Source organism: Salmo trutta, chromosome 9 (assembly GCF_901001165.1).
Source record: "Salmo trutta chromosome 9, fSalTru1.1, whole genome shotgun sequence".
NCBI lineage: Eukaryota > Metazoa > Chordata > Actinopteri > Salmoniformes > Salmonidae > Salmo > Salmo trutta.
Window position 1 is genome coordinate 9820244 of NC_042965.1, and position 143841 is coordinate 9964084.

The 143841-nt window shown below is 43.5% G+C and overlaps 6 protein-coding genes, 2 long non-coding RNA genes and 3 other non-coding genes across 22 annotated transcripts in view; 4 read left to right on the forward strand and 7 right to left on the reverse strand.

The window, feature by feature from the left end:
* Positions 1-6026: 6026 nt before the first annotated feature.
* On the reverse strand, positions 6027-34771 carry LOC115199831 (ubiquitin-associated protein 2). 7 transcript variants are annotated; one of them, XM_029762323.1, is made up of 27 exons: positions 34672-34771; positions 32854-32991; positions 32100-32177; positions 30010-30120; positions 27684-27840; positions 25144-25230; positions 23552-23615; positions 23277-23362; positions 22878-22933; positions 22726-22787; positions 22111-22300; positions 21711-21957; positions 19533-19813; positions 19090-19283; positions 18767-18995; positions 18416-18455; positions 18150-18279; positions 14568-14625; positions 14173-14383; positions 13786-13877; positions 13531-13581; positions 13120-13198; positions 8355-8702; positions 7974-8078; positions 7655-7728; positions 7216-7407; positions 6027-6799 (listed from the first exon to the last, which is right to left on the reverse strand). In XM_029762323.1, the coding sequence occupies exons 2-27, from the start codon at positions 32947-32949 to the stop codon at positions 6707-6709; spliced, it is 3411 nt and encodes a 1136-aa protein (XP_029618183.1). In that variant the 5' UTR covers positions 32950-32991; positions 34672-34771; the 3' UTR covers positions 6027-6706. The 7 variants fall into 7 exon arrangements, with proteins under 7 accessions (XP_029618183.1, XP_029618185.1, XP_029618184.1 ...); XM_029762325.1 differs by having other exon boundaries at positions 13531-13578; positions 14206-14383; positions 21696-21957; XM_029762324.1 differs by having other exon boundaries at positions 14206-14383; positions 21696-21957.
* On the reverse strand, positions 18627-18702 carry LOC115200702 (small nucleolar RNA SNORD121A). The gene has a single exon (XR_003879596.1). It is a non-coding gene; the product is annotated as a small nucleolar RNA SNORD121A (small nucleolar RNA).
* Positions 34772-44665: 9894 nt separating the features above from the next.
* Positions 44666-61443, reverse strand: LOC115199832 (kinesin-like protein KIF24). 2 transcript variants are annotated; one of them, XM_029762328.1, is made up of 14 exons: positions 61208-61443; positions 59821-60596; positions 59425-59587; positions 55224-55321; positions 52113-52349; positions 50131-50218; positions 49837-49958; positions 49332-49437; positions 49159-49230; positions 48879-48988; positions 46618-48755; positions 45888-46425; positions 45558-45649; positions 44666-45362 (listed from the first exon to the last, which is right to left on the reverse strand). In XM_029762328.1, the coding sequence occupies exons 2-12, from the start codon at positions 60549-60551 to the stop codon at positions 46319-46321; spliced, it is 3972 nt and encodes a 1323-aa protein (XP_029618188.1). In that variant the 5' UTR covers positions 60552-60596; positions 61208-61443; the 3' UTR covers positions 44666-45362; positions 45558-45649; positions 45888-46318. The 2 variants fall into 2 exon arrangements, with proteins under 2 accessions (XP_029618188.1, XP_029618187.1); XM_029762327.1 differs by having other exon boundaries at positions 59821-61041.
* A 212-nt stretch (positions 61444-61655) lies between these two features.
* Positions 61656-61727, reverse strand: trnah-gug (transfer RNA histidin (anticodon GUG)). The gene has a single exon. It is a non-coding gene; the product is annotated as a tRNA-His (tRNA).
* A 1626-nt stretch (positions 61728-63353) lies between these two features.
* LOC115199835 (uncharacterized) lies at positions 63354-67178 on the forward strand. Its single transcript, XR_003879422.1, has 2 exons — positions 63354-63443; positions 67022-67178. It is a non-coding gene; the product is annotated as an uncharacterized LOC115199835 (long non-coding RNA).
* On the reverse strand, positions 64389-64460 carry trnah-gug (transfer RNA histidin (anticodon GUG)). Its single transcript has one exon. It is a non-coding gene; the product is annotated as a tRNA-His (tRNA).
* Positions 67130-72216, reverse strand: LOC115199833 (uncharacterized). 3 transcript variants are annotated; one of them, XR_003879419.1, is made up of 4 exons: positions 71840-72216; positions 68563-69264; positions 67696-67806; positions 67130-67590 (listed from the first exon to the last, which is right to left on the reverse strand). It is a non-coding gene; the product is annotated as an uncharacterized LOC115199833 (long non-coding RNA). The 3 variants fall into 3 exon arrangements; XR_003879421.1 differs by having other exon boundaries at positions 69173-69264; positions 71840-72210; XR_003879420.1 differs by having other exon boundaries at positions 69196-69264; positions 71840-72203.
* A 7225-nt stretch (positions 72217-79441) lies between these two features.
* Positions 79442-84499, forward strand: LOC115199836 (ubiquitin-conjugating enzyme E2 R2). Its single transcript, XM_029762329.1, has 5 exons — positions 79442-80600; positions 80998-81084; positions 81189-81286; positions 82998-83132; positions 83335-84499. Exons 1-5 carry the CDS (start codon positions 80424-80426, stop codon positions 83591-83593), a joined length of 756 nt encoding a protein of 251 aa, XP_029618189.1. The 5' UTR covers positions 79442-80423; the 3' UTR covers positions 83594-84499.
* A 27517-nt stretch (positions 84500-112016) lies between these two features.
* On the forward strand, positions 112017-133317 carry LOC115199837 (calphotin). 2 transcript variants are annotated; one of them, XM_029762330.1, is made up of 11 exons: positions 112017-112243; positions 115416-115883; positions 123901-123948; positions 124046-124300; positions 124567-124608; positions 124910-125008; positions 130286-130390; positions 130508-130612; positions 131216-131386; positions 131507-131579; positions 131682-133317. In XM_029762330.1, exons 1-10 carry the CDS (start codon positions 112199-112201, stop codon positions 131567-131569), a joined length of 1401 nt encoding a protein of 466 aa, XP_029618190.1. In that variant the 5' UTR covers positions 112017-112198; the 3' UTR covers positions 131570-131579; positions 131682-133317. The 2 variants fall into 2 exon arrangements, with proteins under 2 accessions (XP_029618190.1, XP_029618192.1); XM_029762332.1 differs by lacking the exon at positions 115416-115883 and having other exon boundaries at positions 112018-112243.
* Positions 133318-137100: 3783 nt separating this feature from the next.
* The window catches only part of LOC115199839 (osteoclast-stimulating factor 1), an 11474-nt gene continuing 4733 nt past the window's right edge, over positions 137101-143841 (reverse strand). Inside the window, exons 2-10 of the mRNA XM_029762334.1 lie at positions 140868-140914; positions 140721-140771; positions 140428-140491; positions 140111-140164; positions 139765-139872; positions 139518-139567; positions 139114-139192; positions 138685-138783; positions 137101-138221 (exon numbers count right to left, since the gene is read on the reverse strand). Of these exons, the coding sequence (XP_029618194.1) occupies positions 138163-138221; positions 138685-138783; positions 139114-139192; positions 139518-139567; positions 139765-139872; positions 140111-140164; positions 140428-140491; positions 140721-140771; positions 140868-140914 (611 nt within the window). The 3' untranslated portion in view covers positions 137101-138162. The remainder of the gene's footprint in view (positions 138222-138684; positions 138784-139113; positions 139193-139517; positions 139568-139764; positions 139873-140110; positions 140165-140427; positions 140492-140720; positions 140772-140867; positions 140915-143841) is intronic.
* nmrk1 (nicotinamide riboside kinase 1) overlaps positions 142182-143841 on the forward strand; it is a 37342-nt gene continuing 35682 nt past the window's right edge. The window contains exon 1 of one of the 2 annotated variants that reach the window (XM_029762335.1): positions 142182-143028. The gene's annotated coding sequence lies outside the window, so the exon portion shown is untranslated. The remainder of the gene's footprint in view (positions 143029-143841) is intronic. The other variant, XM_029762336.1, reaches the window with a different exon arrangement.

The following is a 143841-nucleotide window of genomic DNA, read 5'->3' on the forward strand; positions in this document are numbered from 1 at the left end:
CTCCCCATCCAACCTGACAGAGGTTGAGAGGATCTGCAGAGAAGAATGAGAGAAACTCCCCAAATACAGGTGTGCCAAGCTTGTAGCGTCATACCCAAGAAGACTCGAGACTGTAATCACTGCCAAAGGTGCTTCAACAAAGTACTGAGTAAAGGGTCTGAATACTTATGTAAATAAGTTTTTTTTTTTTTTTTTTTTTAATAAATTAGCAAAAATGTCTAAAAACCCCTTTTCACTTTGTCATTATGGGGTATTGTGTGTAGATTGATGAAAAAAAAGTGCTTCCATTTTAGATTAAGGCTGTAACACAACAAAATGTGGAAAAAGTCAAGGGGTCTGAATACTTTCCAAATGCACTGTAAGTGTCCATTTCCCTTGTCACAAAGGGATTTATAGCCGATTTAATATGAAATCATCAATCCTGTCACTGTCCTTGTTATCCGTAATCCTTGGGACATCCCTACCCCACTGAAGTTGAAATTTTAAAATGTTTAAGGTAAGGGTTAGTGTTAGGTAAGGGTCATTTAGGGGTTGGGGTTTAGGGTGGCGGCGTCCCAAAGATCCCAGATAGCATCAACCACCCTCTTAGAGTGCCTGTAACTTTTTTTGGCACTTCAAAAATATATTATATTCATTCAACCTCTTGAGAAGGGAAAATATGTTTTTTTATTAAGTTGATGACAATGTTAAAATTGGGTGAAATTAAGTTCTGTTCCACATCTCAAAAGGCACCGAATTGGTGGAACGACCCATGTACATGCCATAAGACATTGAGTTATATTCAATGGGTATATCCAACAGCAGGAAATGTTCCGTGGCTTTAATAGATGTTACCTCAAAGGTAATGATGCTGTATCTTATAGAAGCTCAGCTATATCTTTATAATGAGTACAACAGATTAGCAGTAGCATCAGCATGTTTAATGTTCCAATTTTGTTGAGCAATTTTAAGTTGACTATGGTGAATATCAGGTGGAAACTCCCTCTAGTCGTACCAATAATTACACCATTCTAATGCTTTATGATTAGAAGGGTTCAAGTGCACATTTTATTATAAGCGTACAGAATCAGGATCTGGCCTAAAACAGGCACCTAATAGAAGTCCTAATTCCAAGACCCGCTTTGCGCCCTCCAGTGGTGAACAACCACATTACAGAGAAGGTATTTTTGGTAGTCAGGGGGTAGGATTCTACTGTTAAAAGCCCATGCTGTGTACCACCTGGGTATTCTCATCATGAGTGATGCTCCCTAGACCTGTGTGTGCTTCTCTCTCTCATGCTGAACTGCCATATGGCATGGGAACAAACCACTAGCTGGAAACTACAGTAAGCCTGAATACAGTGCCTTCAGAAATATTTACACCCCTTGACTTTTTCCACATTTTGCTCCAGCCTAAATTTAAAATGGAGTAAAAAAAATTGTCACTGGCCTACACACACACACAATGTCCCATAATGTCAAAGTGGAATTATGTAAAAAAGGCACCAGTCCCTCCTGCAGCAAAGCACCCCCACAACATGATGCTGCCACCCCCGTTCTTCACGGTTGGGATGGTGTTCTTCGGCTTGCAAGCCTCCCCCTTTTTCCTCCAAACATAACAATGGTCATCATGGCCAAACAGTTCTATTTTTGTTTCATAAGACAAGAGGACATTTCTCCAAAAAGTACGATCTTTGTCCCCATGTGCAGTTGCAAACCTTATTCTGGCTTTCTTTATGGTGGTTTTGGAGCAGTGGCTTCCTTGCTGAGCGGCCTTTCAGGTTATGTCGATATAGGACTTGTTTTACTGTGGATATAGATACTTTTGTACCTGTTTCCTCCAGCATCTTAACAAGGTCCTTCGCTGTTGTTCTGGGATTGATTTGCACCAAAGTACGTTCATCTCTAGGAGACAGAACGCGTCTCCTTCCTGAGCGGTATGACGGCTGTGTGGTCCCATGGTGTTTATACCTGCATACTATTGTTTGTACAGATGAACGTGGCACCTTCAGGCGTTTGGAAATTGCTCCCAAGGATGAACCAGACTTGTGGAGATCTTAAAAAAAAATGTCTGAGGTCTTGGCTGATTTCTTTTGATTTTCCATTGATGGTCAAGCAAAGAGGCACTGAGTTTGAAGGTAGGCCTTGAAATACATCCACAGGTACACCTCCAATTGACTCAAATGATGTCAATTAGCCTATCAGAAGCTTCTAAAGCCATGATTTCTGGATTTTTCCAAGCTGTTTAAAGGCACAGTCAACTTACTGTATGTAAACTTCTGACCCACTGGAATTGTGATGCAGTGAATTATATGTGAAATAATCTGTCTATAAACAATTGTTGGAAAAATCCCTTGTGTCATGCACAAAGTAGATGTCCTAACCAACTTGCCCAAACTATAGTTTGTTAACAAGACATTTGTGGAGTGGTTGAAAAATGAGTTTTAATTACTCCAACCTAAGTGTATGTAAACTTCCGACTTCAACTGTATATACAGTGCATTTTAAGTGTTCAGACCCCTTGACTTTTTCCACATTGTTACGTTACAGCCTTATTCTAAAATGGATTTAAAAAAATAAAAAAATTCAATCTACACACCATACCCCATAATGACAAAATAAAAACTTTTTAATTTTTTTTTAAACAGAAATAATCTTATTTACATAAGTATTCAGACCCTTTGCTGTGAGACTCGAAATTGAGATCAGGTGCATCTTGTTTCCATTGATTTTCCTTGATGTTTCTACAACTTGGGAGTCCACCTGTGGTAAATTCAATTGATTTGACATGATTTGGAAAAGAACACACCTATCTATATAAAAGGTCCCACACTTGACAGTGCATGTCAGAGCAAAAACCAAGCCATGAGGTCATAGGAATTGTCCTTAGAGCTTTGAGACTGTGGATTGTGTGGGGGCATAGATCTCGGGAAGGGTACCAAAACATTTCTGCAGCATTGAAGTTCCCCAAGAACACAGTGTCCTCCATCATACTTAAATGGAAGAAGTTTAGAACCACCAAGACTCTTCCTAGAGCTGGCCGCCTGGCCAAACTGAGTAATTGGGGGAGACGGGCTTTGGTCAGGGAGGTGACCAAGAACCTGATGATCACTGACAGAGCTCCAGAGTTCCTCTGTGGAGATTGCCCAATCTTCCAGAAGGACAACCATCTCTGCAGCACTCCACCAATCAGGCCTTTATGGTAGTGGCCAGACGGAAGCCACTCCTCAGTAAAAGGCACGGCAGCCCGCTTGGAGTTTGTCAAATGTACCTAAAGTCCTCTCAGACCATGAGAAACAAGATTCTCTGGTCTGATGAAACCAAGATTGAACTCTTTGGCCTGAACGCTAAGCGTCACGTCTGGAGTAAACCTGACACCATCCCTACGGTGAAGCATTGTGGTGGCAGCATCATGATGCTGTGGGGATGTTTTTCAGTGGCAGGGACTGCGAGACTAGTTTGCATCAAGGGAAAGATGAACAGAGCAAAGCACAGAGAGATCTATTATGAAAATCTGCTTTAGAGCACTCAGGACCTCAGGCTGGAGAGAAGGTTCACCTTCCAACAGGATAACGACCTTAAGCACACAGCCTAAACAACGCAGAAGCGGCTACAGGACGGAGCCCGGACCTGAACGAGCATCACCGGAGAGACCTGAAAATAACTGCGCAGTGACGCTCCCCATCCAACCTGACTGAGCTTGAGAGGATCTGCAGAGAATGGGAGAAACTCCCTGAATACAGGTGTGCCAAGTTTTTTTTTTTTTATACATTTGCAAACATAAAAAAAAAAAAACATAATTCTTTGTCACTGGGTATTGTGTGTAGATTAATGAAGAAATTTTTTGCAAATAATTTTAGAATAAGGCTGTAATTTACACAATGTGGAAAAAGTCAAGTGGATGCACTGTATGTATGTATATGGGATGTATAGACATTGTAGACAGTATGTTATTGGTATGCTTGTAATCAATAACGACTAGGGAGTTAAGATAATAGAAGATAAAAGAAAATGAAACGGAGCAAAGCACAGACAAAATCCTAGAGGAAAACCTGGTTCAGTCTGCTTTCCACCAGACACTGAGATGAATTCACCTTTCAGCAGGACAATAACCTAAAAGAAGGCCAAATCTACACCAGAGTTGCTTATCAAGACAGTGAATGTTCCTGAGTGGCCAAGTTAGTCTTGATTTAAATCTACTTAAAATCTAATGTCAAGACCTGAAAATGGTTGTCTAGTAATGACTAATATCCAATTTGACAGAGCTTGAAGAATTTTTTAAAGAAAACTGGGAAAATGTTGCACAATCCAGGTGTGGAAAGCTCTTAGCGACTTACCCAGACAGACTCAGCTGTAATCGCTGCCAAAGATGGTTCTACAAAGTATTGACTCGGGGGTGTGAATACTTATGTAAATGATATTTCGCTGTATTTCATTTACAATACATTCATTTATTATTTTCATTATGGGATAGTGGGTAGATGGCTGAGAATTTAATATTTAATCAATTTTGAATTCATGCTGTAACAAAATGTGGAATAAGTCAAGGGGCATGAATACTTTGAAGGCACTATAGGCATATGCTTACACACAATGCATCACAGCCTACAAACTAACGTAGTTTGTGAAGTACAAACCTATGTTACTGGCTTTGTGTATAATAAACATAGCAGCCAACGTTCAAACAGCAATTGTTAAGATTAAGGTTGCGTACGCAGTTGACCGTTCTTTCTACACTGATTAAAAAAAAAATAAAAACACAACATGTAAAGTGTTGGTCCCATGTTTCATGAGCTGAAATAAAAGATCCCAGAAATGTTCCATATGCACAAAAAGCTTATTTCTCTCAAATGTGTTTACATCAGTTAGTGAGCATTTCTCCTTCGCCAAGATAATCCATCCACCTGACAGGTGTGGCATGTCAAGAAACTGATTAAACAGCATGATCATTACACAGGTGCACCTTGTGTTGTGGACAATAAAAAGCCACTAAAATGTGTTGTTTTGTCACAACACCACAGATGTCTCAAATTGAGGGAGTGTGCAATTGGCATGCTGACTGCAGGAATGCTCATCAGAGTTTTGCTAGACAATTTAAAATGTTAATTTCTCCACCATAACCCGCCTCCAACTTTGTTTTAGAGAATTTGGAAGTACATCCAACCAGCCTCACAACCACAGACCACATGTACCCATGCCAGCCCAGGACCTCCACATCCCACTTCTTCACCTGCGGGATCGTCTGTGACCAGCCACCCGGACAGCTGATGAAACTGAGGAATATTTGTCTAATATTATTATAATTTTTTTGTTTAACTAGGCAAGTCAGTTAATAACAAAAATTGTAATTTACAATGACTGCCTACCGGGGAACAACGGGTTAACTGTCTTGTTCAGGGGCAGAACGACAGATTTTTACTAGGTCAGCTCGGGGATTCGATCCAGCAACCTTTCGGTTACTGGCCCAACGCACTAACCACTAGGCTACCTAAAGGCCCTTTTGTGGAGAAAAATTCTGATTGGGGAGCCAGGGCTAGCCAGTGGGTGGGCTTATGCCCTCCCAGGCCCACCCATGGGAGGGACGCAGTTGCACCCCTGCCCAGTATGTGAAATCCATAGATTAGAGCCCAATTAATTTAAAATTGACTGATTTCCTTCTATGAACTCTGTAAAAACGGTTGAAATTGCTGAGTTTATTTTTTTTGCGATTAGAGATCCAGCTGTAAAGGATACAACTTGAGCATCTCCAGAGATCTTGCTAGGGTTTCTGAGGATGCGTATTGTGCATGTTTAGCCAATGTGAAATTAAATTGCTGCCAAATTAGCGGTGCGCTCGCTAGTGTCCCTTCTGCGAGTGACATCTGTGCCGGTTCAGTGGTATGGACGATGCTTGAGTAAGGTGTCGTGGTATATCTGGTCAATTCGAGCTCTGGTTAGGAAAGGGACAACACGACACAAACATACACACATTTATGACAACATCCAAGACCACAGTCTGCCTTGACCATAGTCCCTCACAGACAGAAAGAAATTCTGCGCAAGACAAAGTTACAGCGCAGAACTTTTATTTAGAGGTAAACAATGGTTAAAATTACATTAAAATATAAAATTTGAATGGGCAAGTCTTTGAGGGGGATCGATGCGAGGAGGGCACAGAGGCAGCCCCCCCCCCTCCCCAGAGCCCCCCCACCAGAAACAGCAAACAGGGAAGGGGGAAGAGATCTACGGCTACAAAACTGAAATGGAGTTTTAAAAGAGCGTCAAAATGAGTGGGATTAGCTGGGTCACTCAGATGTGTATAAAAAAGGAGACAAATGCAGTTTGTTAACGTGGAAACCCTCCATCTGAGATGTCCTCATTTCATCAGTGGTAAAGCTCTTTCCATTTCTCTATAGGAGTTCAGATTTTGCTGTAACGTCTTCCTGCAGTTTTGAAAAAGTGAACAAAAACGTCCTTCAAAAATAAAAATGCAGCAACCACATTTCTTGTTCTACTATTACATATACAGTATATATATTTATATATATAAATACATAAATATCTTACATGTACAACCAATTTGAAAAAGGGAAAAGAAAGATGTAAGGACTTTGGGGGTGAGGGAAGTTGGAGAAGGAGGGTTATGTTTGGGCAGTGTGTTTTTGTTTAGCTTCACACACAGAGCCTTTAGGATGGGGGGGACCATGGGGGGGAAGGACAGACTCCCCTAGGTGCCACCACAGTGCCCTTCAGTTGGCCCAGTAAGGGCTGCCATAGCTGGACTTGTTGCCCTGGCTCTTCTGCTGCATGCTGCTGGACTGGTTGCGCTGACCCGGACCACCCTGCAAGGGGGGCGAGAGAGCGCACACATACACCCAAGTCAATAGGCAGGTTTCAATTGACTCAAGTTTATTCGGCTAAAGCAATGTCCGAAAAAAACGATGACATGTGTAACGGAAACGTCTAAATGCCTACTGCTTGCTAAATCAATTTTCTAACTATAAAAATAGTGTTTCTTGCAGGACAAGGATTATCTTGACTTTCAAGAATGCCCGAATTGCGTCGACCTTGCTTTTCTGGTTGGCTGGATGCAAGTTTCACCATCCAATTATTTAAAATCTAGTCTACAGGACTGCAAGTTCCACCATGGAGGCGTGGTATGGCTCCCCAGGAGACCATGCATATGGTGTTTATTAACAGCAAGTGGAGAATACAAGTCTACGGTGTTTATTAATAACAGGTTGGGGGGGGGTGTTACCTGTCCATCTTGGGCGAGGTGATGGTGCAGCATCTGGGAGTGGGGCTGCTGGTGGGCAGGCAGGATGTGGAGGAAGGGGGCTGGGGCGTAACCGGGGGCACCGCCGGGGTTCAGGGGGCCTGTGCCCCCCAGGGCAGACGGCAGGCTGAAGGGAGGGGGGGTTCCCGTGTGGAAGCCCTGCTTATCAAAAGCCTGGGGTGGGGTGAGGGGGCAGAAGACCATTATATTATGTCATGTCTGAGTATAATCCTGAATTTATCCATGTTTATGTTTCAATCCTGTGGTAGTGAGGTTGTGTGCTCCTCGATCAGACAGCTTTGCTATTAACCACAATTAATCCAACCAGCCGTTTAAATTCAAGTCTATTCGTTATTCTCAGACATGACTTAGCTGAAACGCCCAACAGCAACAACTAAACACCAGGTCTGGACTGACTCACCTGTGTCTTGCTGTACATTGAAGCACCCATTTCAGGCACCCCTCCACTGCTGCCCGAGCCGGACAAACCTGGAGCTGTGAGCGAGAGGACACATCAAACGACATGTCAGTTTGACCCTGTGAGGTGGCACGGCGCCAGTAGGCAATGTTCAACATTTCTAGTGAGGGAGTTGAGCATTTCAAGAGTTAGTAGTGAGTGAGGTAGTATTTGTTAGTAGTGAGGAAGGTGTTTCAGAACAGTAGTTGTAAATCACGGCGGATAACAGTGAAGGAAGCGGGGAGGGGGTGCGTCCTGGGGCAGCCGAGTTCAGTGAGTGTACCTTTCCCTGGGCCGCTGCCAGCTGATTTGGCCTGTGACTGGGCAGAGCCTCCGTACCCTCCCTTACTGTACTCCCCCGCGTGGCCCTGAGACAGGTCGTCAAAAGCTGAGAGAGGAATGGAAGAGGACCAGGAGGACCGAGTGAAGTGGAGGGGGGAGAGTAAAAAAATCAATAAAAAAAAAGACAGCAGAGGAGGAAGGGGGAGAAGAACCGACAGAGAGAGAAGCAATAAGGTAACTGGCTAGAATAGCATGTGAACAGCGACTATATCCGGCAGAGGGGGGACGGGGGGACGGCATGCTCGCTAAGCAAGATCTCCCTCTCAGCCACGCACACAACAGACACCCACGGTCTGATTTCAGGTCCTCCTCTCACACATACCTGTTCCATACGTGTGCTGGCCGTAGCTGGGCTGATGCTGTTGGTGGTACTGGCTGGAGGGGTTCCCCAGGCCCATGTTGGGCTGCTTGGCCGAGGCCGGAGGCACAAAGACGGTGGGACCGTACTGGAAGGCGCTGGGCACCCCGGGCATGCCGGCGTAGTAGGGCAGGCCGGTGTAGCCGTAGCCCGGGGGCAGAGGGGGGTTGAGGAAGGCCTGGTTCTGGGTCTGCTGGCCCTGGCTCTGGCCTTGGCTCTGAGCTTGAGGGGGCTGCGAGGAGGGGCCCTGTGAAAGGCTGGTGGGGGGAGCCGGGGATGACGAATCCCCTCGGCCAAACTTGGTCGCTTCACCTAAACAAGAGAGAGGAGAGATGGTGATCGATATGAAAAAAAGGCAAATGCATACAAGGGGACGAGAGCCAAAATGGGGTTTTGTTCCTGGGAATTTATCTATAATTATTTGTTCATTTTTTTTTGATGATGTGCAGTATTATTTTCAACTTTTAGTTTATTTGAAAGCTAATCAAGTACTGAATACAAAAATCTAGTTTTCTAAACCGAAAACATTTAACTGGCCTACTTATCCAATCAACTAGCTAATTGCTTAAATTCGAATACTAGCCACTTACTTCTCTTATCTCCTGGATAGAAGGCCGGACCAAAGACTAAGAAATGGCAGCAACTTTCCTCCACTACAAGGATTCCGCAGAAGTTTTAGATTTTTTATTATTTTTTTAAACAACCCTGTGCAAGTAGCTCAAGAACAGCCTTATGCCATACGGGATCTTCTGGAAAACATGCAAAGACGAGGCGGTAGGAAACCGATCAGCAAATGAAAGTCTATTGTGGCCACTCGCAATGCGAGCAGTACAAGCACAACGGAGTTGGACCAACACATTTTACTTGCCAGTTCTGCAGGCTATTGACGACACCCACTCCAGTCCATACAAAGCGCAGCGGACCAACCAAAATGCAATGAATCCATTTCCACCAACGCCTCAACACGTTTTACACTATACAATACATAAAACAAGTCTCCTCTTCTGTATGAGTACATGATCTGCCTCACTGAAAGAATGTAGCAGCTCCACCTGGATACAAATGCATTGAAAAGGTGCACAGCCATATTTTAAACACACAGATTGCGGCTCGTTCAGTCTTTTGAGTGCCTTGCTTTTAAAATGTAAACAACTAAAATCCTATTCTTGTTTACTGCCTCCCCAAGACAAGCACCTCTTACCTCAGTTTTCTTAACTATAATGAAAAATATAAAAACGCAACATGCAACAATTTCAAAGATTTTACCGAGTTAGTTCATAGAAGGAAATCAGTCAATTGAAATAAATTCATTAGGCTCTAATCTATGGATTTCACCTTACTGGGCAGGGGCACAGCCATGGGTGGGCACAGCCATGGGAGCTAAGCCCACCAACTGGGAAGCCAAGCCCAGCCAATCAAAATTGAGTTCTGCCCCACAAAAAGGCTTTATTACAGACAGAAATACTCCTCAGCACCCCTCAGATGATCCTGCAGGCGAAGAAGCTGGATGTGGAGGTCCTGGGCTGGCGTGGTTACACATGGTCTGCGGTTGTGAGGTCTGCGGTTGGTGCGGTTTGCACAGTGCATCACCGGGGGCAAACTACCTGCCCTCCATGACACCTACAGCACCCGATGTCACAGGAAGGCCAAAAAGATCATCAAGGACAACAACCACCCGAGCCACTGCCTGTTCACCCCGCTACCAACCAGAAGGTGAGGTCAGTACAGGTGCATCAAAGCTGGGACCGAGAGACTGAAAAACAGCTTCCATCTCAAGGCCATCAGACTGTTAAACAGCCATCACTAACAGAGGCTGCTGCCTACATACAGACTTGAAATCATTGGCCACTTTAATAAATGGAACACTAGTTAGTCATTTTAACATTAAAGTGCCATTGTTTAAAGTATCTTACATTACTCATCTCATATGTATATACTGTACCTTACACCATCTATTGCACCTTGCCTATGCCGCTGGGCCATCGCTCATCCATATATATATTATATGTACATATTCCATCCCTTTAGATGTGTGTATTAGGTAGTTGTTGGGAATTGTTAGATTACTTGTTAGATATTACTGCACTGTCAGAACTAGAAGCACAAGCATTTCGCTACACTCATTAACATCTGTTAACCATGTGCATGTGACCAATAAAATTTGATTTGATCAGTTGATGTACTGCCAAATTCTCTAAAATGGCGGAGGCGGCTTATGGTAGAGAAATTAACATTAAAATTGTCTGGCAACAGCTGTAGTTAGCATGCCAATTGCACGCTCCCTCACAACTTGAGACATCTGTGGCATTGTGTTGTGTGACAAAACTCTGCACATTTTAGACTGGCCTTTATGAAAATAAAAAAATGTTTTGTCTCCAGCACCTGTGTAACGATCATGCTGTTTAATCAACTTCTTGATACGTCACACCTGTCAGGTGGATGGATTATCATGGCAAAGGAGAAATGCTCACTAACAGGGATGCATGTGTGCACAAACAAATGTGTTCACAATGAGAGAAATAAGCTCTGTGTATGTAAGGACATTTCAGCTCATGAAACATTGGCCCAACACTTCGCATGTTGCATTTATATTTTTGTTCAATAGATTAACCTCTATGTCACACCCTCGCCTCCACACATTTGGGAGACTAACATCCACATTGACTCACACAAGTGCTCTGTGGCTGCTGACTTAACTTGCTGGCATGGCTGAACTTTGTGCAACAGGTAAATGCTCCCACCCACAACCGTGGACAACACACAAAATGGACCTTATTATCACTGGCGATGTCACTGATTTGGCTGTCATCGAGCTAGGCATCTCTGACCGCAAGGCTGGTGACACACTGACCGCTCCAACTCCTCTCCACCAACTAAAGGGCACAATTAAATTCCGCGACCTGAGGAAGCTCAACCCATTCCTCTTTCAGGAACACATCCAGCCCACCTTTGAGTCGGACTGTAATGAGCAGGCCCTTGAAGACATGGTCAATCTGTATAACAGCACTCTCAGTTATACCTGGAACGTCCTTGTGAAGTAACGTTCCAACACTCGCCTCCTTGGTTCACACAGTCGTCGTCATCCCCCCCCCCCCCCCCCCCCGACTGAAAAATCCAGATCTCAATCCCAGATCTATTGTCTGGGGCCAAGTAAACCTCACCTTTCATGTAATAACGTCATGAACATCCTATTAGGGAAAGAGGATCACTTTGTATATGTACTGCGAGTTTGACCAATTCCAGTTCCTTTGGTTAGGGGATCCCCAGGATCATTTTTATGTAGGACTGAGCAGCTCAGTTCTGGCGACTTTTTTTTATTTTTAAAAAGGACATTGTACTCCAAATATTATGAAAAACAATTGATAAGGACACCACCTAAAATATAATTTCCACCTCCAGAACTGTGCGCAATAAGATGTAAAAATGGTTAATTAATTGTAACATGTTGGACCATGTGCATATAGCCTATGCGTGGTCTATAATATCAGATGTGCTATTAGCAATAAGCATCATCACCTGTAGCCCAACTGCTATAAAATGTACATAGGCTGAAGCATGGGGGTCGTCCATCTGTATTTACCCCATTGGACACTACATCCTGATTGTTATTATAAACATTCATCTTTATTCCATTTTTTGGATTATATTGTTTTTAAGCAACACTGCTTTCAAAACTGTTTTCCCGTGATCGCATAAAGAGTTGTTGTGCATTGGACTGCTTGTCAGAATACGTTTCCCTCCTATGGCTCTCGCAAGGAATATTTAGCTCAGATCGAACACACAAGCCGACTAGGTAAATAGCGCAACTATTCTACTATGGGGCTGTCGGATTTTGCTTTAAGAACATTACATGGCAAAAATAGTAGCACTGGAAAGTTCCATCCTGAGCGATAAAGTATATGCTTTGAATGACTTCGCCAGCAGCTACAGGAGGTTACACCGCTGTCTGAGCTCATTATAATATTTATCTGAATGACTTCGCCAGCAGCTACAGGAGGTTACACCGCTGTCTGAGCTCATTATAATATTTATCTGAATGACTTCGCCAGCAGCTACAGGAGGTTACACCGCTGTCTGAGCTCATTATAATATTTATCTCCATCTGAACATCGGATTGTCATTAACCAATCACGCGTGTCAGTTCAGTTCACATTTATGTGGGAATATATTCATTTCGTAGAACAGACACGCTTCTGTCTATTAGGCTAAGTCACCTCCAAACCAGCCTTCTGCTACCTTGCCTCTCGCTTATGGAACGCTCTCCCTGACCATGCGCCTCCATCATTGGGAACTTAAAAAAAAATAAAAAAATACAGGCCATAAAAGTCACTTCTACAGACTATTTTTCACAGTCCTAGTCCCAATGTATTAACACCCATCCCACTACTACCATTTTACCTGCCTTGATTCTAAAGGCATGATGTTTATATTGTCTAATGTTTTTCCCCCACAGTAGAGTTCAGATAACTCACGAAAAGCGATACACAAATTAAATGTATTATTAAATAGTAAGTATGAATAGTTCCATCGCGGGATGGGGCTGAATCAGCCATTTGTTCAATACATTAGTCAGAGGAGATGGGAGATTCAGTCATTGAGGTAGTCCACATATTAAGATTCAGCTATGTGCTTGTAACCATCATCATCTCCATATTATGGTGAACACACAAGATTTGGTTCTGGCCTCAGAGATTAGTGCATTTGTAAACGAGTGTGCAACAAGCGTTACCTGAGTATGGATTGTTGGCTAGCCCATCTCTGCCAGGCATCGTTGCCGTTGTACCAGGGAATGTGACTCCATAGTAGTCCTACAGAGAGATGGAGAAACACACCAGCTTAAACGAGAGACAGAAGGAGAGAAAACTAACATCACCAATTAAATTACATCCTACACAGGAGATGGGAGATTGTGATTGAGGTGGTCTACATATTAGGATTCAGCTATGTGCTTGTAACCATCATCATCATCTCCATATTAAGATGGGCACAACAGACAATATTAATCATTAACATTTATTTATGCCTGGTCTACTAAAACTGTACCAGAGACCCTACGAGAGTCCATCTGGGCAAACAGAAATGTGTGCTGCATTGCGCGTCATCTACACAAGTGATGTTCCATGTGTGAAAGGTCACTCACCATAGGCAGACGAGACTGAAGCATTTGCAGGTCCTCATAGCCATAGATCTGCTTTAGAGGAGGACAAAGACCAAATGAAAACAGGTCCGTTGATACATCTCAACTGAAATAGTCCAAATATTCAACCACAACTCGCTAAGAAAGAACCAATGGCAGGCTAGAGAGAAAGACTAGAGGGAAATGGATGGGAATTCATGGAAACAAAAAAATAACTGATCAAGAGCACGCAAGGAAAAAGAGGGGTAGCATAGTTACCGGGTATGCAGGAAGCAGGCCTCCAGGGCCCATAATGTACTGATTGGCCAACAGAGGGGGCACTCCTTGGGCCAGGTTAGGGGGGGGTTTGCCTGTGGAACACGAGAATGAGGAGTCAAAAATCACACTGGTCTATAAATCAACGGTCAAATAAGCAGAGGGATTAGGACAGGGTTTCCCCAAACTCTGTCCCCGGGATCCCAAAGGGTGCACGGTTTGTTTTTATCTAACACCACACAGCCGATTCAAATGATCAACACCTGATTAGTTGGTTATTATAATCAGCTGTGTAGCGTTAAGGCAAAAAACAAAATGTGCTCCCCTTGGGGTTCCGGGGACAGAGTTTGGGAAACCCTGGAGGAGAACCATTAAGTAACCGTAACAAACCTATGTGTGACGGCAGGGTTCTCCTGGACTCACCCGAGGTGGTGGTCAGCAGAGGTTGGGCGGCGCGCCCGGCGGCTGAGAGGGTGGCGTTGCCAGTCAGACCAAGCCCTCCGGGGCCGTGCATCATGCCATTGGAGCTGCTAACAGCGGCATTGATCGAAGGGCCCGAGGAGGAGAAGGCATGGAGACTGCTGTTCTCCTCACTAGTCATCTGTATGGTAGGGTGGGGGAAGAGAGAGTTAGCCTGACAGAAACTTAGCTTTAATCAGGTTGCCTTTTTCCCCTCACCAGCGTCTGTGCTTATTTAAGATCAGTCCCTTGGCGATCAACAACCATAGACACACACCGTCTAGGAAGTGTTTTACGTTAGCCCAAGAAGAAGAGGTGGTGCTTACCGTGAGGGAGGAGCTAGTGGAGAGGGCAGATCCTGACGAGTATGTACTGGTCACATGACTGGAGAGAGAGCAGCAGAAAAAAACAGGTAACATTAACGAAGTATTAACCCAATGAGTCCCACCTTAACGCCAGCGCGTTTGACCTCTAACCACTTTTCACCCCCTAGAATCCCCCCAAAAATCTGTCAGGTTAAGCTAGAGATATTTTTTTTTTGCATTTGATGCGTCTCAATCCATCGCATCCGCCGGCATCGCACTGTGGCAGACCTAGAGCGGTGTTTGACTATGAAACATTACGAAAGATCGGTCTTCTCACAAAATCTGTAGTGTCTGAACGGTTTAGTCTACAAACTTATGACCCCTCTAAGGAAAGATAACTCTCACGAACACGTGCTCTTCGTTTTGCTCTACGACCGACACAAGCGTCTTGGGACTCGTCTGAAGTCGGTACAGCCGATCTGCCAACTTGTCTGTAGCGTCCGAACAGTTTGGGCTGGACACTAATATGACCCCTCTGTGGAAAGGTGACTCACGAACATGTTGGTTTTGCTCTAGGAACCCACAGGCCTCATCTGAAGGTCCCCTGGTACCAGTTTAAAAACAATATGAATGGAAGTATTTTTGGAGACTTAAGTGCCAAAAAAAGTTTGCATCCATTAAAAAATATATATTTTAAAGGTCAAAAGCTTGGACAGACCTATTCTTTCAAGGGTTTTTCTTTATTTGTACTATTTTCTACATTGTAGAATAATAGTGAAGACATCAAAACGATGAAATAACACACATGGAATCATATAGTATCCTAAACAAATAAGTGTTAAACAAATCAAAATAGATTTTATATTTGAGATTCTTCAAATAGCCATCCTTAGCCTTGACAGCTTTGCACACTCTTGGCATTCTCTCAACCAGCTTCACCTGGAATTTTTATTTATTTAACCAATGCAGTCTTGAAGAAGTTCCCACATATGCCGAGCACTTGTTGGCTGCTTTTCCTTCACTCTGCGGTCCAACTCATCCCAAATTGGTTGAAGTCGGAGGATTGTGGAGGCCAGGTCATCTGATGCAACACTCCATCACTCTCCTTCTTGGTAAAATAGCCCTTACACAGCCTGGACAATGTGTTGGGCCATTGTGTCGTTGAAAAACAAAATGATAGCCCCACTAAGCCAAAAACAGATGGGGTGGCGTATCACTGCTGAATGCTGTAGTAGCCATGCTGGTTAAGTGTGTCTTGGAGTGTCACCAGCAAAACACCCCCACACCATACGGTGGCCTATACACATGCAGAGATCATCCATTCACAACACGCAGGTCAGAACCAAAAATCTCAAATTTGACCAAAGGACATTGTTCTTTTGCCTGCCAGTCTGAGATGTCTTGCTATTCGTAACTCTGCCCAGAAAGCCAGCATCACGGAGCCCCCTCTTCACATTGAGACTGGTGTTTTGCAGGTTCTATTTAATGAAGCTGCCAGTTGAGGACTTGTGAGGCGTCTGTTTCTCAAACTAGACACTAATGTACTTGTCCTCTTGCTCAGTTGTGCTCCCACTCTTTCTATTCTGGTTAGAGCCAGTTTGTGCTGTTCTGTAAAGGGAGTAGTACACAGTGTTGTACAAGATCTTCAGTTTCTTGGCAATTTCTCACATGGAATAGCCTTCATTTCTCAGAACAAGAATAGACTAACGAGTTTCAGAAGAAAGTTCTTTGTTTCTGGCCGTTTTGAGCCTGTAACTGAACCCACAAATGCTGATGCTCCAGATACTCAACTAGTCCAAATGCCAGTTTTATTGCTTCTTTAAAACAGCATAACAGTTTTCAGCTGTGCTAACAAAATTGCAAAAGGGTTTTTTAATGATCAATTAGCCTTTTAAAATTATAAACTTGGATTAGCTAACAACATGCCATTGGAACAAAGGAGTGATGGTTGCTGATAATGGGCCTCTGTACACCTTTGTAGATATTCCATTAAATAAAAAATAAACCAGTTTCCAGCTACAATAGCAATTTACAACATTAAAAATGTCTACTGTATTTCTGATCATTTTGATGTTATTTTAAATATGGACAATTTATTTGCTTTTCTTTCAAAAACAAGGACATTTCTAAGTGACCCCAAACTTTTGAACGGTCATGTATATACTGTATTTTATACCATCTATTCCATCTTGCCTCTGTCATTGCTCATCCATATATTTTTATGCATATATTCTTATTCCATTCCTTTACTTAGATGTGTGTGCATTAGGTAGCACAAGCAGTTCACTGAACTCGCAATAACATCTGCTAACCATGTGTATGTGACCAAAACAATTTTATTTTGAGTTGAAATATATTTTCATTTGTTTAACACTTTTTTGGTTACTACATGATACATTTTTTATTTCATAGTTTGTCTTCACTATTATTCTACAATGTAGAAAATAGTAAAAAAAAAAAAAACTTCAAAAAAACTTCAAAAAAAACTTGAGTAGGTGTTCTAAAACTTTTGACATGTAGTGTGTATACGTTTCCTGATCTTTCTTATATCTCATACAGAGACTTCAGAACAAACTTTTTTTTTTTTTTGGGGGGGGGGGGGGGGGGGGGCTCTGTTCCATGTAGTGCATCTTATTCAATGAGTTTGTATGAGCTAATAGCAATAAGGACAAACAAAAATGTTAATCAAATAAATAAATACATTTTAATACTTCTAGAGTTCTTAAAATTCAAAATCAAATAGTTAAATTATTCTTGGTGTGACCTTTTTAAAGCAATTCCATACAGCTTGGTAGGCTTAGACAGGGCTTAGAGTGCAGAGAGTTAAACATTGCGTGTTTGGATTCGTCCATTTTGTCTGCAGCCGTAGATACCATTAGTTTGTGTGATTAACACTAGAGCACTGTTTGAGACAATGGTGGATCCCGAAGGGGCCCGGGTCTTCAAAAAATACAAAATATTGTTAAGTCCAAATGGTTTGAGCTAAAAACGAGACTCTCACGAACATGCTTTGTTCTATAACCCTCACAAGCTATACAAGAGTCGTTAGAGGGTCAGGAGTTCTTCTAGACAGATCCCAAGAAATCCCAGGACAGTGTTTATAACACTGTAATAAGCTCACAGTTGCTGTCAAACACCAAACAGTTGTCACTGATTAGCTGGATATTCATTTCCCAGCAAACAAACAATCTGTACTTACAGCATTCATATAAATTCATTTTTAGCAGGTTGGTTTGGTGGACTTTATTTTTTCCAATTGACATTAGTCAATAAAACTCATGAAAGCAACTGTTTATGTCAAATTGTTTTGTTTTCTACTTGTGTCCCTGGTTGTCCTGAAAATAACATGGTCAAACACTTCGTTGTGAGGCTAAATATAAGGGCTGGACATGCAGATAAATGAAAAGACAACGTTTCCTGGGGTCTCGGGACTGATAGGGTTAAAAAGGGTTGAACCAACCGATAACAAGGACTTTTATTTTACAATTCTACTGAGTCAACACAGGAGATTCAGTCATTGAGGTAGTCCATATATTAAGATTCAGCTATGTACTCCGTCAATATTATCATGAGAATGACTAGGGGGGTGAGTTATGGGCTTACCTGCTGAGGGATGGCAGGGGGGCGGAGTGGGAGGGCATGGGGGCCGGGGAGGGAACATGGTGGACGGGGCCACTTTCACTGCTCATGGGGGGCGACTCTGGCTTTTGAGTGCGAGAGGCCAATGACGTTGCTGAGAAAGAAGAGGAGAGAGACCGACAGATAAGCAAGCACGCTGGACTCGTTTTTGTCTTAAACATGAACTAAGAAAACCTTTTCCTTCAAAAGGGTTTCTGTTTTGTCAACCACAAATTCTCATGGGTACTTACAATCCTGTGGGCCCTGTGTCCTCATGCCACAATAGCCATTCTGTGAAAGAAGACATTGACACTCAGAGGGCAATCTGATTTCACTAACAATGATACGTCCTGTATCAGTGGCCACAAGCCTTTTGAAAGGGTGTTCTTGGGCATATCGTGCTGTTACATTAAAGCTCTAGTAATCTTAAAATCCCGCTTAGAGTCTTGAAAATGTCCATTGACCATAGGAGATTCAGTCATTGAGGCATTCCACATAATAATCAGATATGTGCTTGTAACCATCATTATCTCCAGGTTTACGAGTGACAGGAGGAGTTGTCTTAATCGAGTCAGAGACTGTCTATAGTGTGGGTTACTCACGGTGAGAGGGGTGGAGGGGGCGTCTTTGCTCTGGGAGTAGCCCAGGTGCGAGGGCATGCTCCGCGGAGGGCCACTGTCCACTCTGCTAGCCGAGGGGTTGGAGGAGGGCGGAGTGGCGCTGGGGAGACCCAGGGAGGGGGAAGGTGTGGCACTGGGCAAGCCCAGAGACGGGGAGGGGAAACTGGGGTCCGACACTGGAGGCATGGATGGCAAGCTGCCCAGGGGCTCACTGCAACAGAGGGCTAGTGTGAGACAAGTTCACCTTGGCCTCTACGCTCATATTACAGTGAGACTAATTAAGCCCCAAAAAAATTTAAACACACCTGACAGGTCCAGGTTTTGAGAACAAGCTACTCTGGGGTTGAGGTACGGCTGTGGAGGCCGGCTCCCTGGCAGGCTCAGCCTGTTGGCCCATGTCAGTCACACTGGGCTCCGAGCCAAAGTCCAGAGCCCCAAACTGCACGTTGAGACCAGACACGTCTGCCGAGCCTGGCATCTCCACCGCAGACGAGGGGATCTGAGGAGAGAAAGTGAGAGACGTAAAGAAAGAGGGCGAGGGACATTTACACATGAAATCACATCAATGTACATACGCTATTCACAGTGTGATTAATGAGCACACTGACATTTCAGACAATGTGTAAGAGCATGCAAAGTTACTCACTACCTGTAGATGTTTACAAATAGAGAAACAAACTCCTTGTATGTATCCTCTGAGTGAGCAGGCAGCCTCTATTACCACACACACACACACACGTTTCCTAACCTTGGAGGGAGGTGGTACTCTGCGTCTCTGGGTCTTGATCTGCCTCTGTGGGGGTTCAGCCATGGGGGCCTGGTGGTCGAGAGCCAGCTTGACCCCGGGGGAAGGCTCGTCTCTGGGAGGCGGGGGCCCGGCGTCGTAGTGGCCGTGGCCTGGGGGAGTGGGGACCGAGGGGGGAAGAGACAGAGGCTCTGCCTGGGGCAGAGAGCTCTGCTGGGCCTGCTGCTGCCGCTGGGCTAGTTTGCTGAGGACAGGGGACGGCTCCGGCTGCATCTTCAGATCCACTGGAGAAGACAGAGAGACCGACAGAAGGGTTTATGGTGGTATTGGGAGTACAGTAAATGCATACATGAAAAACTTGTGCCAGTATGGCTGCTGATCCGAAATTGACTCCCTTCTCCTTCAATGTTTGCGCCACCACCACTACACTGCTTACACCTACCCAGACTCATCAGATCTGGGGTTAGGACCAAAGGGATTGGACTAAGGAATAAATAGGGACCGATATGTGCGGCAGCTTTTACAACAGAACTCTGACTTAACTTCTTGGTGACAGGGGGCAGTATTCGGAAATTCAGATGAATAACGTGCCCAAATTAAACTGCCTGCTACTCGGGCCCAGAAGGTAGGATATGCATATTATTAGTAGATTTGGATAGAAAACACTGAAGTTTCTAAAACTGTTTGAATGATGTCTGTGAGTATAACAGAACTCATACGGCAGGCAAAAACCTGAGAAAGAAAATCCAACCAGGAAGTGGTTTCTAGTTTTTCAACTGATTGTCTTTCCAAACTAGTGTCTGGGGTCATTTTGCACTTCCTAAGGCTTCCACTAGATGTCAACAGTCTTTAGAACCTTGTTTCATGCTTCTACAGTTACTGGGCAGAGAATAAGAGCTGTCTCAAGTCTGGGACCAGTGAGTTGTTTACTGCGCACTCATGCAGGCGCACCGCTCCTTTTTTCTCTGTAATGAATACGCTATTGTCCGGTTGGAATATTATCGAATATTTATGTTAAAAAGACCTTAAGGATTGATTGTAAACATCGTTTGACATGTTTCTACGAACGGTAATGGAACTATTTTACTTTTCGTCTTGGGTTTTGAACTCACGCATTATGCCTTTGGATTAGTGATCTGAACGTGCAAACAAAATGGAGGTATTTGGACATAAATATGGAGTTTATCGAACAAAACAAACATTTGTGGAAGTGGGAGTGCATTCCAACGAAGATCAGCAAAGGTAAGTGAAGATTTATAATACTATTTCTGAGTTTTGTTGATTTGCTTTGATGGCTGAGCTCTGTACTCAGAATATTGAACAATGTGCTTTCGCCGTAAAGCTATTTTGAAATCTGACACAGCGGTTGCATTAAGGAGAAGTGTATCTATAATTCTTTCAATAACTGTTGTAAATTTTATCAACGTTTATGATGAGTATTTTTGTAAATTAATGTGCTCATTCACCGGAAGTTTTGGAGGCAATACATTTTCACGCGCCAATGTAAAATGGGGTTTATGGATATAAATAATAACTTTATCGATTCAAAACATACATGTATTGTGTAACATTGAGTCCTGGGAGTGTCATCTGATGAAGATCATCAAAGGTCAGTGATTAATTTTAGCTGTATTTCTGGTTTTTGTGACTCCTCTCCTTGCTTGGAAAATGGTGGTGTGGTTTTTCTTGTTTAGGCGCTGTCCTAACATAATCTAATGTTATGCTTTCGCCGTAAAACCTTTTTGAAATCGGACAATGTGGTTGGATTAACGAGAAGATTATCTTTAAAATGGGATATAATAGTTGTATGTTTGAGAAATTTGAATTATGAGATTGTTGTTTTGAATTTGCCGCCGTGCTATTTCACTGGCTGTTGAATAGTGTGTACCGCGCTAGCGTCCCACATGTCCCAGAGAGGCTAAGGTTCTTGGTGTACCCTGATGCTTCTCCCCACTGTGTCACTGGGGGAGAGGTAGAAAGAGAAGTTGAACAGAGTGATAATGTACTGGGGGAAAAAATGCAATTTGAGGACAGAAGGAGATTCAGTCAGCGGTAGTCCACATTAAGTTTCAGCTATGTGCTTGTAACCACTATCTCCTATTCGACAAGCCAATAGACAGACAATGACGCACCCACACTTGAAACTTGATTTCCGTGTGATAGTACCTGTGTGTGTCTTACATTGAGAGGTTGGAACTGGGCCATGTTCCACTCTTGGGGCCTTGAATTCGCTGGTGGAAATGGGCGAGGGGACTTCAACTGCAGGTGGGCCGGATTCTTTGGCGACACTGCCGTTGCCCGCTGTGACCAGCTGCTGATTGGGCCGCGGGGCGAGCCGGGGCCCGTTGAGCTGCTCTGGTATCCTGACCTCATCCGGGGCCGGCTTGGGCCCACTCAGAGCCCCAAAACCAGAGCCCAGGACTGAGGACTGTCGGGGGGGGGGGAGAGAGAGTGTGTTGATAAGGTCTGAAAGCATTTCCAGGTGTCTAAATTCACTTGAGGGCATAATACTAGTGTGTATGTATAAGCATAAGAATGTGTGTAACCATGTTACGGGCATGCGTTCGGCTGGCTGCCTCACCAGGGCGGCGGGGGCGTAGCTGTTGGCAGCGGCACTGGCGTAGCTGTGTGTGGCGGTGCGAGTGCCATTGTGATGGGAGTTGGTGAACACCAGGCTCTGGCCCCCGAGGCCCTCGGCGGCGGGGGGCTCCATGCCACCCAGCTCTGCCTCCACGCCGCCCGTCTTGGGCAGCAGCAAGCCTAAGTCCACACTACAGAGGGGGCGATAAAACAACCAGCAGTCTACAATGGGACACTGAATGCAAAGTGTTGTACCCAGATACTGCTTTGTCACGATTAGATATCACTTCAATTTACTTATAATGCGTCTCATTTATTTCTCAACGAGAAGTTGAGCAGAGTGAGAATGTAATGGAAAAATAATGTACTTGCAGGACAGAAGGAGATTCAGAGATTGAGGTAGTCTACATATTAAGATTCAGCTATGTGCTTGTAACCATCATCATCTCCATCATTCGAAAGGCCGGTACAGAGAAACGCATACCAACCCCAGCCAATGTACTTTATTTGTTTGTGTGGTGAGAATTCGTGCTAGCAGAGAGAGTCAGAGGTACTCGAGTTTTTCATGGGTGTAAAGTGTGCTTTACTGTGGTGAGCATTAGATTGGAGCCCTTACTTGTGTCCAGGTGTGATGTGGTTTGCAGGAGCAGAGGCAGTGAACACTTTGGTCTCAGACAGCTGTTGATAAAAACAGAAACATCAGGAAGAGAACCTTTGTTGTGTGTGTGTGTCCACTGCAATATAAAGCCAAAAGTGGCAAACACTTACATCCTCATTCCAGTCTTCCGCAGCCCAGTCTTCTAAGGTGCCTCGCCATGTTCCTCCTACGAGGGTAGGGGACAGTAGGGGTACAGAAGTTAGACACGTCTTCATGCCTGGCCTACTCTGGCCAACAGAGTTCAGTCAGCAAAATAAAATCTGGGTTGTGTTCATTAGGATGCCTCCTAAAGAAAACGCATAAAAAAATAAAATAAAAGGAGTTTCTTATTGGACAAACCTAGGTAGTCCCTTCCTGTGTTCTCCCGAATGAACACAGCCCTAGTTTTTTACTACTACACTTTAAAGCTCTAAAACATACATCTTTTAAAGGAGTGGGCCTTCATTTCACACCTCAGGGAAACCCATTTGGCCATCTAAAAATCAACTGGCGTGCCAGAAAGGTCTCACCTGTTCCATCGTCGATCCCCTCAGTTTCCCAGGTCTCCTGGCGAGACGCGCCCGAGTTGGCGTTGTAGTCAGCAGGGTTGAAGAGTCTGGAGGCGAAGAGGGGTTGTTTAGAGGTTCGTCTGTGTGTAATCATTAAATCGCCAATATTCAGCAATGCTACGATACAGTGAAACAGCCACCCACACACTAAAGACCTCCTGGATACCGGGCTGAATAGACATGAACAGCGGGAGAGAACGGTTGGGCTCTCCAGTGTGGGTTTCTTTCCAACTCACCCCATCCCCTGAGAGGAGAACCGGTTCCCACCAGCTGCTCTTCCTCTGCCGCGACCCCCCGACCCTAAGGACACACACAGACACACGTCTGACCTCTGCTGCAAGACACACAAACCTCTGTCTAATAATCACACGTGACGTTGGTGAGTTAAAAAAAACAGACATACGTTTTCCGCACACGTCTGATATGTTGCTTTAAAAACACACAAGCATAGGTTAGAGGGGGGCATGTTAATAACGGGCGAGTTCCACATGTAGACCGGTAGAGAATTTTGAACAGACAAAGCCTAACGTTACTTGCTTATCAGAAATCTGTATTTAGACTTTAGCTTGACAACAGCGACACCATTTGACAGGCTTTAGATCAGTATACGAGAGCGGGCTTAGCCTAGACAGCTTAAGTTAAAACGTATGACGAAACACATCTAGAGACAGCAACTGCCGTCATAGGCACCCCTGACCCCATCCTCTCACTATGTACGTCTGTCTTTGACTGTCCCAACCAAAACAACCCCCCGGCCCCCACCTGGCACCCTCTCCCTAGCAGCTGCAGGACACAGGACATTTCACACGTTGTATGGCACTTGTGGTAATAGCTGGGCGACACAAATAGACACATTGCCAACTAAAATTCTACACCCACCCTACTAGACGTACAAAATTCCCACATCACATGCCATTTTGGATAGACAAGGGCCCCGTAGAGTAGAGAGAGTGGGTTTCGCAAAACTAAGATCAGGGAGAGTTATTGTGGAGGCTATTGTAGCGTACAGCATAGTAGTGGAATCTCATTGTGGGGCACACAGCACTCTACATTGGGACCATTTTGGTAGTATATACGCATATATAGCTTGCTGTGCGAACTATTTTTGTTTTACTTTTTTGGGGGGGGTGTTATGAGAAAAATAAAATAAGACCCAGATGAATTGTTCTAATAACTAGGTGTCGCTGTAGTATCCTAAAGAAAGGTGCCGGTCACGGTTGCGCCATTGCCACAATGAAAACAGATGTGTTTTTCTAGCCCAAGATATGTCCCAAATAACCAGCGTTACATATTCTCTCTTTCCATCACACATTGGCGGGCCACATTTTTCCATCCATGTCGCGGGCAGTTCTGAAACTAATTCGACTCGCGAGCCGCTAATCATTTGTTTATACGTTGTTCAGTTATCTAGCTACTTAACAATCCGGTAACTTGACCAGTATATCCAAACATTTGAGGGCACAGAAATAAAGGAAAAGGGATAGCTTCTTCAGGAGATCAATGACCGTAGCAACGAATGAGACGGACTGATCTCTTGCATGTTGTCAAACTTCTTTAAAAAGAGTGTGTACAATTTTTAAAGTAAGGCAAGGATACAAACCACTGAGGGCGCACAAAAGGTGACATTTTCCGCACCAAACAAATGCTAGAACTACAAGAAATGTGACTATTTTCAGAGTGAGGTCGTCACAAGCTCAGCGTTTCACTAACAATGTGATACTAGGCGAAGTGTCACGATACCAAGTACTATCGTGATACCACAGGGTTCCCATTGCATCAAAGCTAGAGAATGTGGCTACATTCTTTTCTTAGTAGCAGTAACACTCACCTCTGCCAGCAACGCCTCTCCCCCTGCGACCACGGTCTGCCCCTCTATCTCCAGGACCCATTTCAAACACATTCTCCTCTGACCGCACTGAAAGGTAAGGGGGGGGGACAAAAAAAACAATGACATACGTCAACACACTCGCAAAACAAAGAGGCGATTTAACAGTTTACAGAACATTAAGAATACCTCTTTCCACGAGACTAGCTGAAAGCTATGATCCTTTATTGAGGTCACCTGTTAAATCCACTTCAAAAATCAGTGTATATGAAGAGGAGGAGACGGGTTAAAGACACATTTTTTAACCTTGAGACAATTGAGACATGGATTGTGTGCCATTCAGAGGATGAATGGGCAAGACAAAAGACTAAGTACCTTTGAAAGGGGGATGGTAGGTGTCCCTAGGGCTGTGGCGGTCATGAAAATGGACTGCCTGTCTCACAGTAATTGACCTTTAATAAACAAACACGTTTAGCTAAATCCATACACCTGGTGCCTAGGCTATGGTCTAGTTAATTTATAGCAGACAAGATATGCTTATAATTCCCATTATATTATATGATTTTAGTTATATGAATACAAGTGACCATATAGCTGAATAAAATAGAAAGGATATTTCTCAAATGATTGCCAAGGGAGTGTGCACATTGAGCGGCCATTACATGTGGTGTAAAAATGTGATTTGAAACAGGTCTTATAAGCTTAATTTTGAATTATTTAGCAACCTTTGTGATAACGCGTAGAATGTCTTAGAATTCAAAATATGGGCAGCATGATGCAATTTGATGATTGGGGAAAAAAGTCAAAGGCATTCGCTCGGTTTCTGGCCTAGACTGCAAACAGTCTCACTCCCAAGTGATAATATTCATCTCACCCATCAGACTAGTCGCAATTTAATATTGTTTTCACATATTATACTGATAAACGGAAACCAATTTCACACATTAACGGGCCATTACCAGGACATGCCATTCGTATGCACCAATTTGGTAATAGCATATAGGAGTAGGCTACTCCGGATGTAAAGTGAATCATTGCGCATTAGGAGTTGAGAAATAAAATATATTATGACTAGAAAGCTGGGATCCTTCTTTTAAGAGGCCATCGAAACTCGTCGCACGTGATTCCGTATAGCAACGTTGCGCAATGACTGGACTTAGAGAAACACTTATTTTACTGCATGCATCAACTAGCTGTTTGGGGAGCTGCCTCTGTCTGTGCGACCTATTCCTCTCAAACTCTATGCCGGGGCTCTCCAACCCTTTACCTGGAGAGCTACCCTCCTCAAGGTTCACTACAACCTCAGATGTTTATAATCCCATTCAGCTTAGTCCAAATGGCTACCGTTGCGTTAGGCTTAGAGTTTGAAACAAGAGCGACGTAAAAATTGGATTGCTACTTTAAATAGAGCAGATTTTGGGTTCTAGCAATTTAATTGTTTGCATAATTTCTAATCCCCCTTATTCCACCACCCCTCCCCTGATTAGAGTCGGACCAACGGACAACAATACTTCCACTTACAGCTATTTTTACTCACATCTACAGCACATGTATAATGATTTCCTCTTTCTGCAAGCGCTGGATTTTCACCCACAGCGGCCAATCCACCATTCAGTGTGATCTTAACTCCAACCCTCCGATGTCCACAGTATACCATTTTGCAATACATCCCTCCGAGGGTCTTGAACCCCCCCATGTTACATTTCTACCAATATTACCCTAAACAATACTTTACCAAAAGGGTATAATGATATTTCCCATTGACTGATGGTGTTTTTACAGAGCCTAACATTACAGTTTGCATGTCCATCTAAACCCTAATATGACGTGGCCACCGTTCACTCTTCGTCGTTGTGCAAATTTAGTCACTACGCCATTTCCTTTCTGCATCTAAGTTATATCGCAGAGACTACCTTTAAGTGAAAGTGATATTTCTATTTACACTAATAATTTTAAGGCATTTAAAGTTTAATGGGTGGCAAACAGACATTCTTTAAGAAATTTCCTTTTCCAACTGTGGCAGAGCCACAATATGTTGGTTGTAATTTTGTATTGAGCATACACCTCCATACACTTAGTTACGTGTGACAATTTCACCATTTACAATGTCTTCATACATATAATACACATTTTTCCTAAGATAATTTGTTTTACCCCCTCAGTAAATTTGAGTTTAACCATATTACTTGCTGTAATATTTAATCCGCCTTACCTGGAAGATGAAGCCATACAGAGTTGGCTGCAACTTAATTTACGCTAGCTGTACCCATAGACTTCCAGTCATTGAGCCAACAACTATCTACTTAAAACCCATCTCGGCAGAAATATCTACAGCAACAGTCAAAAGTTTGGACACACCTACTCATTCAAGGGTTTTTATAATTTTTACTATTAGCAAGTTGGTTAGGCTATTCCTTTACAGAGCACAGCTTGAGTAGTTACAGTGACTCAACGATCACGTCGACTGACCACATTCATGACTCTTGACCGCCGTTGTGGCGGTAATATGTTCACCGTAACAGCCATATGAGTCCCGCTCTCACCTTCTCGGCTGCGGCTGGTTCCACGGCCCCTCCTGTTGGGGCCCCCGCGGCCCCGGCTTGCCTCGCGATCCCTCTTCTCTCGGTTGTCCTTTGTCTCAGAGGGTCCTCCCTCCTTCCCGGGGCCTCGTGCCTTTTTTCCAACCGTCTCCCAGGAGGTCTGAATGACAAAGAGACCTTATTGCAAACACAAATACACTCAACACTGAATAAGCAAACATGAGAAATAGGTTGTAGATTTTTGTTATGAGAATACTTTGAGAGCGCAAACTTAGGACTGACTAATAAAGTAGTTAACCTGTTAGGGCTAGGGGGCAGTATTTACACGGCCGGATAAAAAAACGTACCCGATTTAATCTGGTTACTACTCCTACCCAGTAACTAGAATATGCATATACTTATTAGATATGGATAGAAAACACCCTAATGTTTCTAAAACTGTTTGAATGGTGCCTGTGAGTATAACAGAACTCATATGGCAGGCAAAAACCTGAGAGATTCCTTTAAAGGAAGTGGCCTGTCTGACCATTTATTGGCTTTCTTTGACATCTCTTTCCAAAACAAAGGATCTCTGCGGTAACGTGACACTTCCCATGGCTCCCATAGGCTCTCAGAGCCCGGGAAAAAGCTGAATGTCGTCATTCCTGCCCCAGGCTAAAACACATTATCGCCTTTGTCAAGTGGCCGATCAGTAGACAATGGGCATTAGGCGCGTGCACTGGTCGCCCCCGTCTTTCTTTTTTTCCCTCTATTTAGCTAAACGCATATTCCCGGTCGGAATATTATCGCTTTTTTACGAGATAAATTGCATAAAAATTGATTTTAAACAGCGGTTGACATGCTTTGAAGTACGGTAATGGAATATTTAGAATTTTTTTGTCACGAAATGCGCCATGCTCGTGACCCTTATTTACCATTTCGGATAGTGTCGTGAACGCACGAACAAAACGCCGCTGTTTGGATATAACGATGGATTATTTGGGACCAAACCAACATTTGTTATTGAAGTAGAAGTCCTGGGAGTGCATTCTGACGAAGAACAGGAAAGGTAATAACATTTTTGTTATAGTAAATCTGATTTTGGTGAAGGCTAAACTTGCTGGGTGTCTAAATAGCTAGCCCGTGATGGCTGGGCTATGTACTTAGAATATTGCAAAATGTGCTTTCACCAAAAAGCTATTTTAAAATCGGACATATCGAGTGCATAGGAGTTCTGTATCTATAATTCTTAAAATAATTGATATGCTTTTTGTGAACGTTTATCGTGAGTAATTTAGTAAATTGTTAGTAAATTCCCCGGAAGTTTGCGGGGGGTATGCTAGTTCTGAACGTCACATGCTAATGTAAAAAGCTGGTTTTTGATATAAATATGAACTTGATTGAACAAAACATGCATGTATTTTATAACATAATGTCCTAGGTGTGTCATCTGATGAAGATCATCAAAGGTTAGTGCTGCATTTAGCTGTCTTCTGGGTTTTTGTGACATATGCTAGCTTGAAAAATGGGTGTCTGATTATTTCTGGCTGGGTACTCTGCTGACATAATCTAATGTTTTGCTTTCGTTGTAAAGCCTTTTTGAAATCGGACAGTGTGGTTAGATTAACGAGAGTCTTGTCTTTAAATAGCTGTAAAATAGTCATATGTTTGAGAAATTGAAGTAATAGCATTTCTAAGGTATTTGAAAATCGCGCCACAGGATTCAACTGGCTGTTACGTAGGTGGGACGATTTGGTGCCACCTGCCCTAGAGAGGTTAAAAGAGCCTACCTGCAATTGGTATTCATTTTTGTAGGCAAGTTAATGATGTATAGTTCAACTGTCATACTCCATAAGAACCCAAAATACAAGCTTGTAAAAAATGTAATTGTGATCAAACACCGTTTAGCAGGGCACTCCAAACCTGTCCTTGGAGAGCAACCCTCGCGTAGGTTTTCGATCCAACCTTAAGTTGTAACTAACCTGATTCAACCAGCTAATTATTAGAATCAGGTAGGCTAGATTAGGGTTGCAGCAAAGACCTACAGGACAGTAGCTCTCCAGGTATGGGGTTGGAGAGAGATGTTCTGTATAGGCTGAAAACATGATTTAAACTATAATTTGGATCTCATGTATGGTCAGTACTAGCATCCATAACAGTCTCTACATTTGAGAGTGGTTACACTTCTCCAGCCACATCTACTCAGCCGTTTACCAAAACAGTAGCAGGGTGTCTGCTTTGTGGATATTTGAACTGCAGATTTCCCCTTTAAATTAGAGAGTTAGTGTCACTGGATGTGTATTCATGTGTCAGAGTGTGGATGCTTGTGAGCTCCTGCGGTGAACCTCACCGTGTCAGAGGTGCTTTCCAGCAGGAAATTGATGGCTCTGTTGACATCCTCGTTGCAGTCATGGAGGGCCACCATACACTCATCTTGGGTCTTCCCAGTCACCTCAATCAGCTGCGGGAATACACACATATGATCAGCACTAGGCGGCAGGTAGTCTAGCGGTTAAAAGCATTGGGCCAGGAACCAAAAGGTCGCAAGTTGGACAAATCTGCCGTTCTGCCCTTGAGCAAGGCAGTTAATCCCCCAACAACTTCTCCCCGGGTGTAGAGGGCAGTGATTAAGATGGGTTGAGGCTAAACACGTTAGACATTTCTGTTGAATGCATTCAGTCGTGCAACTGACTAGGTACACCCTTTCCCAAGTAGACAATTTTTAACGTTTAAACTGCCATTTAATAGTTTTAATGGGAAAATTTGTAAAAAATTAAGGGAAATGGGCCCCCCCGAGTGGCGCAGCAGTCTAAGGCACTGCATCGCAGTGCTTGAGGCATCACTACAGCCCCGGGTTCGATCCCAGGCTGTGTCACAGACGACCGTGACACCCATGAGGCGGCGCACAACTGGCCCAGCGTCGTAGGGGTTAGGGGAGGGTTTGGCCAGCCGGGATTTCCTAGTCACGTCGCACTCCAGCGACTCCTTGTGGCTGACCTCGGGCGCCTGTGGGCTGACCTCGGGCGCCAGTTGAACGCGTTTCCTCCAACACATTGGTGCAGCTGGCTTCCAGGTTAAGTGAACAGTGTTTCAAGGAGCAGTGCGGCTTAGCAGGGTCGTGTTTCGGAGGACACGTGACTCTCAACCTTTGTCTCTCCTGAGTCCGCAGGGGAATTGCAGCGATGGGACAAGACCGACTTCCAATTGGATATCACGAAATTGGGGAGGAAAAAGGGGTAAAAGTACAAAAGAGGAAAATTTATAAAATTCCCCTTGAATTCACAACGCAGCTGTCGGCAACGGGTTGGGTTTCACGGCGAGTTCCTTTCAGATGATTAAACATTGCACATGTACTACCATTACTGTACCCCAACTCCACCTCCAAAAGTTGGCATTTCCTTCTCAAAGTATTGCCATACAGGACTTCGCTGCCGTCGCTTGCCTTTCTCTGACACATTTTTCTAACCGTTAACGGCAATGACAGTGGAGGAAACTCCCGGTGTGGACTCCATTTCTGAGCGTCAAGATTCGATTCTGCTAGGAATCGACTCCTAAGATTGTGTTTTTGGGACAGACCAATTAGTTGCTGTACCTCCACATACACAACACTTGCATCTTTCATACTAAATTAGCGAGGGATGGAGTAAGAGGGGCACAGTATAGGCAGGCCGGCCACCAGGCAGAGAGCAAGAACCGTACACTAGGCTCATCTATCAGCTATAGCCGTATCTCTCAATTTCTTGGCTTGCAACTTCAGTAAAGCAGGGCCTAATCAATGAATAGTGTAGGATATTCTAGCCGCAACTAACCGAAGACTGAACAAACTCGCATCATTAGCTGAAAGAAAGAGCGTGGGCTGTAATCATTAGTCCAAACAGTTTGGAACTAAAACGAGAGTTTCAATTGGACAAAGTGAGGTAGGTCTCAGCCGTTTAGTTTGCTTCCTTCGCGATACAGAATGGGCGTAATGAATGCGACCCAGGCGAGCCAGCGCGAGGGAAAGAGGGGGCACCATGTGCTGTTTTGGTAATCTGCATCTGGGAATGTCTTGCATGCCTTGCAAATTCCCCAAAGTAGTCTAAAGGTCACCTCTTCTGGTTTTATTTCAAATTAAAACATTGCCCAGGCCTTTATCGTGTTGTTAGACGAACACAGAAAATTATATATTTTGTGATAACTGCACTGTGATTTGAATTTTGTGGAGAATTCTTTGGGGGGAGGGTTAGGGATTCTTAACGTTAAGGATCCCTATTTCATTTAAATGTTCACTGCCCTAATCAGCACGTGTGCACAAAAAAAAACCTGGCAGTGCCGACAAACACAAATAAGATACAAACAGACATGTGTGGGATGATTGTGCATTGGTACTGTACTTAAAATCATACAGACTGCTATACAAAATGCCACATGTTCACAACATCTTTCACACACTGTCCTCACCTGTTTGACCTTATCCTCAAAGTCGGCATCATTTTTGTCGTAGATCATCTGGGCAAGCCGAATCTGTTCCGCTGTGGCCTGCATTCAAAAAAAGAGAAGTTACACCCAGGTGACCTCCATTTTTTGTGTGTGTGATAAGACTAGAAGGTGATAGGCACATTTGAAATATGTACTGGTGATGGCAGGAATAACATGAAAAAAGCTAATGCAACCCCTGGGAATGGTATAACAAAGGCTTGGTGGGACATTAAGTCAAGTTGGCCAAGACATGAGTATATTTAGCTCTCGAAAACCATTCTCCATACGTAGGGGTTTCAGTGGTTTCATTCACCCACGATTGGCTCCATGTGAACTACAATTCTGATGCTGTGCCTTAACGTTTAGAAACAGCAATAATAAATCGCTTTCAAAATGGTTTGAAACATATGCCGATATGGCCTTTATCTTTCATGTCAGCTAGAAATAATCTTTCAAATAAAAAGATACACTTATGGTACCAGTAACATAGTAGAAAGGGGGGGAACATAACTGATTTGACAAAGTGCAGGCAGACATAACAAAACACGTAGAAAAAACGATTTATGTGCACACTGCAGAGCTCCCAATGCAATGGGTTAATCAAATAACATTTAAAAAAATCCATTGCATCAGAGCTATAGAACGCGGCTACCTTTTCTTAGTAACAGTCACCTCTGCCAGCAACCAAAAGTACACTGTACAGTGTTGCTACTCTGAAATTGTGTATGAAACTCACCTGTATCTGTTTTTGTGGCTGTGTGGTTTGTGTGGTGGTGGGCAGCGCTCTGTCTCGAGTTCCTCGAGCTGGATTGCTGACCACTGATGTCATCATATACAGTATATACAAAACAATGTATGTACAAAATAGAAAAATCTGAAACAGATCAATGGGGGTGGGGGGGGGGGGCAGTCAGTCAAATGGACATCATAGTAATTTCAACCTCACAGGACTACTTGTACTGAGTCTTGCTTTTGTCATCACCGTTGCCTGTGCCATGTAAGACCATAACCCTGTCCATCGCCCCTCATGTTTAAATTTAGACATCCAGGCTGGGGAGGGGGCTGTTCTGGTGTCAACTTACATCTCTCAAGCACACATTCAAAAACATTCTCACAAACATAGATGTAATGGTCAAACAAGCATCACTCATACATCTGGCTACAATAAATTTTATTGAATTAAAAGGCAGCTATAAGTACTGGCAATTTATAAATAACAGTTTTGTTGCTCTGTTGACAGTGGCGAATGTGGATGTGTAGCTAGCGTTCAAAATTATAGCTAGGCATTCAAACCACTGCGCCTAGTCCAAATCATGGGCAGCCATTTGGGATTGCCCAAAAAAGTTCAGACGTGCCAATGGTTCATGACATGTGCCCGTGAAGTTACTAAAACTACTAACGTTTGCCAGCTAGCTAAATTAGGCGTCGCTATTAACGGAATGCCAAGCGGATATATGGCCTAGCTAGCCAACTAATTGACAAATTAAGTGTGATTCTGATAATCTAACGATAGTGCGTAGCTGGTTTGCTAGCTCTCGTCTAGCTAACAAAGCAACTGCCATTGTTGTTGTGACAGCTGTGTTCTCTAATCAGGGTGGGTACACAACTGAACAAACCGGATTGGATTAGCTAAATAGCTAAGCGTCCTTGTTATCGAGAAAAAAAATATATAAACTATATTAATGTAAGATTTGTTTGCTAGCCATTTCCAGAAATAAGAGCATCCCAAAATGAGCTTGGTTGAGCCTTTATTATTTTGATGATTCACAGTAAAGACGATGACTTACGTTGGCTTGCTTGCTAGGTAACGACGCGTTAACGTAGCTAGTTATAACGTTACCATTGCCAATCTATTCTTTGTTCACGTCTAAAGTAAGCTTGAGAAAAGACCAAACTGTCTGTCTCGCTCTAAACGTTAAATAGATAACGTTAGCTAGCTAAATGTTTACTAAATTACTGTAACTATAGTAGCTAACTTAAGTATTAAGCCCATAACGTCCGTTTGATAGCTAGCTAAGTATGCTACCGCAGATAACTTTGTTTATTTTGGTCTCTGACAGTGACTGCAAACCATGTTGGACGGAGCTCTTTGTGTAAACGGCTAATATTAGCCAGTTAGCTAGTACCCCTAGCTAATGATTTATGATAAGTCGCCAATACACTGTACTCAACACATGTGGACTAATAACATTACATTAAAGAATAACATGTAGCTAGTAACGTTATATCTACAAATGGTATACAATACTACAATGTAACCCGCTAGAAAGAAGTGTGGACATGGCTAGGTAGCTAGCTATTTGACCTGTGAGTTATCTGGCTAGCATGCTAGTTAGCATACATTTTTAGCATTTGAAAACGATAGCACAATGTGGATACGCTAGAGCTAACTTAGCACTGAAGTGGCTAAGCTAACTGGCAACGTGAAATGATGGCTCGGTCTATCTATTTTCGGAGTATCACTACAGTAAAGTGGATCAACCGTATACAACGACGGCCCCCACTGTATTTTTCTTGTTTATGATTATCATAACAAACCTTTTTCTTTCTTTACCTGCTAACACGCTTCACTCAGCCAGCAGCAGATGCCGTCACGTGACACACCGCGCCGTTGTTCAACCCCGAATAACCGAACCAGCCACTCATAACAGGCCTAGCAGATCAGGTTGTTTTACGCACTCTGCTGGTGTACGTGCTCGCTCCCTCCACCTCGGAACGCGCTGTTGATAAGTCAGTGGTTGGTTGGCCTCATTGGCATTTGATATGGATGGCTCTTGTTGGTGTTATGCCACCTGCAAGCTACTAAAAACGGCTCAAGGGAATCATCTTCTGTTCATCCTTATCTACCAAAATGACTAAAGAAAGGGAAGGTATTACAGTCTAGAATGTAGACATAGAGCAAAAAAACCCAGAATCTGATTAAACTATTTTGTGAGCTCAAACCCCAAATGTTAGTTACCAATCAAGAGACAGATGGTACAAAGTCATTTTTATTTCAACCCCACTATCTTCTCTGGACACAAGCGAAGCAGTACATTTTAGATAAAACATAGACCACACATGTGTATAACAATAATTGAAAAAAAATCTAAATAGCCGCTTTATGCAAAATCAGGGTGGTCGGATGGTTTTTACTGAGCGGCGGCTGCAATAGAGAGGCAGGCGAGGTGGCATCTCGATGAGCCTTTGTCGACGAGGAAATAGACCGCCATTGCCCTCTGTCCTATTGTTGAAGTTATTATGTGACTTGTTAAGCACATTTTCACTCCTAAACTTATTTAGCCTTGCCATAACAAAGGGGTTGAATACTTATTGCCTCAAGACTTTTCAGGTTTTCATTTTTCATTCATTTGTAAACATTTAAAAAAACATCATTCCACTTTGACATTATGGGGTATTGTGGTTACGCCAGGGACAAAAATAATCTAAATTTGATCCATTTTAAATTCAGGCTGTAACACAACAGAATGTGGAAAAAGTCAAGGGGTGTGAATACCTTCTGAAGACACTGTACATACCCCAACCAGATGCCATGGATTACAGGCAAGGCGTCAATACAGGACTAAGATTTAATCCTACTACGCCGGCTCTGACATTCTACAGATGTGGCAGTACTTGCAAACTATCATGGATTAAAAATGGAAACCCAGCCGCGAGCTGCCCAGTGACACAAGCCTACCAGATGAGCTAAATACCTTCTATGCTAGCTTTGAGGCAAGCAACACTGAACCATGCATGAGAGCATCAGCTGTTCCGGACGAATGTGTGCTCTCGCTCTCCATAGCCGATGTGAGTAAGACCTTTAAACAGGTTAACATTCGCGGGGCCAGACAGAATACAAGGACATGTACTTACAGTGAGGGAAAAAAGTATTTGATCCCCTGCTGATTTTGTAGGTTTGCCCACTGACAAAGAAATGATCAGTCTATCCTTTTAATGGTAGGTTTATTTGAACAATGAAAGACAGCATAACAACAACAAAAATCCAGAAAAACACATGTCAAAAATGTTATAAATTGATTTGCATTTTAATGAGGGAAATAAGCATTTGACCCCCTCTCAATCAGAAAGATTTCTGGCTCCCAGGTGTCTTTTATACAGGTAACGAGCTGAGATTAGGAGCACACTCTTAAAGGGAGTGCTCCTAATCTCAGCTTGTTACCTGTATAAAAGACACCTGTCCACAGAAGCAATCAATCAATCAGATTCCAAACTCTCCACCATGGCCAAGACCAAAGAGCTCTCCAAGGATGTCAGGGACAAGATTGTAGACCTACACAAGGCTGGAATGGGCTACAAGACCATTGCCAAGCAGCTTGGTGAGAAGGTGACAACAGTTGGTGCGATTATTCGCAAATGGAAAAAACACAAAAGAACTGTCAATCTCCCTCGGCCTGGGGCTCCATCCAAGATCTCACCTCATGGAGTTGCAATGATCATGAGAACGGTGAGGAATCAGCCCAGACCTACACGGGAGGATATTGTCAATGATCTCAAGGCAGCTGGGACCATAGTCACCAAGAAAACAATTGGTAACACACTACGCCGTGAAGGACTGAAATCCTGCAGCGCCCGCAAGGTCCCCCTGCTCAAGAAAGCACATATACATGCCCGTCTGAAGTTTGCCAATGAACATCTGAATGATTCAGAGGACAACTGGGTGAAAGTGTTGTGGTCATATGAGACCAAAATTGAGCTCTTTGGCATCAACTCAACTCGCCGTGTTTGGAGGAGGAGGAATGCTGCCTATGACCCCAAGAAGACCATCCCCACCATCAAACATGGAGGTGGAAACATTATGCTTTGGGGGTGTTTTTCTGCTAAGGGGACAGGACAACTTCACTGCATCATTTGACGGGGCCATGTACTGTCAAATCTTGGGTGAGAACCTCCTTCCCTCAGCCAGGGCATTGAAAATGGGTCGTGGATGGATATTCCAGCATGACAATGACCCAAAACACATGGCCAAGGCAACAAAGGAGTGGCTCAAGAAGAAGCACATTAAGGTCCTGGAGTGGCCTAGCCAGTCTCCAGACCTTTATCCAATAGAAAATCTGTGGAGGGAGCTGAAGGTTTGAGTTGCCAAACGTCAGCCTCAAAACCTTAATGACTTGGAGAAGATCTGAAAAGAGGAGTGGGACAAAATCCCTCCTGAGATGTGTGCAAACCTGGTGGCCAACTACAAGAAACGTCTGACCTCTGTGATTGCCAACAAGGGTTTTGCCACCAAGTACTAAGTCATGTTTTGCAGAGGGGTCAAATACTTATTTCCCTCATTAAAATGCAAATCAATTTATACAATTTTTGACATGCGTTGTCTTGATTTTTTTGTTGTTATTCTGTCTCTCACTGTTCAAATAAACCTACCATTAAAATGATAGACTGATCATTTCTTTGTCAGTGGGCAAATGTACAAAATCAGAAGGGGATCAAATACTTTTTTCCCTCACTGTAGATCATGCACTGACCAGCTGGCAAGTGTCTTCACTGACATTTTCAACCTATCCCTGACCCAGTCTGCAAACCCAACTTTTTCAAGCCGACCACCATAGTCCCCGTGCCCAATAACGCCAAGGTTACCTGCCTAAATCACTTAAATCACTAGACTTTAACGTGAAATGCTTACTTACTAGCCCTTAACCAACAGTGCAGTTCAAAAATAAGAAAATATTTACTAAGTAGGCTAAAATAAAAAGTAATAATAAAAAGTAACACAATAAGAATAACAATAACAAGGCTACAAACAGGGGGCACCGGTACCGAGTCAGTGTGTAGGGGTACAGGCTAGTTGAGGTAATCTGTTAATCTGCAAACAGCGAGTAGCAGCAGTGTACGGGGGGGTCAATGTAAATTGTTGTGCGGTGGTGATTTTTATGAATTGTTCAGCAGTCTAATGGCTTGGGGGTAGAAGCTGTTGAGGAGCCATTTGGTCCTATAACCTGGGTGACTGGAGTCTCTGACAATTTTATGGGTTTTCCTCTGACACTGCCTATTATATAGGTCCTGGATGGCAGGAAGCTTGGCCCCAGTGATGTACTGGGCCGTTCGCACTACCTCTGTAGCGCCTTACGGTCAGATGCCGAGCAGTTGCCATACCAGGCGGTGATGCAACCGGTCAGGATGCTCTCGATGGTGCAGCTGTAGAACCTTTTGAGGATCTGAAGACCCATGCCAAATCTTTTAGTCTACTGAGGGGGGAAAGGTTTTGTCGTGCCCTCTTCACGACTGTCTTGGTATGTTTGGACTGTGATAGTTCGTTGGTGATGTGGACACCAAGGAACTTGAAACTCTCGACCCGCTCCACTACAGCCCCGTCAATGTTAATGGGGGCCTGTATGGCCCGTCTTTTCCTGTAGTCCACAATCAGCTCCTTTGTCTTGCTCACACTTAGGGAGAGGTTGTTATCTTGCCACCACTGCCAGTTCTCTGACCTCCTCCCTATAGGCCGTCTCATCGTCGTCAGTGATCAGGCCTACCACTGTCGGGTTGTCAGCAAACTTAATGATGATGTTGGAGTTGTGTTTGGCCATGCAGTTGTGGGTGAACAGGGAATACAGGAGGGGACTAAGTACACACCCCTGAGGGCCCCTAGTGTTAAGGATCAGCATGGCAGACGTGTTGTTGCCTACTCTTACCACTTGGGGGCGGCCCGTCAGGAAGTCCAGGGTCCAGTTGCAGAGGGAGGTGTTTAGTCCCAGAGTCCTTAGCTTAGTGATGAGCTTTGTGGGTACTATGGTGTTGAACGCTGAGCTGTAATCGATGAACAGCATTCTCACATACAGTGGGGAGAACAAGTATTTGATACACTGCCGATTTTGCAGGTTTTCCTACTTACAAAGCATGTAGAGGTCTGTAATGTTTTATCATAGGTACACTTCAACTGTGAGAGACGGAATCTAAAACAAAAATCCAGAAAAATCACATTGTATGATTTTTAAGTAATTAATTAGCATTTTATTGCATGACATAAGTATTTGATACATCAGAAAAGCAGAACATAATATTTGGTACAGAAACCTTTGTTTGCAATTACAGAGATCAGATGTTTCCTGTAGTTCTTGACCAGGTTTGCACACACTGCAGCAGGGATTTTGGCCCACTCCTCCATATAGACCTTCTCCAGATCCTTTAGGTTTCGGGGCTGTCGCTGGGCAATACGGACTTTCAGCTCCCTCCAAAGATTTTCTATTGGGTTCAGGTCTGGAGACTGGCTAGGCCACTCCAGGACCTTGAGATGCTTCTTACGGAGCCACTCCTTAGTTGCACTGGCTGTGTGTTTCGGGTCGTTGTCATGCTGGAAGACCCAGCCACGACCCATCTTCAATGCACTTACTGAGGGAAGGAGGTTGTTGGTTAAGATCTCGCGATACATGGCCCCATCCATCCTCCCCTCAATACGGTGCAGTCGTCCTGTCCCCTTTGCAGAAAAGCATCCCCAAAGAATGAGCTTTCCACCTCCATGCTTCACAGTTGGGATGGTGTTCTTGGGGTTGTACTCATCCTTCTTCTTCCTCCAAACACGGCAAGTGGAGTTTAGACCAAAAAGCTCTAATTTTGTCTCATCAGACCACATGACCTTCTCCCATTCCTCCTCTGGATCATCCAGATGGTCATTGGCAAACTTCAGACGGGCCTGGACATGCGCTGGCTTGAGCAGGGGGACCTTGCGTGCGCTGCAGGATTTTAATCCATGACGGCGTAGTGTGTTACTAATGGTTTTCTTTGAGACTGTGTGTAGTTCTGGGCTGATCCCTCACCTTCCTCATGATCATTGATGCCCCACGAGGTGAGATCTTGCATGGAGCCCCAGACCGAGGGTGATTGACCGTCATCTTGAACTTCTTCCATTTTCTAATAATTGCGCCAACAGTTGTTGCCTTCTCACCAAGCTGCTTGCCTATTGTCCTGTAGCCCCTCCCAGCCTTGTGCAGGTCTACAATTTTATCCCTGATGTCCTTACACAGATCTCTGGTCTTGGCCATTGTGGAGAGGTTGGAGTCTGTTTGATTGAGTGTGTGGACAGGTGTCTTTTATACAGGTAACGAGTTCAAACAGGTGCAGTTAATACAGGCAATGAGTTGAGAACAGGAGGGCTTCTTAAAGAAAAACTAACAGGTCTGTGAGAGCCGGATCTGTTGGGGCGATATGCGAATTGGAGTGGATCTAGGGTGTCCAGGAGGATGCTGTTGATATGAGCCATGACCAGCCTTTCAAAGCACTTCATGGCTACCGACGTGAGTGCCACGGTCATGGCTCAGATCAACACCATCATCCCAGACACCCTAGACCCACTCCAATTCGCATACCGCCCCAATAGATCCACAGATGACACAGTCTCTATTACACTCCACACTGGCCTCACCCACCTGGACAAAAGGAATACATTTACATTTACGTCATTTAGCAGACGCTCTTATCCAGAGCGACTTACAAATTGGTGCATTCACCTTATGATATCCAGTGGAACAACCACTTTACAATAGTACATCTATATCTTTTTTTTGGGGGGGAGGGTGGGTTAGAAGGATTACTTTATCCTATCCCAGGTATTCCTTAAAGAGGTGGGGTTTCAGGTGTCTCCGGAAGGTGGTGATTGACTCCGCTGTCCTGGCGTCATGAGGGAGCTTGTTCCACCATTGGGGTGCCAGAGCAGCGAACAGTTTTGACTGGGCTGAGCGGGAACTGTGCTTCCGCAGAGGTAGGGGGGCCAGCAGGCCAGAGGTGGATGAACGCAGTGCCCTTGTTTGGGTGTAGGGCCTTTGTAAGAATGCTGTTTATTGACTACAGCTCAGCATTCAACACCATAGTCCCTTCCAAGCTCATCACCAAGCTCAGGACCCTGGTACTGAACATCTCCCACTGCAACTGGATCCTGTACTTCCTGACGGGACATCCCCTAGCGGTGAGGGTAGGCAACAACACATCCGCCATACTTACCATCAACATGAAGCCCCTCAGGGGTGTGTGCTTAGTCCTCTCCTGTACTCCTTGTTCACCCACGACTGCGTGGCCGCGCACTACTCCAACATCATCAAGTTTGCTGACCGCAAGACGGTGGTAGGTCTGATCACCGTCGACAATGAGGCAGTCTTTAGGGAGGAGGTCAGAGACCTGGCAGTGTGGTGCCAGGACAACAACGTCTCCCTCAACATCAGCAAGATAAAAGAGCTGATTGTGGACTACAGGAAATGGAGGGTCGAACAGGTTGAGAGCTTCAAGTTCCTCAGTGCCAACATCACTAAAGAACTATCGTGGTCCACACACATTAACACAGTCGTGAAGAGGACATGGCAACGCATCTTCCCCCTCAGGAGGCTGAAAAGATTTGGCAAGGGCCCTCAGATCCTCAAAAGGTTCTAAAGCTGCCCCATTTAGAGCATCTTGACTAGCTGCATCACCTCTTGTTACATCAAATGCAAGGAACTGGACTGGGTTTACACCATGAGTGGTCTCAAGTACAGTACCAGTCAAAAGTTTGAACACACCTAGTCATTCAAGGGTTTTTCTTTATTTGTACTATTTTCTACATTGTAGAATAATAGTGAAGACATCAAAACTATGAAATAACACATATGGAATCATGTAGTAACCAAAAAAGTGTGGGAACTACACATGCTGAAATAATCTGTTCACCTTCTCTGCGTCTCAAATTTGGACTCATCAGACTAAAGGACAGATTTCCACCGGTCTAATGTCCATTGTTCGTGTTTCTTGGCTCAAGCAAGTCTCTTCTTCTTATTGGTGTCCTTTAGTAGTGGTTTCTTTGCAGCAATTCGACCACGAATGCCTGATTTACGCAGTCTCCTCTGAAGAGTTTATGTTGAGAGATGTGTCTGTTACTTGAACTCTGTGAAGCATTTATTTGGGCTGCAATTTCTGAGGCTGGTAACTTTAATGAACTTATCCTCTGCAGCAGAGGTAACTCTGGGTCTTCCTTTCCTGTGGCAGTCCTCAGGCAGTCCTCATCATTGCACTTTATGGTTTTTGCGACTGCACTTGGAGAAACTTTCAAAGTTCTTGAAATTTTCCGGATTAATTGACCTTCATGTCTGAAAGTAATGATGGACTGTTGTTTCTCTTTGCTTATTTGAACTGTTCTTGCCATAATATGGACTTGGTCTTTACCAAATAGGGCAATCTTCTGTATACCACCCCTACCTTGTCACAACGCAACTGATTGACTCAAAGACATTAAGGAAAGAAATTCCACAAATTAACTTTTAACAAGGCACACCTGTTATTTGAAATGCATTCCAGGTGACTACCTCATGAAGCTGGTTGAGAGAATGCCAAGAGTGTGCAAAGATGTCATCAAGGCAAAGGGTGGTTACTTTGAAGAATCCTCAAATATAAAATATATTTTTGATTTGTTTGGTCCATATGTTTTATTTCATAGTTTTGATGTCTTCACTATTATTCTACAATGTAGAAAATAGTCAAAATAAAGAAAAACCTTTGAATGAGTAGGTGTGTCCAAACTTATGACTGGTACTGTAGATGCGCTTGTTTTGAGATCAAAGCGAGAGCTTCATGTAGCCACGTGCACATTTTGTTCATATCCTTTGCTAGTTAGTGAGTTATTAGCCCAGTTATAGATCATTTTAGTCAGCAAAAGGGGAGTGTTAATTATTTTCTCCTAAAGGGGCAGTGTTGTATTTTGAGACATGCTTGAATAAACTAAGTAGCCAATAGGCAGAGGGTAGCATAATTTGTCTGATTCTCTGTAATAATGGTATGGAAATAATAATACATTTTATTTTGTAAAGCGGTTTCTTGCATCAAAAACATAACAACATTTCCAATGAACTCCTTGTCTGAAGGACAGGTGGATAAACAGTTTAATGTCAAGCCCTACATATTTTTTTCAAATGTCTCATGGAATGTAGGCCTACATTGAACACCACACATTGGCTGCTACTTTAGGCTGAACGAGAACAGCTATTTCCGCGTTAAAATGTTATGGTATACATTTTCTCCATTGTTTTTGATTGTAGGTCACTCTGGTATGCCTACATTATGATCAAGTAGCCTACATGGCCACTGCTAAAACTGTAACATAAAGCGGGTACACCCTCAGTGTTCACAGTAAACACATGCTGAAAGTTGCACAGAATTTTCAGTGTTAACGTTTGCGCTCAGCAGACTTGAAATTTGCTCAGTGTCGAAACAAATTAGAGGGAACATTGGTGGTAAGTACGGCATCACTGGGGTACATCACTGGGGCCGAGCTCCCTTCCATCCAGGACCTCAATACCAGGCGTTGTCAGAGAAAGGCCCAAAGTATTTTCTGACTCCAGCCACCCAAGCCATAGACGGTTCTCTCTGCTACCGCACAGCAAGCGGTATTAGTGCACCAAGTCTAGAACCAACAGAACCCTGAACAGCTTCTACCTACAAGCCATAAGATTGTCACAACTTCCACTGAAGTCGGCTCCTCTCCTTGTTCGGGCGGCGTTCGATGTCACCGGCTTTCTAGCCATCGCCGCTCCATTTCTCATATTCCATTTGTTTTGTCTTGTTCCATACTCACCTGGTTTTCATTCCATAATTACTGCATGTATTTAGTCCTGTTTCCCCTCCATGTCTTTGTGTGTAATTGTTTGTTTGTGATGTGGATTATTGTTGGGCGCTTTAGTTTTGCCATGTTCCGTGTTTTTGGCACGTTATTGTTTTTACAGTATGTGCTGTATTTTGTGGAACGGAATTAAAGTGCGCCTGTTCACTACACTCTGCTCTCCTGCACCTGACTTCACCTCCCGTACACATCCTTGACAAAGATTGCTAAACAAGACTGCTAAATAGCTAATAAAATGGCTACCCGGACTACCTGCATTGATCCTTTTATGCACTAACTCTATGCACAAACACTGAACATTCACACATACTTACACTGACACCACAACACACACACACACACACACACACTACATACGCCCACATACACATAACATGCGCACACATGCATACTGACACCACACACACACACACACACACTTTCACACTCAACATATACGCGACTGTCTATTATCTATCCTGTCGACTAGTTCACTTTACCCCTACCTATAAGTACATAGCTATCTCAATTACCTCATACCCCTGCACATCAACTCAGTACTGGTACTCTCTGTATATAGCCATGCTATTTTTACTCAAGGTTTTTGTTATTCACTGTGTATTTATGCCTCATGTCATATCAATATTTGATATAATGTTATAATAACTTAACTCTGCATTGTTGGAAAAGGACACGTAAGTAAACATTTCATTTTTAGTCTACACCGGTTGTTTTACAAAGCATGTGACTTTTCTTTTTGAGTGAATTGCGCAATACATTTTCTACTCTGAAAACAAGGATTTTCACACACAGCACCTCCATCTGTTGGCAAGACAGATGAAGAACTGGCAGACATCTTCTTTGCGTATGCATTTCAAAGGCCAACCACAGAGGATAGGCCTACCACATAAAAAAGTGATTTTTCTTCCATGTGTATTTAATCTCTCGTGGACAGACTACCCAAACTACCAAAGTACAACATTAGACAACATTATAATGATTCCATAACTTTTTATGATAAGTTACTTGTAGCAAAATTCTTGAAATGACAGAGGTTGGGAATCTCCATAGAGATAGAGGACATCTTTGTATCTGTGCCACTATCTGTGACAGCATGGGCAGCACCATTGAGGCTATCTCCATTTTGATGTACACAATTGGCTGATCCCTCCTGATTACCTAGTTGGACATGACTCCAACAGGGTCACCAGGAGGCATTAGACAATGAAGTTGAAAGTCCAACCCAGTTGACTACATTATAATGGTGGAAGCCCTCAATGGTGCTGTCCATGCTAATATGGCCTTTTGGCCACTAGAGGACTCTATCATTCTCTATGGGAATCTCATTATTTGTGATACAGTAGTACAGTGCCTTAATCATGAAGGTACTGACTATAAGTGTTTGTTCCTGTAGGCTACTGTTAAAAAAAATACAGCTCACTCCACACTCACACAAATGATTTGCCTGGTGTAATTTAAGGTACGTCAGGCAGGTTTGGGGTCAATTCAGTTTTCAATTCAGAAACAGAACTGAATTGAAATTCACTCCATGAATTCAAAATGACTAATAGTTTTCAACAAGGATTTTTCAGTTGGGTGAGGTAGGGCTGTAGCAGAGCTCTCAGACTCTGAACGCACACAGCCTTTTGCTCCATGATCTCCTCCAGTTTCTGAACGTACTCCCTACAGTCCTGAAGAATAGAGAGGGACCGGTGAGACAGACAGGGAAGGAAGATGGATCAACAAATGGTAGACAGTCACGGAGAGCACTACTCTCAAACCAAGTGTCCCATTCAGCAACAAAAATAGTAATTGCAATGAATCCAATCCATGATTTATGAGCTAGTATATTGAATACTTGTATATACAAGGTGCTGCGTTCTCACCATGTCAGGCTGTTGGCACAGCAATGTCCCCTCTCTACGACACAGAGACTATCTGCTTCAACTGCTCCCAATGGGTCTGGACAACACACCACCTGACGAGAGAGAGAGAGAGAGAGAGAGAGAGAGAGAGAGAGAGAGAGAGAGAGAGAGAGAGAGAGAGAGAGAGAGGGAGAGAGAGAGAGAGAGAAGGAAGGAAGGAAGGAAAGAGGAAGAGAAGGAAAGAGGAAGAGAAGGAAAGAGGAAGAGATGGCAAGGGATAGAGCCAGGATGAGTAAGGAACCATACACCTACACATTGTTCATGCTACATAATAGATAGACTGGAACTTACTGGGCATGCTCCAGTGCTTCCTGAGTAGAGAAGGAGAGGATGGCTGGGGGTCCAACATGCTTTAACAGACCGTTTGGACCGTCTGGACTGCTTGAACCGCTGAGACGGCATGGAGTGTGGAGATTAGGAGAACTGTTTGAACTGGGTGACTGAGATTGGTCCTGCAAAATGTTCAATTGCACAGGGTTGTTCATTTGTTGGAGAATTTGCACACTAGGGATAGAGGAGTTGAGTGTATCCTGAAATGTGTGTTTAGTAGTGATGGGAGGCTTATGTGTACGTTGTGGTATATGGGTGGAAGGCAGAGGGTGTGATGTTTGTGTGTTGGGCTGGATTGGGCCTTGGGAGCACTTGGTTGTGTGTGTATTGGATACAGTGAGGTTGTGTGGTGAGTGGAGGTGTGGAGAAGGGCCAGGGGGACAGGTAGAGTCTCAGGAGCCTAGGACCTCCCTCCCTAACTGGGCTGGGGTTTTCAGGATTCCACTTTGGTCTTGGACAGACACCAGGGAGACCACAGGGGCAGATGGTTTGGTCATAGCTGGACAGAACAGACAACACAAGAGAATTAGAGCAACATTTGACACATTTTTTTTTTACACGCAATCCCCTAACAAAACCGCAATTCTCACAAATGAACAATGTCAATGAGAAGGTGGCAATTATTTACAGAGATTTTAAGTAAACAATGCGGGGGAAAAAGGCATTGCACAAGCTTGTGTCTGTGACTCACCCATTCTCCAGAGAGGAGCAGCGTCCATCTTGGATCTCCTCTGATCCATGTGGCCTTCACTCTTCCCATCTATCCCTAGAGTTGGTACTAGAGACTGGCCACCCTCCACCACCCCTTTTCTCTTTCCACCTTCCCTAGGCAAGAGGGAGGGGGAGTAGGTGCTGTGTGGTACCTGCTGGCAGAGGAAGGAGTCTGTGGCTGCCAGCCTGTCTACTTGAAGCAAGGAAAGTGAGAGGGGGTCCATGGTGCATCTAGATGAATCGCCCGAGGACTCACAGTGTGGTGGTGAAGAAGGGGGCATTTGAGCCACAACTCCAGAATTATTTTGGCTCTCAGGGGGAAGCCTTGTGGTGCCAAAAGCTGCTCCCCTCCACGTCTGCACAAAGGACAGAAGGGGGGTGGCAGGGTCTATCTGACGTAGCAGCTCAGCACCTGGTAGCGCTGTCCTCTCTCTGGGGCTCAGTGGTACTCCCTGCTGGCAGGGGCAAAGGGGGACATTTTGGAAGTGTAGGCACAGGCCACTGGAGCTCTGGTTGATGTGCTTGGACTCCAGGGACAGGTCGTTGAGCTTGGCTGGGGGCGGGGGTGGAGAGAGGGGCCTCTCGGCCGGAGCGTGGTGGCTGCAGTGTCGGTAAATGTTGTCGTTGTCACTGTTGCTGTCTGTGGAGCTGCGGGGGAAGTCATTAACCTCTCCTTCCTCCTCTGTGCTCCATTCAGCCTCCAGCAGCATGTCCTCTTCTCCTCTCTCCTTGTGTTCCCCTGCCCACCCCCTCCTCTCAAATGCCCCGCGGAGGCTAGATGGTAACCGTTCCTCCTCCCCAAGACGCAACACAGCCCCTGTCCACCTGCCGCCCTCTTCTGACTCGACCACTCTACACTCTGGCCATGCCCATCTCCCTCTCCTCTCCTCCTCCTTGGGTGACCCCCATTCGTCCCCACTCCCTCTCTCCACTCCTCCTCCTCCTGTCCCTTGGTCATCCAGCCTGCTGATGGTAGACAGCACTGATCCAGCCCTGGGGACGAGACACTCGAGGATGTGCTCTCCACTACCATCATTATCTCCTTCATTATCATCATCATCAACATCATTATCGCCATTGCGGCAGTGGCTCTGAGACGTGTTGTTAGAGAGGTGACTCTGTCCCTTCCCCTTTGCCTCCACTGTGACCCCTGCGGTCCCTTCCCCCCGGAGTGGGAGGTGGTCTCCCCCGGCCCCAGTCGTGGCCCTGTACCCAGCCAGCAGCTCCTCCAGACCGCGGCAGACAGATGGAGAGCCAGGCAGAGGCTGCTGGAGCCACTGCATCTGCTGCAGCTGCTGGTGGTATCTTCTCAAATGCCTCTCTCTTTCCTTCTCGCTCTCTCGCTCCCTTGGCATCTCAGTTTCTCTCTCCCTTTCCCATTCTGTACAAGTCCTCCTATCTCTCTCCCTGCCCTCTCCTAACTCTCTCTGTCCCTCAGCCGTCTTCTCTCTCTCCCTCTCCCCCACAATTCGGTCCTGCTCTATCCATCTCCTGCCCTCTCCCTCTCCTTTACTCGTAGTAGTCCTCTGCCTCTCTGCTCCTCTGAGGCAGGAAGCAGCAGCTGCCCTTTTACCTATGGCCATCTGGCTTGTAGTGGCTCTTCCTTCTCTGGGTATTTCCCAAAGGGTTGTCCTCCCCTCTCCCATTCGCTGTCTCATCACCCGAGCCACACCATGGTCCTGTTCCGTGTTGGAATCATCTGTCTTCTCACGTTCCTTTCTGTGCCCTTTCTTTTCCACCTCCCTCTCTCTATCCCACTTCCTCTCCCTCTCTCCCACTCCCTCACTCCTCCTGCGCCTCCAAAGCCCCTGGCCCAGTGAGCCCCTCACAGGTGTGGTGTGCTCCAAACAGAGGTCTTCTCTCCCCCTCCCAAAGCCCTCCCCCGCCCCCCGGGCCTTTGGTGTGGAGCAGAGCAGAGCTCCCCCTGGGGCTAACCTCCTGGCAGGGGTGCCAGTCAGATTTCGGGCCTCCCTGTGTCCCCCCAACTTCACCCTTTTTGGGGGACTTTTCCCCCTGCTGGCACTAGTACCACTGCTGCTAGTCTGATCATGTTTCGGGGATGGGGACGGGGTGACTGTGGGCCGTCTTCTCCCCCCTCCCCCCCCCAGCTCCTTCACCCTGTAGAGCCAATAAGAGATGGTATATCACAGGCCAATGTCACTGGCCAATTAAACAATGTCATCAAAACTGTTGAGTCGGAGTGTGTGTTCTCATATGACCTACTTAATACGTAACACTCACCGGTCAGCGTATCTCAGCGTATTGAGTGTGTGTTTGGTTGCTAGGTGACTGGGGGAAACGTTTGCAATCATACATGTCTTTGAATCACCAACAAAGGAGTCCTTCAAAACCTATACAGACAACAAGGTAAACAGAGTTTGAAAAAAAGTGGTACTGACCCAAATTCTAGCATTCCCTGTGGACAACACAGTTGAAGCACAAGCCTGGTGTGGAGTTGCTCAGATGTGTCGTTGAGAGTTGAACCCGTGAACGTTTGCAATGTGTGTGTGAGATTCTTTACCTGCGTGAGCTTGCTCTGTCTGAACGGTGTGTGTGACTGCTCTTGGTCCAGAGAACGGATACATTCTTTCAGCTGAAACAAATAGGCTACATGTTAACAGCAATCCCATGTTATGTGTGTGTGAAAGTGAACAATAAAGTATCGTATTGTATCCTATTGTGTTTTGCGCTCACTGCCAGTAGACTCTGGTTGATCTCTGCCCCCTCCATGCGACTCAGTCTGTCTGGGTCTCTGGAGTCTGCTGCTCTCTCACTCCCAGCCAGATCCACAAATGACATCCTACACAACACAGTGTGGGATACATCTGGTCCGATTACTTTTAATTTAATGTCACCTAAACTATGTTACAAAGCTACTGAATTGCACACACACACACACACACACACACACACACACACACACACACACACACACACACACACACAAACACACAAACACACTGTGTACTGTAGCTAATCATACATAAAATAACACATTCAATCTCAGGGATATTGCTGAATATGTGTTTTATTTTAGATTATAAAATGTCCTAATCTTGAAAAAGTCCTAAAAAAAATGTGTCTGAATTGCAATGTGCAAACTCCATATACCTGGTTGATAATTTTCTATATATCAGTTTGGCTACCTGGAACTAATTTGGCGAATTTGTCCTATAACGTATTATAACGTGACACTGACCTGCCAGTGGCCCGATGGCCAGAGTCTCTGAGCTGTATCTGGAGCAGAGCGTGGGAGCGGGACGACACAGGATTGACTCCACTCACCCCCTGGGTGCGCTCCCCTGTACCCCACAAAATCACCTGGAGGACGGAGAGAGGAGAAGGTGGGGAGGATATAAATGAGGAGGGGTGGAGGCAGGAGAAGCGATGAAAGGACGATGGAATGGAGAAGGGAAATAAATCAAAACAGCGAGGCAGGGAGGTAAAACAGACGAGAATAGGAAGAATGAGAAGAGAGGGATAAAAGTCTCACCTCCAGCAATGAGTTGACAGACTCCACTTTGACCTCTCTTAGCCCTGCTATCTGAACCACTTGGTGCCCATCCTCCCTTGCAAACAAGCTGCATAGAGAAGACACAGATGTCATTATAAAGAGACCAATCAGAGATTTACTGGTTCACTTATTTCCTGAGTGGTTCATTGAGTGGTTCACTGAGTAGTTCACTGGTTCCGTGGTTCGCTGAGTGGTTCACTGATTGGTTGTGGTTCAACTGGTTCAGTGGTTCACTGGTTCAATGTTATTATGAAGGGACCAATCAGAGAGCATGGTTATGACCATGTCATTGTGAAGGGACTAGAGGTCAACCAATTGATCGGCATGGCCGATTAATTAGGTCAGATTTCAAGTTTTCATAACAATTCGTAATCTGCATTTTTGGATGCCGATTACATTGCACTCCACGAGGAAACTGCGTGGCAGGCTGACTACCTGTTACGCGAGTGTAGCCAGGAGCCAAGGTAAGTTGCTAGCTAGCATTAAACTTATCTTATAAAAAAACAATCAATCTTCACATAATCACTAGTTAACTACACATGGTTGATGATATTACTAGGTTAACTAGCTTGTCCTGCGTTGCATATAATCAATGTGGTGCCTGTTAATTTATCATCGAATCACAGCCTACTTCGGCAAACGGGGGATGATTTAACAAAAGCGCATTTGCGAAAAAAGCACAATAGTTGCATGAATGTACCTAACCATAAATATCAATGCCTTTCTTAAAATCAATACACAGAAGTATATATTTTTTAAACCTGCATATTAACTAGGGGAATTGTGTCACTTCTCTTACGTTCATTGCACGCAGAGTCAGGGCATATGCAACAATTTGGGCCGCCTGGCTCGTTGCGAACTAATTTGCCAGAATTTTACATAATTATGACATAACATTGAAGGTTGTGCAATTTAACAGCAATATTTGGACTTAGGGTTGCTGCCCGTTCGATAAAATACGGAACGGTTCCGTATTTCACTGAAAGAATAAACGTTTTGTTTTCTAAATTATAGTTTCCAGATTTGACCATATTAATGACCAATGGCTCGTATTTCTGTGTTTATTACATTATAATTAAGTCCATGATTTGATAGAGCAGACTGATTGAGCGGTGGTAGGCAGCAGCAGGCTCGTAGCATTCATTCAAATACTGCGTTTGCCAGCAGCTCTTAGCAATGCTTGAATCACAGCGCTGTTTATAACTTCAAGCCTATCAACTCCTGAGATTAGGCTGGCAATACTAAAGTGCCTATTAGAACATCCAATAGTCAATGTTATATGAAATACAAATGGTATAGAGAGAAATAGTCGACGCGTCATAATTCCTATAACTACAACCTAAAACTTCTTAACTGGGAATATTGAAGAACTGGGAATATTGAACCACCAGCTTTCATATGTTCTCATGTTCTGAGCAAGGAACTTAAACGTTAGCTTTTTAAATGGCACATATTGCACTTTTACTTTCTTCTCCAACACTGTGTTTTTGCATTATTTAAACCAAATTGAGCATGTTTCATTATTTATTTGAGACTAAATAGATTTTATTTATGTATTATTTAAAGTTAAAATAAAAGTGTTCATTGTTCATTCAGTATTGTTGTAATTGTCATTATTATATATATATATATATATATATATATATATATATATATACACACACAAAAATCGGCCGATTAATCGGTATCGGCTTTTTTTGGTCCTCCAATAATCGGCATCAGCGTTGAAAAATCATAATCGGTCGACCTCGAAAATGGACCAATCAGAGAGCAGGGTTATGTTCAGTGATGTAGTCAATTTACTAAACCTTGAGTGCGAGTCAAGTCCCAAGTCTCTAGTGTTCGAGTCAGAGTCCAAGTTAGAGTGTTACATTATGAAATATTTTCTGAATACAAAGTCACTACTACTGATCGAGTTAAGTCAGTCCTGAACTTGAATACATACACAATCACACACGCACCGTTTTCTACAGTCCAACAAGTCGTAGAGCTGGCCACAGTAGATCTCAAAGAAGCTGACATAGACATAGACGTGGGACGGGACTGTAGAGTTGCCACAGTTCTGGGTGGAGTGCAGCTGGGTAAATATGTCCCTGGCAGCCAGAGCATATAGCCCCTGTCTCTGAGGAGGACAACCCAGCATGGTGTGTGTCTTCCCTGCTCCCGTCTGGCCGTATGCAAAACAAGTGGCCTTGCCTCTGCCAACGTACATACAGACAGAACTAGGTCACACAATATCCCATTTCAAATCAAATCTAATTTTATGTGTCACATGCTTCGTAACCAACAGGTGTAGACTAACAGTGAAATGCTGACTTACAGGCCCTTCCCAACAATGCAGAGAGAATTTTTTTTGAAATAGTAGAAGAAATAGAAAAATAGACAAATAATAACACAAGGAATAAATTGAAAAATAATAACACAAGGAATAAATACATAATGAGTAACGATAACTTGGCTGTATACACGGGGTACAAGTACTGAGTCGATGTGCAGGGGTACGAGGTAATTTAGGTAGATATGTACAGTTGAAGTCGGAAGTTTACATACACTTCAGCCAAATACATTTAAACTCAGTTTTTCACAATTCCTGACATTTAATCCTAGTAAAAATTCCCTGTCTTAGGTCAGTTAGGATCACCACGTTATTTTAAGAATGTCAAATGTCAGAATAATAGTAGAGAATGATTTATTTCAGTTTGTATTCCTTTCATCACATTCCCAGTGTGTCAGAAGTTTACATACACTCAATTAGTATTTGGTAGCACTGCCTTTAAATTGTTTAACTTGGGTCAAACGTTTCGGGTAGCCTTTCACAAGCTTCCGACAATAAGTTTGGTGAATTTTGTCCTATTCTTCCTGACAGAGCTGGTGTAACGAAGTCAGGTTTGTAGGCCTCCTTGCTCTCACACGCTTTTTCAGTTCTGCCCACACATTTTCTATAGGATTGAGGTCAGGGCTTTGTGATGGCCACTCCAATACCTTGACTTTGTTGTCCTTAAGCCATTTTGCCACAACTTTGGAAGTATGCTTGGGGTCATTGACCATTTGGAAGACCCATTTGCGACCAAGCTTTAACTTCCTGACTGATATCTTGAGATGTTGCTTCAATATATCTACATAATTTTTCCTCCTCATGATGCCATCTATTTTGTGAAGTGCACCAGACCCTCCTGCAGCAAAGCACCCCCACAACATGATGCTGCCACCCCCTTGCTTCACTGTTGGGATGGTGTTCTTCGGCTTGCAAGCCTCCCCCTTTTTCCTCCAAACATAACGATGGTCATTATGACCAAACAGTTCTATTTTTGTTTCATCAGACCAAAGGACATTTCTCCAAAAAGTACGATCTTTGTCCCCATGTGCAGTTGCAAACCGTAGTCTGGCTTTTTAAGGCGGTTTTGGAGCAGTGGCTTCTTCCTTGCTGAGCGGCCTTTCAGGTTATGTCAATATAGGACTCCTTTTACTGTGGATATAGATACTTTTGTACCGGTTTCCTCCAGCATCTTCACAAGGTCCTTTGCTGTTGTTCTGGGATTGATTTGCACTTTTCGCACCAAAGTACCTTCATCTCTAGGAGACAGAACGTGTCTCCTTCCTGAGTGGTATGACGGCTGCATGGTGTTTATAGTTGCGCACTATTGTTTGTACAGATGAACATGGTACCTTCAGGCATTTGGAAATTGCTCCCAAGGATGAACCAGACTTGTGGAGGTCTACAATTTCTTTTCTGAGGTCTTAGCTGATTTCTTTTGATTTTCCCATGATGTCAAGCAAAGAGACACTGAGTTTGAAGGTAGGAAATACATCCACAGGTACACCTCCAATTGACTCAAATTATGTAAATTAGCCTATCAGAAGCTTCTAAAGCCATGACATCATTTCCTGGAATTTTCCATGCTGTTTAAAGGCACAGTCAACTTAGTGCATGTAAACCTCTGACCCACTGGAATTGTGATACAGTGAATTATAAGTGAAATAATCTGTCTGTAAACAATTGTTGTAAAAATTACTTGTGTCATGCACAAAGTAGATGTCCTAACCGACTTGCCAAAACTATAGTTTGTTAACAAGAAATTTGTGGAGTGGTTGAAAAACGAGTTTTAATTACTCCAACCTAAGTGTATGTAAACTTCCGACTTCAACTGTACACGTAGGTCGGAATAAAGTGACTAGGCAACGGGATAGATAATAAACAGTAACATCAGCGTATGTGATGAGTCAAAAGAGATTATTGCAAAAAGGGTCAGTGCAGATACTCCAGATAGCTATTGCTTAACTATTTAACTAACTATTAGCAGTCTTATAGCCTGGGGGTAGAAGCTGTTCAGGGTCCTGTTGGTTCCAGACTTGGTCATAGGTACTACTTGCCGTGTGGTAGCAGAGAGAACAGTCTTTGACTTGGATGGCTGAAGTCTTTGACAATTTTTAGGGCCTTCCTCTAACACCGCCTGGTATAGAGGTGCTGGATGGCAGGGAGCTCGGCCCCAGTGGTGTACTCAGGGTTCGTACAGGCAGTGGCAAGTCATATGCAAGGACCATTCATTTTTTAATAGTTCATATAATGCAATTGTTTCTAGTCGCCAACAGATGGCAGTATATCGCCACAACCTCATGAAAAAAACGACTTATTTACTACATACATAGGCGGTAAGTCAGTACTGATGATTTTGTAATTTGAATAGCAGAGTTTTGGAACATGCCTACTGGTGAACACACATCTCCTATTCACATTACTACACAACTCCAGCATAATGACTGGGTGGGCTGTGTGAGGGAAACGGCACGTGAACGGCCACCAGAAGGACATGAGCACGGCTGATAGTTCTTTAGTGATGTGGACACTGAGGAACTTGAAGCTCTCGACCTGTTCGACCTGTTTGAGCGCAAGTGTTTTACGGTACATTACGGTAAACAACACCTAGTTGCTCCTCTGCAGTTACATTATTGTGTTACAGCAGGGGTCTCACACACAGGGGGAATATGGCTAACATTGACAGACTTTTCTTATTGGAGTCCCTCCCCGCTTTCTTTTGTTTGGAGCCTAATGAACACAACACAAGGTTCCTTACCCGTTGAGAACATGCTGTATCAGCGGAAAGGCTGTTTTCAGGTACACATCCACATTGGAGCTCTCTTCCCCAAACACCTCATCATAATTAAACCTGTGCTGTGGAGGGGACCAGAGAAGAGTGCAGACACACACACAGATCAACACTGTGTTACAAGGATCAGGGGGCCTGAAGCTATATGAATAATATTTATGTACCTTAACTTGGATTGCAAAGAGTAGGAAACTTTCCGGGAAATTTCCAGAAATTTTTCATAGGAAGTTAAGCCCTGGAATTTAGGAAATTTTGCTTAAAATCATGAAAAAAGTTAGCTTATAACAGTGAACCTTTTTTGTAGGATACACATAAGGCAATTCTAGGTCTTATTTTGGTTAAACTATCCCCTATTCAATGGAATTGCAACCCTCTGCATGCACAGTGCATTCTTCCATCACATGTACAGCTGATTCTCAAGATCTTGCACACTAATGAGATGCTATTGAGCCCACACTACTACACTGTCTGAGCCAAGGACTACATTCTTTCTGGTAAGTTTTGATTACAATATTGGTTGGGGTGAATATATTTTATATGACATACATGATTTTTTGTTAGCTAGTAAATAGTAGCCTAAAGCAAAGTGTGTTTAAATAATTTCTAACTTGTTAACAATTTCTGTTAGTTAGTTTTTGCTACCATGTGGGTTTTAGCTTGCTTGAGCCTGCTAACTGAGGAGTGTTAATTCACCTGTTTCCATATATGATTCATTTTAAAACATGTATCTTATAAAATAGTTGTTTAATCTAACTGCTTAACTATTTATCTGTACATGGAATTCTATTTTTTTTTTTTACAATTATTTTCCTAACGTTTACAGGAAAATGCCATGGGCACTATCTGATGTGTGGAGACATTTCACTGCAGCTGATGTAGAAGGAAAAGCTGTGTACATTTGCTAATACTGTGCTAAATTATATGTGAAGAATGCAACAAAGATGAAGAATTATCTGGCCAAGTGCATAAAGTTCCCTCAGCGCTCACAACAAGCAGCCTCTGACAAAAGTCCCTCAACTTCTATTTGAGGTGAAAATAATGAATCAGACACCTTATCGATAGCAACAGCTCATGCTCCTTCTGGAATCAGAAGTTTTTTTGACTCAATGGAGGAACGTAGTCAGAGAAATGCTGATGGATGTCTTGCTCGAGCTGTGTATGCAATTGGTTCACCTCTGATGCTCACAATTTGTATTGGTGCTCACAATGTGTATTGGAAGAGATTTCTGAATGTTCTTCGCCCAGCATACACCCCTCCAACCAGACATGCTTTGCTGGATGCAGAGTTCAACAGAGTTCAAGTGAAGGTCAAGCAAATCATAGAGAAAGCAGACTGTATTGCAATAATCTCTGATGGGTGGTTGAATGTTCGTGGGCATGGAATAATTAACTACATCATCTCCACCCCTCAACCAGTATTCTACAAGAGCACAGACACAAGGGACAACAGACACACCAGTCTCTACATGGCAGATGAGCTGAAGACAGTCATCAATGACCTTGGACCACAGAAGGTATTTGCACTGGTGACAGACAAGGCTGCGAACATGAAGGCTGCTTGGTCTAAAGTGGAGGAGTCCTAACCTCCCATCACACCCATTGGCTGTGCTGCTCATGCATTGAATCTGCTCCTCAAAGACATCATGGCACTGACAACAATAGATACACTATACAAGAGAGCCAAGGAAATGGTTAAGTATGTGAAGGGTCATCAAGTTATAGCAGCAATCTACCTCACCAAGCAAAATGAGAAGAATGAGAGCACTACATTGAAGCTGCCCAGCAACACCCGTTGGGGTGGTGTTGTCATCATGTTTGACAGTCTCCTGGAGGGGAAGGAGTCTCTCCAAGAAATGGCCATATCACAGTCTGCCGATATGGACAGCCCCATCAAGAGGATCCTCCTGGATGATGTATTTTGGGAGAGTAGTAAGCAGCCTGAAACTCCTGAAACCTATAGCAGTAGCCATTGCACGGATTGAGGGACACAATGCCATCCTGTCTGATGTTCAGACTCTGCTTGCAGATGTAAGAGAAGAAATCCGTACTGCCTTGCCCACTTCACTGTTGCTCCAAGCAGAGGAAACTGCAGTCCAGAAATACATCAAAAAGCGTGAAGACTTCTGCCTGAAGCCCATACACGCTGCAGCATACATGTTGGACCCCAAGTTTGCTGGCAAGAGCATCCTGTCTGGTGCAGAGATCAACAAGGCCTATGGTGTCATCACTACCGTGTCTTGCCACCTTGGCCTGGATGAGGGCAAGGTTCTTGGCAGTCTGGCAAAGTACACTTCTAAGCAAGGGCTTTGGGATGGAGATGCAATATGGCAGTCGCGCCAACATATCTCATCATCCACCTGGTGGAAGGGACTTTGTGGATCTGAGGCTCTTTCCCCTGTTGCCTCCATCATCCTCCAAATCCCACCAACATCAGCCGCCTCCGAGCGCAACTGGTCCTGGTTTGGGAACACACACACCAAAGCACACAACAGGCTGACAAATACAAGGGTTGAAAAATTGGTGGCATTCCGGGCAAATTTGAGGCTTTTTGAGCCTGACAACGAGCCATCCTAAACAAGGTTGGAAAGAGACAGTGAAGACGAGGCCTCAGAGTCTGCTGTTCAAGAGGTGGACATTGAGGAGGTCCAGGGAAAAGACATGAAAGCCTGGGAGGAAGACAACCAAATGCTTTAGTTTCTAGAATATCATTTTACAGATTTATGTTGCAAATGTTTTTGGGAGATGCGATGGATCATTGGGGATCATTCAATATTCCCTTTCTTTTGTTGTTCAGTGAAATCATCCCATGTGAAAAGTCAACTCATTTAATAAAGTTCAATTCGTAACTAAATTGTTTTTTTTATTTCTACTGGAAGGATTTAATCATTTGCAATTATGTCTACTTATAATAAGGTAAAAGGTTTCTGTTTCTGTTTCCATATGATATGGTAAATATATCCAATGCAAAAAACATCTACATTTAAATGGTATTCATATTAATTTTAATATATTTCCATTAATTCCAATATATTGCAGTTAATTCCCATATATTCCCACAGAAAGTTTTCACCTCTGAATATTCCCCAAAATGTGCAATCCTAGCCTTAACACTGGTTAATACTGGATGATGTACACAGTACATCCAAACATACAGATATAGGATCTTAATTTGATCACTCTTTTGTTGCTGAGAATTTTCCTGCACGGCAGGAAATGCAAGCTTGTAGTGTATTTGTGTTTTGAAAAGGCTTCTAAAGTTTGTTATTTCTACTTTGAAATTCAGACTTGACTTACCCTAACGAAAAATGTATCAATGTAAATGAACTATTATCCACACAATAATTCACATTTCCTGTTGTTGCAGGATCATTTTTCTGCTGTAGCAAACTGGCCCAAATTTAAGATCCTACATCTGTATGATATACAAACATACATAATGTCTCCTTTATTGTACCTACATACTGTATATTCACGGACTGTACTGTACACACTGCTATATTCAAGTCTTGCTAGACTCTGTCCTCTGTGACTGTGTGATGGAGCCTCTGAGTGTACTGTACTTTAGAGTTCTGCTACCAAACCCGAGCCCGACAGGCCCCGACATTATACATCGGGTTACGGCCATCAATAACTAGGGTACGGGTAGGGCTTGGGTATCACTAAATTGATCAATAAAATGTTGAAGATGAGCCATTTGAGCGCGCTGTGCTGCGCAGTACAGTCATATCTGACTAAGATCACAACGTGGCGTCAGAAGTGCTTCAACCTCGTCAAATACAAGACTGGAGAGATTATTTCACCAAAATGTTTTATTCTCATTGAGTTTTATCGGAGTTTAGAGTGACGAAAAGTAGCTAACAGCTCTCTCATGTCTCTTCACTGAACAGAGCAGCCCAAGCGGAGGCATTGCTATGGATACTCACAGACTCAGAGCGCCATGAGCAGAGCGCATGCAGAGTGTGCTTCGCGCAGGGAGTGAGTGACAAAGAGGAGCAGCTAATGGATTTACTAACGGGGGAAGTTATTTCTGGTTTTGGGCAGGGCCGGGCCTTAAATTTAGCAGAAGCAATCGGGCCTGGGTAGGGTAGGGCCTGAGCATCACCAGCATGGGTAGAAGCTCGGCTTTAAATTCATGCCTGTGCAGGGCTCTACTGGACCTGGTACCTACTTGGAGTATGTACTGGGTCAGGTCCACTGCCTCTTTGCTCTCATGGACCACCACAGAATCTCCATCATGGGCTGTGACAACGTCTGCCTCCCCTCTCCTGTTCTCAGCATAGGTCAGGGGCCTCTTCCTCACACACACACTGATCCTCTGCTCACCTGCCTCCCTACAACACACACACACAAGCACAAATTACAGGTATTTTGAACAACAGTATAATTAATAAGAGAGAGTTACCTTTTCCAACTAACCAACTGTGAGGGGCAGTTATTTGGAGAATGAAAAGAAGTAGGAAAACAGATGAAAGGAGAAACAGCAGCAGACCAGAGACTACCAGCCTAGTAACCCATACACTAACAACAACAGCACTATACACAGTTGAAACATAATACAACTTACTTTCTGGTTGACACCGGGCTACTCAGGGGCAGACCATAGTTGCAGCCAAGAGTTCTCCTCGATGTGTACATGTATGTGGGCTCATCCGTCCTCCTGGATGTCCCATCCTCCTCCAGGCACACCTCAGGTCTTGGCCTGCTGCCGATGGTCGTCCCGTCCTTGTAAATGCAGACGGTCTGACGATGGGTCACTTTGCTGTTGCTCCTGTGCATTGTGGTCCGTCTGACAGTTTGCTTGTGAGGACAGCTACGCCTCGGCGTCCCACTGATCTGGGTTCTGTGTATGGGTGACCTTCTGCTGAGGTCGCAGCGTGGTTGGGGTTTAACCCCTGTGTTCGGGCTCGGGAAGGGGTGGACACCAGCCCCCCTGTGACTGTCATAGTCACTGAGCCATCCGCGTTTGGGCTCGCTAGACCTACCATCACCATCAAAATCTAGCTGCCTGCATGTGGGGACTTTGCTGCCTGAAGTGAAAGTCTTTGTTGTTATCACAACTCTATCGTCATCGTGGCCCCCATGGTCCTCCTCTTCCTCTTCCTTCAGAGACTTGACCAGCTGTACCAGATGGAACAGCCGGGCACGGTCCTCCATGCTGTGGACCCCCAAGCTCGAGTAGTCGCCCATGGTGAGCAAAGACAGGTGTCCAGCGCGTCTCAATCCCATGGCTGTAAAACAAGGGTAGTGACGCTGAAGCCCGACCTCATGCAGGCACTCGTACAGGCATGATGTCATCGCCTCAACTGGTACCTTCTCACCTCTGGCATGTGTTCGCAATCCCTGTGAGAGAATGAGCGGTGGTCATTCCATCTGGTTAACGTTGGAGCGCACTGTCCCCAAGGCGGCACAACCAAATAGACCTTCAGTAGCCTTGACTACAAATGTATAAACCGGTGGCACATTACAAGACAACTCCCTTGCTTACACCTTGCCTTCCTCCGTGCTTTTTGTTCATGAACCTAACCCTAACCCTACTCTTGTGGCTGGGTGTGCTGCATGCTTTGGTGCTGAAACTTGACACTGCTGATGGTGGCACTACGTCACACATTGCAGTGTAGCAAATATGATAAATATAGATGAGCCAACAGAACAACAGCTGTCATAGCTTTACAGTTATGTTGACAGCTGCAGTGTTCTGGCAGTTGTGAAGGACCACGTCATGAAAACTCTGAACCAAATAAAGTGGAATTTGGAATAGGAATTCTCTGGGATGTTGTTGAGGACCCTGGGGAGGAAAATGCTGTAAACATTTAAATAATAATTTTGCCTCTCGCCTCACCTGGCTACATTATATAAGTTAACCTTCTTGCAAGTGTGCTGACTGTAGTTTTTACAAAGCAAGGTGAGGTGCCAAGCAAATAGGTTAGTCCAAAAGTGCCCACATCACTCACCAATGTTCGAACTTCGAAGTCAGTCTCCTCTTCGGGAAGATTAACTGACCAAACGAGCTCTCTGTCTCGTGTATCAAAGCTAAGAAACTAACATACCGGTATGCATTACATTTTTAAACAGTGGACATCTCCTTCCGACTGTTTCCATAAACAAAAAGCATCTCCATAACAACGGTTTGAGTTAGCGCATTTCTTCCCGCTGTAAACTCAGACCAATGAGCTACTGCTGCTGCATGTGCATTGAGTTGAGAAAGGCAGAAAAAGTTTGCTTTGTGCGCCGGGGGCTGGCGAATCGAAACCATTCCATTTACGCACTGCGCGTTTTGTCTGTTGTTCTTTAGCTGTGGGCCAAAAGCTATGTGAGAGGTAAATTGTTTATTTTTCTTGTAGGGAAGACTAAGTTTCTTTCAAAAATATAGCCCTTTTGCCGTGACATTGTGTATCGCAATGCCGTGACCCGGATTCGAACCGGGGTTGCTGCGGCCACAACGCAGAGTACTAACCACTATACGATCACGGCGAGCTACCAGGGCTTGCCCCTCTATGGGAGAAATTGGGATTTGTAGTGACGTTGATAAAAGAAACTGGCTAACTGTTGAGTTATGCCACGTATTTTTTATTTTATTTTTACCTTTATTTTAACTAGGCAAGTCAGTTAATAACAAATTCTTATTTACAATGATGGCCTACCAAAAGGCAAAAGACCTCCTGCGGGGACGGGGACTGGGATTATAAATAAAAAAAATCAAATAAATGACATATAAATACAGGACAAAACACACATCACGACAAGAGAGACAACACAACACTACATAAAGAGAAACCTAAGACAACAACATAGCATGGCAGCAACACATGACAACACAGCATGGTAGCAACACATGACAACTACATGGTAGCGGCACAAAACATGGTACATTATTGGGCCCAGACAACAGCACAAAGGGCAGGAAGGTAGAGACAACAATACATCACGCAAAGCAGCCACAACTGTCAGTGAGAGTGTCCATGATTGAGTCTTTGAATGAAGAGATTGAGATAAAACTATTCCGTTTGAGTGTTTGTTGCAGCTCGTTCCAGTCGCTAGCTTCAGCAAACTGAAAAAACGAGCGACCCAGGGATGTGTGCTTTGGGGACATTTAACATAATGTGACTGGCATAACTGGTGTTGTGTGTGGAGGATGAGGGCTGCAGTTGATCTCTCAGATAAGGGGGAGTGAGGCCTAAGAGGGTTTTATAAATAAGCATCAACCAGTGGGTCTTGCGACGGTTATACAGAGATGACCAGTTTACAGAGGAGTATAGAGTGCAGTGATGTGTCTGTCCTATAATGAGCATTGGTGGCAAATCTGATGGCCAAATGGTTAAGAACATCTAGCTGCTCGAGAGCACCCTTACCTGCCTACCTATTATGTCTCCGTAATCTAGCATGGGTAGGATGGTCATCTGAATCAGGGTTAGTTTGGCAGCTGGGGTGAAAGAAGAGCGATTACGATAGAGGAAACCAAGTCTAGATTTAACTTTAGCGTGCAGCTTTGATATGTGCTGAGAGAAGGACAGTGTACTGTCTAGCCATACTCCCAAGTACTTGTATGAGGTGACTACCTCAAGCTCTAAGCCCTCAGAGGTTTGTAATAACACCTGTGGGAAGAGGGGCATTCTTCTTACCAACCACATGACATTTGTTTTGGAGGTGTTCAGAACAAGGTTAAGGGTAGAGAAGGCTTGTTGGACTCTAAGAAAGCTTTGTTGTAGAGCATTTAACACAAGGGGCCAGCTGATTATAAGACTGTATCATCTGCATTTAAATTGATGAGAGAGTTTCCTACTGCCTGAGCTATGTTGTTGATGTAGTCGTTGTTGATCTAGTCGCCAACAGATGGCAGTAAATCGCCACAATCTCATGAAAAAAAACTACTTATTTACTACATATATATATAGGCGGTAAGTCAGTACTGACGATTTTGTAATTTGAATAGCAGAGTTTTGGAACATGCCTACTGGTGAACACACATCTCCTATTCACATTACTACACAACTCCAGCATAATGACTGGGTGGGCTGTGTGAGGGAAACGGCACGTGAACGGCCAACAGAAGGGCATGAGCACGGCTGCTGCGTTGTGTCTTTCTCCCTTCATGTGGCTCTTCAGGGCCGATTCACCCAGTCTGACACATTTTGTTGCACCTTACATGGTGTGGGATGGTTGGGTCCAGTGATGTAGTGGTAAGAAAAGGTGAGTAAACTATACTGAACAAAATATAAAACGCAACATGTAATGTGTTAGTCCAATGTTTCATGAGCTGAAATAAAAGATCCCAGAAATGTTCCATATTTCCCGGCAGTTTAGCTATCGATGTGATGTTTGGCGGTGCCTAACCAGTCAGTTCTGTACCAACCTGGCTGAGTGGCAGGGTGGGTGGAATGAGCGAGCTCGCCTAGAAACCACAGCATGAAACACGTGAGGCAATAAAACTCAGTAGTCTGCCTGGGAATTAATTTGCAAGACCAATACATTTTTATAATATTTTTCGTAAACATATTTGATCTGTTCTCCTCTCATTTTAATTCAAGTACTTTTCAAGTACCAACCTGAGAAGATGTCTGATTTTAAGGTATTCCAGTACTTGAATTTCAGAGTGCCAAATTCAGGTACTTTTAAGCACCTCAAGCACTTTGTGCGAACCCTGTGTCCTGGGCGTACGCACTACCCTCTGTAGCGCCTTGCGTTCAGATGACAAGCAGTTGCCATACCAAGTGGTGATGCAGCCAGTCAAGATGCTCTCAATGGTGCAGCTGTACAGATTTTTGAGGATGCCAAATCTTTTCAGCCTCCTGAGGGGGAAGAGGCGTTGCCATGCCCTCTTCACGACTGTGTTAATGTGTGTGGACCACGATAGTTCTTTAGTGGTGTGGACACTGAGGAACTTGAAGCTCTCGACCTGTTCGACCTGTTTGAGCGCAAGTGTTTTAGGGTACATTACGGTAAACAACACCTCGTTGCTTCTCTGCAGTTACATTATTGTGTTACAGCAGGGGTCTTACACACGGGGGGAATATGGCTAACATTGACAGACTTTTCTTATTAGAGGTAACTTCATTCTTTTTTTGTAGAGAAGACAAAGTTTCTTTCAAAAACATGTAAAAAAGAGCCCTTTTGCCGTGACATTGTGTATCGCAATGCCGTGACCCGGATTCGAACCGGGGTTGCTGCGGCCACAACGCAGAGTACTAACCACTATACGATCACGGCGAGCTACCAGGGCTTGCCCCGCTATGGGAGAAATTGGGATTTGTAGTGACGTTGATAAAAAAAACTGGCTAATTGTTGAGTTATGCCACGTTTTTTTTATTTTATTTTTTACTTTTATTTTAACTAGGCAAGTCAATTAAGAACAAATTCTTATTTACAATGATGGCCTACCAAAAGGCAAAAGACCTCCTGTGGGGACGGGGACTGGGATTATAAATAAAATAAATAAAAATAAATGACATATAAATAAATATAGGACAAAACACACATCAAGACAAGAGAGACAACACAACTACATAAAGAGAGACCTAAGACAACAACATAGCAAGGCAGCAACACATGACAACACAGCATGGTAGCAACACAACATGACAACAACATGGTAGCAGGACAACATGGTAGCGGCACAAAACATGGTACAATATTGGGCCCAGACAACAGCACAAAGGGCAGGAAGGTAGAGACAACAATACATCACGCAAAGCAGCCACAACTGTCAGTAAGTGTGTCCATGATTGAGTCTTTGAATGAAGAGATTGAGATAAAACTGTCCAGTTTGAGTGTTTGTTGCAGCTCGTTCCAGTCGCTAGCTACAGCAAACTGAAAAAACATGCAACCCAGGGATGTGTGTGCTTTGTGGACCTTTAACATAATGTGACTGGCATGACGGGTGTTGTGTGTGGAGGATGAGGGCTGCAGTAAATATCTCAGACAGGGGGGACATGAGAAAATGTTGGACGGGCAAGGAGGCATGGCTGAGTCAAATAGGAATCCTGACTTAATGAAGTGGTGATTAAAGAGCTCAGCCATGTGCTTCTTGTCAATAACAACCACATCATCAACTTTAAGGGACATGGGCAGCTGTGAGGAGGAGGGTTTATTCTCCAGGTCTTTAACCGTTTTCCAGAACTTCTTGGGGTTAGATCCACAAAGAGAGAACTACTCCTTAAAGTAACTAACTTTGGCCTTCCGGATAGCCTGAGTGCACTTATTTCTCATTTACCTGAACGAGAGCCAGTCAGCCTGAGTATACGTGTGCTGAACCTTTCACCAAATGCAATTCTTGAGGTGGAGTAACTCTGCAAGATCACGGTCAAACCAGGGGCTGAACCTTTTTTAATTCTTATTTTCTTTATGGGGGTGTGTTTGTTAACAATACCACTGAAAATATCAAAACAGAAGGTCCAAGCGTCTTGGACAGAGGGGATCAGGCTGATTCTATAACATTTTACAGAGGCCAGTTCATGAAGGAAGGCTTGCTGATTAAAGTTTTTTAGCAAGCATCTATGACAAATCAGGACAGATTGTTTCACTGAGCAGCCATTACAAACACAGGCTGTAAAACAGTGATCGCTAAGGTCATTACAGAAAACACCAGACTGATACCTCTCAGGAATATTTGTGAGGAAAACATCAGGAAGAGTAGCCTTTTCTGGGTCTTTGGAGTCATACCTTGTGGGATTGGTAATAATCTGAGAAAGATTTAGGGAGCCCCATTGCTTTAGGACTTGGTCAGGTGGTTAGAGCATGTCCCAGTTTAGGTCACCTAGCAGGACAAATTCAGACTTGGTGTAAGGGGCCAGGAGAGAGCTTAGGGCAGATAGGGTTCAGGCCGGTGCTGATGGAGGACGATAGCACCCAGCAACAGTCAAAGAGCTATTTGAAAGTTTAATAGGTTAACATCAGTATTCAAAACACTCTTCCTTAACCACGTCTCAGTAATGACCAACACATCTGGATTGGAGCTGTGAACCCACACTTTCAATTGATCCATTTTAGGTAATAAGCTTCTAGTGTTAACGTGTAGAAAACCCAGGCTTTTACGAGAGCAGAAATCAGTGAAGCAGATATCAGAGCACAAGTCAGAATTGGGGCTAGCAACAGTAGATGGACCAGGGTGTACATGCACATTTCCAGATATCATCAACAGAAATACAATCAAGGTATAGTACAGGGAGAGCTCTGCAGTGCTGATTTATGACATCAGAATGTGCATCAGATGGCAACAAGATCATATTGTACAGCAATTTCATCAGGTAACATGAATACAAAGCCGGCGAGAGGTGGTTAGAATAGGATGGGAGGCCAAAAGTCTGTGTAACCAAGTCAGAGCGTGGGAACAGTCTGTCCCACGGTTGGGTAAAGACATTCCGTAGTCAACAAAGCATGCAGGAGTCATGAGGCAAATAGCAAAATGCACAAGAAAAAACTTAAATATGTAATGACTTGGGGCTTACTAGTTGGAACTAGGAGACTCGGAAATGTCAGACTTTCTAACTTATTGTAGTATACATGTGCCCCACGCGGTGGCCAGTCGTGTATAGCCGTAACAGACATTTTGGTGACCTTATTGGACCTTTTCTGCTGGTTTTGAGACACGGTTCGATCCCTCCTTGGGACACTACTTGATCGAGTAAATAAAACACTGAAGAATCACAATACAGTAACTATTGGTCACTGTATAATGTATTATTCTAATATGTATTAATTCTAGCATTGTGTCAGTTATTAATGATAAACCTTTAAACTGCACTCTTCCTCCCCATCTCTCTATTTTTCAGCTCCAGATGACAAAACCTACACAGTCCAGGGGTTGCAGGTCTGCTGACTTCCTTCTGGTCACACAATGTATTCAGAGAAATATCCAATAAACCAAAGACATTGCTTTAACTGTGAATGTACTTTATTGCACATATTTTCCTCAAATAAAATGGAGCATACATAAAATAAACAAGTTATTACAATTTATTTACATTGGGTCTAGTGTGTGTGTGAGGGAGACATGTTTTTCAACTCAGAAAAAAGCACACCGAATTTCCTCAAACTGTAAACATTAAGCCATAGTCTTTTACAATGTTATCAATCACACTTTGATTTGATAGATATTTAGAGTAATTATGTGGATATTGAGAATGGATATGAAGGAGTAGATATCTCCAATCCTAAAATAAAATGAAGCAAACATTAAATAAACAAGTAATTACAACTTATTTACATTGTGGATAACGTGTGTGAGTGCAAGTTGTGTTTTATTTTTCCTTGTCAGCCGCCCATCTCTGCTTTGTCAGTCTTGATTGGCCCAGTGTCTTCTGGGTGAGGCTGTCAGGCAGTGGTCTAGTGCATGCCAGATCTGAAAGAGAGATGCACAAAGCGACACTAAGTATACAACTCAACAACATGTCTGTGTGTACATCTGTTGGTGCGAGTGAGCATATGCAATATAATTCTGATTTACCTGTATCCATCTGGGTATTCTCAAAAGTTTCTCCCTTCACGGCCAGTGTAGTAGGAACCGGTGCAGCAGAGGACTGCTGTGACTGCAGCTGAACTGCTGGGGGTGGCAGATCTAAAAGAGAGAGGCACAATTTTCTTAACTGACAATATTCATACAACTAAATAGACTGAGTGAGTGTAAGGCCTAGATTCAATCAGATCAAGTGTTAACCTGCGATAGCCGACACCACATAGCTGATGTTTTGGCCATGTTATTTCTATATAACCTACACTTTCTCGTTCTGAACTCGCTCTGAACGCTCAAATTCAAAATCATTAAACTAAATAATGAGGATTTCTATCAGCCTAATCGAGGTGTAGATTACATCTGAAATTGCAGCATTCTAACTTGTAAACAGGGCTGCATGAGATTTCTGTTAATGGGACTCCGTGCAACCAATGGAAATGTCCGCTTTAGGTATAATGCCAGGAGCAGCTTGTGGATTTGACAGCTCTAACACAGTTCCACCTCAGACACCACCAAAACAACCGCTATGTGGATGGCGGCTGAAGCGGAAGTGATTGAATAGAGCCCCAAGTGAGGGATTAGAGCCCCAAGTGCAATCTGATGTGTGTGTGTGTGTTGACTTAGAAGTGTGTTATTATGACTTAGAAGTGTCAACCTGACCACATCTGTGTAGTAGGACATTCAGTGATTAGCTTGGGGAAAATTATTATCAACAGTGTACAGTAAAAAGGATATCAAATATTCAGATCTGGATTGACAAGTAAGCTAAATCATGTGAAGTTACAAACCTCTAAGGCTTAGTCTACACAAGTTAAATAAAGGATGCAGGACATGAGCTCTAGGACCATGCCTCAGGACTACCTGGTCTGACGACTCCTTGGCTGTCCCTGTCTCCAGTCCACCTAGTCGTGCTGCTGATCCAGGCTCTGCTGTTTCTGTCTGCAGCTATGGAACCCTGACCTGCTCAAGGCTCACCGGAGGTACTAACTTGTCCCAGACCCGCTGTTTGATCCTGTCTCTCTCTACCGGACCTACTGTCTCAACCACTAAATGCTCTGCTATGAAGAGCCAACTGGCATTTACTCCTGAGGTGCTGAACTATTGCACCCTCTATAATTTGACACTGCTGGTCATCTATGAACGTTTAAACGTCTTGAAGAATAATCTGGCTAAATGGCTGTACTCTTCTATAATCTCTACCAGCACAGCCAGAAGAGGATTGGCCACCCCTCAGAGCCTGGTTCCTCTAGGTTTCTTCCTAGGTTCCTGCCTTTCTAGGGGAGTTTTTCCTAGCCACTAGGCTTCTATGCCTGCATTGCTTGCTCTTTGGGGGTTTTAGGCTGGGTATCTGTATAAGCACTTTGTGACAACTGCTGATGTAAAAGGTGCTTTATAAAATGCATTTACAAGCAATCTATCAAATGTTTCTATTCATGTCAGTAACTCTAAAGATGACATTGAGTTGTCTTACATTTCCTCAATAGGAAGTTGTACCTTAAGCTAACACTTTTTTCTGGTCTTTCCTGCTGGGGACAGGGGGCTTCAGGTTTGGGAAAGGACGGCCTAGAAAATTGGAATATTAACAATAATTAGTATCCACATTAATGAATGAAATTCAATATGGGTTAGCTGTGTATCTCATCTGATTAAGAATTGCTGATGATATACTGTATATGTCTATTTTCTTTTGAAAATCTGCCATCAAATCACACAATTATATCTAGTGAGAGCGCATATCAACCAACTAGCCAACTAGTAGTGACAAGGCTATATTGTTGTCATTCAGTAATACTGTAACGCTACTAAAAATATATAATATAAAAAAATAAAAATAAAATACTGTAACGGTACTGTAGCCTACTGTACATTACATTATTATCCACCTAGCTAGCAAGTGATAGCTTAGCTAGTGCCAAAGAAACAACAAATGGTTGACAACAGGCGTTACATATATACATACACACACACATATATATACATACACACACACATATATATATATATATATATACACATACATACATACATTATATATATATATATATATTTTTATTTATTTATTTATTTCACCTTTATTTAACCAGGTAGGCAAGTTGAGAACAAGTTCTCATTTACAATTGCGACCTGGCCAAGATAAAGCAAAGCAGTTCGACAACATACAAAAACACAGAGTTACACATGGAGTAAAACAACATACAATCAATGATGCAGTAGAAAAAAATAAGACTATATACAATGTGAGCAAATGATGTGAGATAATGGAGGTAAAGGCAAAAAAATGCCATGGTGGCAAAGTAAATAAAGTATGGCAAGAAAACACTGGAATGGTAGATTTGTAGTTTGATGAAAGTTAAAAGTTAAAATATAAATAATATGGTGCAAAGGAGCAAAATAAATAAAATAAATAAATACAGTAGGGGAAAAGGTAGTAGTTTGGGCTCAATTAAAGATGGGCTATGTACAGGTGCAGAGATCTGTGAGCTGCTCTGACAGCTGGTGCTTAAAGCTAGTGAGGGAGATAAGTGTTTCCAGTTTTAGAGATTTTTGTAGTTCGTTCCAATCATTGGCAGCTGAGAACTGGAAGGAGAGACGACCAAAGGAGGAGTTGGCTTTAGGGGTGACCAGAGAGATATACCTGCTGGAGCGCGTGCTACAGGTGGGTGCTGCTATGGTGACCAGTGAGCGGAGATAAGGGGGGACTTTACCTAGCAGGGTCTTGTAGATGACCTGGAGCCAATGTGTTTGGCGACGATGATGAAGTGAAGGCCAGCCAACGAGAGCATACAGGTCGCAGTGGTGGGTTGTATATGGGGCTTTGGTGACAAAACGGATGGCACTGTGATAGACTGCATCCAGCTTGTTGAGTAGGGTATTGGAGGCTATTTTGTAAATGACATCGCCGAAGTCGAGGATTGGTAGGATGGTCAGTTTTACGAGGGTATGTTTGGCAGCATGAGTGAAGGATGCTTTGTTGCGAAATAGGAAGCCAATTCTAGATTTCACTTTGGATTGGAGATGATTGATGTGAGTCTGGAAGGAGAGTTTACAGTCTAACCAGACACCTAGGTATTTGTAGTTGTCCACAAATTCTAAGTTAGAACCGTCCAGAGAAGTTATGCTGGATGGGCGGGCAGGTGCAGGCAGCGATCGGTTGAAGAGCATGCATTTAGTTTTACTTGTGTTTAGGAGCAGTTGGAGACCACGGAAGGAGAGTTGAATGGCATTGAAGCTCGTCTGGAGGGTTGTTAACACAGTGTCCAAAGAAGGGCCAGAAGTATACAGAATGGTGTCGTCTGCGTAGAGGTGGATCAGAGATTCACCAGCAGCAAGAGCGACATCATTTATGTATACAGAGAAAAGAGTTGGCCCAAGAATTGAACCCTGTGGTACCCCCATAGAGACTGCCAGAGGTCCAGACAGTAGGCCCTCCGATTTGACACACTGAACTCTGTCAGAGAAGTAGTTGGTGAACCAGGCGACGCAATCGTTTGAGAAACCAAGGCTACTAAGTCTGCCGATGAGGATGTGGTGATTAACAGAGTCAAAAGCTTTGGCCAGGTCAATGAATACGGCAGCACAGTAATGTTTCTTATCGATGGCGGTTACGATGTCGTTTAGGACCTTGAGCGTGGCTGAGGTGCACCCATGACCAGCTCTGAAACCAGATTGCATAGCGGAGAGGGTGCGGTGGGATTCAAAATAGTCGGTAATCTGTTTGTTGACTTGGCTTTCGAAGACCTTAGAAAGGCAGGGTAGGATGGATATAGGTCTGTAGCAACTTGGGTCAAGAGTGTCACCTCCTTTGAAGAGGGGGATGACAACAGCTGCTTTCCAATCTATATATATATATATATATATATATATATATATATATATATATATATATATATATATATATATATATATACATACATACATACATTATATATATATATAGTAACGACCCTGGGTTTATAAGCGCGGAAATCGACTCTGCCGCTCGAGTATGCTTTTGCGGCACAGTCGATAGCGCGTCGGGCTTGAAGGTCGAGGGTTCGAAACCTGCTCCCTGCTGTTTCATTACAATATATAGCTTGTATGATTGCATGTAAAACAACTTTACAGATGATTACAAAGCTTGAAAGCAAAGTTGACTTACCAGTATGCTGCTCTCTCGGGAACTAGAGTGAGGCATCCCGATATGAGGTTAGCTAGCGTCGTTAGAATTAGCTAGCTAGCAGCGCCAGCATGTTAGCTATGAAAGTATCTACCCAGCAACAATGTCGATGTCAAAAACGAAAGAAACTATGTTAAGCCATGCTGACTTCGTAAAATAAGTAAAATCGGACTGAAATAATTAACAGAATGAACGTACTGTAACGACCCTGGGTTGATAAGCGCGTTACAGTACATTTCTGTGACTAACTAGCTAACTTTAGCTTGCCATCTCAGTGACCGGTGATGCACCTATTCCTGTTCACAGAGTGTGCGCAGTGCTGCCAACTCCTCCGTAAGGAAAGTAGCTATTGGCTGTCCTAAAATTCGTTAGAAGTCGCCAAATGACGTCATCGCCTAATTTGTATAATTGCCGATGTGCATGTAATTGTGATGGAGGCTGTAGGAGAGGAATAACGTCGTTTGAGAGACAAAAAAGTGAGTTAAAAACACCCTAAATATGTTTAGAACTACAAATGAACTTTCTTCTGTCGATTCTTGTTTTTTTTAATGTCACAATTCCCAAAAGAGACACTCTGGCGGAGCTACTTCGTTTTTATAAAAAAAATATATATATTTTTTTTGTTGTTTTGTTTTCTTAATTTGGTTTGGTTTTTAACCTTATGGTCCACTTAGGAGCCTACAACAAGTCACAGTAAAACATAAACATTTTTACCCATAACATTATTATTTATTTTTTTGTATACAATCTACATTAACAATCTAAATGGACCAAAAAGAGACAATAGAAAAAAACTGTCAATGGGAATGTGAGAAAATTATGGTAACTAGTCTGGCCCTAATTCATTTTTCTTTTTTTATGTAAGCCAAGGCGGGATCAGCCAGCGGCGGCTTCCCGCATGCGCGATTCATTTGCAGTCTGGAAGCGGAGGGGTGAACATCTCCTGCTCTGACTGCAGCTGGGAGGGACTGCTGCGTGAGGACTGGGCTGCCTGTGAGTGCTTTGGGACGGGGTCAACCCAATACATTTGGTGGGGTCAAAAATATAGGGTTCTGTGAGTGAACCCTTAACTAATTTTGACATTACCATTTTTTTTATTTTACATTAAATTCAAGGACTTAAATCATTTCCCAAGGATTTTACATTGGAGGTTTCCCAAGATGTGATTTTGCTGAAGGCAAGACCACTGTAGATTTCTTACATGCTTCTTATTGTGCTTGCTGAAAACAAGACCACTCTAGCACTCTTACATACTCTTTTTCATATATGCTTTCTTCCTCTCGCTCTAGCGCTTTTAACGGCTTGTGTTCACTAGCAAGAGGTAAATTGCAGAGTGCCGCTTAGGCCGCCCAGAGAGGCTTGCTTGTGGGGTGCTGGCAGCATATGGCAGCATATTCAATTGTGTGTCAAGAATTCAGCATAGCAAGTTTGTATGAAGGTCCGGTTATTAAATGGGTAAAAAGTGAAAAAGTAATATGCTCTAAAATGCTCTAATAACAAATAAACTTTACTGCCCTGTTTCCAATCTTCCACATGGCTGGGAGACCCTTTTCAAATAAGTAAATATATTTAGAAAAAAAAGAGCCAATGCATTATTAGCTAACTGGCTACAGTGCAGGCTAACTCAAATGAGCTGCTAACGTAGCTAGCTAGCTATCTAGTCAACTAGATATGGGAATTAAATATAGTGATGTATTTATCACTGTAAAAAAAACTCAAAATGCATTTGTAGGTAGCTAGCTAACAGCCATGGGGCAGGAGGGTGAAAGGATAGCAGCCCCAACTGTCAAAGTGATAGAGTAGGCTATTCTGGATAGGGCAGGTACTTTGTAGTTCCAGTCCCTAGAAGTGAGGACAGAGATAATAGTAACATAATATTCAGTGCAGTCTCATTTGAGTATAATGAAGTCTGCATCTTGTGAGGTTTTCTGTCCTCAGTTACAGAGAGCTGCGAAAGCCTGTCTGCAGATGAAGAGGTCCCAATGAAGAGCAGTGGTTCTCAGTCCTGGTCCTGGGGACTCAAAGGGGTGCACATTGTTGTTTTTGCCTTAGCACTGCACAGCTGATTGAAATGATCAACTCATCATCAAGCTTCAAGTGGCATTTATGTATTAATTTGTGATGCTATCCTTGATATTGTTAGATTCTAATTCTCAGAGTAAAAAACTCTACGGACACTATGAAAGCTCAAACCAAGTTTATTCTTCCCAGAGGATCAATACAGCTGCATTAGACAAACATTTTCACACAAACATTGATATTTAACCCTTCCTCCTAGGCTGAGTCTCCTCCTACACATCTGTACAAACATTGTATCTTTACTGCTAGGCAGGACACTAAGTGATACTGGCCATAAACTTTTATTTCTCCCTTAACGTGACCTGACCTGATCTCGACCCCCCTTCATCACTAATCCATGGCTCAATCCAGAATGACCTGGTGATGTAAAAGTCTAATAATGACATTATCTTCCATAGTCCTATTGATACCTTGTAACTGGAGATTCCTTCAAAACGATTGCCTACAGTTACCGTGTAGGTGTCACGACTTCCACCGAAGTCGTTTCCTCTCCTTGTTTGGGCGGTGTTCGGCCTTCAAGCCATCGTCGATCCACTTTTCATTTTCCATTTGTTTTGTCTTGTTTTCCATTTCCCTCATTAATTGTTGTGTATTTAACCCTCTGTTTCCCCCCATGTCCTTGTGTGGAATTGTTTGTCTGTAAGGGTTGCGGAACTGGTGGCAGTGAAGTCAGACGCAGGAGAGCAGAAATAGGTAATAGCCGGAGCAGTTTAATTACAAAAACCCACGGCAATACAAAAATAACCTACATGGGTACAAAAACCCGACGCGCACCAGTAACAGAGTACAAGCACTTACAAACAAACAATTCCACACAAGGACATGGGGGGAAACAGAGGGTTAAATACACAACAATTAATGAGGGAAATGGAAACCAGGTGTGTAAGAAAACAAGACAAAATAAATGGAAAATGAAAAGTGGATCAACGATGGCTAGAAGACCGGTGATGCAGACCGCTGAACACCGCCCGAACAAGGAGAGGAAACTAATTCGGTGGAAGTCGTGACAGTAGGGCACTGCAAGGTTGGGTCATCCACATTGCAATAAGAGTATTCTTCCATTTACTTAGCTATGTCAACTGCTGTTATTCAATTCCCAGTTTTTCTCCGTTTCATTTCTACTTCTCAGGTGAGGGTCGTCATTGCAGGCTCCGGACTGTAGGACGTCGCCGGATGCACTGGACGGGGCACTGTCGCCGGAAGCTCTAGACGGGCACTGTCGCCGGAAGCTCTGGACGGGGCACTGTCGCCGGAAGCTCTGGACGGGGCACTGTCGCCGGAAGCTCTGGACGGGGTACTGTCGTCGGAAGCTCTGGACGGGGTACTGTCGTCGGAAGCTCTGGACGGGGTACTGTCGTCGGAAGCTCTGGACGGGGTACTGTCGTCGGAAGCTCTGGACTGGAGCTGCGCACTGAAGGCCTGATGCGTGGGGCTGGCTTAGGAGGCGCCAGACTATTTTCATGCACCACAGGGCTAGTGCGAGGAGCAGGAGCAGGACGAACTGGACTAGGCTGACGCACTGGAGGCCTGGTGCGGGGTGCTGGCTTTGGAGGCGCCAGACTGGAGACACGCACCTCAGGGCTAGTGCGGGGAGCGGGAACAGGATACACTGGGCCGTGGAGGCGCACTGGCGGTCTCGAGCACAGGACTGGCACCACCCGTACTGGCTGGGTGCCCGCTTCCCCCCGGCAAATGCGGGACACTGGCACCGAGCACACCGGCCTGTGGATGCTCGGCCTCGACGCCGTGCGCATCACCCCATAGCACGGGGCCTGACCAGTGCCACGCTGCCTCCGGTAAGCACGGGGAGTTGGCTTAGGGCTCAACCCTGGCCCAGCCAAACTCCCCGTGTGCCCCCCCAAAAATGTTTTTTGGGGCTGCCTCTCAGGCTCCCTTAACTCCTCCATAGCCCTGGATATGCTCATCCTCATCTCCGCCCATGTCCATCCTTCTTCACCGTGCTCCTTACCCCGCTGCTTGGTCCTTTGTTGGTGGGAAGTTCTGTCACGGCCGTCGTAATGATTAGACCAAAATGCAGCGGGTACTTGAATGCTCATAATACTTTTATTAGAACATTTACATGAAAGAAAAAAAAAAACCGAATGACAGCTAAACAGTATTGCAGGCTAACCCTAGCAAAGCAAAAACAACTTCCCACAAAAGACAGGTGAAAAAAGGGCTACCTAAGAATGACTCCCAATCAGCAACAACGATGTACAGCTGTTCCTGATTGAGAGCCATACCAGGCCAACACAAAGAAATACACAACATAGAAAAACCATAGAAATACAAAACATAGAACAATACCCAAAAACCCCGACAACACAAAACAAACACACCCCTGCCACGCCCTGACCAAACAACAATAACAAATAACCCCTTATACTGGTCAGGACGTGACAGGTTTGCAACTGCACATGGGGACAAAGATCGTACTTTTTGGAGAAATGCCCTCTGGTCTCATGAATCAAAAATATAACTATTTGGCCATAATGACCATTTTTATGTTTGGAGGAAAAAGGGGGAGACTTGCAAGCCGAAGTACACCATCCCAACCCTGAAGCCCTGGGGTGGCAACATCATGTTGTGGGGGTGCATTGCTGCAGGAGGGACTGGTGCACTTCACAAAATAGATGGCATCATGAGGAGGAAAAATGTTGTGAATATATTGAAGCAACATCTCAAGACATCAGTCAGGAAGTTAAAGCTTGGTCGCAAATGGGTCTTCCAAATGGACAGTGACCCAAAGCATACTTCCAAAGTTGTGGCAAAATGGCTTAAGGACAACAAAGTCAAGGTATTGGAGTGGCCATCACAAAGCCCTGACCTCAATCCTATAGAAAATATGTGGGCAGAACTGAAAGCAAGGAGAACAAGGAGGCCTACAAACCTGACTCAGTTACACCAGCTGCCAGGAGGAATGGGCCAAAATTCACCCAACTTATTGTGGGAAGCTTGTGGAAGGCTACCCGAAACATTTGACCCAAGTTAAACAATTTAAAGGCAATGCTCCCAAATACTAATTGAGTGTATGTAAACTCCTGACCCACTGGGAATGTGATGAAAGAAATAAAAGCTGAAATAAATAATTCTCTCTGCTATTATTCTGGCATTTCACATTCTTAAAATGAAGTGGTGATCCTAACTGACCTAAAACAGGGATTTTTACTAGGATTAAATGTCAGGAATTGTGAAAAACTGAGTTTAAATGTATTTGGCTAAGGTGTATGTAAACTTCCGACTTCAACAGTACATGGACAGATCATGTCATAAATGTTGAAACCAAGTGTAAAAAGGTGTTGAATCTTATGTGCTCGGTCTCTGGTTATGAATGGGTGCTGATAGACAATTGTTGATGGACTATATTTTGGTTGGACAGTTGGAAAGCTTGCTGATGAGTGGTTTGAGGGAGTTGGAGGTTGGCCCTTCTGTGGTGATAGGGGACGTTCCTCCATCGTTACTCCCAGATCCTGTTGTTGATCTAACCTTGGTAGAGAAAAGGAAAGATTGGTCAGAAGTCAGTGATATATAGGGAAACTGGTTGACAATTACATTGGTAAAAGTATTTATGCTTTTTTTTACCGCTTTTCATAGATGGATCCAAGGACCCAGATAGTGGATGCACAGGAGCAGGTGTTTACGTTCCTGAATTTGATGTGCAGATATGTAGAAGACTAGAGGAACTGTCAGTATACTCAGTTGAACTGTTGGCAATAGTTGTTGCCCTCCAGTGGGTGAAGGACGAACAACCTGTTAGAATTATAGTATGCTCAGATTCTCTGTCTGTATGGAATAGTTTATAATCTGGTAAATCTAATAGGATCGACCTACTATTGGATGTATTCGTGTAATTATGGAGAATTGAGAGAATGGGTGTAGTTGTGAGAGTCTGCTGGGTCCCAGCACATTCGTGTGTGGAAGGGAATGAAATTGTAGACCAGTTAGCCAAAAAAGCTTTGAAACGAGATATAATTGATATTAATGTTCCACTGGGTAGAGGTGAGGCCAAATGTAAGATCAGAGCCTTTATATGCCCTCCAAAGAAAGGTTGGTGGACCAAGATTCAAAGTTTGGATTAGAAAGGAAGAGGTGGTGTTTGCTCGATTGCGCTAAGGACATTGTACATTGAACTCGTCATTACATCTGGTTGGCAAGCATGTGAATGGTTTGTGTCTGGAGTGTATGGTCGATGAAACGGGGGAGCATGTGTTGTTATATTGTTGTAAGTATGTTGGAGAGGGAAAGATTGAAGTGTAGGGTCATTGAGGTTGGGAAGATTTGGAAGGGATTTGGGGGATGGGTCTATTAGAAGTTAGTATGGCTCTTTTTTATTTTCTCAGAAGTACTGAGTTAGGTGGGAGGATTTAGAAATGTTGTAAACTGTGATTGACCACACACTTCAGCACAGTAAGGAGATGATTTGTTAAAGAAGAATGGTAGAAAGTGTAAACAGAGTGAGCTGTAAGCTGGATCGAAGACCGGAGGAGAAATGGAAGTGAAAGAGGGCGAAGTATCGGGGGTGGTAGGTGTGGTGAAGTTGTCAGAGTTCGATGCTTGCACCGAGGGTCAGGATAAATATGACTCTGTGACCGTAGGAGTGACATTTTTTGAAAAAGTGGACCCTTTTGGCTGATCCATTTGTGGTTTCAGGGTGGCTGAAAACAGAGTTAGGTCCTGTGGAATCGGTGACGGTAACCAGAAGTGGTCTTGTGATTGTTTGTGTTTCTGCTGGTTAAATGGAGACAAGAGAGGTGAATTGTTTTGTTGTCAAGGAAAGGGCGCCATTGAGAGGAGTGATTACTGGGGTAGGGGTAAATGTGAAAGTTGACCAACTGAAAGGGATGATTCCCAGTGTTTGTGATACTTGTCGTTTGGTGTGACGCAGACAGGGTGGAGAAACAGAAGAGTTGTTGTCTGTCCTTTTGAGTTTTGAATTACGTTGTTACAGGTGTCAAGCGTATGGGCATGTGGCAGCAGTGTGTAGGAGGGAGGTGTGGGAAGTGTGCAGAAGGGCATGAGACAAAGGAATGTGTAGCATTGGGGAAAGTAGTGGTATGTGTTAATTGTAGGGGTGCCCATGGGGCTGGGGATCAGAAATGTCCTGTGCGAGAGAGGCAGATTGAGGTTTCCAGGGTTAGAGTAGAGCAGAAGTTGTCATATGCTGAGGCAGTGAAGAAAGTAGGGGGAGATGGGTCAAGGGGAGGGGATCCTGAGAGGAGTGGTGTGAGTAGTAGAGCTGTACCAGTACAGAGGCCAACAAGTTATACAGAATATGTTTCAGTAAGATTAGATGTTTTGCATTTATAGCAAATGTTATCAACTGTACTGCAGGGATGGAACATAAGTCACAGAAAATTGAGGTTGTGGTGGCAGCTGCAGAGAGGTATTTGAGTGTGCAAGACTTGACGTCAGAAGAGTTACAGGGTGTGTTAAGTGGCCTGAGGTAGGACTAAATATATTTAAATAGTGGAGTAGGGTGGTGTTTAAAAAATAAATAATTGTAAAGCAAAATAAGGAAGTTATACTCCAGTCTAGTAGGTGACGGTAATGCAACATTTATTGGACGCCAACCACCCTTAAACCTCATCGAAGAAGAAGTGGCTAGCTTCACACAGGTATGGCGCGAGGCAGCAAGTGCACTGGAATCTGTTGAAAGCAAACTGCGAAGTGAGGAAAGAGAGAGAGAAAATGAAGTTCCTACACACGTGGATTAATTTATATCACTGTAGTTATTTTAAAGAGGTTATGCTTGTCAGACGGCTTTAAAACTAAATCATTAAACGTTCGTTGAGTTTGACTCTAGTGGAGAAGCTTGCTATGCTCACGCACATAAACAAATGACTGAGAACAACCCGCTGGACGTGCCGAGACGGTGCACACCTATCGACAGAGAACGGACGAATGACACGGGGAAACATTTTAGAAACACCCTTTGTCGTCTTAATTTATTATTACACAAGTTAAACTGGTCGGAGATCAAAGACGCTAGCAAGCTATATTTTTGAACGTTTCGATAGAAGATCATTTGTAAACGGCACCCCCTCCCTCCAGGATAAAACCATAACATATATGATCAGATTGAGGAATATGCGGCATTAAAAACATTTGACGCGTCATAAAACCGTATAGGAATATTTTAGCCTCTACCAAAAGCAGCTTCTTCATTATCTACAGAACTGTCAACAGAGCTAGCAGCAGTTTTATCGCTTTGTTTACCTCGCTACTGTAGCTAGCTAGCTAACGTTTTTAGAGCAGGCTCCACAGTTGGATGGATAACGTTAGCTAACCTAGCTACCAACTAAACGTGGTGCCACCACTGGTGGGTAATGCGTGCAGCCCCTCTATATGACAACCAGAGATTGGTTGTTGGGACGAGCAATTTGAATTGGTCCTGTTTTATTTGACTGGCTGTTAGGAAAGCTTCCAAAGAGCGAGTGCAAACGGGGTCGTCCGGTTTTCAGCCAGTCTTCATTGCCACTGGGTCACCATGGCACAGCAGCAGATGCCAAGCTCTCAGAAGGCACTAATGCTTGAACTGAAGTCTCTCCAAGAGGAACCAGTGGAGGGTTTCCGCATCACACCTGTAGAAGAGTCTGACTTGTACAACTGGGAGGTGGCCATATTTGGACCCCCCAACACACTTTATGAGGGAGGATACTTCAAGGTGAGGGAGGATTTCTTCTGTCATGTCTGTGGGCAATACATCTGATCTGGGACCTATAGCTAACTAGTCTCGAGTATAGAAAGTATAGAAATAACAAGAATCCAAACAGTAACGTTACTTATAGTATATAGAAACACTTTTTTGATATATGTAGACAATCCCTGTACCCCTGCCTAGAGAGCAGTGTTTCCCAAACTTGGCATACCGCTTGTAGCCTTTCCATAGTTTTTTTGACCATATAAATAAACATAGCAATATTTTACGTTACAACTGAGTCTTAAGCTGTCACCCAGGAAGAACTTGCCACAACTCTCCAGTGGGTGTCGATATGCGACACACTATTTGTGAAAAGACAGAGTATTCCTTCCCTCACACATCACTGACTCTCATTTCCCAGGCACACATGAAGTTTCCAGTTGACTACCCCTACTCTCCACCCACTTTCCGTTTCCTCACAAAGATGTGGCACCCCAACATATATGAGGTGATGTATACCACATTGCATGTTTGTCTTGATTTTATGTGATTTATGAGTTTATGGGCAATTGTTGGTCTTGCTGTGGAGAGTAACTTGTTGCTTGTCTACAGAATGGGGAAGTGTGTATCTCCATCCTTCACCCCCCTGTTGACGACCCACAGAGCGGAGAGCTACCCTCTGAGAGATGGAACCCCACCCAGAATGTCAGGTAAAATACTCCGTCTGAATACTTTCCGAATGCACTGTAAATGCTTCAAAATGAACAAAAAGTGATGTTAGCTGATGAGTTTCTCATAGAACAAAAACGTATGAGATCTCCTAAGCCTGTGGTTACCACAGACTTTATTTTCGTAATTTATCCAAAAACCCTTGACAAACCCAATTTCCCCATAGGCTTTGGCCAACAAGCCATGGCGGAGTTGCCTCTGTTAGTGCCTTAAAAAATATGTCATTTGAATATTTTTTAACCTTTATTTAACTAGGCAAGTCAGTTAAGAACAAATTCTTATTTACAATGACGGCTTATTCCGGCCAAATCCGGATGACACTGAGCCAATTGTGCGTCGCCCACAGTTGACAGTGTATATCAGAGCAAAAACCAAGTCGTGAGGTTGAAAAAGTGTCCGTAGAGCTCTGAGATCGGATTGTGTCAAGGCACAGATCTGGGGAAGGGTACCAAAAAATATCTGCAGCATTGAAAGTCAAAGAACAGTGGCCTCCATCATTCTTAAATGGAAGTAGTTTGGAACCACCAAGACTCTTACTAGAGCTGGCCACCCGGTCAAACTGAGCAATCAGGGGAGAAGGGCCTTGGTCAGGGAGGTGACCAAGAACCCGATGGTCACTCTGACAGAGCTGCAGAGTTCCTCTGTGGAGATGGGAGAACCTTCCAGAATTACAACCATCTCTGCAGCACTCCACCATTCAGGCTTTTATGGTAGTGGCCAGACGGAAGCCACTCCTCAGTAAAAGGTGCATGACAGCCCGCTTTGAGTTCGCCAAAAGGCATCTAAAGACTCTCAGACCATGAGAAACAAGATTCTCTGGTCTGATGAAACCTAGATTGAACTCTTTGGCCTGAATGCCAATCGTCACTCCTATAGGAAACCTGGCACCATCACTATGGTGAATTATGGTGGTGGCAGCATCATGCTGTGGGGATGTTTTTCTGTGGCAGGGACTGGGAGACTAGTCAGGATTGAGGGAAAGATGAACAGAGCAAAGTACAGATCCTTGATGAAAACATGCTCCAGAGCGCTTAGGACCTCAGACCGGGGTTAAGGTTCACCTTCCAGCAGGACAACGACCCTAAGCACACAGCGAAGACAATGCAGGAGTGGCTTTGGAACAAGTCTCTGAATGTCCTTGAGAAGCTGTGCAGCGATGCTCCCCATCCAACCTGACAGAGGTTGAGAGGATCTGCAGAGAAGAATGGGAGAAATATAGGTGTGCCAAGCTTGTAAATTCATACCCAAGAAGACTTGAGGCTGTAATTGCTGCCAAAGTTGCCTCAAAGTACTGAGTGAAGTGTCTTAATACTTATGTAAATGTGATATTTCAGTTTATTTTTAATACTTTTGCAAAAATTTCTTAACCTGTTTTTGCTTTGTCATTATGGGGCATTGTGTGTAGATTGATGAGGGGGAAAAAAACAATTTAATCAATTTTAGAATGAGGCTGTAATGTAACAAAGTGGAAAAAGTCAATGGGTCTGAATACTTTCCAAATGCACCCTATACCTAAAAGTTGAAAAATGGTGCGCAACATTTCAGGAGAATGTCTCTTAGTACGTACTGTTGTAAAACTTAGCTGAATGTTTAATCAACTGAACGTACCCCTGACGTGCCTAGTGAACACGGCCCAGATGTACTCACCTGTGACCTTACCTGTGTACTGTTTGTATATGAATGTCTATTCAGGACCATCCTACTGAGTGTGATCTCTCTGCTGAACGAGCCCAACACCTACTCCCCGGCCAATGTCGATGCCTCTGTTATGTTCCGCAAGTGGAGAGACAGCAAGGGCAAGGACAAAGAGTATGCTGAGATCATCAGGTACCTAGAATTCTCTGTCTTTAACACACAATGAAAAACAACAATATACTCCTTCACACACACGACTAAACATGCAAATTCAGTGCAGTCAATCACTTAATTTTTCTACCTGGAACCTTACTCTCTTTCACTCGTCTCTGACATTGTTTTTACTGTTGGTTGTGCTCTCTCCTATTTTTCTCTCTCTCCCTCTTTCTCTCAGGAAGCAGGTAGTGTCCACTAAAGTGGAGGCGGAGCGGGATGGGGTGAAGGTCCCTACCACGCTGGCGGAGTACTGCATCCAGACCAAAGTGCCTTCCCACGACAGCAGCTCGGACTTGCTTTACGACGACCTCTACGATGATGACATTGAGGAGGATGACGAGGAAGACGAGGATGATGCAGAAGCTGGGTGCCAGATGGCCGGAGAGGAGGGGAACTGCTTAATTGACGAGGAAGACTCGGGCAACGAAGAGTCATGACCTTCCTCCTCTCGCTTTTTATCCTGCTCCTCCCCACACCCTTCCTACCAGAGACTCTGCTGCAGCCTCCTCCTTACTTTCTGATTCCTTACCACGTGCGCACACAAACACACACTCTCTTGCTGGATTCATCCCATTCTTGACGGCTTCCCATAGCACTTAACATGCCCATATTCTATTAAGGCGCTCTACACCTGAAGCAGGGATTTTTAACGGCTGTATGGTGGTCAGATTTCATGGTTTTATTATGGCATTTTTCTTATTCAGCCATTTGAGGGGTCAGTTTTAAACAGTTCAACATAATCACATGCTTTATAATGACACCAATCTGGCTTGTATGATGTCTACCAGTGTTGCCAACAATTTTTTTTGCGAGAATACCTATTTGGCTGCTTGATTTGTTGCCAGATGATGTTTTGCTGTTACCATGACATTTTCTCCCCTTCTCCCACTGCACACCCCCTCCCCTTATGCTTCTGTACCTGTGTGTGCGGTGTTGCTGTGACTTCTGTTGCATAGGCAGCTTTTCTCACTTCCATTTGTGGAATTATTTAGTGGGAAAAGTCACTAAAGGGTATCAAAACTCATCCCAAGGCAGCCTGAAAAGTAGCTTAATTTGTCGCTAGGCCCTTTGACAAATAAAAGTTGCAGTGGGGGTCTGGAAACTCACTTAAAATAGCGACTAAGTTGGCAACACTGGTTTCTACCCCTCCCAGGGTTAAAATACACTCTCCTAAACTAGTTCTAATTCCGTTGTGTTAAACCAAATCCTATTCAGACGTAAAAACACAATTTAAATTAACTCTAATTTGTTCTTAAACTGGAACAGGGTGGTAAGATGCACTCAATTAACTTGCGGGACACAGCCAGTGAAATATCAGGGCGGCAAATTGAAAAACAACAAAATGTCATAATTCAACTTTCTCAAACATACAACTATTTTACACCATATTAAAGAAACTTCTCGTTAATCTAACCACATTGTCCGATTTCAAAAAGGCTTTACAGCGAAAGCAAAACATTAGATTATGTTAGGAGAGTACATAGACAAAAATAATCACAGCCATTTTCCAAGCAAGGACATGTCAATAAAACCCAAAACACAGCTAAATGAAGCACTAACCTTTGACGATCTTCATCAGATGACACTCCTAGGACATTGTTACACAATATATGTATGTTTTGTTTGATATGAGTTCTGTTATACTCACAGATACCATTCAAACAGTTTTAGAAACTTCAGCGTGTTTTCTATACAAATCTACTAATAATATGCATATTCTAACTTCTGGGCCAGAGTAGTAACCTGTTTAAATTGGGTACGTTTTTCATCCAGCCGTGAAAATACTGCCCCCTAGCCCAGACAGGTTAACGTACTCTTACTCTCACACATAGTCAACAAGATGAAGACCCTTCAGTTAAAAAGATAAATAAACAAAAAACCTACTCTTGCCCTGGCAGGGATCTGAACACAAAAAGAACACTGCAATTTTTGCTTGGTTCCCCATGTTTCTCTGAGTCATCCACTCAATCAAAGATCGCTAGCAGATAGGAAGGGTTGGGCACTGACTCCCAACATCCATCTCTTTGAGTGGATTCATCTCAACATGCATCTTTTCAACCAGAGACCGTAGAGAAGCAATCTCTGCTCCAACTTCTGAGGTGAAATGCACCTGAAACTGATAAAGGGTTTCTGAGACAGGATGCTAAGTCTCACGCCTGATGTCAGTTAAACTCTTGTTCTCTCAAACAGAAGATGCTTCCGAATATTGGTACGGTACCAGGGATGGATAATTTCCATGGGGACTGGACTGGCGACATGGCGTTGTTTCCATGGTGACTGATTTGTAACAACCCCTTCTTTCTATGCCTATGGGGGACTTGAACACCAGGGGTGAAGGAGACAAGTGGACATCCCCTCCCCCCCCCTCCGCACCACAAACTGCTCTGCACAGAAAACAGCACTGAGAGAGGCACCACTGCTGTTTCAAGTAGAGACAATTTGTTCTGTTAGTATTTGCTGTAGTCCGTAATCTCCCGTTCAAGGTTTGATGAAAACGTTTCTCTTTACCCAGAAACACAGACAATGAATGCTGGATCACCATGGGAAGTGTTGGCCTTTCCATAACATTTTGTTACAGCTGATGTTTGGGGTGTGTATAAGCAACAGACCTGGGTTCACATACTATTTGAAATAATTTAAAATGTCCTAAAGGTGCAAACCCCACTCACTGGACAACCCAGACTGTTGAAAGCCAACTATTTGATTTCAAATAGTATTTGAATGCAGGTCTGATGAGCCAGACATTGAGGTTAAAAATGCTTGGGTATAATGGAGTGAACTGAAAGCCACTTAATGTCTTTGATTTTTCATTTGAGTTTGGTAGTCCTCAAGTGGTTCCAAAGTAAATGTGATTCATGATGTTGTGTTGCCAAAGAGATCTCCTCCCAGTGCCAGTCACAGGCCCTTGACCACAGATAGGTAGTCATTACATAGAAAAGCATTCCGTTTGGGGACACGTAGACGCTTCATAACCATTATAATTTATTAGAAATCTCAATTATGTTTAATTTTAAGTTCAAGAATCGCTTAGAGACTGTGGGCTTGATTCAATCAAATGCACAGGGCAATATTTATGCAGTAGTATGTAGGCCTAAACAGTGGGTAAACGAAGATAGTGTAAACATTGCTAAGGCAGGGTGGCTTGGATCCGGCCCTTGGTGTCTTTCAGCTAATGCTACGTGTTTGTTTCGGAGTAGAAAATTCACATTGTTTTTCATGGTCTAACTGAACTTACGTCATGAACGTTGACTGAAGATAAAATAAGCTTTCTTTTGTGAACCTAAGGCTTTATATTTGGGTTGTTTGTTGCACAAAGTCAAATAAATACAGAGAGCGCTGGAAATTGTCAAAGCTATTTCAAAGTGAGAATTATTTTAGCCATTAAAAACATCCACTTGTTAGATATTTGTTTCAATGAAAAAGAAAACGCATTCAAATGAAATGCCCCCCCAAAAGTTTGCTGATAAAAATTGGAGGGGTGAATGAGAGAAAGTCTGAAGATGGAAGCAGAGGCAATCGAGTCTCAATCGCAGGTGTCTGTAGCATTGAGTCCCTCCCACTACTGATCTCCCTGTGTGGCACAGGAGGCTACTGAGGGGGGGACGGCACATAATAATGGCTGGAATGGGATGGTATCTAACAAATGGAAACCATTAGTTTGATGTGTTCGATTCCATTTATTCCGTTCCAGCCATTACTATGAGCTGGTCCTCCACAATGAAGGTGCCAGCAGCTGCCTGTGGTGTGAGGTGAGGCTCTCAACCTTCTAGCTTCTGTCCTTTTTCTTTGCAGCCACATGGGCCTGAAAATAGATAGTTACAGAGTTAAGAGCCATAAACACTGGATATTTCTGTATCAACAGGTTCAACTGTATAACAGTGCAACAACAGGCTTCTTATTTTTCCCTCACAGTGCTCTCCAGAGTGATGAGAAGCGTCCCCTTCCTCTGCTTTGCTGCAGATGCGATGCTGAGGCGATCACCGGGAGAGAAAACGTCTGCGAGGGCTCCAGGCTGGTAGCGTCAACTACACTGAACAAAAATATAAACGCAACATGCAACAATTTCAAAAGATTTTACTGAGTTACAGTTCATATAAGGAAATCAGTCAATTGAAATTCAGTAGGCCTGTAATCTATATATTTCACATGACTGGGAATACAGATATGCATCTGTTGGTCACAGATACCTTTAAAAAAATGCGTGGAAGCTGTCATCAAGGCATAGGGTGGCTACTTTGAAGAATCTTAATCTTGGCAGTGTGTTTCCTACCCGATTCTGCATTTGGTTAATTACGTTTTTTCCCCATGAGACACTGTGGACACGGAAGCCTATTTCACTTCCTTAAAATCCCCAGAATGAATCTAAGATAACTTAAGAAATCTGTAATTAATTTTGAGGATCTTTTAGTTGTGCAATTTTCCATCTAACTAAATGTGTTTGGAACAGTATTTCTCAAGTAAAAAATGTGCTACGTGTTGTCTCATGTAAACAAAGTCGGGGCTTCTGAGCAGGTCTTTCTCACTATCTATGCTATGGGATAGAGAGCAATCACAGTAGCTGTTCACCCCATGTCAGTTGGCAAATGGACATTGTCAAATTAAAACCCTACCTTAATTTACCCGTTGTGATGCATGGAGGTTCCAAACTCCGTTTTAGAGGAGACTGACTTTATGACCAAAAGTATCCTATTTACACTTTGTTGTACATTTTGACTCTAGAATAACTGTTTGCCTTAAACTGCCTATTTGGCATCGATAATCAGTCTTTAAAATGTTAATTAATGACCTAATGAGACTGTTAAGGTATTGTTCTCTAAAGTTGTGGGAGCATGTGTTAGCTGGGATGATAGCCCACAGAAATGGATTTAGGCGCACAGCAGACACCTGTTGCACAACTTCTGCCCACCTTTCTGAACTTTATTTGCCACAAACCTAGACATCTGTGTTTAGTTTAGATTTTGTCCAGTCAGGACAGGCCTTGATTTCAAGTCCACAGAGGTCTGTCTGGACCGGCCTATATTTGGCCCAAACATAGACGTCTAGAATTGGTTCAGATTTGGTCCAGTCCAGATCAGACCAAATTTAAACCAATCATAGACGTCTATGTTTTACAAGTTTGGACAGCACAGTATAGCAAAGTATACAGTACAGTAGAGCACAGCAGAGTACAGTACAGTAAAGAAAAGTATAGTACAGTACAGTAGATTATAGTAAAGAAAAGTATAGTACTGTACACTACAGTAAAGAAAAGTATAGTACAGTACAGTAAAGAAAAGTATAGTACAGTACACTACAGTAAAGAAAAGTATAGTACAATACACTACAGTAGAGTACAGTAAAGAACAGTATAGTATAGTACAGTACACTACAGTAAAGAAAAGTATAGTACAGTAAAGAAAAGTATAGTACAGTACACTACAGTAAAGAAAAGTATAGTACAATACACTACAGTATAGTACAGTAAAGAAAAGTATAGTATAGTACAGTACACTACAGTAAAGAAAAGTATAGTACAATACACTACAGTAGAGTACAGTAAAGAAAAGTATAGTACACTACAGTAGAGTACAGTAAAGAAAAGTATAGTACAGTAAAGAAAAGTATAGTGTACTGTATTGTACCCTACTTTACTAAGGTCTTCACCGGTCCACCTGAACCTGAATACCCGAGACCTGACCCGGGTCTAAAATTCAAACTTCTCTCTCTGGTCTGGGTTGGGTCCAGTTTGGTTGTCATCAGCCAGCTTTTTGGACCTGAGAAGACCCCTACTACTGAACTCTAATATACTCTATGCTACTGAACTAAATTGTACTGTACTCTACTGAATTAAACTGTACTGTAATTTATTAAAATATACAGTACTATACTGAATTAAACTATACTGTACTCTACTTTACTGTACTTTACTCTAGCAAATTAAACTGTCCTGTACCGTACTGTACTCTACTGGGCTCTACTGTACTATACTCTGCCATAGTGTACTCTGATGTTAACTTGTGAAACAGCTTAGACGTCTATGATTCTTTCAGTTTTGGATCTGGTCCACACTAAACAAATGTGTACTTATTTGGGGGCAGAGCTCATTTGAATAATACCCAGTATGCTTTGTAAGGGTTTGTTTTTACATTTACATTTTGATCATTCAGCAGACACTCTTATCTTACAGTCAGTGCATTCAACTAAGATAGTGTCGTGGATATTACATTTACATTTTAGTCATTTAGCAGACGCTCTTATCCAGAGCGACTTACAGTAGTGAATGCATCCATTTCATACAATTTCATACATTTAAAAAAATATATATATTTTTCCTGTGTTATTCTAACCAAGTGAGAGAGACTTAGTCATTTCATTTCTTCAAACAATCCATCTTTATTATAAGATTTGCAAATCTGGAGCTGGTTATCAATCCACTCAACAACAGTGCAGAGTTACGAGCCCATCAAACAAGATTCGCGTCTCAGCCTTTATAGGGAAATACAACCTCTGTCTACGTGGCAGTTTAGCAGGTGTGTGAGATCATCGCGCACAAACAAGTGATAAAGCCAGTGTTATTACTCATTTGTGCTGATATAATTGTCATTGCTGCTCAAGCTAGCCTCTGTTCTATTCATATCTCTACACAGCTGTGCCCTTGAAAGATAGGAAAAGAATAGGATTGACCAAAAAAACAGGTCACTCAGAGGCTCTTTTGTCATTGGCCACGTGACAGTTACTCAGAAACAAGAGAGGAAAAACACTGGCTTCCTCTTACATGAGAGAAACAGACAGTGGAAATTTACAGGTTTAAGGTTTATACAGCCCATGTGTATAACAGAGTTTGTAATTTTGCCACAACAGTACATAAACAACAACATATCAGTCAAAGCAATAAAATAAAAAAAATCTGTAACCGTTACTGAGAATGTTATTGTAGTTAAAGTGATCTGTTGGTTTATTCTGTAGGTTGGAGTACTTTGAACATCATTGCTGACAGTTTTGAAGCTTTTGAAAAAGTTAATATACAGTGCCTTCGGAAAGTATTCAAACCCCTTGACTTTTTCAACATTTTGTTAGGTTACAGCCTTATTTTAAAATTGATTAAATTGTTATTTTTCCCTCATCGATCTACACGCAATACCCCATAATGACAAAGTAAAAACAGGTTTTTAGAAATTGTTGCTAATTTATTGAAAATAAAGAACTGAAATTTACATAAGTATTCAGATTAGAACTTCAAGTCTTCTTGGGTATTACGCTACAAGCTTGGCACACCTGTATTTGTGGAGTTTCTCCCATTCTTCTCTGCAGATCCTCTCAAGCTTTGTCAGGTTGGATGGGGAGTGTCCCTGCACAGCTATTTTCAAGTCTCTCCAGAGATGTTTGATTGGGTTCAAGTCCGGGCTCTGGCTGGGCCACTCAAGGGCATTCAGAGACTTGTCCTGAACCCACTCCTGCGTTGTCTTGGCTGTGTGCTTAGGGTCGTTGTCCTGTTGGAAGGTGAACCTTCACCCCAGTCTGAGGTCCTTAGCAGGTTTTCATTAAGGATCTCTCTGTACTTTGCTCCGTTCATCTTTGCCTTGATCCTAACTAGTCTCCCAGTCCATGCCGCTGAAAAACATCAGCTTAGCATTCAGGGCAAAGAGTTCAATCTAGGTTTCATCAGACCAGAGAATCTTGTTTCTCATGGTCTGTAAGTCTTTAGGTGCCTTTTGGCAAACTCCAAACGGGCTGTCATGTGCCTTTTACTGAGCAGTGGCTTCCGTCTGGCCACTACTATATATGCCTGATTGGTAGAGTGCTGCAGAGATGGTTGTCCTTCTGGAAGGTTCTCCCATCTCCACAGAGGAACTCTAGAGCTCTGTGATCATGGGGTTCTTGGTCACCTCCCTGACCAAGGCCCTTCTCCCCCGATTGCTCAGTTTGGCCGGGCGGCCAGCTCTAGGAAGAGTCTTGGTGGTTACAAACTTCTTCCATTTAAGAATGATGGAGGCCACTGTGTTCTTGGGGACATTCAATGCTGCAGAAATGTTTTGGTACCCTTCCCCAGATCTCTGCCTCGACACAATCCTGTCTCAAGCTCTACGGACAATTCCTTTGATTTCATGGCTTGGTTTTTGCTCTGACATGCACTGTCAACTGTGGGACCTTATATAGACAGGTGTGCCTTTCGAAATTGTAGAATAAGGCTGTAACGCAACAAAATGTGGAAAAAGGGAAGGGGCCCATACTTTCCGAAGGCACTGTAAGTGCATATGACATATGGGCGCAATAATAAATATTCAGTTGGCTCCTCTTTCCTATATTAAGAGCCTTGAAAAATTATTAATGTGATATAATGCTTACTTTATTGAGAATATACACTGAGTATACAAAACATTAAGGTCACCTGCTCTTTCCATGACATAGACCGACCAGGTGAATCCAGGTGAAAGCTATGATCCCTTAATGATAAATCCATTTCAGTCAATGTGGATGAAGGGGAGGAGACAGGTTAAAGAAAGATTTTTAAGCCTCGAGACAATTGAGACAGATTGTGTATGAGCGGGTGAATGGGCAAGACAAAATATTAAGTGCCTGTGAACGGTGTCTGGTAGTAGGTGCCAGGCGCACCGGTTTGTGCCAAGAACTGCAACACTGCTGGGTTTTTCACGCTCAACAGTTTCCCGTGTGTATCTAGAATGGTCCACCACCCAAAGGACATCCAGACAACTTGACCCAAATGTGGAAAGTATTGGAGTCAACATGGGCCAGCATCGCTGTGGAACACTTTCAACACCTTGTAGAGTCAATGCCCTGACAAATTGAGGCTGTTCTGAGGGTCAATGGGTGTTCCTAATGTTTGGTATACTCAGAGTATGTGCAGTTGAAATTTGGCCAAAGAATCACTGACCTAAAAATACATATTTTCAAAGCCTGTAAATGAATTATTTTTAACGTCCGTAAAATACGTATTTTTGAAGTGAGGAAATTGCGTCTTTTCACCTTCCATTCAGCACCTAAAATGCACCTGATTTCAATGTCCTGAACATACAGTTGAAGTCGGAAGTTTACATACACTTAGGTTGGATCATTAAAACTCGTTTTTCAACCACTCCACAAATTTCTTGTTAACAAACTATAGTTTTGGCAAGTCGGTTAGGACATCTACTTTGTGCATGACACAAGTAATTTTTCCAACAATTGTTTACAGACAGATTATTTCACTTATAATTCACTGCATCACAATTCCAGTGGGTCAGAAGTTTCCATACATCAAGTTGACTGTGCCTTTAAACAGCTTGGAAAATTCCAGAAAATTATGTAATGGCTTTAGAAGCTTCTGATAGGCTAATTGACATAATTTGAGTCAATTGGAGGTGTACTTGTGGCTGTATTTCAAGGCCTACCTTCAAACTCAGTGCCTCTTTGCTTGACATCATGGGAAAATCAAAAGAAATCAGCCAAGACCTCAGAAAAAAAAATTGTAGACCTCCACAAGTCTGGTTCATCCTTGGGAGCAATTTCCAAACGCCTGAAGGTACCATGTTCATCTGTACAAACAATAGTACGCAAGTATAAAATAAATCCCAGAACAACAGCAAAGGACCTTGTGAAGATGCTGGAGGAAACGGGTACAAAAGTATCTATATCCACAGTAAAACGAGTCCTATATCGACATAACTTGAAAGGCCGCTCAGCAAGGAAGAAGCACACTGCTCCAAAACCGCCATAAAAAAGCCAGACTACGGTTTGCAACTGCACATCGGGACAAAGATTGTACTTTTTGGAGAAATGTCCTCTGGTCTGATGAAACAAAAATAGAACTGTTTGGCCATAATGACCATCGTTATGTTTGGAGGTAAAAGGGGGAGGCTTGCAAGTGTAACAGTGTAGGTTCCGTCCCTCTCTTCGCCCCAACCCGGGACCCTTGCACACATCAACAACTGACACCCACCGAAGCAACGTTACCCATCGCGCCACAAGAGCCACAGCCCTTGCAACGCAAGGGGAAACCCTACTTCAAGTCTCAGAGAGAGTGACGTCACCGATTGAAACGCTATTAGCGCGCACCACCGCTAACTAACTAGCCATTTCACATCGGTTACACAAGCCGAAGAACTCCATCCCAACAGTGAAGCATCGGGGTGGCAGCATCATGTTGTGGGGGTGCTTTGCTGCAGGAGGGTCTGGTGCACTTCACAAAATAGATGGCATCATGAGGCAGGAAAATTATGTGGATGTATTGAAGCAACATCTCAAGACATCAGTCAGGAAGTTAAAGCTTGGTCGCAAATGGGTCTTCCAAATAAACAATGACCCAAAGCATACTTCAAAGTTGTGGCAAAATGGCTTAAGGACAACAAAGTCAAGGTATTGGAGTGGCCATCACAAAGCCCTGACCTCAATCCTATAGAACATTTGTGGGCAGAACTGAAAAAGCGTGTGCGAGCAAGGAGGCCTACAAACCTGACTCCGTTACACCAGCTCTGTCAGGAGGAATGGGCCAAAATTCACCAAACTTATTGTAGGAAGCTTGTGGAAGGCTACCCGAAACGTTTGATCCAAGTTAAACAATACCAAATACTAATTGGGTGTATGTAAACTTCTGACCCACTGGGAATGTGATGAAAGAAATAAAAACTGAAATAAATCATTCTCTCTACTATTATTCTGACATTTCACATTCTTACAATAAAGCGGTGATCCTAACTGACCTAAAACAGGGAATTTTTACTTGGATTAAATGTCAGGAATTGTGAAAAACTGAGTTTAAATGTATTTGGCTGAGGTGTATGTAATCTTCCGACCTCAACTGTATGTATTTTCAATGTCGGAAAATATGTCTTCACCTAAAATGCACCTGACATTGACGCCTTGAAGAGTTGTCTAAAAGACGTATTTTCAACATAATTTGCTTACTGGGAAGAGTAAAATGAAAGTATGAATTCACTTTCTCTGTACCATGAAGGGTTGCCCTATACGATTTTTATTTAATTTTTGTATGCCCCGTTTTGGGAGGGTAAAAGTGTTGGCTGGTTCAAAACCATTACAAAAATAGATTACGCCAAGTCTAGGAATTGATGGATGACAAAGTGTAACAAAAATGCGTCCATTCACCGTTCTCGCACCTGTTACTTTATTGAGGTAATCCTGGATTTTATTCGTCATCTCGTCCAGTAATGTCTATGAATTCCTTAAAAAAATGTTTTTAACAATACAAAATATGCATACAAACAACAGCATACAAACACACACACAAACATCAACGACATCCCACCTGCCTGGACCCACCTGCTCACAGCCCCATCTCCAGCGCCGCATCACTCTCCGCCACATGGCCTCAAACTGTACCATTTTGTTTCTCTCTGTCTCACACGCGCTTTCAACATTTAGATAGTAAAGCGTTTGACCTTTCTAATCTGTTAACGATAGAGTATTGGTTGATTTCCAGTTTTTAAGTATACGTTTTTTCAAGATGAGTGACAAGAAAAGTATTGTCCAACCCATCGGGTATTTCACCCAAATATGCCATGTCTTTAAATATGCAGACAGATGGATTAAAAGGAAATTGACGTTGTAATACTTCTGACAGACAACTTTCTAACTCTACCCATGACTTTTGGACTTCATAGAATTCCCAGAATGCATGGATTATTGAGTCATTGTTAGTTTTACACTTAAGACATGACTCTGCCATTGTGCTGTAAAATTTGTGAATTTTGTCTCTTGTATAATAAATATCTATAAATTACAAGTGTCCAGATTTGAATCCATACTTTGACAAAACATCAATAGCTATTACGCAATATGGGCATGATGGTTTTAGAAACAAAACTACTTTGTCTATATCCCCTTTAATTCTGTCTGCAACGAATGCCTCAGCCATGTTGCTATTTAGAGAGTAGCAGGGTTATGAATGGAGGGATCCTAAACAGATTGTTGACTGAAGTTGTCAAAGACAGTTGGCGATACCAGTATGGTGCGCAGACTTAAACAAGTTTATATTGGACAAATTCAGGTAGATCCCTCCCCGTTTTGTTGCTTATGCTTCCATGGGTGTATCATGGGGATGTCTAGCAACCCAAATGTTGTGTGTTCCAATCTCATCCCGGACAACTTTAGCATTAGCTAATTAGCAACTTTGCAACTACTTACTACTTTTTTTAGCTACTTTGCAACTATTTAGCATGTTAGCTAACCCTTCCTGTAACACTAACCCTAACCTTTTAACCTAACTTGTAACCTTAACCCTAACATAAACCCCTAACTCCTAGCAGCTAGCTGACGTTAGCCACAACAAATTGGAATTTGTGATGGACATTCACAAATGAATACATATCATACGAAATGTAACATATCAAAAGAAATGGAGGGAGACCCCTGAGTCCAGGTTCCAGCCACACACCCCGGTAGTAGCAAGTTCACGGGAATAGAGTGGGATGGACCAATAGTAAAGTGTGTCAGCTCAAGTTTCAAACATCTATCCATATTTTACATGAGATCTATTCAGCCTTATTATAAAACATCTTCCAATCAGTTGATTTGATATTATGGGGTCAGGTGTGTTAAATATCACAATATCATATATCACGAGGCAAGTGGTGCAGTGACCGTTAGGCCAATTCTTTGTTGAAGAAAGTGTTAAAAAATAATTTGAATAAATATAATTATTATAAACACCCATCAATAATCTCACTGTTTTGCATTCGTTTATTTTCCCCCATCATTATGAATTTTCACTTTTGTCCAGTAGAGTCCGCCCCTACCCAACAGCAAGCTTGAAGTTTTGTAATAGTAGGCTTAGTCTAGAGTCTAAGACCACCTTATTCCAGTATGATTCAAAACCAAGACAGTGGGGGGTTGAGAGCAAGTCAAGACCAAGAGAGCAAGCCCAGTCAAATGTGAGACCAGGAAGTATTAAGGATTTCCAAAAAGTCATTTTCTAACACCAAATTTGCCTAAATGTCTTACTGCCATCAGTAGTCTGCAATCACAGGAAATAATGCACTATTTTATATACATTTATAATTCTCCAAGACTGAGTCAAGACCAAGTACAAGACTACAACATTGGTGATTTCATAAATGAAAAAAATCTCACAGCCCTGTGTTGTTCACCATCTGTTAACCTTCTCATGTGTCAGTTCCAAATACCTCTAACAGTCCCCCCAGCGTGAGTTTTTATATGCACATGATGTCAGAATGCGCTCACTGTTCCAAAATGTGATTGTTACACAACAGGACAATTAACTCGTGCCCCCCCCCCCCAAAACCAAGGCACGCTGCCTGCTAATTATCTATAGGCTATGTTTCAACTTGTCAATTTGAAATGATTTTCAAACAACAGTTATAGTTTGAAATTGAGGTGCGTTCCGCCTCCTCGTTAATGCGGGCAATTTAAGTTTGAGGCATACTATGCTAATGTAATGCTAATCTCCAATAAGAACAGAACCTGACTGAACTTTATTCCTCTTTATTGTTGTTTTCCTTACTAAAAGACGTTGTGGCACAGATGCTGTAATGTAAAGAAATGGTCTCGGTTTATGCACCCTCACGCATCCTCAATGAAGTAGGAAGCTGATAATATGACAATTCACATATGTACCATGTTGTCTACATGGCAGGCTCTCACACTCATGTAATCCAATATAATGACAGAGGCTATATTCCTGTTTTTAGACCAGGGGTGTGGTGTTCGGTGTTTTTCAACAAATGTCATAGCATTGCCCAGAATAGAGTTCACACGTCTCCCTTGTGCTCACCTTTCAGACAGTGGCCAGTTGTGTGACAGCAACTGGTCCCCATGTGTGAGTGTGTGAAAGGGGAGTAGAGGCCAGTAGCACTAATGAGAAATGTTTTAGAGGAAGTTTAACATTTGAGAAGAAACGTATCCCTTTTGTCAGTCGGTTTTCTTTACGAGTTAAGTGAATTGAGTGTCGTGACACTATCAAAGCACCAGGGGGTGATCTTTCTGTTGAAAAGAGGGCAGTACAATGTAGCACTTGTCGTAGCTTTCTCAATTTTTGTATTTCTATTTAGTGCACCGGTCTATTCTCCCATATCTGATATATTGGTATAATCTATCTACCTTATATCTGCTTTGGGTAAACCCGATAAACTGCAAAGTCTACCTGTCTTTCAAATTTGACATTGCTGTTTAATACCTTGAATTTATCTGTTGTGTTTATTTGTTAGCACCACAATGCAAATGTATCGTTTTTATGAAGAACCTCTCCCTCTATCTCATTCTCTTTCTCTCTCTGACCTCGACATATTCCAAACATATAATAATCACATTGCTAAGTATCAACCATCACATGAACCTGTCTAACACAGGTCTTTAGATCTAACCTTCAAACATGGCCTTTAGACAATTGTGACATACACTATTGTTATGGATTCATGGTGAGATATATAGCAGTCCAACTGAGAATATATATAAGCTGACCATGAGAGGTTTGTTGACTTTACACTTGATCAGTAGAGTTTGGAACTTAGTGTATATTCAGAGGGTCCAAGCACACGAGGTTGGTGGAACCTTAATTGGGGAGGACGGGCTCTTAGTAATGGCTGCAACAGAATAAATGGAATGGTATCGAACTCATCAAACACATGGTTTCCATGTGTTTGATACCATTCTATTCACACCATTCCAGACATTATTATGAGCCGTCCTCCCCTCAGCAGCCTCCTGTGATTCCAAGGTTCATAAGCTCACACTAATGATGCTATTCGCTATATTAATTCTCAACAAGACAAGTTTGCCAAGTTAGGCTTTTTCAAAGGTCTCCCTTCTCATGCATTTGGCACATTTGGATCAAGGAGTCAGGCTATTGAGGCCAATAGCACTCCAATAAAAAAACTCCTGTTACATATCACCATCTAGCCCCTCTCTCTCATTGACCACCACATCTGGGACTTTGGCATGGCGGAAATAAGCTCAAGCCACATGCCTGGAGGGTTGACTAAAAAGAAGGAAACACAGATAATGAAAGACAAACAGAGACAGAACAAGTTGGGGGAAAGAAGGGAGGAAGGGAAGAGAGAGAAAATATACACGTGTGTCTTCATGCTTGCTGTTGACTGACGACTGGACACAGCAGTTGCTGCTCCCTTTAGGGGGGGATTGAGCGATGGGCCAACTGAAGTACTGCTGTATGCTCATCACTCGCTCCGCTCCATAATATGAATTCCTAGAGGAGCCACTCAGATTAATGTCGAACATGCTCAGCCGTGTGAGTCAGGGTGGCACTATCTTTGTCCATGCAGCCCAAGGGAACAGAGGGGCATTATTATCACTGATGCGGTAGGTTTATGGTGGGTGGTCAGGGGTCAGTGAGCAGGGGTTGGGGTCAGGGGTCACCATCACTGTGGCGAGAGACTAAGGAGGGGGGTTTGACAGAGAATGAGGTGTGGGGTATTTACAGGTGGTAGGGATGGTGAGCTGGGAGCCATGGTTTCGGTGGTTAGGTTTGGTTGACAGATCACATTCTTCAGGTCCCTTGTGCTGCTAAGCAGGGGGTGGTGGGTGGAAGTGGCGCATGTTAGTAGAAATCAGGACAGGAATACAGAGAAGACATACTATCACCACACACACACACACACACACGTGCAAAGGATTTTCTCACTCCTTGTATTTACCAAAAAGCCCTTCTCACACTCCATACCTGCCCCCCATCCATTGTCCATCATGTGTCCTACTGAGCAGTCAGCTCTCCACAGTGTTCCTTGATATGGTTACTCCTGTTAATCTATGTTGCATTTCACATTCTAGACTTCCTCCCGTCCATTGCATATGTGGACCTATAGGTAGTATTCATACCCCTTGACTTATTCTACATTTTGTTGTGTTACTTCCTGAATTAAAAATTGATTCAATAGATTTTTTTCTCTCACCCATCTACACACAATATCCCATAATGACAGTCAAAACATGTTTTTAGACATTTTTGCTAATTTATTGAAAATGAAATACAGAAATATCTAATTTACATAAGTATAAGTCAATATATGTTAGAATCATCTTTGGCAGCTGTCACGGGTGTCGTAGGGATTGGACCAAAATGCAGCGGGAATGTGTATGCTCATTTTCTCTTTTATTGAAGAAACGAAACAAAAACACATGAACAAAAATAACGACAAAACAGTCCTGTCATGCACACAGCTAAACAAGGAACAACTACCCACAAATCCCATAGAAAAAACACCCCTCTTAAATAGGACCTTCAATTAGAAGCAACGAGGAGCAGCTGCTTCCAATTGAAGGTCAACCCAATAAACACCACATAGAAATAGACATACTAGAACTAACATAGAAATAGACTAACAAGAACATAGCCCAACAAACCCCGAAACACTCTAAACAAACACCCCTGCCACGCCCTGACCAAACTACAATAACAAACAACCTCTTTTACTGGTCAGGATGTGACAGCAGCGATTACAGCTGTGAGCTTTTCTGGGTAAGTTTCTAAGATCTTTGTACACCTGGATTGTACAATATTTGCTCATTATTATAAAATAATTTTTGTCAAGTTTTGTCAAGTTGGTTGTTGATCATTGCTAGACAGTCATTTTCAAGTCTTGCCATAGATTTTCAAGCCGATTTAAGTCAAAACTGTAACTAGGCCACTCAGGAACATTAATTGTCTTGGTAAGCAACATTACCAGTCATTTACAACATTACCAATGTCTACACTGTATTTCTGATCAATTCAATGTTATTTTAATGAACAAAAAATGTGCTATTCTTTCAAAAACAAGGACATTTTTAAGTGGCCCGAAACTTTTGAACGGTAGTGTATATACTGTGCCTTCTGAAAATATTCAGACCCGTTGACTTTTTCCACATTTTGTTACTTTACAGCCTTATTCTAAAATGGATCAAATGTATATATATCCTAATCTACACATAATACCCCATAATGACAGAGAAAAAACAGGTTTTTAGAAATGTTGGCAAATGTACAACAAAACTACTATACCTTATTTACATAAGTATTCAGACCCTTTGCTATGAGACTCGAAATTGAGATCAGGTGCATCCTGTTTCCATTTATCATCCTTGAGCTGTTTCTACAACTTGGAGTCCACTTGTGGTAAATTCAATTGATTGGACATGATTTGGAAAGGCACACAACTGTCTATATAAGGTCCCACAGTTGACAGCGCATGTCAGAACTAAAAACCAAGCCATGAGGTCGAAGGAATTGTCTATAGAGCTCCGAGACAGGATTTGGTTGAGACACAAATCTGGGGAAGGTTACCAAAACATTTCTGCAGCATTGAAGGTCCCCAAGAACACAGTGGCCTCCATCATTCTTAAATGGAAGAAGTTTGGAACCACCAAGACTCTTACTAGAGCTGGCCACCTGGCCACCTGGCCAAACTGAGCAATCAGGGAAGAAGGGCTTTGGTCAGGGAGGTGAACAAGAACCTGATGGTCACACTGAGAGCTCCAGAGTTCCTCTGTGGAGATGGGAAACCTTCCAGAAGGACAACCATCTCTGCAGCACTCCACCAATCAGGCCTTTATGGTAGAGTGGCCAGACAGAAGTCAGTCCTCAGTAAAAGGCACGACAGCCCGCTTAGAGTTTGCCAAAAGGCACCTAAAGGACTCTCAGACCATGAGAAACAAGATTCTCTGGTCTGATGAAACCAAGATTGAACTCTTTGGCCTGAATGCCAAGAGTCAACTTCTGTAGGAAACCTGGCACCATCCCTATGGTGAAGCATGGTGGTTGCAGCATCATGCTATGAGGGTGTTTTTCAGCAGCAGGGACTGGGAGACTAGTCAGGATCGAGGGAAGATGAACGGAGCAAAGTACAGAGGTCCTTGATGAAAATCTTCTCCAGAGCATTCAGGACCTCAGACTGGGGCGAAGGTTCACCTTCCAACAGGACAACAACCCTAAGCACACAGCCAATACACCACAGGATTGGCTTCGGGACAAATCTCTGAATGTCCTTGAGTGGCCCAGCCAGAGCCTGGACTTGAACCCGATCTAACATCGCTGGAGAGACAATTGAATCAATTTTAGAATAAGGCTGTAATGTAACAAAATGTGGAAAAAGTCAAGGGGTCTGAATACTTTCCGAATGCACTGTATATGGATTTTGCATATTGCTATTGATATGTTTAATAATCGTATATTCATATTACATATTATAACTCCCGTATGGACTCAGGAGAGAAGAAGGTCGAGAGACATGCGTCCTTCAAAACACGACCCTGCCAAGCCACACTGCTTCTTGACACAGTGCTCGCTTAACCCGGAAGCCAGCCGCACCAATGTGTCAGAGGAAACACCGCACAACTGGCGGACGTGTCAACGTGCATGTGCCCGGCCCTTCCACAGGAGTTGCTAGAGCGCGAAGGGGACAAGGACCTCCCGGTCGTGGCTTGTTGCGAAACACCTCATTCTTTATATTGTAGAACACTTAGAGCATTGGGGGCTTCTCGGAGGAGGAAGGGGACGACCATCTTCCTCAGTGAATTTCAGAAAAATACTTTTTTGATAAAACTACACTAAATATATTCACCTCACCAAATAATTTATTAAAACACACTGTTTTGCAGTGAAGGTCAACAGTAGCCTCAACACCCCTCTGTAAGGTAGCACAATGGTGTAGCCGGAGGACAGCTAGATTCCGTCCTCCTCTGGGTATATTTACTTCAATACAAAACCTAGGAGGCTTGTGGTTCTCAACTCCCTTCCATAGACTTGAATAGTAATTATGACAAGTTCCGGAGGACGTCCTCCAACCTATCCAAGCTCTTGCAGCATGAACTGACATGTTCTCCACCGAATCAAAGGATTAGCACTGAAAGCATAAGCTACAGCTAGCTAGCACTGCATAAAATGTGGTGAGTAGTTGACTCAGAGAATAGTTGAAAAACAACTCAATTTCTTCAAAAGTGAAGGAGAAGCAAGAGAGCTAGCTATATTTCATTGTATTTTTTTCCACTTTCACTTAGCTAGCGAATGCAGATTGCTAGTTTAGCCTACTCAAACACCCAGCTAAACCAGAGAGGGATACTATGTTAGCTAGCTGGCTATCCAACACTGGAACTCTTTTAAGTCAAGGTTTAGCTTTTGGTGTTATTCATTTATTGCCACTGGGCCAGTGTAACTACTAAACTGCTTGCTGACTGTACACTGTACTCTGCGATTGTAGCGGGTTTACTAACGCGTTAGTTCTAGTAGATATGTTGACTATGACGTTATCTAATATGGCGACAATGGTGTGTGCTGTGTGTAGCTGTTTCGATATGAAGATTTGGCTTGGAAAGTTTTTTTCCCGCATTGTCTCAGACAGCTGAGGTGTTGTGCACTGAAGTCCACAAGTGAAGGGAAAAGGTGAGAGGAGAAGAGCGCGTAGAATTATATAACGATTAAAGGGATCATGCTGTTTGTATGTGGTTGCTATGAAAGTGAACTGTGTTTGCGTGTGATCAGGTGTGTATTCATTCCGCCAATTCTGTTGAAAAACGTTTTCTTAAACGAAAGCAAACGGAAGGAAACATGGATAAACATACCTGAATTTGTACAATAGAAACTCTCTTTGGAACTGTTGGACTAATGATAACACCCTAGATCAGCTACAGTGGGGGGAAAAAGTATTTGATCCCCTGCTGATTTTGTATGTTTGCCCACTGATAAAGAAAGGATCAGTCTATAATTTTAATGGTAGGTTTATTTGAACAGTGAGAGACAGAATAACAACAAAAATATCCAGAAAAACGCATGTCAAAAATGTTATAAAATGATTTGCATTTTAATGAGGGAAATAAGTATTTGACCCCCTCTCAATCGGAAAGATGTCTGGTTCCCAGGTGTCTTTTATACAGGTAACGAGCTGAGATTAGGAGCACACTCTTAAAGGGAGTGCTCCTAACCGCAGCTTGTTACCTGTAAAAAAGACACCTGTCCACAGAAGCAATCAATCAATCAGATTCCAAACTCTCCACCATGGCCAAGACCAAAGAGCTCTCCAAGGATGTCAGGGACAAGATTGTAGACCTACACAAGGCTGGAATGGGCTACAAGACCATCGCCAAGCAGCTTGGTGAGAAGGTGACAACATTTAGTGCGATTATTCGCAAATGGAAGAAACACAAAAGAACTGTCAATATCCCTCGGCCTGGGGCTCCATGCAAGATCTCACCTCGTGGGGTTGCAATGATCATGAAAACGGTGAGGAATCAGCCCAGAACTACACAGGAGGATCTTGTCAATGATCTCAAGGCAGCTGGGACCATAGTTACCAAGAAAACAATTGGTAACACACTACACCGTGAAGGACTGAAATCCTGCAGCGCCCGCAAGGTCCCCCTGCTCAAGAATACATATACATGCCCGTCTGAAGTTTGCCAATGAACATCTGAATGATTCAGAGGACAACTGGTGAAAGTGTTGTGGCCAGATGAGACCAAAATGGAGCTCTTTGGCATCAACTCAACTCGCCGTGTTTGGACGAGGAGGAATGCTGCCTATGACCCCAAGAACACCATCTCCACCGTCAAATATGGAGGTGGAAACATTATGCTTTGGGGGTGTTTTTCTGCTAAGGGGACAGGACAACTTCACTGCATCATTTGACGGGGCCATGTACTGTCAAATCTCAGGTGAGAACCTCCTTCCCTCATCCAGGGCATTGAAAATGGGTCGTGGATGGGTATTCCAGCATGACATTGACCCAAAACACACGGCCAAGGCAACAAAGGAGTGGCTCAAGAAGAAGCACATTAAGGTCCTGGATGGCCTAGCCAGTCTCCAGACCTTAATCCCATAGAAAATCTGTGGAGGGAGCTAAAGGTTCGAGTTGTCAAACGTCAGCCTCGAAACCTTAATGACTTGGAGAAGTTCTGCAAAGAGGAGTGGGACAAAATCCCTCCTGAGATGTGTGCAAAACTAGTGGCCAACTACAAGAAACGTCTGACCTCTGTGATTGCCAACAAGGGTTTTGCCACCAAGTACTAAGTCATGTTTTGCAGAGGGGTCAAATACTTATTTCCCTCATTAAAATGCTAATCATTTTATAACATTTTTGACATGCGTTTTTCTGGATTTTTGTTGTTGTTATTCTGTCTCTCACTGTTCAAATAAACCTACCATTAAAATTATAGACTGATAATTTCTTTGTAAGTGGGCAAACGTACAAAATCAGCAGGGGATCAAATACTTTTTCCCCCCACTGTAGATGCGACAAGAGTGTGCAAAGCGTTATTGAATATGTCAATGTCTATCTTTCTTGATTACTCAAAGTTCTCTCGACCTGTGCACCTATGTTGTATACTTTAAATTATAGGCTAGGTTGTAGCAACCTCATGATGGGTATAGGGAAAATTTGAGTATCATGTAGTAGCCTAAACCTATCGATGTTACATTGAGCTGGGTGAATGAAATATGAATGACATTGTCATGGCCGTTGTAAGGATTGGACCAAAATGTAGCAGGGATGTGAATGCTCACTTTCTTCTTTATTAAATAAATGAACACTGAACAAAAAGAACGACGAAAACAGTCCTGTCAGGCACACAGCTAAACAAGGAACAACTACCCACAAAACCCATAGAAAAACACCCCTACTAAATGGGACCTTCAATTAGAGGTAACGAGGAACAGCTGCGTCCAATTGAAGGTCAAAACAATAAACTAAAAATAGAATAACTAGAAAATAGAACATAGAAATACAAAACATAGAACACTACCCAAAAATGCACCTAAACATAAAAAACACAAAAATAAACCCAAACTAAAGGGAGGGAAGGGAGGGTGGCCACCGTCACCGACGGTTCTTGTGCTACACCCCCCCTCCCCAATCCTCCTACTACGGAGGTGGCTCAGGCTCCGGCCTTAGTCCCCAACCTAACCTGTCCACCCCCGCTGAAGGCTCAGGGCTAAGGCGCGTCGCTGGAGACCTCGGGTTGATGCGCATCCCTGGAGACCTCGGACTGGCGGGCGACTCTGGGAGCTCCGGACTGGAGGGCGACTCTGGCTGCGCCAGTTCCGGACTGTAGGGTGACTCTGGCTGCGCCGGTTCCGGACTGTAAGGCGTCTCTCTCGGTTCCGGACTGTAGGCCGTCTCTCTCGGTTCCAGACTGTAGGCCGTCTCTCTCGGTTCCGGACTGTAGGCTGTCGCCGGAAGCACTGGACGGGGAACTGTCGCAGGAAGCTCTGGACGGGGTACTGTCGCCGGAAGCTCTGGACGGGGAACTGTCGCCGGAAGCACTGGACGGGGAACTGTCGCCGGAAGCTCTGGACGGGGAACTGTCGCCGGAAGCTCTGGACGGGGAACTGTCGCTGGAAGCACTGGACGGGGAACTGTCGCCGGAAGCTCTGGACGGGGAACTGTCGCCGGAAGCTCTGGACGGGGAACTGTCGCCGGAAGCACTGGACGGGGAACTGTCGCCGGAAGCTCTGGACGGGGAACTGCCGCCGGAAGCTCTGGACGGGGAACTGTCGCCGGAAGCTCTGGACGGGGAACTGTCGCCGGAAGCTCTGGACGGGGAACTGTCGCCGGAAGCACTGGACGGGGAACTGTCGCCGGAAGCACTGGATGGGGAACTGTCGCCGGAAGCTCTGGACAAGTACTGCGCACTGAAAGCCTGATGCGTGGGGCTGGCTTTGGAGACGCCAGACTATTTACACGCACCACAGGGCTAGTGCGAGGAGCAGGAGCAGGACGTACTGGACTGGGCTGACGCACTAGAGGCCTGGTGCGTGGGGCTGGTACTGGAGGTACCAGACTGGGGACACGCACCCCAAGGCTAGTGCGAGGAGCGTTAACAGGACGTACTGGACTGGGCTGACGCACTGGAGGCCTGGTGCGTGGTGCTGGCTTTGGAGACACCAGACTAGGGACACGCACCTTGAGGCTAGTACGCGGAGCAGGAACTGGATACACCGAGCCATGAACCAGCACTGGAGGTCTGGAGCGCACAGCCTGCACCACCCGGCCTGGCTGGGTAGTCACAGTAGCCCTACACGGGCGGAGTGCTGGCAGAGGGCGAACAGGGCTGTGCAGAGGCCTGATGGCTGCCGTGCGTAGAGCAGGCGCAGGGTAGCCTGGGCCCAGGTGACGCACCGGTGGCCAGATGCACTGCGCAGGCATACTCTTACCAGGCTGCATGCCCACTCTAGCACGGCACTTGCGAGGGGCTGGGATCGCTCGCACCGGACTGTGCGTGCGCATGGGCGAGATTGTGCGCACCTCCGCATAGACCAGCGCTCTCCTGATCCGCTGCTCCCCATAAAGAGCACGGGAAGTTGGCTTATGGCTCTTGCCTGACCTAGCCACACTCCCCGTGTGCCCCCGCAAATTCTTTGGGGGGGCTGCCTCTCACACTGTCCAATCGGCGCGTATAATGCCTCATAACGGCGCCGCTCTGCCTTGGCTGCCTCCAGCTCCTCCTTAGGGCGACAGTATTCCCCAGCCTGGTGCCATGGTCCAGCCCCGTCCAGAATTTCCTCCCATGTCCACGATTCCAGATAGCTCCTCTCCTGGTGCTGCTCCTTCCTCCGCTGCTTGGTCCGTTGTTGGTGGGTAGTTCTGTCACGGCCGTCGTAAGGATTGGACCAAAATGCAGCGGGGATGTGAATGCTCATTTTCTTCTTTATTAAATAAATGAACACTGAACAAAAAGAACGACGAAAACAGTCCTGTCAGGCACACAGCTAAACAAGAAACAACTACCCACAAAACCCATATAAAAACACCCCTACTAAATAGGACCTTCAATTAGAGGCAACGAGGAACAGCGTCTTGACTAAACATAGAAATGGAATAACTAGAAAATAGAACATAGAAATACAAAACATAGAACACTACCCAAAAACCCCGACAACACAAAACAAACACACCCCTGCCACGTCCTGACCAACCTACAATAACAAATAACCCCTTATACTGGTCAGGACGTGACAGACATTCATCCAATTTGCTGTAATAGAAATATCTTAAATGGCACCGACCGCCTCTGACTTAGAGGGTAGTCACAATTATGAATTCAACCCTTTCCAAATCTGGTTCTGAGTGACGTAGCGCTACTGTAACAGAGTAGGTCCTGTACTTGCCCCAACTAGGGAATGAACCTGCAACCTACTGTACAACATCACCGACTCCTGAGAATCTGAATATGATAAATACGTCATAGATCTTACAACTGTTCAGTGGCAATAGTAGCATGTAAATCTTGGTGGATCAAAGTCACTACACAACACTAAATAATACATGAATTGCACTATAATGATGATAAACTGTGCCCACAAACTCTTAGGGCCTACATAAAGCTTCCCCAACAGCAGAGCTTTCTTTTCAGCACCATGGAGTGAATCCTTACCACTGCTGCACCTGGCTATCAGCGGAGCCTTGTCTGGCAGCGAAACAGTTCATTCAGCCTCATTTACTGCCTTTAAAAAAATATATAGCTGAGATGGTTAACTTGCTTAAACAAATGTGGTTACTACTGTCAATTGAGATGTACAAACTATGGCATAAGGGGACGATGAACGGATAAAAGGCAAGCCGTAATTTTGATTAAGACATTAATGAGCGAGCTAGGACGGATGTAGTCATAACTATTTGTTCAGCACTTTTGAAATGTACAGCGACAGAATTAGAAACATGGGCCATTCTTACAGTATTCTCCTCGTACACCAAGTCAGAACCGTAGTATAAATAAAGGGAGCATATAAGCAGACAATGAAAGTTCTTACAATATTTGATGATTACATTTATCTAAAACCGGCCATAGGCTACATGTGAATCACCAAGTCAGAACAGTAGGCTAAGTTATGAGGGGGAAAGGGACCAAATGATTAGGGTGAGACACATGGGCTACTAACAGCTTACTACACAACATACACTTAGTATTACTTTCTTAGCTACAGTATACATATCTCTTTGGCATATTGCATCATTTATGAAGCAGCATAAAATACATTTTTGGACTCACCTTGTGATGTGCTCACTTGAACAGGAAGGTGGCGCGGCGGTCCTTGTCATCAAACTTTATCATCAAATTCTGTCATTCTATGGATTTATGGTGCTTTCAAGATAACTTGGAACTTAGAAAAAAACAAGGTCAACTCATGATGTCAGTGATCTTCAGGTCGGAGCTCAAGAAAGAGGCCCGAGTTCCCAACTTGGAATTCCGAATTGGATGACCGTTCAAAACACATTTTCCCAGTTGGGCTAGTTTTTTTCAGAGTTCCCAGTTGTCTTGAACTCACTGAAGTCTGTTCCATGTGACTGTTTATCCTTTTAAGCTTGGAAAAGAGACCCTTAAATCCAGACTTGGACCACACACCCACTCCACTGAATAGTAGGCTAGTGATTGCTTTGCAATGCCTGCAGTTAGCCACTGATTCCTTCCAAAACACTCATTGTTGAATTTGCAATTTTCAACTTGTTGTGTAATGTTTATGTTCAATGGCCGATGAGCACCGACACATTTTATCTATAATTTATCTTCATATGACAAGGATTGAAAAGGTTGTGCCAGTAGATTGTCGTCTTGATTCATGATGATGACTGCTTGTCTAGCTTGCTAGCTAAGTTTTTGAAAGTATGATGTTGACATGATCAGTCCAATCAAAGCTACAGTAGATATAACGTGATTTGACATCATTTTATCTGGGGCCAATGACCTTGAGACTTCTTGGATGGGCACGTCTGATGTAACTCTATGGCAGAACCCAAGGGGCTTGAATTCTCGAGCTCTCCACGTAGATTTTGCGGTGACGTAGTGTCCCCATGAGTAACAGAACACTGAGCCAATCACTGCGCAACTAGAGGACATTACCAACCCCTACGATCAGTATTTTCCCGCTGGCTGCCCCATCCCCTCAGAAAGCACTGAGCTAGGCTGAAACACCTGTATTTTGGAGCTGTCTTACTCTAAAAAGCAAAAAATGTAATCAATAACAAAGTGGTCACCCAGCCTCTGTTTCGGTGAAAAGCTGAGGGATGTAACCACTTTCAAATTCATTGACAAAGACTGACCATCCATGATATCAAAATGATAGTTTTTATCATGTTTTGAGGCTATACAGTGTTTGTTTACATGTAGGCTATATTGTTCACAAACATTGGAATAGCCTAAAAAAAACTCATATTTTGGGTTCGGATGGGGTACGACAGTTCAACTAAATCGTGAGGCATTAATAAGTTGTAATCTTCAAGAATCAATGGGTACATCTCATTTAATTTATAAGTAAAAAAATGGATGTAGCAATTAAGGATTCAAGCTTTAATCTCCCCCATTCTGTGCCATGCCAAAGGGAAAACCAAATTTCAGAGGTCCCGGTCTGACCATGTAGTTACATCGAAATACAAAAGTAGGCTATATTTGTGCCATTGGTGCGCAATGTCGTTACATTTTATCATAGGTTTAAGAGCGGCATTGTACTTTGTGTTCATCTCATTTCACTTCGTTCACTCCGTGAGAAACAACCATGGGCAAGTAACTAAGAATTGAACCAGTCTTATGTCAACAAAGAGATAAAGAATGATTGTAAAACGTATTCTCTTTCTTGTCAAGTAGGGACCTAAATGGGGTCATAGACTAGATGTAACATAGTAAATGAAAGTCCATGACACTCAAATGAGTATGAAATGTTACGTTTGGTATTGTTACATAAGACATAGGGTTACTTAATACGGCAAAAACGAAGAGGATGGTTGGTCGGTGCAGATGGGTGGGCGTATGAAGGTTGCGTGTTCAAACCTCATCATTGATAACTTAATCAGTTTAGCTAATTAGCAACTACTTACTACTTTGTAGCTACTTTGCAACTACTTAGCATGTAAGCTAACCCTTCCCCAACCTTAATCCCTAACATAGCTAACCTTAGCCGCCTAGGTAACATTAGCGTTAGCCACAACAAATTGGAATTTGTAATATGTCATACCTATTGTAAATGTGTAACATATCATACGAAATGGATGATGGACATTAGCGGTGTGCTGACATGGACATTGACAGTAGATAATCGGATCGGATGTTACTCGCGATCGGAAAAACCTGTATTGTTTTAATATGCCTAAATAGATGTTCGCAAAATACCTCCCTGCATTCTCTCTGCAAAAAAACCTGCAGATTCAGAGCAGCAGGATCAACGCACAGACCGCTTTTCTCTTTACAGTGAGGCAAACTAGCCAGTTGAGTAATTTAGACCATGCAAAACCTTGCACATGACTGATTGACATGAGAAAGGTGCGTGCTGGCACCGGAAAATATGTTTTTTTAGATTCATAATCGTATCCATAAAATTGCCCATATCCGTTACGATACTAGTTTTGTCTGACTAGTCGCCACACCCCTAAGGGACATCCACAAATGAATACATACCGTACCAAACATAACATTAGTCCAGGTTGGATAATGCCCTTTTGGTGTAAGAGCTGTTTGAAAAGACCACCCGAAATGTCAACCTGTTTTGGTGGGATGGAGTTTTGGCCTGCCAGGTGAAATGAGTTAATAGACCTTTTAAGTTAATTGTAACCTTTATTTAACTAGGCAAGTCAGTTAAGAACAAATTCTTATTTACAATGACGGCCTACCTTGGCCAAACCCGGACAATACTGGTCCATTTGTGCGCTGCCCTATGGGAGTTCCATTTAAGTTCCAAACCTCTCTGCAATTAACAGCTAATTTTCAGTTTTGCAAAATGTTTGCTTGAGAAATTGCTCACTGCTAAGAATACTTTTTTGTTTGTTTCTGACCATTTTAATTAGGAAAAAAAATCACAGTAAGGTACTTAATTTTTAATCGGAAATTATTTGATATTGAGATATTGGACCTTTAAAAACATAAATTGTTGATTCATATTATTACATTGTATTGTGTTACACCCAATAAAATTATTGCACAGATCCCTTTTTAGTTTTTTATCTGGCCGCAGACCCCCTGCAGTACCTCTTCCACAGACCACACTTTGACAACCCCTGGGCTAGGGCACACAACTAGGCTACTCTATCGTATTAAAGTGGGTCTGCTCAGTGTTCACTAACCCACACAAAGAGCCTGACAGACTGACATGCGACACGCCTCCATGTATCCAACGTGTGTAATGTGCTGTCTGCTGAATACAGTACATTATTGCAAGGCCTGGACGAGATTCCCTAAAAACACGCCACTTCGATACAGCTACACATTTTTCGTAGCAGGTTAGGAGAACTGGGTTAAGGTTATGAAAATGGTTAGGGTTAGCTAGCGAAAATGCTCTCCTAAACTCCTACAAAAGGCCACTTCTATCGAAGTGGTGTGTTTTTAGGGAGACCCTCCTAGGCTATATTTGCTCAGATTATTTAAATCTATTTTCAGCGCATATGAAGAGCATAAACTCAACAGAGACAAACACACTTGACATGAGGAGTAGGCTAGTTTATACATGTTCTAAATGGAGATGCATAAATGGGACAAGCACGAAGTGAGGAGATCAAGGCAGTCAAACCAAGCGTGAGCGACCGCACATTTTCAAACAGAATCGACACATTCGAGCTTGAAAAATGGGTCTGGATAGGCTACGTTTTCGGAAGCCGTCCAAAACGACGGAGGTCTGTCTAGATGGATACAGTTTTAGATTTTGGTGGGTTTATAGCTAACCCTAACTCTTTTCCAAACTTTAACCTTATTATCCTAACTTGCTACATTCATTATCCATACCTACTGCGTATATTCTCCTAAACTTACTACGAAAAGCACATTTTGACAAAAGCTGTATCACTTCTAGACAAAACCGTTACATAACATCAGAAAACAACGCCAGTTTGCGGGCAAGGCAAGCCTACTAGATGCTATCAACCAAGGGGCGCACACACCCCTCTATCGTCAACGCCCCCTCCACAATCCTCCTCCCCGATAGGTTCAGGCAGAGATAAAAAAAAACAACAACAACGAGGGCTTTAAAAAGATCCACAATGTTCCGTCCATCAGTAACATCTGGTCATCAGACCGGTGCTACTGTTACAGTCTCCGCTTTGCAGACGCACACTTTCTCCATCTCCATCTCCGGGGAGGACAGATATCAAAGTTCTTAATTCTTTCTTGTAGCTTCAACCAAAAACACGAAAATGCCCAGCAAAAGGAAGAAGAACAAGCGCCGCATGAGGAGGGTGGTAAGTGCGCGCACCAGGGTTCCTTCAGTTCCTCCATATTATAGCTAATTATGATTTGATGATTATGATTTTTTTTGTAATCCGTGCTACACGTGTTCCCCTCCACTCCGGTAGTCGAAGTGCATGGAACAGTTCATCCATTGAAATTCACCAAACATTAAACAATATATCACTGGATGAATGATCCTGACCATGATCGAGCAAACCTCTTTTTAAGCAAACGAAATAGTTTTTCACATTCTAAATTACTGATAGTTTTTTTTTAAGACAAGTTGAAGCATGCGAAGAAACCACTGCCAATATGTCCTAATCATTTCCAATCCATCAGCCTAGTCTCATAGACGAGACGTAACGTAGTAAACGAAAATCAGGGCCAATCAAATTAGTATGAAATGTTGTGTTTGGTATGGTTACATAAGACTGAAGGTTACTTATGGCTGTCTGAGTTGGTTGGTTGTCGGAGTGCATGGGTGGGTGTATAACGTGAACATCTAGCAATCCAAAGGTTTCTTAGCATGTTGGCTAACTCTAACTCCTAACCCTAAACATTAGCCGACTAGTAGTCACCTACCTAAGCCACAACAAATTGCAATTCGTAACATATCATACAAATTGTAATTTGTAACATCATACGAAATGAATGATGGACATCCACAAATTAATACCATACCATACTTAACAAACAAATTTAAACCCCCTGATTTTTGTTTACTTTGTTATGTCTAACCCTGAGTTCAGGTTGCACAATCCATATATCCCAATCCACTCAGCTACATCATGGGCACCATGCTTTTGATGTAGCTCGTCTGGCTACATGACCAGCACCCTGCTTGTCGAACTGTTTTATTTAGTCTACTCCTGGCTCTGTAACGTTCCAGGTACGGTGCGCCTAGTTGGCAATGTGTGATTAAGGGCCATGCATAAAGTTTGATCTCGCTGTGCACTTGGCCAAGTAGGTTATCAACTTTTTTTGTACTTTTTACCCCTTTTTCTCCCCAATTTTGTGATATTCAATTGGTAGTTACAGTCTTGTCCCATTGCGGCAACTCCTGTGTGGACTCGGGAGAGGCGAATGTCGAGAGCCATGCGTCCTCCAAAACACAACCCCGCCAAGCCGCCCTGCTTCTTGACACACTGTTCGCTTAACCCAGAAGCCAGCCGCACCAATGTGTTGGAGGAAATACCGTACAACTGGCAACCAAAGCCAGCGTACATGCGCCCGGCCACCACAAGGAGTCGCTAGAGCGCGATGGGACAAGGACATCCCAGCCGGCCAAACCCTCCCCAAACCTGGACGACGCTGGGCCAATTGTGCGCCGCCTCATGAATCTCCAGGTTGCGGCCGGATCTGTAGTGACGCCTCTAGCACTGATCAGTGCCTTAGACCGCTGTGCCACTCGGGAGGCCATATCTATAAATTGTTACAAAGAATCTGTGACATGGCCATGCTGGGTCTGAGATTTTGTTGTAAATCTGATTTTAAGGTTTATCACTAGCACACATCATTGGCGCAAAATGTGCAGGAGAACACAGTGGGTTGCTCTCCGTGTTTGCGGCTACAATTTCTTGGCCAGTCATTTAGGCCTAAACTGTCACCTATTCATTTAATTGTCGTGCACGGGATTAGAGCATTAATTTAGGACTACTGGTTGTATTATTCAACCATCTTTCTCAATTGTCTAATCAGAGGTGGGATAGCATTACAAACGTGCACATAACTGTCACAATGCTTTGCACACTCTGTGCTTGGGTGGGGGGGGGCTGAAGATCCTTTCATTTGTGTGGGGGGGGGGGGGGGTGATGGGAAGGTCCAGGAGTTTCATGTATCCTCCATTTTAGAACGTGCTCCTCCTCCATTTACACCTTGATAATGTAACGCAGCAACCGGACAGTTCTCTGTAACCCTTCTCACAATGTATTCTCCCTTTCACATAAACTAACTTGAATGTATATTCTACAAATCACAACATTTCAATTCCCTTTCTGTGACTTTCCATTGTAATGTTATCCAGAGCTCTGTCATAGCTCAGCAATAAGCCAGTAGGCCTAACATTGTACATGCACTACACTAGTGATCCCTTGCAAATACTTCTCAGTATGGTGAGAAACAAGTTCTCCTAAACACTCTTCCTCCTAGTTTTCTGGCAAGACTCCACTCAAACCAAGCCTGTATTTGGTAATGAATCGTAGGCATGCCCTCCACCAGACAGCTTTTTTAGGGCCTGTGCAGTCTTTGAAACCTTTCGCAGAAGCCCAAATAAAAACATATCCCAAATCTGTTAGCCTTATCACTTCTGCACGCTCTAGATATCTACGGAGGTGCATGGAAGGGAGGTCTCTCTTGGTGATTGACACTCCGAGCACTAACTGGGGCTCATGTTCTGCTTAGTGACTTTCTTAACATGTGCTTTTTTTTGCTCCTCTGTCCTTTCAAAACAGTTTTCTAGTTTATTTCCAAAGGATGATGATGCCTAGTAAATGTCCCTAAGATTAGTCCTGTTGATGACGGGCTCAAAAAAAACTCTAAATCGTATCATTACAAAAGGGGCAGTGAGGGGTTGTTCTGACAGACAGACCAAAGGCAGAGCTGTTTTTGTATGCACACTCACTGGGCTTATGCACTTGGTGGGCTGTGTAAACTCTGCTGGCTGGCCGGTCGTCTCTTGCAGCTAACGAAGCGTAGGGTATGATTGTAACCGGATTATAATGCGATTAGTTTACTGTCTGCTATGCGGGGCCCCATCCGGAGCCCTGAGCCCTGCTGACTCGCAGGTTTCGGTCCCGCCTGACTTGACCTGTCAGAATCACTCCGATTCAGCTAATTTACTGCCATTATCTAACTAGTTTGCCCCCCCCCAATGCCCCATTGATCGGTGCCATAGCTCAAAGGTTTAGTCCTCTGTCCTCTCTGTGAAAACATGTTGATCCTAATTTGGCATCCCTGGTATTTCATCGAATAGAATACCCCCCCCCCCCCCCCATCAAACCCAAACTAGATGAGGAATTCAATAACTAACAGCCCTCTGGCTGGATTACCTTCAGCAGCCTATCCCCATGTTTTTTCTCTCTCCATCTTTCAATGTTTAATCAAAGTGGAGTGATTCAAGGTAAAGTTAATCTGACACCCTTCTCTCTCTCTGTCTTTCGCTCGCTCGCTCTGTGTGTTGAGCAGCAGGCCCAGAGGAAAGTCCTTGAGGAGCAGCATGTTGCTGGCACTGGCAAAGGGACCCCAGGAGTGGCTGCTGTGGCGGCCCCCCCTGTTAAATTCAAAGAAGTGGCAAAGTGTCCAAAGCTTGTCCCCATACAGACTCAAGTAGTAAACGTCCCCGTTGTAGCGCCGCTGGCCCCAGTCGAGGTACCGGAGCCTAAACCTATGGTGGCGGCGTTAGAGGCTGAAGTGGTGGCAGCAGAGGTTGAAGTTGAGACGCCAGTCGAAGCTCCAGTAGAGGCTGAAGAAGCCACATTGGAGGTCGAAGCCCCAATTGAAACCCCAGATGTGGTCGACGGCCCAGTTGAAGCCCCAGAAGTCCCAGTTGTAGAAGTCCCAGCAGAAACTCCAGTGGGGCCACCTACAGAAGAAACTGCAGCAGTGCAGGAGGTTGACGAAAGCTTCACTCCAAAGACGGAGCTAGTAATGGAGGTAAAGGCCCTCTCCCATTTTGAATTTGTTTGCGGACGGAGAGTATATGGGGTCAGGTGCAGTTTCTGGCGTGTTGGGAAGGGACTGAGAGGGGGCAGTAAGAGAACAGTGTGTTCTATTTAAGAGGCTGTACATGTACACAGAGAGTGGGCAGGGCCTCTATTGCAGTCACTATATATTGCCGGGTACATTAACATGGTCTACAGTGTAAATGATTTGTCTGTTTTAAAACTGATTTCACTTGTGTTTTTCAGAACAGTGTGGTGAGAGTATTTTGATAAAATTAGGTTGATTACATATCTCTAGAGCTGTACAGATGTAGAATCTTAATTTGAGCCAGTTTGCTACAGCAGGAAAATAATCCTGCAACAAGAGGATATTTTAATTATTATGTAGATTATAATTAATGGACATTTTTGTAGGGGTTGATCCATTTTTCATACAGGAAAATTAAGTAGAAATTACAAACGTGTTTAACATTTCCTGTAACAAGGTGATCAAATTAAGATCCTTCATCTGTATTAAGGTTTTGTGACGAATCATCTTAGCTAACGAAGGATAAAGCTACTTGCGACCCGCAATAAACACCAAATCATGTGTACTTGCGGGTCGCAATTAGCTTTATCCTTCGGTGTGGAAGTTTCAATCTTCTGAAAGTTAAATGTTGGTAGTGTGTCATTGTAATAGTTTAGTTTATACAGCTGTTTGTGTCTTGTTCAGTGTCCTGTGTTGGAAACTTGTACAGTGCTTGTTGGCATTTGTTCAGCTGCTATAGTGCCTCTAAAGTGCCTCCCTCGCTGTAGCTAAGCTATGACCACATATGGCATGTGTGTACTGACATGTGCTCACATGTATGTGAATGTGTGGAGTGGGGGATGAGGGGGTGGTTATACACGATGATTGGCTCTTGGTCAAAATGCCTCTTTTCCCCAGCCCTATGCTGCTGCACATACCGTGGACATGCCAGATGCTCCTTAGACCTATACGCACAAGCTTTCATTAAAGTACTAGGCGCATCCACACGCATAGTGGATGTGTTATACACACTCAGTATCAGGATAGTTTTATTGAGTTGATGAGATTGCAAATCCTTACACTCTTAACACAGGAGCGCTGACACACACAGACACACACACACACACACACACACACACACACACACACACACACACACACACACACACACACACACACACACACACAGGTGTTGGTAGACAAAGAGTGGACAGTTGGTGGCTCTGGTCAGTCGGTTGTGGTGTCTTCACCATGGGCCTCATATTCAGCTGGCTGCGGGGGCCAAGAGGCCACCCCACTACTGGACGTCGCCGTAGAGATCTGGGTGAGCCCCCCCCCCTCCCCCTGATGGGTGGCGTGGTCAGGTTATCCTGCAGTGAGGGGACGGGACATCGGATGCAGAACATTTTGTACCAGGCAGTGTTCTCTCTTTGCTCCTGTAGCTCCCTCCTCCTTTCCAGCTCTTCCCCTCTTGTGTGTTTGTGTTTGCTTATCGGGCCCCTGTGGAGGAGCACTTTCTGCCTGGCACGTGTTTTCACTGATGGAGTGGCCAGTGGATGCACATGAGTAGATCATGCCGTGTTGTCACTGGTTGATGCCGTAGGGGTGGGAGGAGACAGAATCTTAGGTGGAATGGGAGTTTTTGGGAGGGGTACTGCCGATGGAGAGGGCTTGAGTATTTAAACACAAGGAGTGTGGGGGCATGGAAGTCTTGGTGCCTTCTTGCTGCCTGGCAGATGGATTGATCACCTGGTGCCTCTGCATGTGAGGCAGACAAATTTGAATTGAAGAAGGCAGTCCATAAGTGCAGACAAAGGATATCAAGAAACTCTGGAGGATTCTGTATGGAGGAATGGTCTAAGATCCCTCTCAACGTGTTCTCAGACCCATAAAACATTTTAGAAAAAGGCTCAGTGCTGTTATCCTCGCAAGGTGAGGTATTCAAAACGTGTCATTTTGGACCCCTACCGTTTTGAGAAAAAAATGATATTACTTGTTTAAACAAAATCTCTTTCTCTGAGCAATTGTATTTGTATGAAATAATATACATTTCCATAAAAATTATTATATTTTTTTTTGTAAACTGTCATGGTCAAAACATATTGATACAACAGTAGCTAAGATGAGAAGTCTGTCCATAATAAAGCGATACTCTTCATTCTTAACAACACTATCAACAAGGCAGGTTCTACAGGCGCTGGTTTTGTCACACCTGGACTACTGTCCAGTCGTGTGGTCAGGTGCCACAAAGAGGGACTTGGGAAAATTGCAGTTGGCTCAGATCAGGGCAGCACGGCTGGCCCTTAAAAGTACAGAGAGAGCTAGCATTAATGACATGCATGTCAACCTCTCATGGCTCAAAGTGGAAGAGAGATTGACATCATTACTTGTTTTCGTAAGAGGTGTTGAAAATCTGAAGGCACCAAGCTGTCTGTTTAAAATACTAGCAAACAGCTCGGACACCCATGCATACCCCACAAGGCATGCCACCAGAGGTCTTTTCACAGTCCCCAAGTCCAGAACAGAACAGGCGGACAGTACTACATAGAGGCATGACTACATGGATCTCTATTCCACATCAGGTAACTGATGCAAGCAGTAGAATCAGATTAAAAAAGCAGGTAAAAATACACCTTATGGAACAGCGGGGACTGTGAAGTAACGCAAACATAGGCACAGACACATGCATACACACATGATAACATATGCGCTATACACACACGTACACATGGATTTTGTGTTGTAGATATGTGGTAGTGGAGTATGGGCCTGGGGGCACACCCTTAGTGTGTTGTGAATTCTGTAATGAATGTCTTATAATGTTGTATAGCTGCCTTAATTCTGCCGGACCCCAGGAAGAGTAGCTGCTGCCTTGGTAGCAGCTAAAGGGGATCCTTAATAAATATAAATACAGTTCATATAAGGAAATCAGTCAATAAATTCATTAGGCCCTAATCTATGGATTTCACATGACTTGGCAGGGGTGCAGCCTACCTTGTAGGTCATAGGCCCACCCACTTGGCAGCCAGGTCTACCCACTGGGGTGCCAGGTCCAGCCAATTAGAATGTGTTTTTCCCCACAAAGGGCTTTATTACAGACAGAAACACCCCCCCCCCCCCCCCCTCAGACGATCCCGCAGGGGAAGAAGCTGGATGTGGAAGTCCTGGGCTGGCGTGGTTACACGTGGTCTGCGGTTGTGAGGCCGGTTGGATGTACTGCCAATTTCTCAAAAACAACATTGGAGGCAACTTATGGTAAAGAAATGAACATTCAATTCTCTGCCAACAGCTCTGGTGGACATTCCTTCAGTCAGCATGCCAATTACACGCTCATTTAAAACTAGAGACATCCGTGGCATTCTGTGTGACAAAACTGCACATTTTAAATTGTCCCTTTATTGTCCACAGCATCAGGTGCACCTGTGTAATGATCATGCCGTGTAATCAGTTTCTTGATTTGCCACACCTGTCAGGTGGATGGATTATCTTGGAAAATGATTTCAGACCCGCCGTATCTCTCTTCCCATCTCTCACATGTGGACGCATTTAACATATGGGAAAGCCTCTTCAGAATAGAACAGGCTATCTCTCCCACGTGTGTTGAATCATTCCTCTGTTTAGTTCCTCTCCATTGGTATTGGGTTGTCATTTAGCTCTGTCAGCATTTCTGTAGTGATTTCTATTTTTTTACCTTGACGTTATATTGTTCCCTAGCAAATTTCTACAGTAAAAACAGGAACTTGGCTTCTAGGTAGAAGGAAGGGGAAGGGAATGTGTATTACAAACATTATGTACATAATATTCTCTGAAGAGGTTAAACTAATAGATAGAAAGGGCTGCACTTGGATCAGTTTAGTACATTTTGTTCCTTGAGTATTTATGGGGCCTGTGAGACGAGCTGCGATCAGACCAGTTTGGTACACAGCTAGGGATATGAGGGGGCTGCTGTAGCTGTGTGAATATAGGCTGCTGTTGCGGAGTAAATGGAAGACCAGTAGCCCATAGCCCCTCCCTCCCCCTACACAGCTGTGTATTCAGGCCCCTTGACTTCTTCCACATTTTGTTACATTACAGCCTTATTCTAAAATTGATTAAATAAAAATGTTTCCTCATAAATTTACACACAATACCCCATCATGACAAAGCAAAACAGGTTTTCATAAATTTTTGCAAATGTATTAAAAATAAAAAAAATGATACAATTTTTTACATGAGTATTCAGAGCTTAGGTGCATCCTGTTTCCACACCCTTGAGATGTTTCTACAACTTGATTTGGAGTTCACCTGTGGTAAATTCAATTGATTGGACATGATTTGGAAAGGCACTCACCTGTCTATATAAGGTCCCACAGTTGACAGTGCATGTCAGAGCAGAAACCAAGCCATGAGGTCGAAGGAAATGTCCGTAGAGCTCCGAGACAGGATTGTGTTGAGGCCCAGATCTGGGGATGGGTACCCCCCAAAAATTCTGTAGCATTGAAGGTCCCCAAGAACACAGTAGCCTCCATCATTCTTAAATGGAAGAAGTTTTGAGCCACCAAGACTCTTCCTAGAGCTGGCTACTCGGCCAAACTGAGCAATCAGGAGAGAAGGGCTTTGGTCAGGGAGGTGACCAAGAACCCGATGGTCACTCTGACAGAGCTCTGACAAGTCTCTGAATGTCCTTGAGTGGCCCAGCCAGAGCCTGGACATGAACCTGATTAAACATCTCTGGAGAGACCTGAAAATCGCTGTGCAGCGACGCTCCCCATCCAACCTCATGGAGCGTGAGAGGAATAGGAGAAACTCCCTAAATACAGGTGAGCCAAGCTTGTAGCATCATACCCAAGAAGACTCAAGCTATCCTACCAACTTTTTCTACCTGGAAAGATGGAATTACTAGCTCGCTCTCTCATTTAGCTCAACCCACTACCGTGCTGCATTGACTAGACCGACCGTCCTAGCTTCACAGCTTATCAGTCGCGAGCCACGCTTTTAGTCATCGCAAGAGCAACATAGCGCTAGCTTCGTTTGGATAACTTTGTGCTAACTAGGTAGGCTGCTAGCCCAAGTGGTGAATGCTAGCTACATTTCACTTTGTTCTCGGATTATTTTTTGTATTTTTTTGAGCCATTGCACCTGTTAGCTCAGTCCAAGGGGTACCGAGCACGGCCCAGGCCCTGGCTCCAGCACCGGTACATCCGTGCTCATGCAGGGCATGTGTCGTCTGCCTGGGTCTTGAACACGAGGATGCAGCATTCGAGGACGCCCGGTCATGCATCCATTGTGGGGATTTTACTGCAAACACCCTCTGTCGGAGAGTGCGCAGAGCAACCCAATGTGATTCCTCTCCCACACTGCCTTCGAGCGGGGAGAGTACCATGCAGACCCAGCCCTTATGGGCTGACACCATGGATGGCTCTCCTGAGGACCTTCACCTACTTTTCCTCATCATCAACGAATACAATGGCATGACGATCTCCTCCAGATAGAGGACGAAGAGGCACACACTGTTACTTCTAGGCCCTCTTCTGCTCTTAGTGGGGCATCGATGGCGGATGACAGATATTCGCTCATTGATATCTGCAAACGGGCAGCGACCAGACTCAGTATTCAGTGGCCTGAACTCGTGTTGAGTGGCAGCGCAGAGAGTGACTGGTACGATGGGAGGAAGCTCTCCTTTCGCACCATCCCAGGCAAGCAACTCCTCTCAGCCATCCCAGCTTCCGTGGCAGAAGCCAAACACAATTAGAACAGACTCTTGACCGGTAAGATCCAAACCAGACTTTTTGCCAGCCTGAATGTTCCGTCAACCCCAGTGCCTCACCACTAACAGACACTTCTCTCCTTGGTAAGATGGACCGCTTCTCTGCGTCCATCTACCAAAAGGTCTACTTGTCTGCCACACGTTCTGTACTGGCATTGAACATTACGTCCCTACTGCTGGCTTAGCAGGCCGATTTGATGTTAGCTTGGAGATTATGCATTTCTATTGGTAAACCTAACCCAGACCTTTAGGATGAGATCTGTTTCATCACAGACCTCAACCGCCGAGCCTCCAGGGGCGCCATTCAAGGCTGTGGCCACGCCATGAGACTTACAGTGGCAGAAGAGAGAGCCTCGTGACTCAAATTGTCCAGCCTGTCGGAAAAACAGAAAGCAGATTATCTTGATGCCCCTGTCAAGCAGAGGGAACTGTTTGGGCCGGCTGTCTCCGCCATGCGGCAGAAGTGCAAACTTTGAAAGGCAAACTTTTGCCTGCCCCATAGACCCGGGTATCGACTAATTGTCAGTCGCCACCAACACTGTCCCCTAGTTCCAGTGTGTCAACACTCCCCTTTTCAATAAAAAAGTCTGCTGTATCCAGGCATCATGCCAAGGACACAGAGAAAAAATACAATAAAAAGGAGACTTGCTCCATCACCACCAGAGGGTGCTCCGGCACCACTGGTGAGCGAGAGTCTACTGACCTGTGGGCTACTCGTCACCAGAGCAGGAAACTCAGTGAATGCTCCGTCCAGCCCTGGGTCTAGTCCACGGTTATGAAGGGGTACAGACTGCAGTTCGCTCAGAACTTTTGAATCAGTAGCGACTGGCAACTCGGTACGCATACTTGAGGAAATCTCCTCTATTACGCAAAGGGGCTATCAGGGCCATACTAGCGGCAGAGAGCCACCTCTGCTTCTACTTCTGGTACTTCCTGGTTCCCTGCAACACTGCTGCGTTCTTCACATTCAACAGTTTCCCATGTGTATTAAGAATGGTCCACCACTGAAAGGACATCCAGCCAACTTGACACAACTGTGGGAAGCATTGAAGTCAACGAGGGCCAGCATCACTGTGGAACGCTTTCGACACCTTGTAGAGTCCATGCCCTGACAAATTGCGGATGTTCTGAGGGCAAAAGGGGGAGCGGGTTGAAACTCAATATTAGGAAGGTGTCCTTTAATGTTTTGTACACTCAGTGTATGTAAAACGTGCTGTCTCGCTCTATTCGTTGAGGTGACTGGTTCACCTCAGTCGAACTGCAGAATGCTTATTTTCACATAAGCATGCTGCCGGCACACAAGGTTTTCTTTTCAAGGCACAGCCTATGAATAGGCTAGATCATTCAGCAAGTGTTTAAGAGCTAGCCCTCACACCCCTGAGAAACCTGCTATGCTCCCCATCCCGGGTGCAGGGGTTCGAGACACGATTTCCCTTGTAACCCAACTCTCAGAGCTAGGGTTCAAGATCAATCAGAAAAATTGTTGTTTGGCGCCAACACAGAGAATAGAATACATACGCATAATGCTGGATTCTCTCTCTTATCAGGCAAAGAGTCATTCCGACAGTGCCTTTCCCTGTTTGCCTCCAAGTGCTGGGGTTGATGTCCTCCATTTCAGTAGTACATCTTGGCCTACTGAGAATGAAACTTCCAGCGCTGGGGGTTTGTGCAAGTCTGTGTACACGGCATCACTTCAATCGTCAGATAAAGGTGACCTCTGCATGTGTCTCGGCTCTCTGCCACTGAAAGAGCTCCTCGATCTTCATTCTTGGCACTCCCCTAAGGGTAGTTGATTGTAACCGAGCGCGCCCTGTGACGACCAACTCATCATGCATGGGCTGGGGCGCAGTTCACGAGGGGAATGCAATAAACAGTGTGGACCCCACAACTCCGGATTGCTCACATAAATTACCTTGAATTGCTCACTGAAACTTTGTTCTTGAACTTTGTTCTCTTCTCTCTGCCTGACATGGAGAGAAGAGGGGGGGGGGGGGGGGTGTGGCAGCTTGTCTTGCGTGTTTGCACCTCTAGTGTGTTTTCCAAGGGAAGGTTTATGATCTCTGAAATGTATGTGTTTTTCAAAACCTTGCCCATTTTTAGACATGGGTGGAAAAAACCAACAATTGTGCACCACCCACCCACCACTGTTTCTAAAATAAACTGCCATCATGTGGTTGTCAGAACTCAAGTCTGAGTTGCTTAATCCTAGACTCGAAATGATATTAATAACGAATTCTTTCTCTCTACCACTTGCAGGCCGCATCCATCCCTGAGGCTCCCGTGTCAGCTCCTGACGAATTTGAGGTAAACCTAATACTGAGTGTATATCACCCATAGTTCCGTTGCATGGTATTTTTTTAGTGTGTTTGGCGTCTTTGACCGTGTTCTACTGCATGTTTAGAAACATGACGAGCCGCTGGTGAAGGCTGAAGTGGAGGCTGAAATAGTTGCCAAGGTCCAAGCGGAGGTCGAAGCAGTAGTCGAGCCAGAATCCGGGCCCGTGGTCGAGGCCGTAGCTGCCCCAGTAGTGGAAACTGAAGAGGTGGTGATCGACACAGAGGACAGTCCTGAGGTTGAAGCTGAGGTCATTCCTATGGTCAACGCAGATGCCATTCCTGAAGAAGTTGAAGTAGAGGAGGCCCCAGTCGTCACAGAGGTGCTACATCATGCTAACGTGCTACGTCACTAACGACCCTTCTCTGCTCTCACGCCTCTGCCTTTCCTGAAAAAGCTCAACTTGAGTCCTTTGTTCTTTTGCGTGATGTTGTCTTGTGTGGTGGTGCATGTAGTGCGTGATCATGTGTGGTTTGCTCTGTTCCTTACCCTTCCTCTTTCTCTTAAACAGCGTTCAGAAAAAGCATCTGATATTGTTTTTCTGTTTGATTGGATGAGTCTTTAATGAGTCATTTCCCCTCGTTCCAGGATGTGCCTGTCACGACAGAGGCACCTGAAGGGGTTCCAGTTGTAAGCAGACATTTCTCACTACTTTATTATTGTGCAACTTCTTATACATGGGAAATATTGAGATGCTGCTAGATCCATTTCCTAAGCGTTCGTATCAGCTTATTGCAGCCTGGGCTTTTGAGCTAGTGATTGCTCCTATTAGTAAGGCTCTACCTAGTGGACAGCTGGAACACTTCACAAATGTTACACTTCAGTGTTTGCTCAACTTGTCGTGCCTGTATTGACCAATGGTCGATTTTTATGTGTCGCCTAATTTTTGCTTTGGAATCAAACTGACTTGTCCCCAACCTTTCTCATCCAGGAAACAGAAATTATCCCAGAAACGCTGTCGGAGCCTGTGGTAGCCCCAGTTGATGAAGCCCCCGTAGCCGACGTCGCTCCCTCAGAGCCCCTTGTAGAGGTAAGGCTGACCAACGCATGACATTAAGCCTGCTCAGTCCTAGGGGTGTGAACGTTAAACAAAATTGGGACGTTAACGTTAAGAAAAAATACCTAACCGAAAAAGGTAGCTTCCACAAAATTGTAATCACAGAGCAGTTATCACTAAATTATCATCATAAAGGGAAAATTGCATAATAAACAAAAACCTAATGCAACAATGATGTAACGTTAGTCGAAGATATGCATCTTTTAAATTATTTGTCATGGATATAAAGCACTTTGCTCGTCATCGTTAAGTTTGAAAAATGGCAGAGAAAGGCAAGCAACAGCAACGAACAGCCTGCTCTGCACGCTGTTGTACACATTGATCCAGAGCATTCCAAACATGCTCAATGTGTGACATGTCTGAATCAGTGGAGGCTCCTCAGAGGAGAAAGGGGAGGACCATCCTCATGGTTTTCAGAAAATTAAAAATGCTAAAACATTTTAAGTTCTACTTTTTAGATAACTATACTAAACATAATCATGTCACCAAATAATTGATTAAAACATACTATTTTGCAATGAAGGTCTACAGTAGCCTCAACCCTGTTCTCTAGTGTAGCACCAAGGTGTAGCCGAAGGACAGCTAGCTTTTGTTCTCCTCTGCGTACATTGGCTCCTGGACTCCACGCATTTCAAGGCTGCGTTGAAACAATGACTGGTAAATGATCCAAGACCAGCTCAGTTAATCCCTACCATTGTGACAATGAGTCATCATAATGCTGCATCAAATGTACATGATCTTAGGGGCATTGGCAAACACTATGTAAGTAATTTATGTACCCCTAATTGCACCGAATACATCTGTTTATCCTACAGCTATTGTAAGCAGTAATCATGAGCCTATAAACCAGAGTAGCACTGAGGCGGTGTGCAATAGTAGGAAGACCACTTTATGCAGCTCACCATGCACTATCCGCTCCAATGTAAATAACATGAATAAGTCTAGCTCTGATAAGCTTCCCAGTAAAGCATTAAAAACAATCAAGCAACCCAGAAAAGTGCTAAAAATAGCCCATATTAACATATGTAGCCTAAGAAACAAGGTCCATGAAGTCAATAACTTTCTTGTAACAGATGACATTCATATTCTGACTATCTCTGAAACTCACTTAGATACAGTGGTAGCAATACATGGTTATACCATCTACCGAAAAGACAGCTATGCCAACGGAGGCAGTGTTGCGGCCTATATTCAGAACCACATTCCTGTAAACCTTAGACAATCTAATGTTAAATACTGTTGAAGTAATATGGCTACAGGTTCATCTGCCTCACCTAAAGCCCATTCTTGTGGGAAGCTGCTGTAGACCAAGTGCTAACAGTCAGTATCTGGATAATATGTATGAAATGCTTGATAAGGTATGTGATATCAACAGAGAAGTATATTTTCTGGGTGATATAAATATTGACTGGCTATTCCTGAGCTGCCCACTCAGGAAAAAACTTCAAACTGTAACCAGTGCCAGCAACCTGGATTAGGTTGTCAGTCAACCTACCAGGGTAGTTACAAACAGCACAGGAATTAAATCATCAACATGTATTGATCACATCTTTACTAATGCTGCAGATATTTGCTTTAAAGCAGTATCCAAAGGATGTAATGATCACAGTATAATAGCCATATCTAGGAAAACCAAAGTTCCAAAGGCTGGGCCGAATATAGTGTTTAAGAGGTCATACAATAAGTTTTGTAGTGATTCATATGTTGATGATGTAAAGAATATTTGTTGGTCCGTGGTGTGTAATGAGGAGCAACCAGACGCTGCACTTGACGCATTTGTGAAACTACTTATTCCAGTTACTAATAAGCATGCACCCATTAAGAAAATTACTGTAAAAACTGTTAAATCCCCTTGGATTGATGAAGAATTGAAAAATTGCATGGTTCAGAGGGATGAGGCAAAAGGTATGGCAATTAAGTCTGGCAGCCCAAACTGATTGGCAAACGTACTGCAAATTAAGAAATCATGTGACTAAACTAAATAAAAAGAAAATAAACCCACACTATGAAACAAAGAAGTTATACACAGAATGATAGTAAAAAGCTTTGGGGCACCTTAAATGAAATTTTGGGTAAAAAAGCCAACTCGGCTCCTTCATTCATTGAATCAGATGGCTCATTCATCACAAAGCCCACTGATATTGTGAACTACTTTAATTACTTTTTCATTGGCAAGATAAGCAAACTTAGGGATGACATGCCAGCAACAAACGCTGACATTACACATCCAAGTATATCGGACCAAATTATGAAAGACAAGAATTGTACTTTTGAATTCCGTAAAGTCAGTGTGGAAGAGGTGAAAAAAAGTATTGTTGCCTATCAACAATGACAAGCCACCGGGGTCTGACAATCTGGATGGAAAATTACTGAGGATAATAGCAGACGATATTGCCAGTCCTATTTGCCACATCTTCAATTTAAGCCTACTAGAGAGCGTGTGCCCTCAGGCCTGGAGGGAAGCTAAAGTCATTCCGCTACCAAAGAATAGTAAAGCCCCCTTTACTAGCTCAAATAGCCGACCAATCAGCCTGTTATCAACCCTTAGTAAACTTCTGGAAAAAATGGTGTTTGACCAGATACAATGCTATTTCACAGTAAACAAATTGACAACAGAATTTCAGCATGCTTGTAGGAAAGGACACTCAACAAGCACAGCACTTACACAAATGGCTGATGATTGGCTGAGAGAAATTGATGATAAAATGATTGTGGAAGCAGTCTTGTTAGACTTCAGTGCAGTTTTTGACATTATCGATCATAGTCTGCTGCTGGAAAAACGTATGTGTTATGGCTTTACATCCCCTGCTATAATGTGGATAAAGAGTTACCCTCTGTGTTCTGTTAGATAAGTGTTCTTTAATGGAAGCCTCTCAAATATAATCCAGTTAGAGTCAGGAATTCCCCAGGGTAGCTGTTTAGGCCCTTTGCTTTTTTACATTTTTACTAATGACGTGCCACTGACTTTGAGTAAAGCCAGAGTGTCTATGTATGCGGATGACTCAACACTATACACGCCAGCTACTACAGCAACTGAAATGACTGCAACACTCAACAAAGAGCTGCAGTTAGTTTCAGAGTGGGTGGCAAGGAATAAGTTAACCCTAAATATTTCAAAAACTTAAAGCATTGTATTTGGAACAAAACACTCACTAAACCCTAAACCTCAACTAAATCTTATAATAAATAATGTGGAAATTGAGCAAGTTGAGATGACTAAACTGCTTGGAGTAACCCTAGATTGTAAACTGTCATGGTCAAAACACATTTATACAGTAGTAGCTAAGATGGGGAGAAGTCTGTCTATAATAAAGCGATGCTCTACCTTCTTGACACTATCAACAAGGCAGGTCCTACAGGCCCTAGTTTTGTCGCACCTTGACTACTGTTCAGTCGTGTTGTCAGGGGCCACAAAAAAGGACTTAGGAAAATTGCAATTGGCTCAGAACATGGCAGCACTGCTGGCCCTTGATGTACACAGAGAGCTAATATTAATAATATGCATGTCAATCTCTCCTGGCTGAAAGTGGAGGAGAGATTGACTTCATCACTACTTTTTATTTATGAGAGGTATTGACATGTTGAATGCACCGAGCTGTCTGTCTAAACTCCTGGCACACAGCTCGGACACCCATGCATACCCCACAAGACATGCCACAAGAGGTCTCTTCACAGTCCCCAAGTCCAGAACAGACTATGGGAGGCACACAGTACTACATAGAGCCATGCCTACATGGAACTCTATTCCACATCAAGTAATTGACACAATTGACACAAAACAGATTAAAACACACCTTATGGAACAGCGGGGACTGTAAAGCAACACAAACATTGTCAGACACACACACACGATAACATACGTACTATACATACACATGGATTTAGTACTGTAGATATGTGGTGGAGTAGGGGCCTGAGGGCACACAGTGTGTTGTGAAATCTGTGAATGTATTGTAATGTTTTTAAAATTGTATAAACTGCCTTAATTTTTCTGGACCCCAGGAAAAGTAGCTGCTGCTTTGGCATCCATAATAAATGCAAATACAAAACCTAGGAGCCTCATGGTTCTCACCCCCTTCCTTGGACTTACACAGTAATTAGGACAACTTCTGGAGGACGTCCTCCAACCTATCAGAGCTCTTGCAGTATGAACTGACATGTTGTCCACCCAATCAAAGGATCAGAGAATTAATCTAGTACTGAAAGCATAAGATACAGCTAGCTAGCACTGTAGTACATCAAATATTGTGAGTAGTTTACTCAGAGAGACAATAGTTGAACAGTTTTGAACAAATACATTCTTTCCAAAATGAAGGAGGGAGAGAGAGAGAGAGGGTCATTCTTTTTCAGTTTCATTTACTTAGCTAGCAAATGCAGCTAGCTAGTTTAGCCTTCTCAAACACCCTGCTCAAACAGAGGGGTGCTATGCTAGCTGGCTATGACTATCTAACACAACACTGGAACTCTTCCAAGTCAAGGTACCTTTTGGTTTTACTAATTTATTGACCTAAACTGGTTACTGACTGTACACTGTAACGTTACTGCATGATTGTAGCAGGTTTACTAACACGTTAGTTCTATTAGCTATGTTGACTATGACATTACTTTAGCTAATATGGTGACAACGATGTAGGCTGTGTGTAGCAGTTATGATATGGTTTTGCTTGGAAAGGTTTACATTCACTAACAGGAATGTAAACAAATTTGTGCACGAAATAAGCTTTTTGTGCATATGGAACATTTCTGTGATCTTTTATTTCAGCCGATGAAACATGTATACATGCTCATTTTGGCCAAAACGCTTGCAGACTTGAGTGGTTTACTATCGAACACAACAAATGGCCACTAGACAAAAGGCTTAGGGGCCAGGTGTTCGGTTTGAGATTCAGTTTATGACTGCGGTAGATAGAACTTCATTGCCCCCTAGCGGTCATACGCAATAGGTCCACCATACGCAATAGGTCCACCATACGCAATAGGTCCACCATACGCAATAGGTCCACCATACGCAATAGGTCCACCATACACAATAGGTCCACCATACGCAATAGGTCCACCATACGCATTGTGAATTCACATGGAATTTTATGGAATTTGTACGGAAAGCCGATAAATGGCAGTTTAAACACTGAGATCTTTTTCCCCATTTGTCACATCCCTACTCAGTCCCTTTTACTTTTGTCAGTAAGAAAGGAGAAATGGAAGTTAAGTTAGAATTTGGACATTGTGTAACAGTCCTACGCTTTCCAGGCCCCAGTAGACCCTGTCATCGATACAGTGGCCGACAACTTTATCATCACAGAATCTGTCCCCACAGTGGAGGCAGCCATGGCTGAGCCCGCCATTGAGGAGCAGGTGAGACTCGGGCTCCAAATCATACCTACTCTTAACACATACACACAAGGATGTTGTTTTGGCACACCTTTAATCACCTGCTGACGTCAAGTCTGACTGCGTGTCATCTCTGTTCAGGTGCCCGCAGTCCCAACAGATGCACTTGAGGCCCTATCGGAGTCGCTGAACAACGTCCCCCAAGTATCTGAGCCCGCCCCTGTCACAGCTGATGAAGTCATCAACGTGAGTCTTCCTACTTTTCTCTATGCAGAGACTGAGGTGCCCAATGCCAGATGTAGTTTTGGTAGAGCAGACATGAGACACACATGCTTACTCCTGGTAACCCCGTTGTCTGGTTGGTCTCTGGAGGCAGTGTGAGGAGGAAGAGGTGACAAAGATGGGGGAGAGAGAGACGACACACTTCCACCCGATTACCGGCCCTCTCCGGAGGACCTGCTGGTCCGAGTTAAACTATGACAACCTACAAGCTTTTCATCTACTCAGGCTAATTTATAATAATGACTCAAACCAACTCTTTACGCAATCACCTTGGTATATTAAGCACTAACATATGATCAAATACTTTGGTGTAGGCTATCCTCTCATTTGAATGCTCTCGCACATTTTGAAATGTACCCATCCAGGAGTTCTTGCTTCCTCGTGAGTTTCTCTCGCCCATCTTTGGATCAATCCTCCCTCCTTGTGGTCTTCCTTTTTACATTCTGTTCATTTCCTGGGCTGTGGGCTCCTCCAGCTCCTTTTATTGCATCAGGCATGTCATTTAGTGGGTGGGACTACTGATTTTAGTTGTGCGCTCAACATTGACTGGGTGTGTTGCCTTTGCAGGCTAAAGAGGAAATTGAAGCCCAGATGGAAATCGAAGCCAAAAACGACGCCACTGATGAGAATACTGCCCTGGATGTCCTCTCTGGACATTTCTCAGCCCCCCAGCCTGTCATCTCAGAACTGCAGTGTCACACGCAGCTCGCCTCTGCGCCCGTAGAGCTCGCCCCCGTGGTAAGAGCATACACTACTGTATCCAACTCTCCCAATCAATTACGATCTGTCTTTACACGTATTGGAAACCAACCACCCCCTTTCTTACATTCCCATCTAAACCCCTCCCTTGTTCTTTAGGATAACCCAGCAGAGGCAGCATTGAATGGACATATTGCAACTGAGGTGGCCATTGAGGGATAGATCTCTGCAGGTGAGGACTTGTTGTTTAGTCTCCCGAAACGCTTCGTTTGAACGCACGCACTTGCGTCTAAATTGGCGTTAACATTCTGTTATTGTTTCTGTCTCCCCATAGATTTCCTCAGTCAGTATGGAGGACTGAAGAGAGCCTCACGGGGAGCCGACCAGCAAATTTTACTTTTCAATATTTAGAGCTTAAAGGGACCGGCGGGAAATTAAGCGGACATCCAACACTCAGTGCCTTTCCTGCTTAGGTTCTCACCAAAAGAAAATCAAACAAACACATTTTAATGCGGCATGAAGGCGGGGGAATAAGAGTCTTTGGAACAGAATGTGACTATTTGGAATTAACAAATTATGGCTTCTTTCATAGATTTTCTGTATCCTAATGCATGTATTGTGGATTTGCATCGATTGTAAATGGCATACATTGTATATGGATACTGTAGAGTTAATGAATGTGGCAATGACTTGTCTTCACATTTGGACCATGTTTGTATGGATGGGAGGGGTATTTCCTTGTACATGTGTTCTATATGCTGACTACACCGGGCACGAGCGTGCATCTGCGTGCTCCATCACGTGCATGCTGATTTTGTCAATCCACACCAGATGCGATCAGGACATGCAGGTTGAAATATCAAAACGAACTCTGAACCAACTATATTAATTTGGGGACAGGTTGAAACACATTAAATATTCATGGACATTTAGCTAGCTAGCTCGCTGTTGCAAACTAGTTTGTCCTGGGATATAAATATTGGGTTGTTACTTTACCTGAAATGCACAAGGTCCTTTTTTTCCTGGATCTTTGTAGATTTTTGACCCATTTTGAGTCACACAAAATTGTGTATCCTCTACTCTGACAATTAATCCACAGGAAAAAGTGGAAACCTAGTTAGTTTCTAGTAATCTCTCCTTCTTCAGTCTTCTTCTGTGGATTTTATATGGCGGTTGGCAACCAACTTTAAGGTGCATTACCACTATCAACTGGACTAGAGTGTGGACCTCAGTTCAGCTTTCAATCACCCACGTGGGTCTATGCTCCTAAAAACCAACGAGGAGTTGGGAGATGCAGGACTTGGAGCGTCTCACGCGTCAAAAATAAAACCAAGTTCTATTTTAGGGCCTGGCTGTGCAGACGCTTGCGAGCAGTTTGGATGATTGAATAACATACCCATCCTCTTCACTGTGTACTGGCGATGTGTCTACAGTCCTGTTGGAGAAAGTCTGCCCTGGGCAATGAGAGAGGGTGTGAAGTTTTCCAGGCCCTCTGGCCAGATTATCTTAAAGACATCCTGTGGCGATTTTCTAACTTTTACTGTTGAAAATCGATATCCCAAGTAGAAATACAGTAAAGTACACACAATAAAGGGTAAAAAAATAGAGGAACAAAAGAGGAAAGCCCCCCCCCCTACTTATGCTACGTTATGACTTACCTGGACCACCTATTGAGATGTGCATTTTAAGCAAATCAGGTGTTAGATGAGGTGAAAAGGAGACGGGAGTGCCGCTTTAACGTTCAATTAACTACACTCAAATCTGGCCACTGAAAATGGGGGCTTGTAGATGGTGTTTGTTTTTTTACATTTTATTTTCTAATTCTGTTTTGTGTAGACCATTCGATGTGGTACAACCGCAGTTTGCGTTACACGGTTCCGTGCTCTGGAAGATACCATGAGGAGTTATGTAATGAATGTGCTGGGTTGGATTTCATTCACCTTTTTGAATAAAGATGTTACTCACCGTGATCCAGTTGTTGGCCTGTTTTATTCTACATTACATTTAGTAATCAGATGTATACTGAACAAAAATATTAACACAACGTGCAACAATTTTACTGAGTTAGTCAATTGAAATAAATTCATTAGGCCCTAATCTATTGATTTCCCATGACATAGGCTCAGCCAATCAGAATGAGCTTTTCCCCACAAAAGTGCTTTGATACAGACAGAAATACTCGTCAGTTTCATCAGCTGTCCGGGTGGCTGGTCTCAGCGGGATGTGGAGGTCCTGGGATTGCGTGGTTAAACGTGGTCTGCGGTTCTGAGGCCGGTTGGACGACATTGGAGGTGGCTTACGGTAGAGAAATTAACATTTTACATTTTCTGGAAACAGCTCTGGTGGTCATTCCTGCAGTCAGCATGACAATTGCACGTTCCCTCAAAACTTGAGACATCTGGCATTGTGTTGTGTGACAAAACTAAACATTTTAGAGTGGCCTTATATTGTCCCCAGCACCAGGTGCACCTGTGTAATGATCATGCGGGTTAATCAGCTTCTTGATATGCCACACCTGTCAGGTGGACGTATTATCTTGGCAAAGGAGAAACTCTCACTAACAGGAATGTAAACAAATTTGTACACACAATTTGAGAGAAATAAGCTTTTTGTATGTATGGAAAATATCTGAGATTTTTCATTTGAGCTCATGAAACATGAGACCAACACTTTACATGTTGGGTTCTATATTTTTGTTCAGTGTAAATGTTCAGCTTGAATTCTACATTGGCATAACGTTTGAAACTTCTTGCACTACCATACAAGCTTTCAGACAGTTGCAGCAAGCACAATCAATTATTTTAAACTACATTTTGTGGCATGTAATACAGAGTTCTCATTAGCTCATAATCCCTTTTCAATATTTTAATTTAATAATACTACACAAATGTATTGATTTAATAGTTGGAAAGAGTTAACGTTACATGCCAAGGCACAACATGAGGGTAGCAGCAAAGGGACATTATTACAACCAGTTCTGTCGGTGTAACCTACCTATGAAAAACACCATGCTCTAGTTATATGCATCTAGGATGTTCATGAAGGAGACTGGTAGCATTTGACAAGTTGAGTCATTTCCAAATCTATTTGAAAGATGTCTGCTACTTTAGCAAGTGTATCATGAGTAAAATAAAGCATGTATATATAAATAAAGCTAGAATCTGCACATCTATTTTTTGACTTATAAATGAATTATATATATATATAATATATATATATATATACCCATTGATTCTTGAATATCTATATTACAATACTATAAACCTCTAACTGTGGGGTAGCTCTCAAACTCTACATGGCATTCTGCCTTCTCGCTACAGTTCTCAGCCGTTGGTTTTGCCCACGACTGCCTCATTTGAACTACAATATCAACATAATCTTTTATTGTTTAGAAACCTCAATAATCATTGCTTGCGATACGGCTTTCGAAACATATGGTTTTTATCTTTCATCAGCCAGAAATCCTTCAACTGAAAAATATACACTTAACTGTAGCAGTTTTACTCAGATCCATACGGCTATGGGTGCCTCCATCCGACGAAACTACACTTCCTGAGCTACACTTACACACAGGTGTTTGGAGCATGCTAGCTAGCTAATTAGCACAGGTGCTCGCTTCTTGTCTTCCGTAAACAAGTGCTGTAACATGGAGATATGGCCGTGTGGGAACACTAATCCTAACCCTATCAAGGTGTGTATCAATTTAGCCTTTTGTTTTTAGAAAATGATCTCTCTCTCATATGAAAGATAAGGTCCTTATGCTTCCAAAACCGTACCACAAGCGATGCATGTTAAATGTTCACACCGAGCGTCGGGGATCTTCACAAAACTCCCCTTTACAGAAGACACCTTTGTCCAATGACTCGTGTAATGTAATGGAAATGAGTCATGATCAAGGGCTAACTGCGGGAGGATCTCTTATAATTCTGAGCCGATTTTCTTCATTTTATACTCAAAAGAAGTGCGTCGTCCTCTTACATGCCACAGTAAACTTTATATTCCGCCGTGTTTTGTATTTTATTTTTGTCCAATTTGGTTTTTTGGAATGTATTATATCCTTGGGATACCATGCTGCCACAATGTAAATTATGTAAGCATTTTTTTTATCTGTAGAATTACTACATTACCCATAATGCTCATTGATTGGACACTCCAAATTACCATGGCAATTTTGCATTGTTCTATGGTGAAGAACCTTCTATGTAGGGCAGACCAGTAACATTTGCAAACAAATGGGGCCCCGCAAGGGTGCGTTCTCAGCCCTCTCCTGTACTCCCTGTTCACCCATGACTGCGTGGCCATGCACGCCTCCAACTCAATCATCAAGTTTTCAGACAACACTACAGTGGTAGGCTTGATTACCAACAACGACGAGACGGCCTACAGGGAGGAGGTGAGGGCCCTCGGAGTGTGGTGTCAGGAAAATAACCTCACACTCAACGTCTATCGAGAGGATTCTGTCGGGCTGTATCACCGCCTGGTATGGCAACTGCTCCGCCCACAACCATAAGGCTCTCCAGAGGGCAGTGAGGTCTGCACAACGCTTCACCGGGGGCAAACTACCTGCCCTCCAGGACACCTACAGCACCCGATGTCACAGGAAGGCCAAAAAGATCATCAAGGACAACAACCACTCGAGCCACTTTCTGTTCACCCTGCTATCATCCAGAAGGCGATGTCAGTTCAGGTGCATCAAAGCTGGGACCGAGAGACTGAAAAACAGCTTCTATCTCAAGGCCATCAGACTGTTAAACAACAATCACTAACATTGAGTGGCTGCTGCCAACATACTGACTCAAATCTCTAGCCACTTTAGTAATTAAAAATTGGATGTAATAAATGTATCACTAGTCACTTTAAACAATGCCACTTTAGATAATGTTTACATACCCTATATACCTAATCTCATATGTATATACTGTACTCTATACCATCTACTGCATCTTGCCTACGGCCATCGCTCATCCATATATATTTTTATGTACATATTCTTATTCATTCCTTTACACTTGTGTGTATAAGGTAGTTGTGAAATTGTTAGATATTACTGCACTGGTCGGGACTAGAAGCACAAGCATTTCGCTACACTCGCATTAGCTAACCATGTGTATGTGACCAATAAAATTGGATTTGATTTGATATTTGCAAACAAATTGTTTTACTTTGCCCAGTTGCAGACATACTTTTATGGCCACACAAGGTGCCACCGATGGATTCAAAATGAGTAGCCTAACAATCAGACTATTTACATGGCCTCAGTTGCATTTGCAAACAAAAAAACAATAATAGTTGCACACATCTGTTTGGCCTCAAACTGTAATTTAAACTATAATTGTGATATCATGGATGGTCAGTCTTTGCATCCATAGCTCTATGAATTTGAGTGGTTACATTTCTCCAGGCCCATCCCTCAGCTTTTTACCAAAAGAGGTGGGGTCAATGCTTTATGGTTTCAACTGCAGATTCTAGCTTTAAATAGTCTGCGATTAGTAAATGATGTGTAATAAATCGGAATCAGATCTCATGTTTTTGTGACACTTCTAATTTTCCCTCGGTGGGCACGTAAGAGCTTCAGCTTCATGTTTCACTAGTGTGTTTGACTTTTAGCCTGTAACCATGTTTAGTATAACAATGACCATAGGATCTGGGACATGGTAATTGAAATGTGCATTCGGTTACCCCCCCCCCCCACACAAACATCACCTTTTTATTTCTCTAAAATAAATATAATAATCATCCATCTTTCATAGGTAGGTCAAATCATTAGATACAATTATTTTATTGCATAGCTGACAGGAAAGACAAAGCAGATAGAAAAGAACAACAATGAACACATCTTTATGAAAGACATCAGATCAGGTAACTTATTCACATACACACCTGTAGACAAATTATATCTTTACAGCTTCACATAAGGCACTTTTAGTGAGATATCTTTTAACAGTGGAGCAGTGGTCAGTGTGAACAACATACAGTACATGAAGAAAATGCACTGTCATTTTCTTTCTACAGTACGGATAGAAAGAAAATGCAGTGGCAATTGACTAATTCCCAGTGAAGTGAAGAGATTAATATTGGGGAAGAAAATGTTTTGCACAGCACACCTAATATTACAGTATTCCATGAGAGATGACATGATTGGCGACAGTAAAACCCAGCCCTTGGTTATTTGAAAGTTCACATTTGACAATGCAGAAAATGCTTTGACAGACATATGTATGCATTACAATGACTATGAAGTTGCTTTTAGAATGAGGTTAAGTTAAGGCAGGATGAAGTATGATTTCCAGTACCATGCCATCTCTATGCCACCCAGTGCTTACTAGTGCCAGAGAGAAATAAAACTGACTCAACATGGTCACTTCCTGCAACACCTGCGATGCAGGTTCAGACCACCTTCACTGGGAGAGATGATTGGTCCAGGAGATACTTGTAGGAAATAATCGCATGTCAATCTCTGTGGTGTCAGCAATCACTGACTCACCCGCAGATAGCACGACAGTGGAACCCATGCTATTGGTTCCCTTAGAACAGCCAATCATCTACCAGAATCTAATAATAAAGACCTCTCCACGGCCCTAAGGTTCTATACATTCCATGTTCCATTCACATTGTTAATTATATATCTTGTATTACATTTATTACAATTATTTTTCAGAATGTTGAACAAATATTCAGAAAATATTTGGAAAAAATTGGAATGTATCCGAACACCTTCTCCCTCCCCACCCAGCTAATAATGTCCCACACACTGCAAACTCCCCCCATCCCATGAGAGACAGGCCTGAGACAGCCCACTGCGAAAGGGGGGGGAATCAGTCAGAGTCTTCGTCGTCAAGGTATTCATCGGCGTTGCTGTGTGTACGTGTGATATCTGTAATAGAACAAAATTGGAAGGAAGAGCTTAGGCCAGTAACAGTGGTAGGAGATTAAATTACATTTCATGGAATTAAAAAAACATTTCCTCTATTAAAGGGACTCATGATTGCAAAAGTCCAACTATGTTCCAGTATGGACTGGACAATTCTTTGTTGGGGGTTTGTTTTGTCATCTTGCATTCTTAGTAGTGTTTTTGAAATGCACATAAATGAACATGGTGAAAAATAAGCACCAAAGCATATAAATAAATGTGTCTAAATGAGAAATCAACCTGATTGACTGTGTGACAATAAGGGCCTGTTTCACAGATACAGATTAAGCATGGTCATGGGCCAAGAAACATGTGCAATAGAGATTCCCCACTGAAAGTACTTTTGAGTCCCGGGACAAGGGCTTTCATCAGTTTCCGGGAAACCGAAATAGCATAAGGCTTCCACCTTCTGGCCTAAATGACTCACTGCCTCCTTGTTTCCTCTTGATGAGAGAGGCACACTGGGCATTTGTGGCCATCTCCAGAGCCAGCTTCTTCTCATTGTTTTTAATATCCATCCTGGCATCTGAAACACAAATAAACACAAATATAGAAAATTATTAACATACAAACAACCAGACATGCTCATACCAGGGTTATGGTCAATTCTAAAAGGAAGTCAGTCAATTCAGGAAGTAAAAAATAAATAAAAGGCTTATTTTGAATATATTTTGAATCAGTTAAAACAGGAGAAGTTGTGTCTAATTTTAGATTTCAAATTCACATCACTTTCTGAATTGACTGACTTCAATGTGAACTGAGCCCTAAACACACACAGAGATGGGAAACTAAACAGGAAAAGAGAGCAACAAACAAAAAAAAGATGGAACTTGAAACGAAAAGTAGATGGACTTACTCTTATTCAGTAACATCTCCACTATGTCTGAGTATCCCTTCCAGGCAGCAGCATGCAGAGCAGTGTCTCCCAGTTTATTCTGCAGCGGAACAGAACAGCAAACATGTCAAAGACCTTACCCATCACATTTTAGCATAATTCTCACCATATAGGGCCAGTTTCCCAGACACAGATTAAGCCAAGCACTGGACTAAAATGCATGCTCAATAAAGGATGCCCTTTGAAAAAAAAAAAAAAAAAAAGTTCATCTAGTCCTGGACTTGAGTCTAAATAGAGTCTTTAGATTTTAATACTGTATGCATCAATGGCATACAGCCCAATCAAGCTGTACATTTTTTTTTTTTATCAATCATAAGAATTTGCCTGAAACCGCATTTTCCAAATGTGTAAACTGTTCTTCTCACCTGCTGGTTCAACTCAACGCTAGACTGCCCCAACAAGATCTTCACCACATCTGTCACAAAAATGACAACACAACATAAAACTGTCACACATCTCACAACAGTGTGTATGTGTTAGCAGGCTGACATGCATTTGCTCTGTCATTCAAGAAAGAAAAAAAGCTGAGTGTGTGTGTGCGTGTGTGTTGGCGCATGCGTCTGTGCAACGATGCATGTGTTGTGGCGTGTTTGTAGTAGACAGATCTGTTACCTTTGTGTCCTCCGTGGCATCCCCAGTAGAGGGCAGTATTCCCAGCTTTGTCCAGTCCATTAATTCCCACTTTGTTCTCCAGACACTCACATAGCCAACTCAGATTCCCTGCGTCCCACAGACGCAAGAATGTAAACACGCACAAATAAACATTGGTATGCAAATGAAGCAAGCATCACACCATTCAAATTCATACAGGTTATAGAAGGTGTATAGCAAACAAACAATCAAAACGTAGAGTTTGTTATTGAACTATATAGTAGGTTTAGATTATTGGCGGTGCGGTGCACAATATTTGCTAATTGGGAAGAGTGAGTGACGCAGCGGGCCTCTTTTGGTGCCTCACCTCGTTTAGCTGCCTCGTGCATTGGGTTGTCAATGGACTCTGCCTGCTCGGCCACTGTGGGTTGAGGAAGTCAGAGAGCAAAGCGTGATTTCAACAGAGCAACATGCTCCTTTGAAAACCACAGTTAGTGCACGAATCTATTAAGGGGCGCCTAGAATAATCAAACACAGAGAACCTGTTTTCTCAATCTAGAGACAAGTTAATGGAATAATGCATTTACTGACATGGATGGGCACCTCTATTGTGATACAACTTCAACCTTACCATGACCCTTGCCATATGACATATCACATACAGTGAATGGTTTGTTTACTCACCATAATTGCTTGGGATGAGGCCAGTTCTTCCCCTGCAGGTTCCCTTCCACCAATTGCTGTCACTCTAAGGATGACAGACAGGCAGTGAGAGCCAATGGCAATACAAAATGCTTGCATCCAGTATCTCAGAGGTGAGAGAAAAGAGAAAAAGAGTATGGGATACAGGAAAGACAAGAGAAGTAGGGAAAAAGGAGTGTAAGATTGAGGACATTTAGAAAAAAAAAAAGACTGCCACAAAGACAGAATAAATGAGTGAAAGGGAGAAAAGTGGACAGGCGGACATGGTAATTTACCGTATCAGAGATATACAAGATGTCTCCCTCTTCAAAGTAGAGCTCATCTGGCTGAAAAGCAAAAAATAAATAATACCATCTTTAATTTGGATTGGTGTGAGGTGGAGTGAAGGGACTAGACCAACCATTAGGAAAAGAAACACTAACCGTTCGGGGGTCAAAGGTGAACATGGCTCGGAACACCTTGACCTGGCCTATAAGAGAACAGAGAGGGAAAGGAACATGAGTTTGAACATATACAACTGTGCATCGGGTGTCTCTCTCTCACACACACACACACACACACACACACACACACACACACACACACGCCATAGTTGACAGTATACAGCACAAAAAGATCCAGTCATGCTATAACACACATTTTTCGACTTTTCAGATTTTGTTCTATCAGATCCATTCACAGTGAACAGACATTGGGTCCTCGTCCACACACTCCAAGGCTACGGGCCTAAGGGCCTCTGAAGCTTGTCTCAATCCCAGGGGTGGAATGTTACCAGATTGGTATTGAAAGAAAGCTAAACTAGTTCATAGGCACAGAGAAACCAGGGTTGTGTTCATTAGGCACAAAACCGAGTGAAGGAGCTACCTGCAGGCCTTCTTGTCCAAAAATAAACATCAAATGAACATGACTCAGGCTTAAAGAAACACTGTTTATGCAGAAACTGATCGAAATGGGAATCACTTAGCGACCTGAAAACACTGGAGTATGCAAGACTTTATGCTGCTTTCTGACTGTAACACCTGTTTTACACTAGTGTATAAACCCTTATGTTATACTAGGGAAATTGTGTTTCCATAGCTAGGGCTAACAGTGAGGACTTGTGAAGAGCAGAATCAACTACCTCTGCATAATTAAAAGAGTTACTTTGTGAGAAGGCGTTATAGTTTTCAGTTAGCCATTATGTAAATGAAAGCTGAAAAGTACCAGTTGCCTGGCTTTGGCCCCAAAAGGCCCAGGAAGACACGGGTGCTGACCCACGTAGACGGAAACAGAAAAGTCTGAGCCTTTTGGGTAAAACACTGGGGTAAATCTTATATGGAAATGTGTCAGAGATTTTCTCTCTGTATACACCCTGACCGAGCCACACATTTTTCCAGTGAGAAGCTACAGTTGAGTTCATAGACAAACCCTACTTTATTCAGCTCTGTTCCCAGAGTGGTTCTACAGGCCCCATCCTGCCCCTGTGAAAACTCTGGGGCCTGTGCCGACTAGCCCGCCCACAATACTCTCCGCCTCACGGTCTGAGCTTGCTATGCAGCAGTAATTCACAACAGACAGAACCCAGGACATAGCTGGCTTGCTAAAAGGCTACAACTCTTCTAATTATTATAATTAAAAAAATATATGTTTCTAAATAACTTTAGTACTGTGTAGGGCAAGCACCTGGATAATTAAATGCCTGTGTGTGTGTGTGTGTGTGTGTGTGTGTGTGTGTGTGTGTGGGGGGGGGGGGGGGGGGGGCTAAGCAGCTTTGGGCAGGCACAGGCTTGTGGAGCTCTGTATTTCAGGAATGGTTCATTCCTGGTTCAGGAAAAAACCCAAAGGTAGGCCTAAATCAGAATGACAGTCTTCAATGTTAGTAACAATCTCGAATAAAAAAAAAAGAGGCTAAAACAAAAAATAGAAGAAAACAAAAAGCAAAACATTGGTGAGTGAGTTTATACAATGTCAAGGGGCCAACTGCTTTGTGCATGTTACCACCAGGACGTTTCCCCAGTATCTGTAAAATAGACATGTCGACGATGAGTATGACGTGTCTCCTCTCTAACACCCAGGAAGCTCTCATTCAAACTCCCATTAGACAGCTCTGCAAACGTTAGAAATGTTCAAATACTTTCGTTGCTCGCCGAATATAGAGTGTTGCTGAGCAACTATCTTCAACTATTCCCGTTACGGCTGGTATGTACTTAAAAAAAAAAAAAAAAAAGGTAAATATAAAAGTGTTGAGGCAACCGATAAAAATGCTTATTCGGCACATCAGGTCGGAAGTCTACAACAGCTCAATACATTGGATGTTCCGAAGAGGCATTTTTTTCAGTTGCTTGTACATTTTTATTTTGACATACCGACCGTAAATGAAGATAATTGCTCAGCGAAACTCCATATTTGGTGAGTAAGGTAGGGTTTTCACTAACAACGAATTCATGAGAAGTTCCACCCCCATTCATTTTCAACGAGGGCACGCAGAGAAATGAGCGGCGAGAACCCTGCTAGCGGAGCGGTAGAAAAAGTTGACCTCGGCTCTACCTTTATGCAAAGCGAAGATTTGGAGCGAAGCACTGTCAATAGGAAGCGCCGCTTCTGGTCAGAACCCATTGTATATTTTTGACATAACGCTTGCAGAACTGTGTAATGGGAGTTTGAATTTGAGCTTCCGGGGCCCGGTTTCACGTTAGCGATGTGTTTTAACTATGCATCTTTCCTACAATGACCGAAGCATGCGTTTCTCAAAACAAAACGCAGAGAGAACGGTCGCTAAGAGTGTGTTGGAGCATGTGTCAATACCGATAGGATCGAATGAAAGGGAGCGCTGCTCTCGGATCAGCTTCTCCGTGAAAATGTTGCCTTTCAAAATACTGACGACGGATCAGCTCCTAGAGAGAGATCACCACCTATAGCTGCAAATATTGAGGCGGTTTGTTCTAATGCTTAGATAAAAATGCACTAAATCGTAGATTTGACAAATCATTGCACACAATAGGCTACACGTCATGAAATATATTGATCCAAATTACAGACGGTAGCAAAAATAGAACTCAATTGATTGAACAAATGTATTTCAATATGATTGAAATAGGCCTACAGCCTACTGTTTATATTTGAATAAAGGTTTTCATTTGCCTGGTTAACCAAACGCTATGCCACGCCCACGGATGTTAGTTTCTTCTCCGCATTGAGGGGATTCGATTAATCTCGCCCGGGCGCCCGTGTAGGCGTGTTTTGCACTGGATGAAAGATTATTGCATTTGTTTTGGAACCGGGCTGCCCCACGGGCAAATTCGACTCAAAACAAAAGTGACGTAATTAAGCACAAGGAACAATGAGTAGGATTCAAATGAAATTGTATGTGTCATATGCTCCATAAACATGTGTACAGTGAAACGCTTACTTACAGGC

Bases quoted from the DNA above. Each gene is read 5' to 3' on its own strand.
- LOC115199831 (XM_029762320.1), bottom strand. From the start codon at position 32,949: ATGATGACATCAGTGGTCAGCAATCCAGCTCGAGGAACTCGAGACAGA. The intron at 21,958-22,110 runs GTGAGGCAGCCA...CCCCCCCGACAG, and splicing joins GCTACGCCCCCGCCGCCCTG to TCCTCAGTCCTGGGCTCTGG. The intron at 6,800-7,215 runs GTAACACCCCCC...CCCCCCTTGCAG, and splicing joins ACCTCGCCCAAGATGGACAG to GGTGGTCCGGGTCAGCGCAA.
- LOC115199832 (XM_029762328.1), bottom strand. From the start codon at position 60,551: ATGACATCATGCCTGTACGAGTGCCTGCATGAGGTCGGGCTTCAGCGT. The intron at 50,219-52,112 runs GTGCGTGTGTGA...TTCTCTATGCAG, and splicing joins TTGTTGGACTGTAGAAAACG to CTTGTTTGCAAGGGAGGATG. The intron at 49,438-49,836 runs GTCAGTGTCACG...TGTGTTGTGTAG, and splicing joins GGCCATCGGGCCACTGGCAG to GATGTCATTTGTGGATCTGG.
- LOC115199836 (XM_029762329.1), top strand. From the start codon at position 80,424: ATGGCACAGCAGCAGATGCCAAGCTCTCAGAAGGCACTAATGCTTGAA. The intron at 81,287-82,997 runs GTAAAATACTCC...ATGTCTATTCAG, and splicing joins AACCCCACCCAGAATGTCAG to GACCATCCTACTGAGTGTGA. The intron at 83,133-83,334 runs GTACCTAGAATT...TCTTTCTCTCAG, and splicing joins GAGTATGCTGAGATCATCAG to GAAGCAGGTAGTGTCCACTA.
- LOC115199837 (XM_029762330.1), top strand. From the start codon at position 112,199: ATGCCCAGCAAAAGGAAGAAGAACAAGCGCCGCATGAGGAGGGTG. The intron at 112,244-115,415 runs GTAAGTGCGCGC...TGTGTTGAGCAG, and splicing joins AGCGCCGCATGAGGAGGGTG to CAGGCCCAGAGGAAAGTCCT. The intron at 115,884-123,900 runs GTAAAGGCCCTC...TACCACTTGCAG, and splicing joins AGACGGAGCTAGTAATGGAG to GCCGCATCCATCCCTGAGGC.